General features: G+C 46.3%; 4 protein-coding genes and 1 pseudogene across 15 annotated transcripts; 3 read left to right on the top strand and 2 right to left on the bottom strand.

Moving 5' to 3' along the window:
* Nucleotides 1-5,740: 5,740 nt before the first annotated feature.
* On the bottom strand, nt 5,741-13,481 carry Pnck (pregnancy up-regulated nonubiquitous CaM kinase). Of its 10 annotated transcripts, none has more exons than XM_075958913.1 (12): nt 13,413-13,481; nt 8,888-8,957; nt 8,414-8,545; nt 8,001-8,075; nt 7,761-7,899; nt 7,476-7,599; nt 7,208-7,283; nt 7,001-7,113; nt 6,839-6,917; nt 6,682-6,769; nt 6,411-6,555; nt 5,741-6,135 (listed from the first exon to the last, which is right to left on the bottom strand). In XM_075958913.1, exons 1-11 carry the CDS (start codon nt 13,423-13,425, stop codon nt 6,418-6,420), a joined length of 1,047 nt encoding a protein of 348 aa, XP_075815028.1. In that variant the 5' UTR covers nt 13,426-13,481; the 3' UTR covers nt 5,741-6,135; nt 6,411-6,417. The 10 variants fall into 10 exon arrangements, with proteins under 10 accessions (XP_075815028.1, XP_075815018.1, XP_075815023.1 ...); XM_075958903.1 differs by lacking the exon at nt 13,413-13,481 and adding an exon at nt 9,815-9,929; XM_075958908.1 differs by lacking the exon at nt 13,413-13,481 and adding an exon at nt 9,710-9,779.
* On the top strand, nt 11,890-12,644 carry LOC142841546 (mediator of RNA polymerase II transcription subunit 28 pseudogene; annotated as a pseudogene).
* Nucleotides 13,482-26,252: 12,771 nt separating the features above from the next.
* On the top strand, nt 26,253-34,810 carry Slc6a8 (solute carrier family 6 member 8). Its single transcript, XM_075958914.1, has 13 exons — nt 26,253-26,739; nt 28,275-28,406; nt 29,091-29,340; nt 29,726-29,858; nt 30,907-31,041; nt 31,134-31,237; nt 31,332-31,456; nt 31,980-32,092; nt 32,211-32,348; nt 32,429-32,531; nt 32,629-32,729; nt 32,803-32,973; nt 33,276-34,810. The coding sequence occupies exons 1-13, from the start codon at nt 26,478-26,480 to the stop codon at nt 33,414-33,416; spliced, it is 1,908 nt and encodes a 635-aa protein (XP_075815029.1). The 5' UTR covers nt 26,253-26,477; the 3' UTR covers nt 33,417-34,810.
* A 3,898-nt stretch (nt 34,811-38,708) lies between these two features.
* Nucleotides 38,709-78,980, bottom strand: Bcap31 (B cell receptor associated protein 31). Of its 2 annotated transcripts, none has more exons than XM_075958559.1 (9): nt 78,848-78,980; nt 78,028-78,080; nt 77,160-77,295; nt 74,678-74,778; nt 62,746-62,893; nt 42,446-42,581; nt 41,527-41,647; nt 40,675-40,775; nt 38,709-39,128 (listed from the first exon to the last, which is right to left on the bottom strand). In XM_075958559.1, exons 3-9 carry the CDS (start codon nt 77,249-77,251, stop codon nt 39,090-39,092), a joined length of 738 nt encoding a protein of 245 aa, XP_075814674.1. In that variant the 5' UTR covers nt 77,252-77,295; nt 78,028-78,080; nt 78,848-78,980; the 3' UTR covers nt 38,709-39,089. The 2 variants fall into 2 exon arrangements, with proteins under 2 accessions (XP_075814674.1, XP_075814673.1); XM_075958558.1 differs by lacking the exon at nt 78,848-78,980 and adding an exon at nt 78,510-78,528.
* Nucleotides 78,981-79,004: 24 nt separating this feature from the next.
* On the top strand, nt 79,005-107,301 carry Abcd1 (ATP binding cassette subfamily D member 1). Of its 2 annotated transcripts, none has more exons than XM_075958556.1 (10): nt 79,005-80,629; nt 84,364-84,544; nt 98,786-98,928; nt 99,011-99,179; nt 100,448-100,542; nt 103,279-103,424; nt 103,769-103,914; nt 105,556-105,640; nt 105,856-105,981; nt 106,069-107,301. In XM_075958556.1, exons 1-10 carry the CDS (start codon nt 79,730-79,732, stop codon nt 106,286-106,288), a joined length of 2,211 nt encoding a protein of 736 aa, XP_075814671.1. In that variant the 5' UTR covers nt 79,005-79,729; the 3' UTR covers nt 106,289-107,301. The 2 variants fall into 2 exon arrangements, with proteins under 2 accessions (XP_075814671.1, XP_075814672.1); XM_075958557.1 differs by having other exon boundaries at nt 79,295-80,032.
* Nucleotides 107,302-123,870: the final 16,569 nt, after the last annotated feature.

Raw genomic sequence — 123,870 nt, forward strand, 5'->3', positions numbered from 1 at the left:
TTGAAACTACATCTTGGAAAGAAACTTGTCAGTTAGGAAGTTCTAAAAGGAGGATCTTCTTTAAGACTTAGGAAGTAAACAACTCAGGAGTCTCAAGAAGTCCCTGAAACTGGCTAGATTTACAAGACCCCTCCATTTCCGAGGTTACATACGCAGTAAGAGGACTGATGAGAAAAAATTCTCTCAACAGTTGAGCAGCCTAAAACTGTGCAGAGTCCTTACTTTCATCAGTTGTCACCCATGTGAAATTTCTAAGGCTCTGAGAGCTCAAAAATTTACACGATTCTTTCCCCAAGGTTGAGAAAGCAGTAAACAACTGTAGGCTGAGCTGCCAGCAAATTGTTCAGGAAGCTCCAGGGATGCAGCTTTCATGAGTCATCATGCACGCTGGGATGTGCTTTGCAGAGATACAGCTGGCTTTGAGTCACCCGTGCTCCTGTAAGTAACCCTTCACCTGTGCTCCTGTCAGTAGCGCCGGTAAACTCGGAGGCTCATTGAGCCACAGTTGGGTGGAATCATTTTTTTGGTCTGTCATCAGTGCCTCATTTGAGGTGAACACACATTTGTTCATATCTCCCCAGGAAAAGTCACAAAACATACACCACAAGCACAGGAAACCAAAGAAAACCGTTGAAGTTTATCACAAGTTTAAAACATCTGTGAAAAAACAAGGAACAAGACAGCACACAGAGTGGGAGAAAAGACAACTTGTATATCTGATAATGAGCTACTAATAGAAAATAAAAAGAACGCATTAACAAAAAGACAAATGACTCAAAAAATGAACAATTAGAAAATCAGAAATCTAAGGCTAGGTAGGAGTAGCTTCATAACAAGCCCTGGCCAGTTTGTCCAACATAAGACCCTGTCTCAAACACACACACACACACACACACAATGTGAAAAGATGTATAACATCATTGATCAGCAGAGAAATGCAAATCAAAGGTATGAAATACCCTTAAGTGACTCTGAAAGAAAATCACAGGCAATAGCAAATGTGAGCAATAAGGTGGAAAGTGGGAGCGCTTATGTATGTAAAGTTGTATGTCTGCTTTGGAAAACAGCCTGCTGTTTCCTACAAACATGTAATTTCCATATGTCTCAGCATTTCCTTTTCTAAGTCTATGTTCAAGACAGTTGAACCAGTCGGGCAGTGGTGGCACACGCCTTTAATCCCAGCACTCGGGAGGCAGAGGCAAGCGGATCTCTGTGAGTTCGAGACCAGCCTGGTCTACAAGAGCTAGTTCCAGAACAGGAACCAAAAGCTACAGAAAAACCCTGTCTCAAAAAAAAAAAAAGACAGTTGAACCAGTTAGAGTAGTGCATGCCTATAATCCCAGTTCTGGGGAGGCTGAGGCACCAGGTAGTGAGTTCCAGGCCAGCCCGGAGACCTTATCACAAAAAAACATGGATAATGGAAAATATGTTTACCGAAAATCTTCCACACAAATGTTCATAGCAGCATCATTCACAATATGTAAAATGAAAAAACAACCTAAACATCTAGACTCTGTTTAGCCATTAATAATAATGAAGTCTCATACACACGACAATAAAACATTATGCAAGAGGCTACGCAGCCAGCCATTGAAGCCCATAGATGGCATGACTATGCTTATTTGAAATTCTGGAGTAAAGCAAATTCACAAAAGCAGGAAGTAATTTAGTGGTGGGCAGGGGCTAGTGAGGACTGCTAATGGATACAGGGTTTTCTTTTGCAGTGATGAAAATGTTCTGAAGTTACACAGTGGTGATGGTTGTGAAACTCACTGAACTGTACAGGATACTGGGACTGAGAATGAAATTGCTATGTAGTCCAGAAAAACTTTGAACTCCTGACCTTCTGCCTCCACCTACTGAGAGCTAGGATACAGATGTATGCCACCATGCCCTTACACTTTAAAATGGTAAAGTTTGTGCTGTGTGAATTTTATCCTTATATATGTTGTGTACTATATACATGCCTGGTGCCCTTGGAGGTCAGAAGAGGGTGTTGGAGTTACTGATGGTTGTGAATAAGCTGTGGGTGCTGGGAATTGAGTCTGTGTCTTCTGCAAGGGCAGCAAGTTCTCTGAACTGCTAAGCAATCTCTCCAGGCCAGTGAAAAAAATTTTAACCTTGGGAGGAAAAGGATTTTTTAAAACTAGTAAGAAAATAATAACAAAAAATAGTAGTTGCCATATTAATGTTGACAAAGAGGATTTTAAGGCGATCTTAGCACTACATTTTTAATAAAGTATTGGACCAACCTGAAATGTGGAACTGAAAAGTACATAAAGCAGCAAACCAAAGAACTACAAAGATATTCTGGAGAGATGGTTAAGTGGTTAAGAGCACTGGCTGCTCTTCCAGAGGACCCAGGTTCGATTCTTATAGTGACTAACAATTGCCTATAACTCTAGCAATGAGAATCTGGCTAAAAGCACTTAGCCTTTGCTTAAAGGATCATTCAAGGTATCTTACCCCTGGGGACAGCGAAGGAGGAGACCTGAGGATGCGGTTTTAATTTTGATCAAAATGACCAGATAGAGTTGAAAATATTGAAAACTATGGCTCTGCTTGTGAAAGCCCCAGCCATGAAAGTCTGACATCCTGAGTCTGATGGCCAGAACACATAAAGTGCTCACCTAGTGTTAAGGATGTAGACCCGAGGCCTGGCTAAAGCTAGGCTTGGGTAAAGAATGTGGGTGCAACATGTCCTTTGGACATACGCCTGACAGGAAGGAACTTGTGGCTATGTTGCTAACTCAGTCACTGTCTGTCCAAGGGACCTTCATCCCTAGTTCTTTCCTGGGTTCTTGGCCACACCCTTGGCTTATCCATGGCCCACTCCTGCCCTTCCCGACAGCCTACCTTCACTGAGTCCAACTTCAGCTAAAGGTTCTTTGTGTCACGTGCCTGTTCTTCTATGAACCCAGAGTGCCTATCCCCAAGTTACTATGTCTACTCTAGAGGGATCTTTGTAGGGCCCAAATCTTATCCCCCACCCCTACCACCATGGGAAGATTTCCTGGTTTCTGTTTAACAGGACATTAAAGGGAGTAATAGAGAATGCTAACAATTACACAAAATCCTTTAAAGACAAGACTGAAATCTAACCTGGTATTCTCTCTCTTTGAAGACACTGATAGGGGGCTGGAGAGACTCTCCCTTTCTTCAGTTACCCAATCCTTATGGCCCAAGCAAGCCCCTCCTTCACATGAAAGCAGGCAAGATAATTCACGGTGAAAGAACAGTTTTCAGATTCTCCCTCTGCCACAGGCTGTGTATCCTTGGCTCAGTTAGTTAGCATCTCTATGTCTCAGTTTCCACACATTAATGGTGAGGGTGATGACCACCTCATTCACAGGTGAGCTTTATGTAACTTTACATTAAGCTTTTCCAAAGCCTGGTATAAGGTAAGTGCCCAATAAAGAGTCATTGTCAGCTTCCTTTTTAATACAAGAGAGAAGCCTTCCATAAATATTAGCTATAAAGCTAGATACATATTTGCTACAAGAATGATAAAGAGTAAGTTGCTCTTTCTCTACTTTTGGAACTTGAACTTACCATATCCAAAAGTGATCTTATTACCCACCAAGCATTCCCAGTTGAATCTTTCTCCAGATCTGTTGCCAGGGCCACCCACTCAACTCCTAAAGCATTCCTATCTTAGGCTGAGGTTGAGTTTCAGTTTGTAGAGTGCTGCCTAGCATGTGCTAAACCCTGGGCTGGCTCTCCAGCAGCACATCACACACCTGCAATTCCAACACTCAGCAAGTGGAAGCCTGAAGTACATCTATGGCCACATAGCAAGTTTGAGACCAGCTGGGTCTACTACATGAGACTGAGTCTCAAAATAACAACAAAATGCGCTCCTATCTGTTACCCACATAGCCCTACAAGTTCAGCTTTTTGAAACCTCTGGTTCCAAGATAGAGTATGAGTCCTGTTTGGTTATGATCTGGTGAGGCAATGTTCTCTTGTGACACCCACAAAAGGTACCCCCTGAATTTCGGTCTGTCCCTGAAAAACTGGGTCCCACTCCTGATTCACAGCACCTGACTTTCAGAGGCATCTCAAGCCCAACTCTCACCCCAAACTGAACAAGAATGCTGCTTGTGGAGAATACATCAGGAACACCATTGACCACAGGCTGTCTCCTTCCAGGTTTTGGTGTGGCTCCTTCCTCCGTTGACCAGTCTCAGTGCCTGAGCCTGCCACGACGGACGGACGTCTTAGAGCCCCTACTTTCCAGTAAAGGGCAGAGAAGACAGGGAGTCCCTCTGCCAGGTGACCCAAAGCTCTGCTCTCACAAACTGCCTTCCTCCAAGGGGAAGATCTGAGAATGAAAAACATGCTGCCTCTGTATGAGCCAGGGGTACCCTGGTATTCCACTCCAATATGATCAGGATGGACCTCTCGCCCCAGATCAGGTTTATCTAGGGCAGGATTTAGGAGGCTGGTGGCCAATGAATGGATTTGCCTCACTGCCCCGGTACTAAAGGAATAATCTAAACATGTGTCTGTAGCATCCCCTGCTGGTGGTGACAACATATTGCACCCTATGCAAGGCCATTGCGTCAAGGGGGCAGATGTGACCTAGCCCTATTCCTAGACAGGAAGAGCACCCACTGATGCTCTGATGCTCATGCTCAGGGCTCCCAGAGTAGCTAGGAGAATACTTTTCCTGTAAAACTCGTTATGGTCATCCTCATCAAAACACCCCCTTTGCCCACCAAGATCCTCCCCTTGCAGTGGAAAGGTCCAATCAATACTTCATCAACAAAATAAGAATGGGTGGGTATCGTGAGTGACTGAGGGGAAAGGTGAGAAGCAGGGCAGTTTAACCAAAAGACAATGAGGTTCCAGGACAGGTCATTGGAGGTGAGTGGACCAAGCTGCTGAGACCCATTTATGGTACTGGATACTCCAGTGACCCCATGGGGTGAAACAGCAGGACACTGGGCAAGCATGTCCAGGATATCTGGTCCAAAGCCTGAAGCACAAAATACCTGGGGTGACCATGAAGCTGCTCACTTGCTTCCAGACCTCCTGGCTCCAATCCCAAAACCCAGGCCAGCACTGTATTAGACCTCAGTATTTCCCTTTGGATTCCAAAATTTGACAAAACTTCTCATACACACATCCCAGTCAGGCTCTGTCATCCAGCTCACATACTGGGAGTTGGAGCAGAGAAAGAAAGAGGAAGCAGAGCCTCCTCCAAACTCTGACTGGCTGAGGCCTTCTCCTGACTGTCCCAACAAGGCAGACTTCGGGAGCCCTGACTCTGGTGGTTAAGTGGGGCTGGAGCCACTAGAACCAGAGGACAGCCCACAGCTCGTCACCAGAAGCAGCCATAGAGGAAAGTACCCCAAACTCCCGTCACCTTCGCCACCGGCTCAAGCCCTTTCCAGCCCTGGGAAGGATCTGGAGCCGAAGCCTCTGCTGGTGAATTATGCCTCCTGCCATCGCCCCCTGCTGGCAGCCCAGTAGACCTTGCCGGCATCCATTTTCTATCAAACTCGGGCCAACAGGCAGTCAGGCAGCCTCTTACTGGCAGCACGCTGGGGGACAGAATCAGGAAGTCCTTGAACAATCCAGGGTGCCTGTGCCTCAGTCCCAGCAAGAAGAGGTTCAGGATGCAAAGCACAACACCCAGTGCAGATCCACTGGCAGTGAACTTGCTTCCCTCATGTCCTTCCATGAGGTGACCCGCAGCCCCATACTCATCCCAGACTCAGTCAGCACCAAGGCATTGCTCTGTTTGTCTTTATTGGTTGGGAGGAGAGGGAACTGAACAGCTACAACACAAGCAGGGCCACCCACAGTCAGCAAAGCACAGAACAGCCATGCGATGCATGTGTGCGTGCAAGGTGCAGGAAGGACAGCCCCAAAATTCACTTGCAAACACCTCCTCGGTGTCCAAAAAGTGTGACAGCAACATGGGGAAGAGAGCCTCCACCATAGGTAAGGGTAGGGACTGGGGGACACACTGGGGAAGCCCCCTAGCCCAGTGCCATGCAGCACACCCACAGTCTCAAACTTTCCAGCAGAGGCCAGCTCGGGAGACAAGGGGCAGGGAAGGAGACCAAAAGGGCCGGAGGAAAGAAAAGCTGGGAGTCAGTCCACTTGGTCTTCTTTGGCATCCACCTTGGGTAGAGGGAAGAAAAAGGAAGCACAGGAAAACAGATTCAAAAGGCGCCAGCCTTCCTGCATCCTTCCTAGCATCTTACTCAAGCCTTGGCTTTCCTGAGACTCCAGAAGTCATGCCTCTATCCCTAGCATAAGGTGTCTGCTATAACCCTCTGCCCAGCTTCTCCTTCTATGACACTCTCTGACCTTGACCCTGCAGATCCCACCTAGTTCACTGCCATCCTCTAAGCTCCCTAAGAAGTCGGTTCTCAGAGAGCACTGGGCATACACACCTGGTTGTCACCACTTGGGGGACTGGCTAGTCCCAAGGCCTGGGTGGCTGTGACAGATCCTACCCTGCCGGGAGACCTCCTCACCCTCTGGGCTCTGCCCCAGCTTACGGATGTGATGTAGGAACGATGTGGCATTGAATGCTCGCTGTGGGAAGAGAGTGGGGTCAGGCCAAACTGGGCCCAGCAGCAAGATCAGTTCCAAGGCCAGCATCAAGACATCAGTGGCCACACCCTGAAACAGGAGCATGATAATCTCTCTCTCCTTGCTCACCTTCCAGTGGGTCCGGGCAAAATTCTTCTGGATCTGTTCACTGACAGAACCCAGGATGTCTTTGTCCAAGGCTGCATCCCCAGAGATCCTAGAGAAAGGTTGAGTTAGCAAAAGTGTCGTTCCTGTCCCTGTACCACCTGCCAGGCATCCCACTCACCAAAGATGCTGTAAGGCCTGTTGGCAGGTGAACCTCTTCTGGGGATCACGCTCCAGCAGGTGCCTGATGAAGTCTTTGGCTGGAGCAGGGGGGCAAAATCAGTCTGCCGTGTCCCTGGTGCCCTTTGTCAACTCCCCAGCACAAAGCCAGCCTTACACTCACCTGATTCTGAGATGTCATCCCAAAAGGGAGAATCAAACTCGTAGCTGGCCCTCAGAATCTGGTTGAAGAGTTCAGGATCGCTCTCGTCGTAGAAGGGGGGGTACCCACACAGCCTGGCACCCACAGATGAATCACCCAGATGTCCACCCCTCCCCAACCCAGCAGGGGCAGGCATGTAGGAGTCGAGCCGTCCCAGCGGTCACTCACAGGATGTAGGAGATGACACCCAGGGCCCACACATCTACGGCCTTCCCGTAGGGTTTCTGCTCCAGGAGCTCTGGGGCTGGCGGCCAGAGGCAGACAGACAGACAGACACGTCTGCACAGGCACGTACACATGTCATGCCCTCGAGGGCCACACCTGGTGTACTTATTCAGCCCCAGGCAGCAGGTGTCCTAGGTCCTGGAGCTTTGGCATCCCCAGGGTCACCAGCTCCCTCCCCACAACAGTAAACCTTAGAGCACTTCCCTCTTACCCACATATCCTGGGGTCCCACAGGCTGTGCCTAGCATGTTGCCAGCTTGTATTTTGGACAGGCCAAAGTCAGAGACCATGATCTTGGAGTCCTCAAAGGGTGTGGCATAGAGGAGGTTTTCAGGCTGTTGACACAGGGAGCCAAGGAAAGGACCTGAGTCCCAGAATGGTTTAGGCATTGGAATAGGGTGGGCCTCAGCACCCTTAATTTCCCCGGACCCAGACTGAAGTGTATTTTGGAAAAAAGACACTCAGGGCCAGAAGTGGGTGGGGCCCAGCCAGGCACCTTGAGGTCCCGGTGCACAATGCCCAGGCTATGAAGGTAGGAGACAGCCCCGAGGACCTGCCCTACAAGGTGGCTGGCATCCTTCTCTGTGTAGGAGCCCCGCTCCATGATGCGGTCAAACAGTTCACCACCAGTCACCCTGGGGACAGGAGGAATGAGGCAAGAGGTCAGCTGACCCAGGCATGGATCCTGGCATTGCACCCCTTCTGCCCAGCACCCCCCCAAAACAGCCTTCCTCACAGCTCCATGGCCAAGTAGAGGTGAGAAGGGCTCTCATGAACGTCTTCCAGAGCGACAATGTTGGGGTGGCTGATCCTGAAACAGAAAGAAAAAGGCTCCTTGTGGAGCACTGCATCCCCTTCATCAGGAAGAGCTCTGCCCTGAGCCCTCCCCTCTTCTCTTCCTTCATCTGGGCTCCCATTCCCTACCAATCCCTGCCCCCACTAGCCAAGGTCTTCCTAGAACACACACTTCTGTAGGCCATTTATAAAGCACAGATGAATAGGGTGCCTCTAATGTCGCCATGGAGACGTGCTGACTCAAAGGGGAAGAGACAGGTACGGCCCCCCTGCAGACTCAACCAGGCCTGGTGAATCCAGAGGACTCAGCCTGTGGTCACAGATCTCCCCAGCCCAAGGGTCAGGCAAGCGCACCTGCGGAGTACCGCAATCTCATTCTCCACCAGGGCCTCCTTGCCCCGAAGGGCTTTCTTGGGGATACACTTGAGGGCCACAAGATGAGCAGAGCCCCTTTCCTGGGCCAGCATCACCTCGGAGAAGGCACCCCTGCCGTAGAGCCAGATGGTGGGAGGCAAAAAGGGAGGGGAAAGGTACCAGTGAGGAGGAAGAGCAGAAATGGAGGATTCAGGTCATACCACCCACCCTAACACACACCCACAAGTGTGCACACACACATCCCCACACCACCTCCCACACATTCACACACACTGACACATTCACCAGCATTCACATACCACTGCCCACACAGACGACATGCCTCCCAGTTCACCCCCATGTTCACACTCATACCACACTCACCACTCATAAGCTCCCTCACACATTCGCTCACATGTGCACAGGCCTCACATTCGGAAGCGGTCACTCCCACAGCCCGGCATGTACACTCACGAGCCCAGCTTCTCCCGGATCTCATAGACACTGCTGATGTCCTCCGTCTGTTTCTTGAGCAGCAGCATGTCTGGAGGGGGTGGGGGGAGAGAGATGGAGCAAGGCCCTTGGCAATGCGCAGCTCCCTTGCCCACCAAGCCAGACGTCTCCCAACTCAGGATGGAGTCACCCCACTCCCCAGTCCAAGTATACCTTTCCCCTCCCCCACAGTCAAAATCACACTCCCACTGAGGCAGGCCACTGCATGTAGGCCTCCCACCCAGGTATGCTGCTGTCAGCCTGTGCTCCCCGACTCCAACATCCAGAGCACACGTAGTGTTAGCCACCAACACTACGACACCCCTTTCTGCCTCCACTCATGGAGCCAGCACTGCCGGCTATTTTCCAGAAGGCTTCAAACACTCCCATCCTGGCTCATCCAGGCCCACCTCCACCCCTAAGGCCCGTGCCCCTCCCCCACCAGACCTGCCACCGTGGCACAGTTCAAGCATACACCACCTAGGCCACCAACCCTCTCGAATGCACCTGCGACCCTGCTCGCAGCCACCTGTCACAACCGCAGCTACCCAACCTCTGACTGGCCCCTTGGCGCCTCGAAGTCGGGGGTGAGCGTGAGGGACTCCGCAACCTCGGCCGCCTGCGTCCAGAGCTGCGTGGACCGCGCGCGTGCGGGCAGGGGGCGCGCTGGGCGTGACAGGTGTAGCGGGGTAGAGGAAGCTGCAGAGCTAAGGCGGCCGTTGGCCTGGACCCTGTATGCCCTGGCCCGCCCGTCCCGCTAGCCCGCTTGCCCCCAGCCCAGAGCTGCTGGCAGGTGCTGCAGACCTGCAGGTGACGCCACCGCAATGTCGCCTAGCGCAGTAGCTGCGGCGCCGAGCCCCCCGCCCGCGTCCCGCCGGCCCCGCCCCCTTCGCGCGCGCCCCCGCGAACCCTGGGCAGTCGAGCACGCGGTGGCCATGGCCACAGCACTGCAGAGCTCCTTGTAAGGCAATTCCTGGGCTCTGGCCACCAGTATCTGGCTCCTTAGTTATGCTTGTTGACTACTGAATGCTCCAGTGCCCCGTAGCCCCCGCTAGGTGGCCCCAGGACCTTTGCACCACCGGTGACTTCATCCCGAAGTGTTGCATACATGAACCTGGCTGTCTGCCTTCCCTGAACTGTTTTAATGTGCTGTTCACAAAGAGGTTGTCTAGGCCATTTGCTATACAGCAGCCTCTTTTCCTAGTGCCTGATGGCCCTTGTAACCTTGATGTCAACACAGTGGTGACCTGGCCTAAGTCTTCACCAGCTGGGCTTTCTCTGCTCCCACCCTTACCTCCTGCTCCTCCTCTTTTGCACCACAGCATTCCCTTTGCTAAGGTCATGTCGCTCCAGGAGGCACATATGCCACTCCCTGGCAGATTAGGAGTCTCTGCAGGGTCTGATGACTCTCTGCAGCGTCTGATTTCCCCTCTTCAGCCTCCTCTGAACCTGCCCCTGGCCTTTGCATGCACTACCCCTCTTTGCCCTGATATCTGCTCAGTTCAACCCTCCCTCCAATAATTAGTTTGGTGTGCTGCCTCCTCAGACAGGCCTCCCTTGCCTGCGCTTGCCAGTTCTCTAATTCATGGTCTGTCCCCTCTTCAAAACATCTGCTCCTGCAAATCACTTTGTCTTCTGCCCCAAAGCGAGTGACCTGGCCCAGGGGAGGCACTCGGGAAACAGCACTTCCTGCTGATGGGGAGCTGATAATCTTTTGGGGACCCAAAGAAAATTTGGGATTATGGTCAAGTTCTGACTGGAGTATTCTGTGAGGCTGGATCATCTCAGGCAGCAGTCTTGAAGCTGTTCTGGATGTAGAAAACTGCAACAGAGGAGTTCCCAAACATTGGGTCACCTGAGCCATCCATTGCCATTGGAGATTTTTCAGGGAGTCTTCCCACGCACCATGTAACTGGCCAAGAAGCAAGGTGTAAGGTAACAAACCACGAGCCTCATGGTAAAATATAAAATAATAGAAATGGATTAATTTAAGTTGTAAGAGCTAGCCGGGTGGTGGTGGCACATGCCTTTAATCCCAGCACTCAGGAGACAGAGGCAGATGGATCTCTGTGAGTTCGAGGCCAGCCTGGTCTACAAGAGCTAGTTCCAGGACAGGCTCCTAAGCTACAGAGAAGCCCTGTCTTGAAAAACCAAAACACAACAAAACCAAAAGAAAAAAGTAAGAGCTAGCTAGAAATATGCCTGAGCCGTTGGCCAAAGAGTGTTGTAATTAATATAGTTTTTGTAATTATTCAGGTCTGGGTGGCCAAAAAACAAAAACGCAGTCTCCATTTACACAAACACGGAGACTTGATTCTTACTTATAAAAGCCTAGCCTTAGCTTGGCTTATTTCTAGCTAGCTTTCCTTACCTTAATTTATCCTACCTTTTGCCTCTGGACTTTTTCCTTTTCTTGCTTCTGTATATCTTACTTTCACTTTTTTTTATTTTTTTATTTTTTTGGTTTTTCAAGACAAGGTTTCTGTGTAGCTTAGGAGCCTGTCCTGGAACTAGCTCTTGTAGACCAGGCTGGTCTCGAACTCAGAGAGATCCACCTGCCTCTGCCTCCCGAGTGCTGGGATTAAAGGCATGTGCCACCACCATCACCCGCCGTAGTTCTCTAACTTCCACATACACTCTGTGGCTGGCTGTGTGGCTGGCCCCTTGGGTCCACCTCTCCTTGTTCTTGCTCTTCTTTTGTCCTCCAGATTTCTCCTCTCATTTATTCTCTCTACCTGTCAACCCTGCCTATCCTTCCCTGACAAGCTATTGGCTGTTCAGCTTTATTAAATCAATCAGTTGTTTTAGACGGGCAAAGAATCACAGCTTCACAGAGTTAAACAAAGGCAGCATAAAAGAATGTAACACATTTTTGCATCATTAAAGCAAATGTTCCACCGCATAAACAAATATAACACATCTTAAAATAATAACTTCCACAACAGATGATCAAGGCAGAGAATCATGAAAATCAAAAAAAGTACATGGTGGGGTCTCTTAGCAGGATGTTCAGGCAGCCCTCTGGTCCCCCACCGCCCCTGCCTGGGCTCCCAAGCCAGGCCTCACTTCTGCTAGCCATGCCTGGGACTCCAAGACCATATAACAGCACTTTGGTGGATGAGTTGGAGTCGTCATTCAAGGCTTGCTTCACTTCCCTTGTGAGTCAGGATTATGTCAATGGAACTGATCAGGAAGACATTCGAAATGGTGTTGATCAGTGTATCCAGAAGTTTTTGGACATTGCAAGACAGACAGAATGTTTTTTCTTACCAAAAAAAAAAGGTTGCGGGTTGGAGAGGTGGCTCAGAGGTTAAGAGCACTGACTGCTCTTCCAGAGGTCCTGAGTTCAATTCCCAGCAACTACATGGTGGCTCATACCCATCTGTAATGAGATCTGGTGCCCTCTTCTGGCCTGCAGGGATACATGCAGGCAGAACATTATATTCGTAATAAATAAATCTTAAAAAAAAAAAAAAGGGTTGCAGTTGTCTGTCCAGAAACCAGATCAAGTTATCAAAGAGAATGTCTCAGAACTAAGGAGTGAACTGCAGTGAAAAGACGCGCTGGTCCAGAAGCACTTGACAAAGCTAAGGCATTGGCAGCAGGTGCTGGGGACATCAATGTGCAGCACAAGAAGCCAGCTGAGATCCCCCAGGGCTCCTCAGCCTACCTGGAGCAGGCATCTGCCAATATTCCTGAGAGCACTCTGCCTGGGATACAGCCGTGTAGTCTTGCCTGATGTCTTTCTTTGTAGACATGGTCTATTGGAAGAACTCCATTGATAATGCATGGGTGGTAGTTTATGTTCCTGCCCATTTTTATGATTTCTTTTTTTATTGTTATTATTTTTTATTTTTTTAAAATTTTTTATTGAGAAAAAGAAAAAAAAGCTTCCGCCTCCTTCCAGCCTCTCATTTCCCTCCCCTTCCTCCCACCCTTCTCCCATCCATAGCCCAGGCTGACCTTGAACCAGGAGTCCCTTTCCTCAGCTTTGCTAGTTCTCTAAATTCCTGGAATTCTTTATAAAATGCCTGAAGCTTTGATAAACCAAGTAAAGTTGTTGTCTTTTCAAATTCTTTTTGTTAATATTTATTTATTTATTATGTATACAATATTCTGTCTCTGTGTATGCCTGCAGGCCAGAAGAGGGCACCAGACCTCATTACAGATGATTGTGAGCTACCATGTCGTTGCTGGGAATTGAACTCAGGACATTTGGAAGAGCACGCAGTGCTCTTAACCTCTGAGCCATCTCTCCAGCCCAAGGCAAAGATTTTTAATAGTTTGAGAAGCCAGGGAATAGAGAGTTTGGTGTCAGCCTTAAGAACCATCCATGGTAATAGAGGCAGATCTACAAATCTGCTGTTTCAAAACTTTGAACCACCTCACAAGGAATCTGACTCAACAATGCCATTCTTCCAGAACAGCACAAGCTGAGCACACTTTGCAAGTGGCTCGGAAAAGGCTAAAATATGCTGCTGGTGTAGTATTAGAAGAGGATGCTTACCTTCATGTTCCATTGTTTTCTGGGGTAAGCTGCGTTTTCTGGGTCCTTTTCCACTGTCTTGAAGGCACGCACAGCAAGAGCATGTGCTGAGTGCTCTCTGGCTGTGAGTGATGGTCACTGGAAGAAATGGGGGTGCAGGAAAAAGGCACAGGTGAGGTCTGAGGACCAAAGCCTGGCTTGGATCGTCTCTAAGTTTTATGTGCTTGTTATTCATTTTTTTCAAAGCAGAGTACTCTATTTACCCAAAACAAATATTCCCTACCTCTTGAACAGTCAGTGCATCTCCAGCTTGGTTTGGTCTTACCCATTTTGGTTTCTGGAGCCTTGAGTACCGAGTCACAAGTTTGATGTCCACTCCTTGCCTAGTCTGGGTACAGCCATCTAGTCTGTGAAGTTTCTGAATCCCTTTCGCTGCATTCCAAGGCACAGCTTTTCTTTTTAAATTCTATCAACTTTCTTAACTTCTCCATATGCATGATGAATTGTGGCTGTCTCTGTGTTACTTGCCCTGTAGTATGCCTGTGAAAATTAGGCGTTTCCTTGCTAACACAAGATCTTCCTATCTCCATGTGTGTGCTTGGTGGTATGTTTTAATCTAGCATTTGGGGGACAGAGGGAAGAAGGGTCAGTGTTTAATGCCACCTTCAGGTACACAGCAAGTTTGAGACTGTTGTAGGCTCCATGAGATACTGTCTCACAAACCCCCGATGAAAACAAAAACAGAAAAACCACCCACTTTATGAAGCACTGACTGGCAGCTTTACATTTTGTGGATTTCTTAGCTAAAACCGAAATAAACTGATTACATTTTGATTGGTTTTTCAATAATAAAGGTGGTGGTGAAAGTAAAAAATAAAATAAAATTATTGCTATTTTGCAAATATTATAATTCATAATGTATCACACACACTTGTTTCTCAGCAACTGGAGATTGTTCACATTGAGCAAGATAAGAAGGCCCAGAGTCTTCTGGAGAACAGCAGTTGCCAACTGGAGGAAGCCTATTTCCTGCTCTGGGGATGGGCTCAGTATCTGCACATGATGTGATTTTGTTTCTTTGAGGATTGGATTTTTCTTTTTGTTGTTGTTATGAGGTATGCTGGCTAGTTTTACATCATCTTAACAAAAGCCAGAGTCGTCTGAAAGGTGGGAACCTTCTTTGAGAAAATAACTTTATAAGATCCTGCTATAAGGCATTTTCTTAACTAGTGATGGATGGTGGAGGACCCAGCCTGGTGGGTACTGCTATCCAGCCTGGTGGTCCTGGGTTCTATAAGAAAGCAGGCTGAGCAAGCCACAGGGAAGCAAGCCAGTAAGCAGCACCCCTCCATGCCACTGCATCAGCTCCTGCCTTCCTTCAATGAAAATATAAGCTGAGATAAACTCTTTTCTCCCCAGGTTGCTTTGGTCATGGTCTTTTATCACAGCAATAGTAACCCTAATTAGGACTTGGTACCAGGATACTGGGTGTTGCTGTGACAGAGATGGCCATGTTGTTTTGGGGAGGATTCTGGAAGGAATTTAGAACTTTGGGCTCGAAAAGGCATTATAGTCGTGTATCCCCGGCACTTATGCAGTGCTGGGGCTAGAACCCAGGGCGTTGTTTATGTTAGGTTCCATTCTCCCTCCTCATGAAGGAGTCTGGATGTGTCCAACTTCATGTGAAAAATCACACGCAGGTACAAGAGGCCTGTAGTCCTGACTACCTGTGAGACTAAAGAGAATCAGAATTTCAAGGGCAGCCTGAGCAACATTCTGAGACCTCCATCTACAAAAATGATGTCACAAGCTGGGTTTGATGATGCATTTCTGAAATCCTAACACTTGGGAAGTGGAGGCTAGAGTTCCAGGTCAACCTCAGTTAAACGACACCTATAAAAAAATGACATCTGGGGGCTGGAGAGGTGGCTCAGTGGGATAAGAGGACTGGCAGTTCTTCCAGAGGACCTGTGTTCAATTCCCAGCACCCACATGGCAGCTCACAACTGTCTGTAGCTCTAATTCCGGGGAATCTGATACCTTCATACCAATGCATATAAATAAATGCACATAAAATAAAGTTAAATAAATTATTAAAAATGACATCCTAGCTTTTAGTTTGATACCAGTTGTCTTAGTTACTTTTCTATTGCTGTGCTAAGACACCATGACCAAGGTTTAATTTAGTTCATGATCATCATGTCGAGAATCATAACAGCACATGGGCAGGGATGGAACTGGATCAGTAGCTCGGAGCTCACATCTTGATCCACAAGTAGGAGGCAGAGAGAGGAAGAGACACTGGGAATGGTGTGAGTCTTTTTTTTTTTTTTTTGGTTTTTCGAGACAGGGTTTCTCTGTGGTTTTGGAGCCTGTCCTGGAACTAGCTCTGTAGACCAGGCTGGTCTCGAACTCACAGAGATCTGCCTGCCTCTGCCTCCCGAGTGCTGGGATTAAAGGCGTGCGCCACCACCGCCCGGCTGGTGTGAGTCTTTTAAAACCTCAAAGTTAACACACCTCCTTTAGCAAAGTCACACCCTATAATCCTCCTCAAATAGTTTCATCACCTGTGACCCAAGTATTCAAATATTTGAACATATGGGGGTCATTATCATTCAAAACACCATGCCAGCCATTCAGTAATTATAACATTTGCAACTATTTAGACATCCAATGAAATACTGTGCATGTCAACTTCAAGCTCCAGTGTGTGTGCGGTGGGAATTGGTGGCAGTGAATAAGGAACTTTTCAAAATCAGCTTGAAGAGGCTGGAGCGTCCTGCTTCTCCCAGAGGACCTGAGCTCCAGTCCTAGTATGTGCATCAGGTGGCTCACAACTGCTTATGTATTCCAGTTCTACAATGCTCTCTTCTGGCCTCCATAGGCTCTTGCACACATGAGCACAAATCAACACCCCTCCAGATACATAATTTAAAATAAAAGAAATACTTTAAATTACATTTTTATGAATTCTTTGAAAATGTAATACATTCTGAATATATTCACTCGGCCCAGCTCTTCCCAGACCCACCCAATATTATCCAAAGTACACAGAGAACTCAAGTAGAAAAGTGAACAATCCAGTTTTTAAAAACAGGCCAAAGCTCTAAAGAGACACCTCAACAAAGAAATGCAACAGACAGATATGCATGTAAAAAGGTGTTTACCACCATGACTCATTAGGGAATTTCAGGACACTCTTAGATACCTCCTAAAATAGCCAAAACCCAGAATAAATGATACCAGCTAATGTTGGCAGGGACAGTGGGACAGTCATCTAGTACTGCCTATGGGAATGACAACTGGAACACCCACTTTAGGAGACAGTTTTGTAGTTTCTTTTTCTTTCCTTTTTTTTTTGTATCTGGTTTTGCCTTGTTTGGTGGTGGTGGTGATGGTGGGGTGGTTTTGTTTTTGAGACAGGATGTTTGTAGCTTAGTCCGACCTCCACCTCACAGAGATCCTCTTGCCTCCGCCTCCCAGGTGCCATTACACCGGATAAGACAATTTCTCTATTTGGGGGGCAGGGGATTCAGACAGGGTTTCTCTGTGTAGCCCTGGCTGTCCTGGAACTCACTCTGTAGCCCAGGCTAGATTCAAACTCACAGAGATCCACCTGCCTCTGCCTCCCAGAGTTCTGGGATTAAAGGCATGAGCCACTACTACCCAACTGAGGGTTGGCAATTTCTAATGAAGCTAAACTTACTTTTATCATAAAGTCCAGTGATAATAGTCCTTGGTTGTTTTTGCACATCAGCTTTCTTCATAATTAGTGAAGACTAAAAGCAAGCAGGACACCCTCAGTAGCTCAGTGGAAGACTAGTCAGTGAGGAAGAGAAAAGAACTATGCACCACACAGAGAAACTAAGAATTCTTCAGAAGATTTGCCTGAGCCAGGCATGGTGGCAAACACACTAAGGAAATAGATGCAGCAAGATCAGGAGTTCAAGGTAATCCAGAGGTACACAGCAAGTTTAAGGCCAGCCTAGGATACATGAGACCTTGCCCCCACCCACAAAACAAACAACATATTGTTAAGTGAAATAAGCCATGGGGGAGTGAACCACCTACGATAGACTCCATTTCTAGAACATGCCAGAGAGGCAAAAGCATGGATACAAGAAACAACTCAGCAGTGGTCAGGGGAGCAAGAGGGGACAATGTTTTACTAGGGGAACATAGGGGATTTTGAGAGCAGTAAAGCCATTCTGCATGGGGATGTCATGTGGAAGAATGACATTCAGCAGAAGTGTCTTGACAGTGGAAGAGGGAACTGAAGTTTATACAAGTCCTGGTGATCTTCTAGGAAGTAAGATAGTCACAATACAGAGTACAGACTGACAAAAAGACCTTAACAGTATCACACACATATATATCGCTGAAGCAAGGGAAAGGACTGATTTGAGTCCCTCTAGGCAAGAGTCTATCAGACTTAAGTGGAGGCTGCAAAAGAAGCATAGGGCCCTGGATTCCATATCCAACAATGCAAATTATAGAAGAGGTTGGAGGAAAGAAAGGGAAGGGGTGTGATATAATCATATTTTAATTAAAATTTAATCTAAAACATTAAAATAAATACATGTGATTAAGAATAGAGCCGGGGTCAGGCAGTGCTGGCGCACGCCTTTAATCCCAGCACTCAGAAGGCAAAGGCAGGTGGATCTCTGTGAGTTTGAGGCCAGCCTGGTCTACAGAGCGAGTTCCAGGACAGGCAGAGCTACACAGAGAAACCCTGTCTTGGAAAAAAAAGATTAAAGCTGGGGCCAGGTGGTGTAGTGTATGCCTTTAATCCCAGCAGGAGGCAGAGGCAGGTGGATCTCTGTGAGTTCAAAGCCAGCCTGATGAACAGAACTAGTTCCAGGACAGCTAGAGCTGTTACACAGAGAACTCCTATCTCGAAAAATAAAACAAAACAAAATGAAAAGCTAGTTGGGGTCTCCAGAACTCATAAAAAGGCAGTGCATATCTGTAATCCCAGTCCTGGGCAGGTAAAGACAGGAAGATCTGTGGGACTTGACCATCAACTGGCCTATCTGAATCAGCGAGTACAGGTTCCAAACCAAGTGGAGGGCCAGCAAGATGGTTTGGCAGGTGCCGGATGCCAGATCCAATTACCTGACTTTCATCCCCACATGGTAGAGAGAGAACTAATTCTGGAAATTTTTCTCTGACCTCCACATGTGTGACATGGCACACACACACACACACACACACACCTAAATAAACAAGTTTTTTAAAGATGGACATGGAACTCAGGAAACAGAGGCAGGCTAATCTTTATGAGTTCAAGGCTAGCCTGGTGTACATAATGAGTTCCAGGCCAGTCAGAACTACATAGTCTTAAAAAATAAAATATTAAAGGCAGATGGGGTGTGGTGGGAGGGTATGAGTTAACAATCCTAAGACCACTAGATCTTTATAGTGTAGTTAAACCTATCTGGTGGCCAAAGGTGGAAGCCAGGTTGTTTGCACAGGGAAGAGGCTAGAATGATCCATATGGTGAAGGGTTAGAGTCAGAGACATCAATTTGAATTCCTACGTAGCTTAATGCAGACACCAATGCATGTCTATTTATAGATAGTACACAGGGTAATGCTTTTTGTAAGATTCTTTGCTCTGTCTGCTGACAGGGCCCAGAAACACTAGTGCACGGCAGTGATCATTTCCAATGAATGACTCCTTGGAGAAATGGCTCATTCGAGATCCACAGCAGGAAATGCATAAACTGGACATGCAGTCAGAAAGCAAGAAAGTGTTCAAATAGGCACGTACACTCATACAAGTGATGAAGGAGGGGTCAAGGGGATACAGAAGTGAGCTGGAAGCAAAGGTCAGTGGTAGAGCACATGCCTAGCATGTCTGAAGCCAGGGGTTCCCCATATAGTACCAAAACAGTTTTTTTAAAGGGCCCATGTTGGGTCACAACTGTCTGTAACTCCAGTCCCAGAGGATTGGACCTCCTCTTCTGGCCTCAGGTATGCAAGTGGTACACAGGCATACATGCAGGCAAAACCCCCATATACACGAAAATATTAACATTTAAAAGGGCTCATGATAATTAATATTGTCAACTGGGCATGCTTGTGAGGGACTATCTAGATTAGGTTAACTGAAGTTGGAAGACCCACCTTAATTGTAAGCATCAACATTCCATGGGTTCGGATCCCAGACTAAAAAGAGAAAGAAAAGCAGAGGAAGCAAGCTACACACAAGCCTTCATCCCTCTCTGAATGCTGACTGTGAATGAAATGTGACCAGCTGCCTTATGCTTCTGCCACCATGATTCCTTCACCATGATGGACTGTACCCCTTACACTATAAGCCAAAATAAATCTCTCCTTCCTTAAGTTGTTTTTGGCAGGTGTTTTGTCACAGTGCCCAGAAAAGTCACTTAGACAGGGGTCCAAGGGAGTCAACTGAAAGAGCCTCCAAGAATCACAGATGTAAAATGTAAGCAACACATTAGAGAACTATTGAGCCATTAACAAAGATATAAACTACATCTAGTGTGGTAACACACAACCTGCCGTCCCACCACTTGGGAAGCAGAAGCAGTAGAATCAATGCAAATTTGAGACCAGCCTGGTCTACATGGCAAGTTCCAGTCCAGCTGGGGCTATATATTAAGACCCTGTTTCAAAATATCAAATGAGACAAATGAGAAGTGAGAGCCAGGTGTGGTGGTGCACACCTTTAATCCCAGTGCAGGGAGACAAGCAGATCTCTGTGAGTTAGAGGCTGGCCTGGTTTATATAGTCTCAAAACAGCAATAAAAACAAAGTAACAAGAGAACAAAAAAGTACAAAGTAAATATTCCTAAGTCCAAAGTATAATAAATCACTTATTAGCAAATAAATATGAGAGAATAAATAAAACTCCTGTGAGGACTACTACATAATCATCTTGCCTACTCTTGTGTGCTACGATTTATAATATGGATTAAAGGCTTGCTCACCAGTGGGTAGTGCTATGGAGAGGGTTGGAACCCTTAAAAGACAGGGCTTAGTGAGAGCAAGTTAGGTCACTGGGGTGTGTCTTTGAAGAAGATATTGGGGACCTCTTCTTGTAGCTTTCTGGTCAAAATGGGGTGAGCAGTTTTACTCTGTCATGGGCCCTTGCCATGGTGCTCTGCCTCACTATACGACAAAGATCCAAGTGACTTTGGTCTGAAACTCTAAAACTTGTGAACTAAAACTAATCCCACCTCTGTAAGCTGCTGTACCAAGATGTTTGTTACAGGAATGGAAAGTGACTGCCATAGCCCCAGGGAGGTGGGAATGTCTTCCTTGTAAAGAGAGTACAGTACAGAAAGAGAAGAAGGGATCACTTTGATAAGTGGGAATCTGACACACCTCCACCAGACAGCCATTGTGAACACTGGCCAATGGTGCTATAAGCACTGATTTACCAAAGAATGGATGAGTATGGCCTTACAAACACCTAAAGTCCAGCTAGCTATAAGAGAAATGGCGGAAGATCCAACAAGGGACATTCAACCTCCATCAGCTCTCCTTGGATCTACCAGAGTCATCGAAACAAAGCACTCCTCACAGTCACAGTGACCATGATAGCCCAAATGATAGCCCAAATCAGTGGTGGATTCTGGAGATGGGATCTTGGAACAAGAGTACTTGCTGCAGAAAGCTGAATAAACTGGCCTATACTTGATAGAGGAACTCTGTTGACTCGTTAAATGGGATAAATGTAATAATCTAGGATAGAGGCTGGGCAGTGGTGGCGCACGCCTTTAATCCCAGCACTTGGGAGGTAGAGGCAGGCGGATCTCTGTGAGTTCAAGACCAGCCTGGTCTACAGAGCTAGTTCCAGGACAGGCTCCAAAGCCACAGAGAAACCCTGTCTCGAAAAACCAAAAATAATAATAATAATCTAGGATAGATGCAACAATCTAGCACAAGATTTTTGTGGCAGAGGGGTGTGGGAGCACTCACTACTATCACACCAATTTTTCTGTAAACCTAAAAGGAGTATAAGCGGCATATAGTATCCCACATCTGGAATCCCAGCAGTCTGGTGGTGTGGGATTCCCCTCTGTGTGCTGTGATTACCATTAATGAATAAAGAAACTGCTTTGGACCTATGGCAGGGCAGAACTTAGCTAGGTAGGGAAAACTGAACTGAATGCTGGGAGAAAGAAGGGTGGAGTCAAAAAGATGACATGGAGCCGCTGTAACTTTGCTGGTAGGCCACGACCTTGTGGTAATACACAGATTAATAGAAATGGGTTAAATTAATATATGGGTTATCCAGTAAGAAGCTAGAGCTAATGGGCCAAGCAGTGATTTAATTAATACAGTTTCTGTGTGATTATTTCGGGTCTAAGCTAGCCGGGTGGCCCGGAACCAACAAGCAGCCTCCCTCCAACACTCTGGAGATGAAGACAGGAGGATCAGATGAACAAAGTCACCCTGAGCTACACAGTGGGTTCAAGGTACCTGAACTAAATCTTGTCTCAAAACATTGGAAAAATATTTCTGTAAACCTGAATGTAGTAAGTCACACCTGTAATCTCAGCACTCGGGAGGCTCAGACAAGAGGATCTACTCAAGTTCAAGGTCAGTCATTGTCCCACCATGCCCCCACAGAAAGGGAAAAAGAAGTTTATGGCAAAATGTAAAACACCAATGCTTTCAGATTGTCTGTGTGAGTGAGCACAGCTGGTAGACAAGGCAGACTGTGCTGGGGTGGAGGCTTCTGCAGCTGCACCTCGAGCTCCGGGAACCTTGACTCTGGTCCATTTATTCCCCTTGCCTGTTGGCACAAGAGTTGGAAGTACAAAGCCTTGCCAAGTGGACCCCAGTTTTCCCTTTGTTCCCAGCTCATTCTAATTCCAAAGTTCATTGTGCTTGGCCTCTAGAGGAGGTGGCCCAACCCTACCTTCGGCTGCCTCGCTCCTTACAGAATCACTATAGGGGTGACAATCTCCATCTAGTCTTCTCTCAGTCCATGGCCACCTCAGGCCTGGGAAGGCACTAGATTCAACTTGCCAGCCTTACTTGCCAGCCTCTACCACAAGGGCCCTGTGACAGCCCTCTCCCAGCTTGTTCCTTCTGCTCTCAGCTTCTACCCCAGCTCCTAGGGGCTCCCAGCACAGTTCAACGTCATTATGACTGGAACACCAGGGCCCCAAAGTGCTAGTTAGGACGATCTTGTGTTTATCAGCTCAGATCCTGGGGAGTCTACCATGCTCCTCCCTAGCAACTGCACCTTCCCCCAGTAGGAGTATGCTCCGGAGAGTGCCTGCCCAGGATTGGAAAGGCATTTGTTCCCCCTAGTGCTCTGCACCTCCTAGGAACTCTCACTAGACACATGAACTGACCCCATCAGGGCACAGGCTTCTGAAGCACAAATTCTAATCATTCTTAATAATAAAAACCCAGAGTCAGCTATCAGGAGTGAAAGTTGAAGGATCAGAGAAGCAGAGTGGCCAGACACTAGAGAGTTCTTCCCTCTACCAATGCTCAGACGGCAGGGGTGATCCTGTCTCTATGAATCCTCAGACTGCATGCTCAGACTGGCTGCTCCTCTGACTACTTGTCCAGACTACTTCAGACTGTACTGCTTCCTGTCTCCTCCTGCCTGCTATTCCTCTCTCTGCCCAGTCATATCACTTTCTGACTCCATCTCCATGGTGCTGGCATTAAAGCTGTGAGCCACCACCACCTGGTGCTATTTCTCTTTGAGGGTGGCCTTAAACTCATAGAGATCTGCCAGCCTCTGCCTCCTGAGTGCTGGGATTAGAGATGCTGGCCACCACTGCCTGGCTCTGTTTCTCTTTGAGACTAGATCAATCTAGCGTAGCCCAAGGTGGCTTTAAACTGACAGAGATTTGTCTGCCTCCTCTGTCCTGGAATTAAAGGTGTGCGCCACCACCACCTGGCCTCTAGTGGCTTATTTGTTAAAACACAAACAAAAGCTGGGTGGTGGTGGTGCATGCCTTTAATCTCAACACTCAGGAGGCATAGGCTGGTGGATCTCTGTGAGTCTGAGGTCAGCCTGGTCTACAGAGCAGGCTCCAAAGCTACAGAGAAACCCTGTCTCGAAAAACACACAGACAAAATATGCCTACACACTTCCACAGTTTGGAGCAAACACCACAGGCACTCCACCTGGTTGGCTCTGCTTTTTAGCTTCTTGGGAATGGTTTACAGGTGGCTGACAGGGCAGTTGTCACCAGTGTCTCCTTCTTTAGAAAGTGAATAAAGAAATAGAACCAATACCACTGCAGGATGCCAGCGGGCCAGTGTAGCCCTAGCCCAGAGCTAGCCACTGGGGTATGGAGATGATCAGGCCCCAAGAAGATTAGGTGGGCAAGAAAACCGCTGCAGGATAAAGGCTGGCTGCAGGGAATTGCAAAAGACTAGAGGGGAGCTCAAAGGTGGTGTCATTACCAGGCAAGGGACAAGTGGGACCCCATGGAATCAGGTTTTGAGGTCTACCAAACTTATTCTCCTGAGATGTAGAGGCCCAGGAAACCTCAAGGTCACACCAGCTATTCTCAATGTCATTTCATTTGTTTCCCGGATCTCTACATCCTGGCCACCTTCTGAGGCCACAAAGCAGTGCCTGCCCCAGTGCCTAAGCATGGGTGACTGGTACCTTAAAGTGCCTTTTGTGCCGAGGTGAAGACGATACTCCGTACATTCCTGTACCTGGGCTTGGCACATGGCCTTACCCAGCTGCTCAGCACAGGCCCAGGATGGAGGGAGGCCTTCACCCTTGCACCCAGCCTTGACTTTTTCACCTTTGGACCTCCGCACACACTGCTGTGACCATCTCCTCAAAGTGTCATCGGCTCACCCCCATGTTTCTCAGGCCACTATATTCTTTCCCTCCCACCCCGACTCTGGACAAGAAGGGTCTTAAATCCCCAAGAGTAGCCAGCATCCAATCCCGTCTGCTCTCACTTCCACAGGTTGACTTTCCTATGGTTGACTGGTCTCCGCCCACACCTCATCCAGGTCACTGCTGCCGCAGTTCCTTTCCCTTTGCAGGTCTCACATCTGCACACGCTAATCCTTCTACTACAATAGAGTCCTCTGTATCCATTCCTTGGCATCCGCTTCTTTCCTCTCTTAAATGCCCCTTGTTCCTTGGGTGGCTCCAGCACTTCCAGGATGTGTGCTATGGAGTAACTCCTCTATGGCCTTTGTTTCTACAGGAGGACTTTGGTCCCAGGCTGGGCCAGAGAAGACCCAAGTTTGAGTTCTCTGATGAGCAAAGAGACTCTGCAAAGAAACAGGCACGTGACACACACACCCCTCCTCCTCCTGCTAGCTTGAGTGAAAATGCTGCCTCTCCCTCCTTCCTCACCTATCAGGCTCAATCTGGCTCAGACTGAAACTGCTTTTCTTTCTAAAGCCGCCTGATGGCTGCAGGCTTAGCCCGACGGGATGGGGGGGGGGGGGGATGAGCCACCTGGGAACTTTGGTATCTGATCAGGTCAGGGAGTTGGGGATTGAAACGGGCACGCCGCACCTTTCTAGTCCACCCCAGGCTAGTCTTGACCCTGGAAAATTCCCAAGAATCTGCTCAGTTGCCTGGAGGTCCCTATGGAGCAGAGCAGGCAGGTGTTGAGCTTAGGGAGAGGGTCTGTACAGCAACCAGGCACCAGGGGGCAGCCTTACCCTATTCTTACCCCCGTACCCATAGGTTACACGCCCTACCCACCCCCACACCAGGCAAAGGGTGGACTGACTGGAGTATCATGGACTCCCCTCCTCTACCTTGGTGACAAATTGGAACGCTGATCCTCAACCAGGCAAGCTATCCTTTGCTCACTCTGGAGACACACAGAAATTGGTCACACCCAGAGCTGACACCTGGACCCTTAGCCTATCTTTGGGGAGGCCTAAATGTCTTGAGGAGACAGCTCAGTGCTTCTGGCAAAGTTCCACAGAACCCCTGGAGGCAGATCTCCCTCTCCAAGCCAACGCAGAGATAGTACTTCAGGAGACAACCGACAAGGGCACCTACTTTGGTGCAGGTACCAAGAAACTTTGCACCTGGATACCCAACTCTCCCTAGGTCCTAATTGGGAGACATGAGGCAGGTTAGATGAACCTTGGTGAAGGACGGTCCACCAGGAAGGGAGATTCCAGGCTAGAAACAGTAGAGGAAAGAAGAAGGACTTAGGATGTCTGGAAGTCAGCCAAGGACTCCGTTTTCCTGATAGTTCATTAAAACCTGAGGGGACTTTGGCCCCACCCGGGCCAGGTGATCCTGGAACGACTGGCGGCTCGGCCCACTGAGGAGGAGGTGCTGGCCCAGCGCCCCAGGTAGCAGCCACCCTGCTCCGAACTAAAGCTGCCTCTCCCGAGGAGGAGGAGGTAGGCGGAGTGACGGGGAGGGCGGGATGGAGTGGGGGGAGGGGAACAGCCGGATCGTGGGGGTGGGGCGACAGTGACATCACCGGGAGTTGGTTCTTAAGCAGCAGCCGGTAGCGCCGGGAAAGAGACGGACAGTTGGAGTGCCTTGGCGAATCTGAGTCCGCCGCAGCCGGAGAGCGGCTGTAGCAGCCGCCACCGGGAAGGAGGGGGCGAGGCGAGCCCGGGGCCACCAGAGCCGCTAGCTCCAACTGAGCCGCGGGCGAGGACAGCCGCGCGGAGCTGGGCCGGGGCCGGGGGGCGCGGGCCGCAGGCCCCTTGCTCCGGCCGCCGCTTGCAGACAGTGGGCTTTCGATGCTACCCGCGGCGCGCTAGGGTGAGCCTCCGGCCAGGCGAGCAGTCGCCGCCGCAGCCGCCGCCACCGGAGCGGCGGGCAGGAGTCTCGGGAGCCGCCGCCGCCCGGTCAGGCTCCACCGCCGCCCGCGCGCTCCCGGGCCCCCGACACACATGAGATTCTTCAGGCTCACTTTCAAGTGTTTCGTGGACTGCTTCTGACTGCGCCGCCCCCGCCGTCCCGCACCCCTCCCGCCCGCCGCCCCGTCCCCCGGCCCGGCCGCCCCCGAGGCCCCCGGGCGGGCCCGTGCTTTCGGGGCCCTCTCTCCAGGTGCCGCCGAAGCCCCTTGCCCGCCCGCCACCCTCAAGGCGCCGCGACCCCCGGCCCGGCCTCGCGGCCCCAGGGACCATGGCGAAGAAGAGCGCCGAGAACGGTATCTATAGTGTGTCTGGTGACGAAAAGAAGGGTCCTCTCATCGTGCCCGGGCCCGACGGTGCCCCAGCCAAGGGCGATGGCCCCACGGGCCTTGGGCCGCCCGGCGCCCGCCTTGCCGTGCCACCACGAGAGACCTGGACACGCCAGATGGACTTCATCATGTCGTGCGTGGGCTTCGCCGTGGGCCTGGGGAACGTGTGGCGCTTTCCCTACCTGTGCTACAAGAACGGTGGAGGTGAGTGCCCCCGCCCCTGAGCATCCCGGCTTCTCATCAGGGGTCAGTTCCCACCCACAGCCTGCCACAGGCCCACCAGAGCAGTGGGGTGAAGTCCAGAGGGTGGGGAGGCCCGCCCAGAGCGCGTGGGGGCCATAGTGCCCCCTCACCGGCCAAGCACTCAGTGACCCAGCGCACCAGCCTCCACCCCCCTCACCGGTCATGTGCCTGGCAGCGGAGGGGGAAGCTATCAAGGAGAGCTTCCTGATGAACTGAGGGGGGTTCTTCCCAGACTTCCAGCCCAGACTGGGAGTGATTGGCCACTGAGGTGGGAAGGGAAGGCCTGCCCCCAGTGGAGGGGACTCCGGGAGGTGAGGAGCCCTGCCTGCCCCCGTGGGTCAGGCACACAAGTGACACATTGTGTGCCCCCCCCCATGTGTGCACACAAGAACACACACAAACACAATGGGCCACTCTGTCCCCCCTCCCCCACGCTCTCCCCTCCTCTCCCTTTTCCCTTCTCTTCCCTCCCCTCTGACCCAGGCTTGGAACACTTGGTGCTTGAGCCAGGCTTGGGAAGTCTGCGGCCTGGCCCGACTGGCGCCGCCACTAGACAAGCTACATGCACATCCCATGCCCAGTTGCTGAAGCTCAGCTTAGCAACAGTAGTGGGCACTTGCCTGTCCTGGAACTGCAAAGCAGAACTGGATTCCTTGGGAGCTAAAGCAGCTAGGTGATGGGTGGGAAACTGAGTCCATGAGGGAAGGCCTCTAGCCCAAGGTCACACAAGGAAAGGATGCTGGGAGCAGGAGCCCGCCCGGCAAACTGCAGTTTAACTCCATTACTGAGTAGCTGAAAGAGCTGAGCCTGAGCAGAGTAGGGGTCCTAGAGAGCAGTAGGGGGAAATAGGTCAGAGCTGCAGCTGCTCTGTTCTCCCCTCCTTGCTACTAGCCCATCTAATTACTGAAATCTTGCCTTGGTCCCTTTCCTTGTCTACCTTTGTCCTACACCAATACCCCCATTAGCAGAGGCTTGCCACCCACCCATCTTTCTCCTGTGACCCTCATGAGTGCAAAGTACAGGGTAGTTGGGCACACTGCCTTTGAACAAGCCCCCAAGACTGAACACCCAGCCTGGAAAACACACGTGCGCACACGCACACTCCCTAGCCATTCCATCCTGTTCTGCTGCCTGCCAAAAAAGATGGTCTGCATGCATAAGCCTGTGTGGTTTTGATGCCTGTGAAGTCACCCTAGGTGGTGTCCACAGGCCAAGGACCCCATGGTACAGAGAATACTGTGCCTCCTCTCACCAAACCTAGAGCAGATCTCCTGGGACTGTTCACCTTGAGCCTCTGAGTCAGTGACCACTCTTGCACTGATTCACCCAGTGGGAAGTCATGGGACTGGGGCTCTGCCTGGGCCTTCTAGGACTTTGGAGGCCGGGCTAGTCTGTGAGGCCTGGACAGCTTGGCTGAAGGGTTTGGGTTAAGTCCTTGCCTACTGTGGAGGCTCATTGGGACACATCACGAGTCCACTCTATGCTTCCTCCACTAGGTGTGTTCCTTATTCCCTACGTCCTGATTGCCCTGGTTGGAGGAATCCCCATTTTCTTCCTGGAAATCTCACTGGGCCAGTTCATGAAGGCCGGCAGCATCAATGTCTGGAACATCTGCCCTCTATTCAAAGGTGAGCCACCCTGAGCCAATTCTCAGTACTCCTTTTTTCAACTACTGGGACTAGGGCAGGGGAACAGAGTATAGCTATGATCCACATGAAGAAATCTTGCCTAGGTAATATCCTCCCAGGCTCAGGAGAGAATCTGCAGTTAACTTGAAGAGTCAGGAACCAGGGTGGAGTGGCAAGCTTGCTTTTTTAAGAAAAGGATGAAGCAGAAACAGTTAAGCTTAGGGACAGGACCTGTTGGACACACTTGACTCACTGCAGAGGTCCTTGTCCTTGCCTTCTGTAGCTGCAGGGTGGCAGTGGGACCTGGGAAAGGGACAGCATTTGAAGCTGGACTAGCAGCAGAATATAGTAGCCACACAAGGTAGGAGAGGGGGGCTGTCTAGCACTGGGCTAGATAAAGGAGCTGAAGCACAGATATTAGTAGAGGAACATGGCAAATGTTAGCGGGAGACAGACAGGAAAGGTAGCCCACTGTTGGAACACACAGTCGTGTTCCAAGTTTGGAGAAGCCTCTGGCAGGATAAAGGGAAGTAGAATACAGGGAAGGAAGGAGACATGCAAGAAGCAAGCTGTCAGGAACTCAGCAAGAATCAGTGCCAGCTCTGGAAAGGGAGATAATGGGGGTGGTAGAAACATGGCCATAAAGAAGCCCAGAATAAAAGGAAGCTTCTCACTCATCCTTAGGCCTGGGCTATGCCTCCATGGTGATTGTCTTCTACTGCAACACCTACTACATCATGGTGCTGGCCTGGGGCTTCTATTACCTGGTCAAGTCATTCACTACCACTTTGCCCTGGGCCACATGTGGCCACACCTGGAACACTCCTGACTGTGTGGAGATCTTTCGCCATGAAGACTGTGCCAATGCCAGCCTAGCCAACCTCACATGTGACCAGCTTGCTGACCGTCGATCGCCTGTCATCGAGTTCTGGGAGTGAGTCGGGTGCCAAGCCCATCCTATCTCATCCCTTGGGCTCTCTATATGTGGCCAAGCCCTGGGGCACATGGCCAGGGATGCAAAACAACCCACTCCTGGGTTTTGTCTGTCCCTATCCTCCTGGAGTGCCTAGGTCAGTCCTGGAGCTTATAGACATTGCTCCTACAGCAACATGTCATTTGCCATTGCCCTATCATGTTTACCTGGCTAAGGAGCTGAGACTGCATATTTGCAGAAGGTTGGGGTGAGGATGATCTGGGGTAGTCAGTCCTACAGATCAGGGCTGTGGTGAGGGAGGACCCATCAACTCCAAAGCAAATCCCAGTCACTGTGCCCTCTGCTGACATGACCCTCAGGTGCCCTGTTTTCTTTTCTACCCTAGGAACAAAGTCTTGAGGCTCTCTTCGGGGCTGGAGGTGCCAGGGGCCCTCAACTGGGAGGTGACCCTATGCCTGCTGGCCTGCTGGGTGCTGGTCTACTTCTGTGTGTGGAAAGGGGTCAAGTCAACAGGAAAGGTATAGCTGGAAGCAGGTGGGGGGGGCAGCATTGCCTGGGAGGGACACAAACACAACAGGAGGTGACTATACTGAGGCTCAAGCCTATAGAGTAGACAGGTCTTTATTGTCACCCTGTTGATGGGCATTATTTCTCGTAGCCTTCAGACCTGAGGGTGAAAGGTCAGGCCATACCTACCCTTCCCCATGTCCACCACTCCATCTCAACCCTTTCTCTTTCCTTCCACCTCTCTGTTTCTCCCTACTTATCTCTAGATGCCTAATCTTTGGGGCTCTCCTCACCTCTATGATCCTCAGGCCCCCCAGGAAGACTTCATATAGCCCTCCTTCAGAGGTTCCCTCTCAGGTTACAGATACAGATGAACCAACATATTAAAACTGCTAAGCCATGGAACATGGTCAGGTGCCTAGAGGGCCAGATTGCAAACATTCATTCCCAACAGGGTCCTCAACGGCTGTCTTCCTCCCTCCCTCTCCCTCCTTCCTTCTCTCTCTCATCACCAATAACACTAGGCTATAAAACCAACCCTGTCCTCTTGCCCACCTAGAATCCCTAGCTGCCATGGACCCCACTGCCCTATCAAGGATGCCCTGGAGTTTGGGACCACAGGGCTCTGAGGAATATGTACTTATTACAATCCCATGTAACATTGCCACAGATTCTCCTTGCCCATACTCTGCAAACCTTCCTGTCCTCATAGGCTTGTCCCCACATGGACATACTGAGAAGTTGCCCGTCAGGAGAGTTCACATTTTCTCACTCCCCCATGGACTGATTTTCCTCTTTATACATTAGATGTGCCTAGGGACCCTCACCTTGGAATGCCATGATCCTGTCTCTCCCCTCCTACAGCTGACTAGTGCCTGCTGTGAGGCTGCCTGGGCTCCAGGCTGGCCCCTAGCTTCCCTGGGGATGGTTGGTCATTTAGGAATAGAATGAGTGCTACTGGCTTTCCTCACCTAAATTCTGAGCATGACTGCAGTTTGGGGAGACTGTGGCCACTTAAGGGGAGCAGGGGTTCGGAACCTGAGCACCCTGGCCCCCTAGATCGTGTACTTCACTGCTACATTCCCCTACGTGGTCCTTGTCGTGCTGCTCGTGCGAGGGGTGCTGTTGCCTGGAGCCCTGGATGGCATCGTCTACTATCTCAAACCTGACTGGTCGAAGCTGGGGTCCCCTCAGGTGAGGAAAGGTGCTTTATGACAGCAAGACTGGGTGGCACAGCCTGTTGAGTAGGGTCCTTTATGACTCTGATCTTTGCCCATCCCTTCCAGGTATGGATAGATGCCGGGACCCAGATTTTCTTCTCTTATGCCATCGGCCTGGGGGCCCTCACAGCCCTAGGCAGCTACAATCGCTTCAACAACAACTGCTACAAGTAGGCACCCGCCTCTGCCCTGCCTGCCCTGCCTTGCCCTGCCCTGGAGCAGTGGGGCTGCCTAAACCAGAACATTCTACCCCTCCACCCCCAGGGACGCCATCATCCTGGCACTCATCAACAGTGGGACCAGCTTCTTTGCTGGGTTTGTGGTCTTCTCCATCCTGGGCTTTATGGCCACAGAGCAGGGTGTGCACATCTCCAAGGTGGCAGAATCAGGTGAGCTGCCAGACCTCAGCCCACCTCCAGACCTGCAGAACTACCCTGATGTAGGGCATGCACAAAAGCATTCTGAAACGTGACAGACGAGTTCAGCTAGCTGTTGAGATGGCTCTAAGCAGCTGAAACAAGGCTGTTCTCTGGAGCCAGGAGGGCCTCCTGCCACCTACCTCTAAGGCTGCAGGGTGTGTCTTCATAGTGGTTGAGTACTGGAGATAGAAAAGGAGCTGCTCCTTCAGCCCCTGCTGTGTCACCCCAGGGCAACCAGAAACTGCCAAGGCTGTTTGAGCCCAGGGAAAGTAGTGTGAGTCAGGAGGTCCTGCTAATATGGGGTGAGGCTACCAAGGACCACAGCCTTCCAGACTATTGGTGTGAGGTACCTGTAGGACCTCAATGGGTCTAGCCATGCTGAGGCACAAATAGCCCCCAAGTTTTTATTATCTGGGGGATGGGCATGACCTTGAGCGTCAGGGTACTCAGGATGGTGCTGAGGGCCAGTCTCACCCTGCATCTTTGCACTCAGGGCCTGGTCTAGCCTTCATTGCCTACCCACGGGCTGTCACACTGATGCCTGTGGCCCCACTCTGGGCTGCCTTGTTCTTCTTCATGCTGCTGCTGCTCGGTCTGGACAGCCAGGTTTGCAGGAGCTCTAGGGCAAGAATGGGGTAGGGGCTGGTGGTCAGGGGGCTTGGCACATTGGGCAAGAGATGCACGGGGACATGGGAGACCTGGGCCTGAGCTGCCCTGGACACAGTTTGTAGGTGTGGAGGGCTTCATCACCGGGCTACTGGATCTCCTCCCGGCCTCCTACTACTTCCGTTTCCAAAGGGAGATCTCCGTGGCTCTCTGCTGTGTCCTCTGTTTTGTCATCGATCTCTCCATGGTGACTGATGTGAGTAGGGTAAGGTGGGCTACTACTGTCAGTCTCCAGCCATGGGCCATCATCTTTCCTGACCTGGCTCTGTTCTCCAGGGCGGCATGTACGTCTTCCAGCTCTTTGACTACTACTCAGCTAGTGGCACTACCCTGCTGTGGCAAGCCTTTTGGGAGTGTGTGGTGGTAGCTTGGGTTTACGGTAGGTCAGGGTGAAGGGCTGGGCTAGAAATTGTAGGGTGGAATGGAAGGGGGTAGTCTCCAACTCTATCCTTCCCATCCACCTCACCCTATTCCAGGAGCTGACCGCTTCATGGATGACATTGCCTGTATGATTGGGTACCGACCTTGCCCCTGGATGAAATGGTGCTGGTCCTTTTTCACCCCATTGGTCTGCATGGTAAGACTGGGGAAGCTAGGCAAGTGGGGTGGTGTAATGGGGCCCCAATGACTGAAGACACGTGTCCACACAGGGCATCTTCATCTTCAATATTGTATACTACGAACCGCTGGTCTACAACAATACTTACGTGTACCCATGGTGGGGCGAAGCCATTGGCTGGGCCTTTGCACTCTCTTCCATGCTGTGTGTGCCCCTCCACCTCCTGGGCTGTCTCCTCAGGGCAAAAGGAACCATGGCAGAGGTAAGGTCCCTATCCCACCCTTTCCTGGGAAGGGCAAACCGTCATCCAGAAGCACAGCCAGCTCAGACTACAGAAGAAAAGCTAACCTATCATGGCTTCATGTGGAACCAAGGAAGCAAGGCCCACCTCTCACTTTCCACACAAGGGCCACTTAACCCTGCTTCCCATTGTAGGGAGCATGACCTGGAAGGGTGCCCTAAGAGAAACGGACCTGCCTTGGTGGCAGGTAACAGAAGCTATTGCCATGGGGTAGAGCAAGTGACTCATGGGAGGCTGGCTCAACGTGCTCTCCTCTCCCACAGCGCTGGCAGCACTTGACCCAGCCTATCTGGGGCCTCCACCACTTGGAATACAGAGCTCAGGATGCAGATGTCAGGGGCCTGACCACCCTGACTCCAGTGTCTGAAAGCAGCAAGGTTGTCGTGGTGGAGAGTGTCATGTAATAGGCATCCCAGCTCACATCACCAGCTCATCCTTTGGTAGCCATAGCAGCCCCTGCTTTAGCCTCTACCCATCCCACCAGGGGGCTTGCCTTTCCTTGACAGTTCGGGGGTCTGCCTGGGGGGGAAGGGGAGGAAGCACCATGAGTGCTAACAAAAATAACTTTTTCCATTTTTAATAATAAAACGCCAAATATATCACAACCCACCAAAAATAGATGCCTCTCCTCCCCAGCCCCCAGCCACGCTGGTACTTGGCGTTGCTTCCAGGTCCCACCTCCTGTCCTTCCTCTCAGTTCCCAGGACCCACCTCCTAGCCCTGCCAGCCCCACCTGCCTGCCTCCTAAGCTCTGCTCTGTACCACACCTTCACCCTGCAAACTACAGTGGCAGCTTGGGGAACAGGAGAGGAGGGAAAGAATAAGGTGGGACAGGAGGGTAGGCAAGAGAGGGACAGTGGAAACAAGGCAAATGTTTCAGCTGGATTAGACCCCTCTTCCCACCCCTAGTCTAGAAGCTAGAGAGCCAGTCAGCAATGGAACCTTGTGTTCTTGCGCCAATTGCCACCAATATTAATTAACTGTATGAGCTTGGGTCTGAATGTGTGTGTGTGTGTATCTGTGCACGCATGTGCGTGTATAGAAGATGTATAGGTCTCTTATCTTTTAGTGAAGGTGAATACCAGAAGTTAAACAGAGCCTCTGGGCAAAGGAGGCTTGTATTTTGCACATTTTATAAGAAAAAAAAAAACTGAGAGTGAGACTTCTGCTTGTATATTTCTAAAAAGCCCCAACCATCCCCACCTTACCACTCCTCTCCTTCACATCCCCACCTTTCTTCTCTGACCCTAGCCAAGGAGTGTGAATTTATACTTAACTTTCATAGGCAAAACAAAAGCTTCAGGCTGTTGACTATGTGAGTCTGTTGTATGGATGTTTTGTATGGTCTCCAGCTGAGACTGGAGTGGGTAAGTGGGAGCCTCAAGGGCATCCCCACACAATCCTTTGCCCCTAAGCCTATGGGGTAAAAGGCTACAGCATTGTCCCAGGGATCTGGGTCTGCTCACCTGGCATGCTCAGGCTTGCCCACACCCTGTTCCTGGGCTGGGTATGATTGCAGGGATCGCCCAAGGAAGGGATCCTGGGCACAGCTCCCACCTCTGAGCTAAAGGCTGATGTACTTTTGACATCTCAAGTCTTCCGTAGCAGCTTTTAAACTCACATCTATGTCCTGTCAAGCCTGAAATAGCCGAGTAGCCCCTAGAAAGGCTTCCTTCACACAGGGCTAGACTAAGCCAGGGAGATGGGGCTGGGTAAGAGTACAGGCCTTTGGGGACATTCTTACTGTGCTAAAAAAGCCACTGCAAACATAGCAATAAAAACACTTCATTTTCCAAAACTGGCTCCTGCTTCTGCTTCTCTGGAAGATGGATAAGGTGGGGAGATAGTTGTGGGGACCTTCCTCCAGCTCCAACTCGGCATTAGGTAAGGCCCAGTGTGAGGAGCTCTACACCTAGCACCATGCCAGAAACTGGAAAAAGAGTGGGGAAGAAATGCAGGAATAAAGCCTCAGTCCCCCAGAGTGAAGAGCATGGGGTGACATAAGTTCAATAGGAACAAATACAGCAGAGAAGGGAGGCTGCATCCAGGAGTTGCTTGCTCTAAGAATCTTACCGAACCAGGCATGATAGCTTGTGGCTGTAAGCCCTGCACTTTAAAGATCAACAGAAGTGTGCTCCTGAGCAAGTAGCTTTCCAAGATCGAAAAGTAAAGGGTACACTGGGAGCACAGACAGTAAGATGTAACTTTGATCCATGGACTAGGGACCGGCATCTGGACCTGGTTTGTGGCACCAGTTAGTGGGATAGAGGGGGTTCTTTGGATTGGGATCTACTTTGCTGGCAGGGCCAGAAGGGACTGTAGATGACTACAGGATGCAGGACTGAAGAGTCAAAACAAACACCAGAGATTTGGCTTGAGACACAGGATGAATGGTGCTGCCAGGTCCTGTGATGACAACTGGGAGTTGGCTTTGGGCATGTCTTGCTGTCCAAAGGAAGATCTCTGGTTGGCAAATGGACCCAGGAGTTTGCAGTTCTAGAAAATCTGGCCTGGAGCTAAAACTTCTAAAGTTCTCAGCTGGGAGTAGAGCATAAGTGAGTACAAAGGGAGACTCAGCCTGGCTAGCCAACAAGGATTAAGATGGTGCTATAGTTCACTGTGTAGTAAAGAGATTGTGGAGACTTGGACAAGAGTGGTCTTGGGCCACATGCAAAAATCTCACTAAAAATTGCAATAAAAGAAGTCAACTGGGCCAAGTAACAAACCTGTCAAATCAAGCTACTCAGGAGGCTAAAGCAGGAAGACCAAAAGTTTAAGCTTGTGCTGCAGAGTGAGTTCAAGGACAGTCTAGTAGCTAAGGATATGATCAATGACAGAGAACCTAACATATACCAGGCCCTGGTTGTCAAAGGTGTGGAGCATGGTAGGGTGGTGAAGTTAGCTTAGCCTAGCAATCCCAGCTATTTGGGGAGCTAAGGCGGGGGAATCATAAATTCAAAGTCATCCTGGGCAACATACGGATTGTTTCAAAACATATAAAGGAGATAGAGGTCAGAAGTAGAACACTTGCCTAGCATGTGTAAGACCCTAGGTCTCACAATGAATAGAACAAGGGAGGAACCCAAATATACATGAATGAATTAAAGTATGGCTTATTCATAAAATATAGTATTACTTAGCCTGAAATAGGAATTTGAGATATATGCTACATGGGTGACCCTGAAGGACATGATTGGTGAAATGAGCCACTTACAAAAGAACATTGTATGATTGTACTCACAAGAAATTCCTCTAACAGTCAAATCCATCTCTATGGATGATGAGTACCAGGGGTTGGGGTTAAGGGAACATAGTTTAATGGAGACAGCTGCAATATGGGGAGATGAGCACTTAATTGTGATGTCCAAATGCTTAATACCATCAAAATATGCACTTGAAAATGGTGAAGATGTGTAATGTGAATTCTAATTGGTCTTAATAATAAAAACATGGAGCCAGATACCAGGGTAAATGCTGAAAATCAGAGAAGCAAAGGAGCAAGACATTAGAGAGAGAGACTTCTTACCTCTACCGATCCTCAGACAGAAAGGATGAGCTCCTGTCTCCTCCTGCCTTATATCCCTCTTTCCACCCAGCCATAATCCTGTCTCAAACCCTGAGTGGCAGGATTAAAGGCATGTGCCTCCCAATTACTGGGATCAAAGGCATGAGATCCAAAGTGCTGCAATCAAAGGTGTGTGCCACCATGCCTGGCCTCTATGGTTAACCAGTGGCTAGCTCCACCTTCTGATCTTCAGGCAAGCTTTATTTGTTAGAGCAAACAAAATATCACCACAAAGAAGTTTTATGTGTTACAAGTATATGAATTTATGTTTTACCATAATATAAAAAGGTGATACATGACAGGTCTTGGAAGGGAGGGACGTAGTGCACAGAGGTCAGCCTCTGATGAGTATGTTGTGCCACAGGAGAAACCAGACAGCCCTAGTTCTGTTATGTGCAAAGTGGTTGTGTTCTATGCAGAGCAGGAAGCAGGCATCACCTGGTGCAGGCTATAGCCTCCCTGTCCCCTTCTTAGCACTCTTATTCAGTTTCTTTATTCCTTCACAGACCCTGTGCTCTCGTCCAGAGTGCTACTCCCAATCTCCCTCTTGCTCTCATCCCTAAGTCTCAGCCTGTTATCTTCAGCTGCAGAAGATCTTTGCAAAGTCCAATAGACTTTTCCCCAGGCCCTCATACCAGTGTCTCTCTCTCTCTCTCTCTCAACTAACTCCACCCATGAGGAGCTTAGAGTCTCAGGCTTTCTCCACCAAGTATCTATTCTGGATAAGAACCCTAGTGGGGGTCACATTAAAGGCCTTCCCAGCAAACTGTCACAACACCAAATACAAAAAAGTTCACTGTGTGCTTCACTGGATGCTACAATAGATGGGGCCAATTTACTCAGGAAATCGACTTTTATACAAGGGTTTAGGAAACTGAGACCAAAAAGTTCAAGCAGAGTGAGAAAATAGAGTGGAGAACCATCAGACAGGCTGTCCCAGGAGCTGGGCCAGAGAGGAGAGTGGTCAGGGTTGGAGTAGAAAAGCAGGAGAGGTGATCTGGACTTTAGCCTTCCAAAGCACAGACAAGCAAGCTTAGGGAAGCCCAAAGTAGTCCGGAACACTTCCTGGAAAAGCAGACTAGTCCTATGCCTTGGCACAGCAACCAGAGGGTGTTACCTCTACCCTCGTGGGCACTGCCTCTAGACTGCTGGGAAAGGGGCAGCCTCCTTACAGGGCAGCCATGCTTTGAGGATGGGTAAGAGTGACAGGATGCTTGGGAAGGCAGCTGCTTGGCCTAATCCCAGACAGAAGTAGGAACACAGTTATTTGTCAACCTCTAGCCACTATCAACATCTTCAGGAGTCACTCCAATCCCAAAAGGCACTAACCAGCTCCCACAATCCCTCTTTAGTCTTCACAGACAGTAGGCATAGCACACACCCTGAGCAGGAAGGCTAACAGGGAGGAGGGGGTGACAAGCATCTGATCAGGAACAGGTCCTTTCTTGTGCCTTGTCGGAGGGAAGCTTAGCTGCAGGCTGATCTTGCTCTAAGGAAGTAAGCAATGAGGGCATGGACCTGTCAGAAAAACAAGTCAGTGCAGAGGCAGGACCCCATCCCATCCTGTAAATCTTCATAGCCAGTGGGCAGTAGAGAGACACAAGCACTCTGCAGTCCCTTCTTGATTGCCTTGCAGCCCCTCTCTATAGCCTTGTTCTGCCCTAGCTAGTTCTAGGTCACTGCCAAGGACAGTCTCCTCTCCCAGTCAGCATTAGTCAGAGGTCACGCTGTAAACCTTCAGGAGGGGGTTGGGCAGCGAATGACTGGTGGCACTCTGCCACATTCTATCTGTCCCAAATGTGATGAATAGGAACCCAGAGAAAGTACCAGGAAGTCCTGCTGGTTTACCTGGCTTTCCAGACAGTTACCAGCTCCCAGGGAGGCTGACAAGACAGACACTCCCTAAGAGCCATAAAGTGGAGTTGTCCTGGTTGAAGCGGAACAAGAGGGGGAAGAACAGGGGCAAAGAAAACAGGAGTTTTGAGGGCAAGTGTGAGCCTGCTCTTCAAGGACTAAGAACAAGTCCAAGGAAAGGAAGAATGTCACACTGAACCTGTGCAACCTTCTGGACACTCTTCAGTTTTGAGAGAGCAGAAGCAGAACCATCCCCAAAACCTCAGACACAAACAGCTTGTAACCTAACAACATTTATTGTCCTCAGGATAAAACAGTTTACCTGCCTCACAACCACCTTAAGGACATACAGCAAAATAAATGGGGCTCAACTGCAGGCCAGGTCACAAGTGCTCTTCTACACTTCTAGGACTGGAAAGTGCCCTGGCCAGGCAGGACCATGGCAAATTACTCCAAATGAGCAACAATCAGGTCCCTTTTGGTTTGATGGCAGGTATGTGTAAAGGAGTCAAAATAATGATCTGTAAGCTGTGGAAAAAAACTGGGGAAGTAGAAGGGGATAAACCCAAGTACCAGAGGGAGAGGGTAAGCTCTCAGTAGTAAACAGTGAGCACGGATCAGGAGGAAGCCAGTTGCAGGGAGGGGGAGAAACAAGCCTTTACTCCTCCTTCTTGTCCGAGGGACCACGTACTAAGGCCTAGAAAAGGAAAGAAACCCCAAAGAAGTAAGTTAGCAGAGCCTATCCCCAAGCCCTTGGGCCTTTAGTATTATGCCCCCAAACACTTGGTTCTTCTCTCCTGTTAACAGCAAGTACCCAGGCAAACAAGGTACCCTACCCTCAACAGTACCCAAAAGCTTGCCAGGGTGAGTGTATCAGCCCATCCATCCACTAGGGAAGACCCTGTACCTACTGCCAGGAGAGGATTGGCAGGACCTCAGGGAACTGAGCCCCATCAGGTGCAGTGGCAGCTGGAGGTGATAACTGCAGCTCTCTTTTACTACAATGAGAGCAGAACCAAGACCTCCTCTAGAGCACACAGCAGACCACCAACCATAAGTTCCAATTTGGGGCCTTTCCACCATTGTGTGCTACGCACTGGTGTTCTTAAAACCCATATCCTTAGGGGTCAGGAGATAGTATCTGTCATAAAAGCGTGAGGACCTAGGTTCAATCCCCAGAACACATAAAAAGACAGGTAAAGTAGAGCATACTTGTTATTCCAGAGTTGGGAGACATATGAGGCAGATCTCTATAGCTAGTCAGCTTAGTTTACTTCAAAAATTCTAGACCAATAAGAGATCTTGTCTCATAAAAATAAGTTGGATAGCTCTTGAAGAGTGATCCCAAGGTTTTCCTCTGGTGTCCATAGTCATGTGTGGACATGTGCATGGACACATAGACCCCAACCTCCAAGTCCTTTCCAAATGCCTGGTATATTCTGAGGGCACAGGGACTCCCTGTGGGGCTGGGCTCTCCCTCTAACTCACTACCTAATGCAAACCAAACAAATCTAGGAATATCTATTTGTCTCCTTCCACTCATCTTCCTGACCACCTAAGCTTCCAGCTATACCTGGAGTTGTGAGGCTAGCCTAAAAACTCAGATCAAACAACCAGAGCCTACCAGGTGAGGCACCCTTTGAAGCTTTCTCCTCACTTGCCAAACACTACTCCCCCTGCATCCCACAGGAGAGGTAGCTAGAACAAGATCCCTACTTATTGAAGGGTTTTGTTTTTTGAGATAGGGTCACAGTATCTAGTCTAGGATGACCTAGAATTTTCTCAATTCTCCAGCCTCAGCTTCCTAAAGTACTGGCATTTCAGGTGTGGCCACCACACCCAGCTTTCCCAAGTGTGTTCCTGATAAAACCCCTACCACAGCTGGTAATAGCCTAGAATGATAAGTACCCCCCCCCCTTTAAGGGCTTGTCACTGGATTTAAGGTAGTAAGGGCTCAAAGCAGAGAGAGCCAACCTACTGATATGAGCAGCCCTTAGTAGGTTCCAGCCCAGCATCTAGTACCATGCCATACCTCCTGCATGAAGGATTGTAGCAGCTGAGTCTGCCCACACTTAGCAACAAAAGAGGCAGCAAGGGAGGGCAGGAGAGCAACACCAGTAAGACATCTATACCTACTGCAAGGCCTATAGAAGAAGCAGCAGGCTCCCCAGCTCCGCTAGGAACTGTGCTGCAGGACCCTGGCCCAAACTCTAACCCACACCTACAGGTAGGGAGACACTGACCTGCAGCTTGGCGTGCTCTTCCAGCAGACGGTCGTACTCCTTGGTAAGACCCTCAGACTGCTTCTGCATGGCCAGAGCCTCGTTTTCAGCTTTCTCTAGCTCTGGCAATGATACAAATAAATACAGGAAGAAATTAAAAGACTGGGATTATGTAAGAAAAAACACCTACCTACGAATAACATGGAAAATTGTTCTGAGTCTGTCTCAAAAGAGGTTGTACAGCTTCCAGTGTTTGTTAATGTCTCTGCCTTCTATGTCTTCCACTAGAGAGGTGAAAGGAAGGGAAGACCCAACAGGTACACAGAACAAAAAGTCAGAGCACCGCCCCTACGAGTCCCTTCAATGGAGGGATGTTAATGGTTCTCAGGAGGGGTGACCTTTTGAATGGCCAGGAGTGAGAGGCCATGAGCAAAATCCCAGCATTAAGTGACAGTGATACCTTACAGAGTATCAGTGGCCAATGTCTACAGTGTTGAATGTGTCTGGACTTAATGCAGGAGAAGGAAAAGAGAAGGGAGAAAGGGAGCATAGACCACACAAATTCTTCCTGACACTCCTTTTGTTCTCAGCTCCCAAGCATCCTGGGGTTCCCCCCCCCCCCGCCTGCCTGTCTTGACAAGAAACCCCTAGTAGGCACTACTAAAGCATGCACAGCAGCTGCTAGGGCTTCTTCAAAGCCCTAAACCACTAAAATGTTCTAGCCATGAGCTTGCTTAGTCACATTTGGGTGTAAAGGTGCAGAATGCTATGTTTGTTTCTGCCCAACTCTAAAGTTTGCACATGAAGTATACTATTAATACTTGATACAAGGGGGCAGCAGTATGCAGGAGTGTAACAAGAGGGCAATCTCACTTTTCTTGCTGTTGGCCAGCTCATCTTTTAGCTTCTTCAAGTCATTCTTCAGGCTCTTGTTCTCCTCTAACTTCACCTCAGCACTCTCAACATCCAACTTGCCTCCGTCTTCGGCAGCTCCCTAGGGAGAGTGAAGGTGAAGCATCTCCAGACCACTCCTTTGAACTGTACTTCCTCAAGCTACCTCCAGCAATTACTTGCACTTTTGGAAATGTCAAGATAGAACTGACCTCTATAAGCTCCTAGGCATGGACCAGGCTATGGCTAGCTGCTGAGGAACGGAGAACAGCCAGTAGGGGCACCTGCTGCAAGCTCATAGGCCACACACTCTGCCTACCCTGGCCCCTAGACCTACCTTCCCACCAGTAGAGCTCAACTTGCTGTCACCTGGAACTCTCTGCCCAGATAACCTAACTACTCTTATTCCTTCTCTTCCTGTAGCAAATGCCCCCCAAAATTTGTTCCTATCCACCCCACCCATCTCCAAACCATCACTCTCCTTCCTAGCTTAACACTTCACCTCCTCTTACAGACTAACAAACTGGTCTCTGCTTCTTCCCTAGTACCAAGGGGTCCATTAGCCCCATGTTGCTGGAAGTGTTGCACTGACAGCTAACTTCTGAAGAATAAGAGGCTGAGAGTCCCAACAGAAGTCCCTGCTTCCAGAAGATCTATTCTCATCAGAGAAAACTGCAACTGGCACCAGCATATGGATACAATAGTAGTATACCCTCTTCCTCTACTGTGCCTCTACCAGCTAACAGAAGGCACCAGACTCACCCCAGATTCTTTCAACAGGCACACCCTCCCCACTAAAAACTTCCTTTATCAGGCAACAGCACTCTCACATGGGTCCCAGCCTAATAGTGACCCCTGTGGACCCTTAGAAATGTGGGTCTAGAAGGCAGACTTAACTCACCTTCTTTAGCTGGTCATTCTCCTCCATGTATTTCTTGGCCGCCTCACTGGCACTTTCTGCTTGCTTTTTAAAGGCTTCATTGGAGGCCAGCAGTGTGGCCTGCTGGGAGATGAGAGTTACCAGGCGTCTAAGTAAGCTGCAATTGTTTACAAAAAGAGGGAGAAGTAAGAAGCACGAGAGCAAACGGCCTGGCAGGAACGCTTCTTGGCAGCTACCTGTTCAGACTGCCTCCAGCCTGGACCTGGCAACACAAAGTGGGGCCCAGGAATTGTCCTCTGCCACCTCCCCCTGTTGTAATAGGAGCGGTGGGGCTGCGTCCCCCAGCACCCCGGCCGCCTGGCTAGCTTATGCCCCGAAATAACAACACACAAATTGTATTCATTTAAACACTGCTTGGCCCATTAACTCTAGCCCTTACAGGCTAATCCTCATATTCCAATCAACTCATCTCTAATAATCTGTGTAGCATCAGTCTTACCGGGAAAGATTCTAGCCTACGTCCATCCTGGGTCTGAGCTTCATGCGTGTGCCTCAGAGAGCAGAGCTATCGCGTCTGCCCGGGAGAGGGGAGCATGGCGTCTCTGAGCTCACTTCCTCTTCCTCCCGGCATTCTGTTCTGTTTACTCCTCCTACCTATGTTTTAACCTATGGGGCCAAGCAGTTTCTTTATTACTTAACCAATGACCTTCCTCCATCATTTCCCCTTTTTCTGTTTAAACAAAAAGGAAGGCTTTAACTTTAACATAGCAAAATTACATATAACAAAACAGTTATCAAGTAAAATTACAATATTTACATCTATTTTATCTTTATCATAACAAAGGAAAACAACTTAACTATCTATTTTTCAACAGCATCAAAGACTCCAGAAGGATATAATATTACCTAAGTAAAAAAGAAGTCCAAAACTCTAGAAATGACAGAGACATCTCGCTGCCTGGACAGTCACCCAAAGTTTCTCTGTACCGTTGGGGCATCCATCAGGCCCATAGTTTCCAGCAGACATTTCCATGAAGCAGGAAATTTTAAAGGCAGTCACTATCTGCTTGTCCTGAAGAATGTCTTGTAGACTCTTTCATGAATCAGGAACCCTGAAAGATCATCTCACTGGGCTCTGGGAAGTATCTCAGGGAGGAGTTGGAAACAGAAGCACACCCAGGCATGGCCTAGCTATATAGAAAAAGATCTTAAACCACCAGCACTTTCCAGGTAAGGGCCTAGATGTGCTAGACAAGCCTCAGCACTGTTTACCTCACTGCGAGGTCAGGCTTGCCTCCCTAAGAGAACAATGTCAGAAAAACAAATTTGGGCACTTCCAACATGCCAAGTGAATTCCTCATAGCTACTTTATGAGGTAGTTACTTTTGCTACCCTCATTTGACAGAAAACTGTGGTTCATCAGGATGAAGCAATATATCTAAGATAAAGAGCCAGAAATTCATATAACTATAATTCCAATTCCCATTTACCTGCATTGAAAAACATTCTCTCTCAGCTTCCAAGTCCCAACATGAGTAGAAAAAACTCTTCTCCAAACCCCCTTCCCAAACACATCTTACAACCAGCTGCCATAATGTAGCTAGTATATAATAGCATTCAAACTGAGGTTGTCTTTCACTACTTGGAACAGAGAAAGACCAACCAGGACACAGGTGTCTGTTGCCTGTCTCAAGCATCTGGAAAGGTAAACAGATAGCAAGTGGGGATAAGCACTGGTCCCTGAACAGTAAGACTAGATAGAGGACAAAAGGACTTGCTACAGTCTTGAGAAAGACACTGCTCAGGCAGCCAAGAAAGGAGAGTACTTTCCCACATGTCTCGGAAAGTCTAGCCACAGCACTTGGAGTCAGGCAAAGTGCATGCAGAGGCCTGGGGAAAAAGGAAAAAAACATGCCTGATGCCTGTTCCAGGGCACTTCAACAAAAGTGCTTGCTCAGAGGAGCAGCAGCAGCAGCCTTGGTAGCCTATTCCAGGGCTGGCCTCTCTGGTCCATGATGCATTGGCGCTCCGTCATTCCACCTACAGCCTGGGCAGGCAAGGGAACCAGAAGCACAGAGCTCTATTCTCACCCTCAGCCCAGGCTCTGCAGGGCTCTAGAAGAACCCTTTTTGGGAATGCACATGTGGAATAGAGAGGGGTCTTGTAGGTCTTGCTTTGGGGAGACACTCCCAGGGTCTCCGGTGGCACAGTGAGAACCAGGCTGTTGATTCCTGGCAGGAGAGGAGAGTTTCCAGTGACATGTGCTCTCTAAAATTAGCGGCCCAGACCTCGTGGCCTAGAGCTCAGGTTTCCCTGCCTCAGCCTCGAGCTGCCCACCAGCCTGCCCCCCACTGGGCTGAAGCCCTGAAAGCAGAAGTTACCAAGCACACCAACAGCCAGCAAGAAGTCATGGGCCTGACATACAGTGATCAGAAGTAACAGAGAAGCCAGAAAGAAAAGCAACTCTCAACACAGAAGCTTCCTGGTTCCCGAACAGATCTCTAAAAGTTTAAGAAAGCCCACTCCATATCTAGAAATGGCTGGGGTGGGGGGGGACACCAATGCATGCCACCTAATGGTAAAGATGGGGTCCATGGACACTTTTGGGTCCTAGCAAAGATGAGTGAGTAAAACCAAGGGTTCCCACTCCTACCTGGACAGGCAGATAGCTGCTAGGGAGTGTCCACAGCTGTCACCCCAGTGGTAGATGACACAACCAGAAAGGCAGTACTGTCAGGAATGACAACCACAATGCAACAGCTATCTTCTGTGCTATCCAAGGCTTTCCTCAGATATGGCAAACTAGGGTTTCCTAGATAGTTCAGGATACCCACAGAAGATATACCAGATATACCAGGATACCCAAGCATAAGATCTTGGACAATGTCTGCTCACAATTCTGGCCTTTGGTTTCCAGCCATTAAGAAGACAACAACAATAACAATGAGGTCCGGATTTTCCTTCCTCTGGCTAACTGTCATGGACACTTCCCACTTCCCTTCCAGAACACCCTCGTTGGCACCAACATACACAGTGCAGTTCTTTCGTACCACCTGTGTTGGAGCTATGCCTCTAATCCATTCAAGGCTGATTGGGGGTCATTTTCCCTTGTATGTTGCATCTCATGCCCTTGCCTACAATTTCTCCTCATCAACTTTCTTGCCATTTCCAGTTATATCCATCTTCTCTCCTTCCCACTTATTCCCTGCCCTTGCATCCTCCAACCACTCTTGAATTTTCAGAGGATATGTACTCTGTAACATACGCTGCTACTAACAGGTCACTTTTAAGATGTCTGCCATGTTCCTCAAGTGTCTACTCTGTACTCTAGATTTTCCTCCAGCTAACTTTATCTCCTAAAGTGTTTATCTGCTACCAGACTCACAATTAAACTACCTACTAAACATCAGCTTCTGATTTTATCACAAACACTCCAAACACAGCCTGCCAAGATGGGTCTTCCCTTACTCCATCAGAGGGCACTGCCAAGTGTGTTCCTGCTGTACTTCCAAGCATGTAAGCTGTCTCGGACTCTGTCCTCCTTGTTCCTGACCCCAAGTCACTATTCAGCGCTTTCCATAGCAACTCTAGAGAGGATACCCTCTAGTCATCCCACTGCCAGTGCCTCTTGCCTACTGGCATCTGTACAGAATTCACATCCACCACAGAGCTGACAAATTTGACTGGTTTCTCCTCTGCTTGACCCACTGTATGGAAGTAATGCCAAGCCATCACCATCCTTTAAACATGTCTCGTTCTATACATCAACCACCATATCCTTTCTTAGCCAGTTCAACTACCACCTCCCTTAGGAAACTCTTGTTGCAGAGGTACCCTCTGATGCTTCCACAGCAGCCCCCAGTACACTCCAGGCTCTTGTATCCACTTTCTCAGGATATTCAGTTATTGGATTGCCCTATCACGCTTACAAATACCTTAGGCTGGCCCTATAGCAGCCATCTCTGCTCTCCCAGACCAGGTACAATAAAAAGAAACTTTCCAGGTGACCTAATTTCACTCCTGGGACAGGGGAAGGGCCGTGTTTGAGGCTGCTTGTCAGGTCCAAACCTGCCCATTTTTTTCTTGCAAAACCCATGTCTATCTGGCAGCCTGGCACTGGGGGAGGGGAGGAGGACAAGCTGATATAGCATTTACCACACTATCTAACAAAAGAGAAGATAGAACAAGCAGCAGGGGTGCTGGCTCACACTCTTTTAGCGAGCAAGCTGGGCTATGGCTGAAGTGGAAGCTGAGAAGCTACATGTAAAACTCAATTCACTACCTTAAGCTCTCTGCCCTCCTCCCCAAACCTTAGGGCCCCAGCAAGACAGATTAGGCCCTTTCCAGCATTTGCCAGCCTCGGAGTGAGCTTTCTGGACTATTTTACTGCTCTTTCTCACACTGAGCTAGCTACGCATCCAGATCCCACTTGCTAGTCACCTCTCGGGCACTGTCTTAAGGCCCCCAGAACTGAGTGTGGTATATGGTGAACAAGGACAAGCTCGAGAATTGCCGTACTCTGATCCTAAAACACATCAGCCTACAGAAATCAGAAATGATTATTTCATGGCCTCTACTCCTGCCGTGTTATCGATCATGCATTGCTTTGTTTTATCTTCTGAACACTGTTACATTAACTGTTCATACCTACTCACTTTTTTAAAAAAACACAGGTAAGGTGGGGGCGCACGCCTTTAATCCCAGCACTTGGGAGGCAGAGACAGGCAGATCTCTGTGAGTTTGAGGACAGCCTGGTCTACAGAGCTAGTTCCAGACAGCCAGGACTGTTTCACAGAGAAACCCTGTCTCAAAAAAACAAACAAAAATAAAAAGCATAAGTAACAACCAAAGAGTCAAAGAGAATTTCTAAAGGTCTAGGGTACTCATTGACAACAGCTCAGGGTTCAGATTAACTAAATCCTAAATCCAAGCATAGACATGAAGCCCAGAGAACAACACTTAACGGAATACAGATGTGTCCTTGGCACCCAAATACCTGAACTCAACTTGGTGTTCTTGGTAAAATATTCTTGGATGCTCAGCGGGGCTACAATGCTTTCATAAAAGGCCGAGTAAACAAGAGAAGGCAAGAGAAGCTGAATCTCTCTCTGGCCTCTAGAGAAACAGGCCAAATAAATACATCAAGTAAAGAAACATGGCTCACAGGGACTTTTCACCTATCTACCTCAGTGAGCAAACAGGAGAAAAACATGAACAGGAAATGGGAAAAGGACCAAGTCCAATTGAAAAGTCCCATGATGTGGCTCAGAAGAGCCTCAGCTGAGAAGCCATCCCTTCAGACATAAGTTGTATATCCAAGTTCTTCTACGCTTCAGCCCCATGCCAAGTAGAGCCCTGGTGTCACAGTGCCACCTGCTGATTTTATGCTGTTACAGTTTAGCCTACAGTCTACAATGTGGCATGGCCCGGGGATACTCTGAATATGTCTCAATTATTGAAGAAAAGGTGAGATGGCTACCCTGACAAGGAACCACAACCAGGAGATGCCAAGGCAAGACCAGGTGAAGCAAGTAGTATCAGAGCTTCCATTGCCCAAGGTCTCTCAAGCTCAAGTACCAGCAGCCATGAAAATAAGGAAGATATAGGGCATCAAACTAGCCATGCTCCAAAAGAAAAAAAGGCATAACACTCAAGGCTCTCCAAGGTGACATGTCAGAAAGATCAGGGCACAACAGAACAGGAAAACTAGATAGAGCAATAGAACACTTAGGAGAGGCTCCTGCCAGTGGACACAAAGGATAATGGTGACTCTGTTGTGGTTCTAACTTTGGCCTAACAGAAACCATGTCCGTCCTTTACAGCTCCCAAACCTCTTCCTCTTTCTGGAATACACTCAGTCCTGACTGTCTGTGCCCAGTAGCTTGCCTGCCTTGTCCTTCCAGTGTGCTCTGCTGTCCCTATCCATGCGCTGTTCGCTCAGAAGATCCCTTATTAAGCAGTCCACAGAGTTCCCTTTCTTTTTTTGGGGGGGGGGGGGTTGTTGCTTTTGAGACAGGTTTCTCGGTGTTCTGAACTCGCTCTGTAGACAGGCTGGTCTGGAACTCACAGACATCTGCCTGCCTCTGCCTCCTGAGTGCTGGGATTAAAGTAACATGGTGGTATGCTAACTCATCCAGCCAAGCTCCCTTTCTAGCCAGTGACCAGGTCCTCTCATTCAATATGCTCAAGAGCAGAACATCCCAGCTGCCAGAGCCTCTCACACCACCTCCTGGTGTGGGACAATGCTCTGTATTCTGTCAATTATATTTTAAATAAACACTGATTGGTCAGTAGTCAGGCAGGAAGTATAGGCAGGACAACCAGCCAGGAAGTAGAGATGGGTCAATGAGAACAGGAGAATTCTGGGAAGAAGAAAGTCCTAGTCTACAGTCGTGACCCAGCTACAGAAGAAGCAAGATGTGACTGCCTCATCAAATAAGGTACCAAGCCACGTGGCTAACACAGACAAGAATAATGGGCTAATATATGTTATAAGAGTTAATAGGAAGTCTGAGCTATGAGGCCAATCAGTTTATAACTAATGTAGACCTCTTTGGGACTTAACAATTGCAGGAATCGGCAGGACAGAAACCCCGACAACAACATCCTTCCTGACTCCTATTACTGCCTTAGTTCAGTCACCTGCATTTCTCGTGATGATTTTTCACTCCTAGATTCTCCTGCTTTCCTCCAACCCATATACTCTTACAAAAAAATCTTTAAATTCATGAAGCTGACCAGACATAGCACTACTTAAATAACTGTCCACCACTGAGAGATCTTGCCCTTTGTCTCTCCTGACCCATCTACCCCACTCTATCAACCAGGGACTGTCCAGCTCCTCCCGGTGAAGTAAGAACACAGAAGGCAGGTAGGCTGCCCCAATATCCCCCATCTACCGGATCCTGCAAGTTACAAGCCCCACCCTGCCCCCAAACACGCCTATCCTCCTACAACCCTGGTGGAAGGCTGAAACAAAGCTTGCTATAATATAGAAAGGACCAAGAGGTGAGTGACCAGTCACCTGGTGGGACACCCCACTCTCTAGGTCCTCCATTCAGGGCAAAACCCTGAGACCCTCCCCCACCTGCCTCAGCTTCTCTAGCCAGCCAGTAAGAGAGTTTCCTGTAGGTAGGCTGCCCCAATACCTGCCCCCATCCACCCGACCCCACAAGCTACTAGCCTCATCCCACCCCCAAACTCGCCTATCTTCCTGCAACTTCAGTGGAAGTCTAAAACACAGCCTGGTACTACACAGAGAGGACCAAGAAGTGAGTGACCAGCCACCCAGCGAAACACCCCTCTCTCTAGGCCCTCCATAATGAAGCAAAACTCGGGCCCCTCCTCCACCTATCTCAACTTCTATAGCCAGACGGCAGGTGAGTTTCCTGCAGGTAGACCGCTCCAACACCCCATCCCATACATCAGACCCTGAAAGCTACAAGTCCCACTCCGCCCCCAAACCCTCCAACCCCCACCCCCGCAACCTCAGAGGAATGCTGAAACACAAACTGCAACTACACAGAGAGGACCACGAGAGAGGACCACGAGAGAGGACCAAGAGAGGACTCTAAAGCACAAGCTGTGAGTACACAGAGTAGACCAAGAAGAGAGCGAACCAGAAGAGAAGAGCAAGAAAGCAGGCTAAGAGAGACCTCAGTGGCTCCCTGAGACACAGACAGTGACAGTATAGAGCAAACCAAGAACAGTTTCCAAAGACAAAGACAGCTACTGCAAGGATTGAATGAACCAAGATGCAAAGACACTGCTGGCACCAACTGAAGGAAGAGATAGGTAGGCGCCAATGCAAGAATTCCTCCAACAACCTAAAAAGTAACGTGGTAACACCAGAACCTAGTGGTCACACAACAGGAAGACTTGATCATCCTAACCAGAAGAAGCAGAAGAAAATGATTTTAAACTTAACTTTATGAAGATGGAGACCTTTAAAGAGGAAATGAAAAACTCCCTTAAAGAAATGAAGGAAAAGACAAACAAAAAATGGAAGAAATTAATAAATAAAGACCTCAATATAAATCCGACTACATTGGACCTGATAGAAGAGAAAGTGGAAAGTAGCCTTCAATGCATGGGCACAGGAGACCACTTCCTAAATCTAACACCAGTAGCACAGACACTGAGAGCAACAATAAATGGGACCTCCTGAAACTGAGAAGCTTTTGTAAAGCAAAGGATACACTCAATAAGACAAAAAGGCAGCCTATTGAATGGGAAAAGATCCTCACCAACCCCACATCAGACAAAGGTCTAATCTTCAAAATTCCAAATAACCCAATAAAAATTGGGATACAAAGGCCGGGCGGTGGTGGCGCACGCCTTTAATCCCAGCACTCAGGAGGCAGAGGCAGGCGGATCTCTGTGAGTTCGAGGCCAGCCTGGTCTACAAGAGCTAGTTCCAGGACAGGAACCAAAAGCTACGGAGAAACCCTGTCTTGAAAAAAAAAATCAAAAAAAAAATTGGGATACAGAACTAAATAAAGAATTCTCAACAGAAGAATCTCAAATGACCAAAAGACACCTAAGGAAATGTTCAACATCCTTAGCCATCAGGGAAATGTAATTCAAAGCAACTCTGAGATACCATTTTATACCAGTCAGAATGGCTAAGATCAAAAACACCAATGACAGCTTATGCTGGAGAGGGTGTGGAGTAAGGGGAACACTCATCCATTGCTGGTGGGAATGCAAAGTTGTACAAACACTTTAAAAACCAGTATCATGGTTTCTCAGAAAATTTGGAATCAACTTACCTCAGGATCCAGCAATACCACTCTTGGGCATATACCCAAAAGCTGCTCAATTATACTACAAAGACATTTGTTCAACTATGTTCATAGCAGCATTATTTGTAATAGCCAGAACCTGGAAACAACCTAGATGCCCTTCAACTGAAAAATGGATAAGAAAATGTGGTACATTTACACGTTAGAGTACTACTCAGTTGTAAAAAAAAAATAACATCTTGAATTTTGCATGCAAATGGATAGAAATAGAAAACACTATCTTGAGTGAGGTAACCCAGACCCAAAAAGATGAATATGGTATGTACTCACTCATAAGTGGATACTAACTATAAACAAAGGATACTGAGCCTATAGCTCATGATTTTAGAGAAGCTAAGTAACAAGATGAACCCTAAGAAAAAACATATATAGATCCACCTGGAAAGTTGAAATAGACAAGATCACCTGACAAAACTGGGAGCATGGGGGGTGGGGGAAGAAGGGAGGGTGAGAGGGGAAGAGGGGAAAATGGAAGAGGGGGAAACTTGAGGGAATGGGATAGTCGAGGTGGAAGAAGAACAGAGATGAGAGCAAGGAAAGAGATATCTTGACTGAGGGAGCCATTATGGGGCTAGCAAGAAACCTGACTCTAGAGAAATTCCCAGGAATCCACAAGGATATCCCCAGCTAAGACCCTAAGCAATGGAGGAGAAGGTGCTCAAACTGGCCTTGTCCTGTAGTCAGACTGATGATTATCTTAAATGTCACTATATCAAGAAAATGTCCTGAAGGGGGAAAAAGTCACTATAAAAGCTTCATCCAGCAACTGATGGAAGCAGAGACAGAGACCCACATCAGAGTACTGGGTTGAACTACCAAAGTCCAGTTGAAGAGTGGGAGGAATGAGAATATGAGTAAGGAAGTCAAGACCATGATGGGCATACCACTGAAACAGTCTACCAGCTGGATTGGGAAGGAATAAGCATAGGACCAACTAGACCCTCTGAATGTGGTTGACAGTTGCATGGCTGGGGCAGACTGAGGGCCCACTGGAATTGGCACCAGAATTTTTTTTTTTTTGGTTTTTTGAGACAGGGTTTCTCTGTGGTTTTGGAGCCTGTCCTGGAACTAGCTCTATAGACCAGGCTGGTCTCGAACTCACAGAGATCCACCTGCCTCTGCCTCCCAAGTGCTGGGATTAAAGGCGTGCGCCACCACCGCCCGGCTTGGCACCAGAATTTATCCCTACTGCTTGTACTGGCTTTTTGAGACCCCATTCTCTTTGGATGGATACCTTGCTCAGCCTATAGTCTTCGACCTTCCCCAAAGCAATGTGCCTTACTCTCTCTGTGGAGTAAATGGGGGGTGGAATGCGGGACGGGGGTAAGTGGAGGGAATGGGAGGAGTGGAGAAAGTGGGAACTTGGACTGGTATGTATAACAAAAAAGTTTTTTAAAAAAAATTAAAATTAAATAAAAGAACACAGAAGGCAAAGAGAGAACAGGGGCAACACAGACATCCCAAAAAGGACCAGGAAACTCAAACAAGGTCAGATTAGCTAAGGCATAGAAAAATGACAATTGAGAAACATTTTCCACTGATTAATATTATATATCTATCTATCTCCATCCAAAAGCTTTGTATCCACCAGTTGGAAATTGGTAGATAGGCAATGCTGGAGACAGATGAGCTGTCCTGGGAAAGCACTCACAATAAACTAGCTTAAAAATTCAAGTTAGCAGCCGACCGGTGGTGGTACACGCCGCCTTTAGTCCCAGTACTTGGAAAACAGAGGCAGGTGGATATCTGTGATTATGCGGCCAGCTTGGTCTACAGAGTGATTTCCAGGACAGCTAGAGCTACACACAGAAACCCTGTCTTGAAAATCCTGGGGGAAAAAAAGGTTTAAGAACATTTTTTTGTGGTTTTGCTCATGAAACTGAAACCCGAAATCTCGTGCCGAACAGGCAATCCCTCTACCACTAGCCATGCCCTCTGCCCCTGAGAAATAGCTATTAATATGAAGGGAAAATGTTGTAAAAGTATACAGTTCTTGAAATGTAAAGGTAGGAATGTGTACTGCATTGGAGGGGGTAACTTCTAATCCTATAGAGCCCTGGCTGACATTGAACATCTTCCCGCCTTTGCCACCCCTGTGCTGGGATTATAGGAATGAGCAGGTAAAGCTTGATCTGTTTTTCAAAATGAGGTAGATTTCTCAGGAGAAAAAAATTCCATGTTCATGGTCAAAGCATTCAAAACTTCAAACCTCAACACAGCCAGTGACAAGATCCGGGAGTCAGAGAGGCTTCTGAACTACTCTGAATGTTAACTTCTTCCTTGCAGAAATGTAAAACTTTATTATGTGCCTTGTCTTAAAATGCTTAATGATTAATAAGATTGATATTATGTATAGAAGGATCTGGAAAGGTATATGCAAGACTGGCTTTTGCTGACATGGTGGTGCATGTTTTTAAGCTCAGCACTTGAGAGGCAGAAGCAAGTGAATCTTTGAGTCTGAAGCCAGCCTGGGCTTCATAGTGAGACTATCTCAAAGGAAAAAAGAAGTGCAGCTATAAACAGGGATAGAGTAGTGGCTCAGTGGATAAGAATGCTTGCTGTATAAACATGAGAATTTAAATTCGGACACTAGACCCCAAATCAAAAAGCAGGCAATGGCTACACGTACCTATAATCCTAGTACTGTGAGGAAACAAAGAAGGGGGGGTTGGGGGGACTTGTCCGCCACTAACACTAAATGCCAGCCTTGTTTCAGGCTCAGTGAGACCTATCTCAAGGGAAAGTGACCGAGTCAGACACTTGATGTCCTCCTCTGGCCTCCATATCCCCACACATATATGCACATACACCAAGTGGTCATAGATGGGCTGGAGAGATGGCTCAGTGGTTAAGAGCACTGACTGCTCTTCCAGAGGTCATGAGTTCAATTCCTGGCAACCACATCTGTAATGAGATCTGGCGCCCTCTTCTGGCATGCGGGCATACATGGAGGCAGAATGTTGTATACATAATAAATAAATAAATAAATCTTTTTTAAAAAAAGCAAAAAAAAAAAAAGAACCAAGTGGTCAGAGAACATTTTAGAGAGCATTTTCCTATTTTTGCTCATTTAAAGTCTCATTTGGGTGAGATGAAGGTCAAAATCAGTTAAGAAGAGTTTATTTAATATGCAAAAGACCCTGGGTTCAATTTCTAGCACTACAAAAAGCCTTCTGTTCCTTTAATAAACATGTGCTACCATTTTGTTTTGATCTGCAGATATATGAAAGTCAATAAGATATTACAGTTACTAACCTCTTACAATACTAATGCAAACAAGATAGTGGAGTTTACCTCCCAGACCAGGCCAACACCTGCCTACCAAAAGCCAGGAAAAAGTATTTTACTGTGTGATCTGAAGCTGGACATGAGCTTAACTCACTCATCCAATCCTAAAAAGTTTCATCATTGCAAGGAATCTGTTATCTGGACCATATCTAGCATCAGGCATGAACTCTGGGTATGGCAGTCTCTCATGAATGTCCTCTATATACAAAGGCCCACCTAATATTTTGTTAATGAACTAGCAAATGAAATTTGCCTGAAGATCAGAGTGCGGAGTGAGCCACCAGTCAGTCATATAGGCCAAGCAGTAGTGGCACATACTTTTAATCCCAGCACTAGGGAGGTAAGACAGGAATAAAGATGGTTGGGCAGAGAGAGGAATATAAGGCGGGAGGAGACAGTATTCAGGATTCAGTCTGAGGACTTGTAGAGACAGGATACCACATTCGGTCTGAGGATTTTATAGAGGTGAGAACTAGCGGCTGGCTGCTCAGCTTCTCTGATCTTTCAGCTTTCACCCCCTAATATCTGACTCTGAGTGAGTTTTTATTATTAAAACCAACTAGAATTCACGATACATAAAAGGATTGTTACAGTTCCTCTTGGTTTCAGCTAGAACCTGAATAAAACACACTAGGCTCAGACACATACTCCACCCCCCGACACACACGGACATCTTGCAGCTGACCAATGTCCTAGATAAGCCCTTGTTGAAGACTGGGTGTGAGAGAGGAAGACTGCTTATTTAAAGCCAAAATGCTGCTGGAAGAAAAGCATGGGCATGGGAACACAAGCCCTCTGACCTCTAATACCCGTTCTACTGCCCATACAAGCAGATAACCCAACAATGTGAAGGTGTCTGATGTCCAGCTATGTTCCCACAGAACATGAGCATCTCTCTGCCCTGACTCAAACATGCTACACTAAGGGCAACTCAGTGTGTTATCTCCCACTCTGCTACTTTATTTGCCTTTTTGTGGAACAATCCAACAATTTCCTAAACAAGGTAATGCTCCATGGTTTGCTAAAAATTCCAAAAATGATTCTCATAACACGATTAAATTTGATACAGTAAAGAGACATTACTCTTGATAGTCCACACAGGAATACACATACATACCAATCATCCACTAAAAATATTTAGAGGAGTTTGGGAGATGGTTCAATGTTCAAAGTACTTGCAAACATGAGAACATAAGTTCAGATCCCCAACACCAATGTAAAAATCAGGCATGGTGGAACATGCCTATAACCCCAGTGCAGGGCAAAGGGAAGAGGGGTAAATGCAAATCTACCTAGAGCTCTCTGGCCAGCCAGACTAGTTGAAAAAGTGAGTTTCAGATTCATTAAATGTAGCACGAATCTAATTGGTCTTAATAATAAAAAACCAGAGTCAGATATTGGGGTAAATGCTGGAAGATCAGAGAAGGAGCAAGCCACCTCAATGAAATCCTCAAACTAAAAATCAAAGAGTGAACTCCTGTCTCCTCCTACCTTATTTCCTCTCTCCGCCCAGTCATATCCCTTCCTGTCTCCACCTCCCTAGTGCTAAGATTAAAGGTGCGTGATCCCAAGTCCTGGAATTAAAGGTGTGTGCCACCACCACCTGGATTTAGAGGCTTAGCTCTGCACTCTGATCTTCAGGCAAGCTTTACCTGTTAGAGCACAAAATACCATAAATAAAGAGACATCTCAAATTAAAAAAATGGAAAGCAACAGAGGAAGATATTGACCCTGGCCTCAATATTCACAAATACACACACAAACACAAACAAATCATATTTAAAAATGTGCATAAGAGCCAGGCAATAAGGCAGTGGTAGTGCATAGCTTTAATCCCAGTACTTGGGAGGAAGAGGCAGGATCTCTCTGAGTTCGAGGACAGTCTGGTCTACAGAGCTAGTGCCAGGACAGGCTCCAAAACTACTCAGAGAACAAAAAAAGCCAGGCGTGATGGTTTACACCTATAATCCCAGTACCTGGGAAACTGAGGAAGGATGGTGAAAGAAAAGCCCTGTCTGAAAAACAACAAAAAAGGCAAAGTGATGGTATTTGATTTTAGGTGCAGCACTCAGGAGGCAGAAGCAGGTAAATTTCTATGAGTTTACAGACAGCCTGGCCTCCCAGGGCTACATAGATCTTTTTGTTTGTTTTGTTTTTCCAGGCAGGGTTTCTCTGTGTAGCCTTGGCTGTCCAGGAACTCTAAGATCAGGATGGCCTTCAACTCAGAGAGATCCACCAGCCTCTGGGCTGGAACTAAAGGTGTGTGCCACCACCCAAAAGATCTCATTTTTTAAAGTTTGGAGGGGCTTATGTACAAGAGGATATGTAGAACAAAAACAAAGGTATAAAAGGTATTATTAATTTCCTATTAGGGCCAATCAACAGTGTTTGTTGACAGATTCAAAAACATACTTCTTGCTGGGTAGTGGCACACGCCTTTAATCCCAGCACTTGGGAGGCACAGGTTGGCAAATCTCTGTGAGTTTGAGGCCAGGCTGGTCTACAGAGCAAGTTCCAGGACAGTTAGGGCTGTTACACAGAGAAACTCTGTCTCAAAAAAATAAATAAATAGAAGAACATACTTCTTTTTGTTTTTTTTTGGGGGGGGGAGTTTGAGACAGGGTTTCTCTGTGTAGCCCTGGCTGTTCTGAAACTCGCTCTATAGAACAGGCAACAGACTGGCCTCGAACTCCAAGCTCTGTCTGCCTCTGCTTGTTACTAGATGGAGCCACAGGAGGGTGCTATAGGCACAGCTAGATAGCTAGCATGTAGTTCATGGAGCACACACATGTGGCTGCTTGAGCAATCTCAACAAGAAGTTAAATCAAGCCATTTGTCTTGCCATATATGCTTGTCAAAGGCTAAACAACAGTTGTCAACATAACAGATACAGGATTAGGACTACGTGAGCAGGCTCAGTGGTGCATGCAAACTGAAGTTTTCCATCCTAAGTACCAATCACTCTAAGAGAACTGTATACAAGATCTACTTTTTATCTGAAGCTACCCAACTGCAAAACATTTTGCACACTGATTATGGTGATTGCCTGATAGGCTTCATTTCCCAGTGTTAAATCACTTATATGGAAAGGATACATCCTTGTGTTTCATTCTCAGCACAAAAAAAACACAGAACTATGTGTCTCAAAGTGAGAATTTTACCATACATTCATGCACAGTTTCCTCAACAATGCACCACACATGACAGGGCTCTAATTAGATTAATGTCATTTTTGTCTATAGGAAGTACACAGCTGAAATGGAAAAGGAAACCGAACATTAAAACTGCAAAATTCACCAGGCAGTGGTGGTGCATGCCTTTAATCCCAGCTCTCGGGAGGCGTAGGCAGGTGGATCTCGTTAAGTTCGAAGTCAGCCTGGTCTACAGAGTGAGTTCCAGGACAGCCAGAGATACACAGACACACCCTGTCTTGAAAACAAAACAAAACAAAACAAAAGCAAATAAAAGTTAACTGGGAGGTGGTGGTGTATTCCTTTAATCCCAGCACTCAGGAGGCAGAGGCAGGAGGATCTCTGTGAATTTGAGGTCAGCCTGGTCAACATAAAAAGTTCCAGGACAGACAGGGTTATTACAAAGAGAAACCCTGTCTCAAAAAACAAACAAACAAACAAACAAACAATCAAAAGTCAAAATAAAAGCAGCCTACATATGCAGTATTTATAAAGTTTATAGTATGGTAGTCCTTCACATTCACTTCTCAGCCACTCACAATACCTCACCCAGAGCAATGGCCTGCCTGTACTGCAAGCTATATTCATGCCCTGTTGTAGGAGATTGCTTGTTTGTTCCCGGCTGCCAAGAACCAAATAATCAATCACACAGAAACTATATTACATTATTTGGACAATGGCTTAGGCTTCTTACTAACTAACTCTTATATCTTAAATTAACCCATTTCTTTTCATCTGTGTATCACACAAGGCTGTGGCCTACCACCAGAAAGGTTCCGGGGAATCTGTCTCCTTCAACAGCTACAAGGCGTCTCTTTGACTCTGCCTACTTTATATATCTCTGTTCAGATTTCCCACCTGGCTACATAGTGAGACCCTGTCTTGGTGGCTGGGGATGGGGTGGGATGTCAGATTCCCTGGAATTGGTTATGGATGGATGTGAAGTCGCCATGTGGGTGTTGGGAACCAAACCTCCTGGGTCCTCTGCAAAAACACGTGCTCTTAACTGCTGAACACTTTTTGTTTTGTTGTATTTTTGAGACAGGGTTTCTCTGTAGCCATGGCTGTCCTGGAACTTGCTCTGTAAATCAGGCCATTCTAGAATCCAGCCTCCTAAGTGCTGGGATTAAAGGCATGTATCACCACCACCTGGCCCCCAGATGTTTTTTTGTTTTGTTTTGCTTTGTTTTTAATGCTGAGCACCGAACTAAACTACAGGCTCTTTCCCTGCCTATGAGTTTTTGCCACTAATTCAACTAAGCTGTAACAAGCCCCCCAAGTCTTTGTGTTCCTGTTTATTTCAGTCTCCTTGCCCTTGATGAACCTTATATGCCCATTTATAAATCTCTTCCCATTAAAACTTCAAGTCTCACATTCTATCCTGCTCAATTATTGAGGCGATCTAGAAAGCTAGGATTCTGAAAGGTCATTCACCTACTTGCTACTTTTGTTAGTGTCTACTTGTCCTATCTACTCACCACACCCTCATCTGCACGGCATAGGCCAAGAGTAGACAGAAAGCCTCATGCAGCCTCTATCTGAATGGCACTGATCTGCATAGTAGCAACTCATGTGAATTAGAACTACACCTAAGTACACTAGGTAGGCCAGTGCCTTGCCCACACTTTAGCATTGGGTCCCTGCGATGTTTCAGTATTGGGATACTTTATCATTTATTGAAAAATAATACTCAGGGATAAATATTAAGGAATGAAACTGAGAAATCCACAGAGTGAACATGAAGACATGATTCTCCCTGTCTACTTCCTTGATCTAAGCCAGTGCAACCCCTTGTCCCTACCTCTTCCTTTTCTGTGTGCTGCTTTCTCCTCTTAGTCCAGAGAACTCAATGACCCATTCCAGTCAGCTGAATGTGGACTTTACAAATGGAGGTCAGCTCCATTGGTGGTGGTCTTGGAGCAATCGGAGAAATCATTATGAGCAAATCTCCCCCAACATTTCAACCTGGCAAACACTACTGATAATATTATGTTTGATCTATAGAAGGGAGGGATAAGACTTACAGAACTCTCCAGTAATTTAGATCCCCTTTCTCAAAAGCACACCAACCTCTCTAGAATATGACTTCAGGTCTAATGCAAATCTTCCCAATCGAGTCATTTCCCCATCTACTCTCTCTACTTGGTAATTGGAAAGCAAGCATGTCCATTGTCTTCCCACATTTATCCCACTCTGCAGTTCCTTAAGAATCAGTAGCAATTCCATTTCTAGCTGGTCTTACAGTTTCTGAATAAAATATCATGTCTAAATAAATTGTTTGGAGAAGCTTGGTATTCTGGTAGAGCCTTATATGCTTTGAGTTTTGATCTGTCCATCTCCTTACTTAACAAAACCATGTAAAGCCTGCTTTCCACACAGTTCTTCTCATTTCCCCAAGCAAAACAGCAGTTTTTCACTGTCCTTACTCTGTGCATGTGTGTGCATATGTGATTAGAGGTGTCACCTACAGCCTTGCACACACTAGGGACTCTTGCCACTAAGTTACACCCCTAGACCCATCCCCGCTGTACTTTTTAAAACTCTGTATATCTAAAGTATTTGTCGAGTTCTCTCAGCATTCTCACTTCCTGAGTTTCCTAAATTTGAAGATGCTAAGCTTGAAGATGATCAAACATACTACTTTAAGCCAAGCAGGTTGACATATATTTAATAATCCCAGCTACTTTAGGAGGCTGAAGCAGAGGAACAATAATCTGAAAAACAGCCCAGGCAACTTGATGTTACCCCATTTCTTTTTCTTTCCTTATTTTTTTTTTTTTTTTTTGGTTTTTTGAGACAGGGTTTCTCCGTAACTTTGGAGCCTGTCCTGGAACTAGCTCTTGTAGACCAGACTGGCCTCGAACTCACAGAGATCTGCCTGCTTCTGCCTCCCAAGAGCTGGGAGATGATACCCCATTTCAAATCTTAAAGCAAAAGGGGTCTAGAGAGATGGCTCAGTGGTTAGGAGTACTTTTTACTCTTGCAGACAACAGATACAATTCCAAGCACCTATACAGTATCTCACAATCATCCATAACACCAATATCAGAGGATCTAACAAGCACACAAGTGATACACATATATGTATGCAGGCAAAAGATTTATACACATAAACTAAAAATAAATCTAAACAAAATTTTTCAGTAAAACAAATAATATAGTTCAGTAGTAGAATATGTGCCTGGTATGCAAGAGGCCATGGCTTCAAGCCCAGCAGGTACCACAAAAATATTTAACGCTCACATGTATATAAACATAGTCTTAAAAATGTCTTAGAGGGCCGGGCGATGGTGGCACACGCCTTTAATCCCAGCACTCGGGAGGCAGAGGCAGGCGGATCTCTGTGAGTTCGAGACCAGCCTGGTCTACAGAGCTAGTTCCAGGACAGGCTCCAAAGCCACAGAGAAACCCTGTCTCGAAAAACAAAAAAAAAAAAAACAAAAAAAAATGTCTTAGAGGGCTGGAGAGATGGCTCAGAGGTTAAGAGCATTGCCTGCTCTTCCAAAGGTCCTGAGTTCAATTCCCAGCAACCACATGGTGGCTCACAACCATCTGTAATGGGGTCTGGTGCCCTCTTCTGGCCTGCAGGCATACACACAGACAGAATATTATATACATAATAAATAAATATTTTTTTAAAAAAATGTCTTAGAGCTGAAAGTGAAGGCAGTAGCAGAGCATAATGTGCTTTGCATTTGTAAAGGCCTAGGTTGTACAAACATAGTAATGACTCAGCACACTAAAACACTAAAGAGATATAAAGATAAGTAGACACAGACACTCACACACAGAGACAGACAGACACACACACACATCCTTACTTGCCTCCATATTTTACCCTCAACCTGGATCCAGAAAATCCAAGATCATTGGACTGATTGTTTTCTGGAAAGTTAAAATCTGGACAGGTAGTCATACTAATGCCTACTGAAGCACAACATGCCAAGTGATTAAGATGATAAAAATCCCTTAAACACTAAATCTTGAGTCTTTGGGCCTAAATCCAGGTGAGAATGACTATCTTTGAACCTAGCATAAGAATCCACTCACTCACAAGGTAGCACTGTCTGAATGGTCCCCCAAATTCATCTGTTTAGCTTAATCTCCATTGTGATGATACAAAGAGGTAGAGTAGGGCCTATTGGGAAATCATTAAGCAAATCCTTTACTACTGAGCTATATTCCAGCCTAGTATTGATATCCTTTTAATACCTTGTTCACATGCCTTAGCCTGAACATGTCTATTTCTCGGCTAGGCCATTAGATTAAAGCCCAAGGGTAAAACCAGAAGCAGAAAACAGGGCTCCAGATGCTAATAGGCATTTTCTACTCATCTAATCTTACCCAATTAGCCACCCTTGCAACTTTGGTCAAGCACTTCAGTCTCATAAGATATGACCAGAAAGACACTACAGATCACAACATGATCTGAATATAAATTTACACTAGGGAAGGCCCGGAGGACAGGGTGAGTCACAGCCCATTCATGTTACTTCTGCCTACCCTACCCAACTCAGTACCCCGTATACCCCAAACCAGTTAGGCCCTTATTAGATGGGCTTCAAAGATCCTTTCGTAGAGAAAAGGCTTTGCAGCTTACTTCAGTCTACAAGCAAACAGAGCACAAGATATAACACATCTGACTTACCACAAAATGTGGTTAAGACAGGGTCTTCTCCCAGGTATGGTAGCACACAACTTTAATCCCATCACTTGGGAGGCAGAGGCGGGTGGATCTTAATAAATTCAAGGCCAGCCTTGTTTACATAGTGAGTTCCAGGATGGCCAGTGCTGTGTAGTAATATTGTCTCAAAAAAAAAAAAAGATAAGGTCTTTTAGAATTTGTTGCACCCTACTCCTAATCTCCATGCTGCCTCCGAAGGTCAGAAAGCAATTATGTGGTTTATCAAACACAAACAAGGTCTTTGGGTCCAGGATATACAATGAGGAGTTAAAGTCACAGGAAAAGCCAAACTACACAGCTCTATATTCTTGGTTAGCCCACAGCTTCCTCCACAAGCCCCTGGCCCCTACTCACAAGGACAGCAGCAAGGAAAAGCCAGCAATATAGAGATTCCTCTGAGCACGGAAAAGCTTCATGTGGAAGTGCTCCATGGCACCTGGATTGTTCTGGAGGTTCACCTTTTCTGTCACATCATCATATTTCCGGATCTCACGTAAAGCATCTATGATAGAGCAGAGATGGCCATTTAAAAAGAAAAACAGGTAGCAAGACTCCTTTCCTTCATATCCAAGTACTAATTCTACGCACACCTTTTGTGGGAGGTTTTATCAAAAGTTCCCAACCTTAGACCTTCCTCTCTTAACTTTCTATAAACTAAGCCTGTAAACTAGATAGATCATAAACTTGTACTATACTCCAAGATGCTATTCAAGATTGAGGCTTTGTTGGCAATGGAAACAGATTCCCTTTCCCATGATACTCCCAACCTCAGTTTGTCATTTTTCTCTCAAGTTGAACTGTCAATCACTTAACTTATAAATCAGGGGTCCTGTTGGTAGAAAGCTCACAAGACCTATTCGGGAAGCATGGGCCACAGTAAGCATTATTATTCTTTACTTAATTAAAAAACTTCATGGGCTGAGATGACTCTGTGGGTAAAGGTACTTGCCATCAAGCCTGACCACTTGAGTTCAATCCCTAGAACCCATATGGCAAAAGGACAGAACCAACTCCTGCTAGTTGTCCTGACCTACACATAGACACTGTGACATGCATGTGTCACCAACCACCAATAAACTGTAATTAAAGGGTTTTTTAAAGAAGAATTCATGCCCATCAAAAATTCAAACAGCAAAATTGTAAAAAGAAGTTTCTTAATACAATCACTTTAGTAAGGTAAATAACACAGCTATCATATTTAAAGTCAATTGGTCATAAAATCCTATAATGTCGGGGGCTGGAGAGATGGCTCAGTGGTTAAGAGCATTGCCTGCTCTTCCAAAGGTCCTGAGTTCAATTCCCAGCAACCACATGGTGGCTCATAACCATCTGTAGTAAGATCTGGTACCCTCTTCTGGCCTTCAGGCATAAACAGAACATTGTATACATAATAAATAAATAAATATATTTTTTTAAATCCTATAATGTCTTTATAACATACTTTCGTCACTGAAATTATCTTCAGTCTGTTTCCTGTCCATCTTCCTCACAATAGATAAACTACAAACAGAAAGAAAAAGCCTCCTCCTCTATATCCCCTACAGTTTAGCACAGGGCACACAGCAAAAACTCTAACTGTTGAATGAGTGAACAGCCTCTGCTCCCACAAGTGCCACTGACTGATGTACAATACTCTGGTTTAATAATATAAGTCCTCAGAATCTTTTGTCTGTAATGCAGAAATGGAACCTTAGTGTATCTACTAATCTCCTCCACCACTTAACTCAAAAAAGAATTTTAACTGGGGGGTGGTGGTGCATGCCTTTAATCCCAGCACTTGGGAGGTAGAGGCAGGCGGATGTCTGTGAGTTCGAGGACAGCCTGGTCTACAAGAGCTAGTTCCAGGACAGGCTCCAAAGCTACAGAGAAACCCTGTCTCGAAAAAAACAAAACAAAACGAAAAAAATAGCAGGGTTTGGTGGCATACATCTTTAATCCCAGCACTTGGGAGGTAGAGACAGGAAGCCAGTTTGAAGTTTGAAGCCAGCCTGGTCTATATAGGGACTTCCAGGACAACCAACGCTACACAAGGAAACACTGTCTCCCACTACCACCACCACCAAAAAAGAGGTCAATTCCTCCAACAAAGTGGGGACATTTTTTAAGTCGACACATAAAAATCTACCTGAAGAGCTGAGTATGGTGGTATGTACCCATAAACCCAGCATTAGAAAGACTGAGGCCTGAAGGTCACAGGATGACCTGTAGCCCTGAGGCCAGGGCTACAGGATGAGACCCTATATCAAACAAATGCCTAAAAACAAAAAAAAAAAAACCAACTATATGAAGGCACCTCTTAACACGCCTCCATGTGAGACTGGCAAGATATCATTGTTTGGGTACTGTTCACTTTGTAGTTTCTAGTTTGAGATTACTTGGTTTTCAAGCTCATCTTGCATTACAACAATGTGCCTGTCCTCATAGTATTTTTTGCATTAAATCTGTGCCATGAAGCACTCTAAAATGCTGCCAGTAGGAACATAAACTGCCATAACACACCTGGTAGAAAATAAAATACATTCATACCCTCAGGTTCACTGATGTGGGATTCCCCTCTTTATGCTGTGAATACCATTGGTTAATAAAGAAACTGGCTTGGGCCTGTGCAGAGCAGATGAGAGGTAGGCAGCGAAAATTAAACTGGATGCTGAGAGAAAGGAGGAGTCAGAGAGAAGTCATGTAGCCCTGCCAGAGACAGACACAAGAACTTTACCCAGTAAGTCACAGCCACATAGCGATACACAGATTACTAGAAATGGGTTAAATTCAGTACTGAAAACAGCCTGGTATTGGCATAAGAACAGAAGAAAACTAATGGAACCGAATAGAAGACCTGGATATCAATCCACACATCTTCGAACACCTGATCTTTGATAAAGAAGCAAAAAATATCAAATGGAAAAAAGAAAGCATATTTAACAAGTGGTGCTGGCATAACTGGATATCAACATGTAGAAGAATGAAAATAGACCCATATCTATCACCATGCACAAAACTCAAGTCCAAATGGATCAAAGACCTCAACATAAAGCTAGACACACTGAACCTTACAGAAGAGAAACTGGGAAGTACACTTGAATACATTGGCACAGAGAACCACTTCCTAAATAGAACCCCAGCAGTACAGACACTGAGAGAAACAATTAATAAATGGGACCTCCTGAAACTGAAAAGCTTCTGTAAAGCAAAGGACACGGTCAACAAGACAAAACAACAGCCTACAGAATGGGAAAAGATCTTCACTAACCCCACATCAGACAGAGATCTGATCTCCAAAATATACAAAAAACTCAAGAAAGTGGACACCAAAAGATCACATAATCCAATAAAAAAAAATGGAGTACAGACCTAAACAGAGAACTCTCAACAGAGGAATCTAAAATGGCTGAAAGACACTTAAGGAAATGTTCAACATCCTTAGTCATCAGAGAAATACAAATCAAAAAAACTTTGAGATTCCATCTTACACCTGTAAAAATGGCCAAGACCAAAAACACTGATGACAACTTATGCTGGAGAGGTTGTGGGGTAAAGGGAACACTTCTGCATTGCTGGTGGGAATGCAAGCTGGTACAACCCCTTTGTATGTCAGTGTGGCGATTTCTCAGAAAATTAGGAAACAACCTTCCTCAAGACCCAGTAATACCACTTTTGGTTATATATCCAAAGGATGTTCAATCGTGCCACAAGGACATGTGTTCAATTATGTTCATAGCAGCTTTGTTTATCATAGCTAGAACCTAATGGAAACAACCTAAATGCCCCTCGACCGAAGAATGGATAAGGAAAATGTGGTACATTTACACAATGGAGTACTATATAGCAGAAAAAAATAACAGCATCTTGAATTTTGTGGGAAAATGGATGGAGCTAGAAAACATTATTTTGAGTGAGGTAACCTAGACCCAGAAAGACAATTGTCACATGTACTCACTCATAGGTGGTTTTTAAACACAAAGCAAAGAAAACCACAATCCCAGAGAACTTAGACAACAATGAGGACACTAAGAGAGACTTACATAGATCTAATCTACATGGGAAGTAGAAAAAAACAAGATCTCCTGAGTAAACTGGAAGTATGGGGACCTTGGGAGAGGATTGAAGGGGGAGGGGAGAGGCAGGGAAGGGAGCAGAGAAAAATGTAGAGCTCAATAAAAATCAATAAAAAAGGAAAAAAAAGATTTATATATGTATATGGTGTTTTGTATGCACATACACGTGCACACCAACAGAGGGGGGGAAGATGTCTAAAGTACAGCACGTAAATGGAAAAAAGTACAAAGAAAAGTGTACAAGTCCGGGTTGTAAATATTTCAACACATAAAAAAGTATTCATGATAGTTATCTATGCAATGTGTTACAAGGGATTAAGTGTTTACCTTTTGCATTTAAAAAATATGCATTATTTTTATAATTAGGAAAAAACTAAAAAAAAAGACAAAAACTAAAACCATTTTTATTTGTTACTTGTAGGTAGGAATCCCATCATTCCAAAGACTACCTTGGCAAACAATCAAGAGGAACCTGGGAATAGGAGACACTGTATGCTATCAACAAGGACAGCAGCAGGACTTCCTCTCAGGTCTCAATCCATAAAAGTAATCTCTTTATTTCCAACTATCTCAGAAAGATCTAATCTAGGTCCCTCAACATCAGGAAGGGCTCTAGCTGGTTATGCTCACTATTGCCATATATTGTTATCAAAAAGCACGTCTATCTGTAGAAGGTATGTAGACTTTTCTAAGCTTTGCTTTTTAAATTTTTAAATCATCTTTGTGTATACAGTGTGCACATGTTTATTTGTGTATGAATAGAAATACAAGATCTCTCAGAATACCTACAGAAGAGGATAACCTCAGGCGTCAATCCTTGTCTTCCACCTTGTTTGAGATAGGATCTGCAAACTACCAGGGATTTTTCTACTCTACCTCCCAACTCCCTATAAGAGCTATGGGACTGTAGACACTTACATTCAGCGTCTGACTTTTATGTGGGTTCTGGGAATTTGAAATCAAGTCCTTACATCTGCACAGCAAGTGCCTTTATCCAATGAGCCATCCCCACACCCCCTAGATTATGCTTCATAGCATTAAAGTAAGAAGTCACCAGTCATTAGAGCCATATTTCCCTAGAATTCCCAAGCAGACAGTTGCAGATTCCTGATCTACAAAAACAACGGTTTGTGTCAACTAGTAGATCTACATAGTTCTCTCTGGCCCCCTGAGTTGTACTAGGAAATCAACAACTTTTGTGATGGCGCACGCCTTTAATCCCAGCACAGGCAGAGACAGGTGGATCTCTGTGAGTTCAAGGCCAGCCTGGTCCACAGAGTTAGTTTCAGGACAGGCTCCAAAGCTACAGAGAAACCCTGTCTCGAAAAACACAAATAAACAAACAAAAATGCCAGGTGGTGGTGTATGCCATTAATGCCACCATTCAGGAGGCACAGGAAGACAAACTCTGTAAATTCAAGGCTGGGGAAGAGAGGATGGGGACCCCATGACAACAACAAGATGGTGTGTTGCTGTGATTGGTGTAATAAAAAGCTGAACATCCAATAGCTATAGAAGGGGCTTCCAGGAAGAGAGAGAACTCTGGGAAGAAGAAAGGCAGAGTCACTAGCTAGACATGGAGGAAGCAGGATAAAGATGTACAGAGATGAGGTAATGAGCCACATAAAAGAACATAAATAAAACAATATGGATTAATTTAAGTTATAAGACCTACTTAGGAACAAGCCTAAGTTAAAGCCAAGCTTTTATAATTGATAATAAGTAAGTCTCCATGTCATTATTTGCAGGCTGATGGTTCTAATGAAAGTCCTTACTAAACATGGCATCCAACATGGAGGCAAAAATATTCAAACATAAGGACTGAGAATGGAAAAGTTTTACACAAGGAGCCAGACGTGGCTTCCTAGTCCTGCAGTTTCTCAGATGGGCCCCTGGTCAATATACAGAGGCTCAGCATACAGAGGTATGACGATTGGCTGCCTGTAGACTTCAGCCAGCTGCCAGCAAAGAACCATGCAGTAGATTGACTGACCCTTGGCTCCCGAGGTCAGAGAATACTGCAGGTACAGACAAGATCCAGACAAGGAAAATCTCTTAACAGATACAGTATGCTTAGAAATATGCTTAGATGCTGAAGAAAAAATGGGTATAAACAATCATAGAAAAATAATAGTTTAAAAATAATTTTTTTTTTTTGGTTTTTCAAGACATGATTTCTCAGTAGCTATGGAGCCTGTCCTGGAACTCACTCTATAGACCAGGCTGGCCTTGAACTCACAAGGATCCACCTCTCTCTGCTGGGATTAAAGGCGTGCACCAAAAAATAATAAACTAAAGTAATATAAAAATAAGTCACATATCCCAGCACTCGGGAGGCAGAGGCAGGCGGATCTCTGTGAGTTCAAGACCAGCCTGGTCTACAAGAGCTAGTTCCAGGACAGGCTCCAAAGCCACAGAGAAACCCTGTCTCGAAAAACCAAAAAAAAAAAAAATAAGTCACATAAGGATGGGAAATACATAGGACAGGCTCCAAAACCACAGACAAACCCTGTCTCGAAAAACCAAAATATAAATAAATAAAAATTTTAAAAAAAAGGATGGGAAATACACAGGGTGACTAGATCCTGTATGGTGCTTTGTTGACTCTGAATTGTTTTAAATGCTAATGAATAAAAAGTGACAGCTATTGTTGAATTGTGGGAAAAATTTGTTGTATAATACCAGCATATACATTTTATTTTATTTATTTATTTTTTTTGTTTTTCGAGACAGGGTTTCTCTGTGGCTTTGGAGCCTGTCCTGGAACTAGCTCTGTAGACCAGGCTGGTCTCGAACTCACAGAGATCCACCTGCCTCTGCCTCCTGAGTGCTGGGATTAAAGGCGTGTGCCACCATCACCCGGCTCAGCATATACATTTTAAAGATGTCTTTAAACTTCAGAATGGAAGTCAAGTGATGTGGGATTCCCCTCTGTATGCTGTGAATATGTTTTATTACCATTGGTTAATAAGAAGCTACTTTGGCTTATGGCAGGACAGAATAGAGCTAGGTGGGAAAACTAAACTGAATGATGGGAGAAAGAAGGCGGAGTCATCAGAGAGCTGTAAGCTAGCCTCTGAGAAAACAAGACATGTATGTAGTAAATGAGGTAACACTACCGCCACGTGGCAATACATAGACTAATAGAAATGTGTTAATTTAAGATGTAAGAGTTAGTTAATAAAAATCCTGAACTAATAGACCAAACAGTGCTGTAATTAATATAGTTCTGTGTGATTATTTGGGTCTAGTTAGCTGGGAACAAAAGAACAGTCTCCACTTACAGTTAGGAAATGTGTTGAGGGGGAGGTTATGCCTTTATTTCCACAGGAAACAAAAAGAAAATGGCAACCCTGACTCCCGGAATCTCAGAATGAGACTGTGTCTATGAGCTGTCTCCTCCCATCATACATTCCTCTCTAGAGAAGAGCCAGTGGCTGTTTTGCTTTTCTGACCTTCAGGTTGAACCCTAATTTCCGTATCTGGGTTTTTATTAATTGTGCTACAAAAAGACATGTTACTTTGGAAAGAGGTTCTGCTTTAATTTCCATAGAAAATAAAAGATTTGTTCAAAGTTAAAGATGATAAAGTTTGATCAAGGAAGACTCCCTAAAAATTCTGGCTACAAAGAAATAAACCTAGAAGAACTACAAGACAAGTGACGTTTATTTTACCTGTTCAAACATAAAACAAAAAAAATCATCTTTGGCTGACTTGTGTACTTATATTTATGCAAAAATGTACTTGTATTTATGCGAAAATGTAAGTTACCTTTAAAAGTTTATGTATTTTCAGAATGAGGGGACCAGAAACCAATGAAAACAAATGGCCCAGGCGATCCAGCATCTCAAAATGACTCTGTTGCAGTTTCCTTGGAGCTCTTCATCCAGCTTCAAGGCTGCTGGCTGAGATGATCCAGCCTCACAGAATACTCCAGTCAGGACTTGTCTGTAATCCTAAACTTTCTCAGGGTCCCCCAAAGATTATCAGCACCCCTAATCAACAGAAGCAGTCTAAAGAGCTATGACCACATTTCCAAAAAATGGATTATGGATACTTATTATCATTTAAGAAGGATTGGTTACAAGTTGTTATTGGTAATGGTCATTAAAAAAGCTGAACAAATGAGATTAGATTCAGGGATCTCGTTCTAAAAAGAAAAGGGAGAGATATAAAAATGATAGGATAAAAGGTAGATTATTGAATCTGCTTTAATCCAAAAAACAACTATTAATCTCAAAATATTTTACCTTGGTATGGAGTTTGGTTCACTGATACAAATTTAATTTTGCTATACTCTATGCATATTTCTACTCTAGTTAAGGTATTTTGCTTATGCAGCTCATTTAAAACTGCACTGTATAATTAAGAAATACAGATTAGTAGTCATCTGCAATAGTCAAACTTATAGTCATGTTAGGTATGTTTTCCAAGGTCATACACAGATATAGATAGATAGTCTCAAATACTTCAAAGGCCTACATAATATGGAATTTAATATGTCTAATAACCGAAAAATTTTCATAACAGTGAGACACATATGCTTCTGGCAAGCACCAATTTACGTCAGAGAAGATGATGGGCATCAAAGAAACTGTATGCAGCTTGTTTTCTTTATGGCAAAAGCTAGCCATGTGGGTAAGGAAACTGCCCTTGCCTCAGTTGCTGACAGTTACTGTCCAAACTGGACCAGCAGGATAGAAGAAAGGCGACTGGTGAACTTTGCCAAGACAAGGTAGGGCAGTCCTTCAGAATTCCCTGCTTCACAAAAAATCTGTCAGCTATGCTAGGTCTGTAGGTCAGAAGTGGATGCCCCAACATTACAGAGGACCTTTGGGTGACTCTCCAGACAGCCTGATGTCTGACATTAGGTAGCATTTTCATTCTTGTGGGTCTTTGATGGAGCTGAAGACTATATAGCTAAACTTATAGTTTTCCTTAGTTATGATAGAAAGCAAATTAGGCATAAAACTTCAGACATACCAAGATAAGATAGATAATAGAGTTCTCTAATTTTGCCAAATACAAATAGATGGGATATTATAACTATAATCTTACTTGATAACTGTTTCTATTGTATATAATTTTACCATGTTAAAGTTAAAATCTTTCTTTTTGGTTGAGTGGTGGTGGCACATGCCTTTAATCTCAGCACGTGAGAGATGGATCTCACTGAATTCGAGGCCAGCCTAGTCTACAAAGTGAGTTCCAGGACAGTCAGGGCTGTTACACAGAAACCATGTCTCGAAAACAAAAAAAAACGTTCCTGTTTAATTAGGCAAAAGGGGGAAATGATGTGGAATCCTTTTGTGCACTGTGTATATATCTGTAAATGAAGTGGAGCTTTTCTATTGCGACTGCCCAGTATCCCACAGCATATATATCACTATGACTGGATTAGTAAACAAGCTGACTGATCAATAGACAAAGAGGATAAAGTTAGGTGGGGAAAGCCAAACTGAGATTGATGGGAGGAGGAAGGGTAGAGTCAGAAGAGCCGCCAGACAAAGAATGAGTCAGACGTACAAAACAGGATAGAGGAGAAACGATGAGCCTCAGGACAGCACATAGATTCTGAGTTAAAGGCGAACCTGTAGCTCCTTATCTACTGGGAAGCCCTGTTTAGAAAAAACAAAACAAAACAAAAAAGATGTCAAGTTTATAAGGTTGGGAGACATAAAAGCTTAAGTTGTTTATCAAGAAAATGTTTTAAGGTCTACAAAGATATTTTTAGGATGGTAATAAGTTATGAAAGAAAGTGGTTTAGGTAAAAAAACTTTGGACTCACTAAGATCGAATAGATATTTTCTCCGTATATGCCAAATACAAATGGACTGCACACTGTGAATCTAATTCTTACATAACAATTGTTCTTATAATTTTACTATGTTAGAGTTAAAATCCTTCCTTTTTATTTAGACAAAAAGAGGGAAATATTGTGGGATATTTGTATACTGTGTGAAGATGTATTGCAGTGAATGGTGTAATAAAAAGCTGAACGACCAAGAGCTAGAAGAAGATTATAGAAGGGACTTCCAGGCAGAGAGAGAACTCTGGGAAGAAAAGAGGAGCCAGCCAGATGCAAAGGAAGCAGGGTGGGCAGTATGGAGATGAGCTAAAGAATCACATAAAAAAACAGAGATTTAAAAATAGGGTTAATTTACACTGTAAGAACTAGTTAGAGACAAGCCTAAGATAAAATTAATAATAAATAAGTCTCATTATTTGTGGGCTGGCAGTCATGATGAAAAAGTACTACTATACTATTACTGCTTGGCATTTCATGAAGTTCAACTCTAAGCAAGACCTGCATACTCCCTATTGGCTCCTATCCCAGAAACTGCTCAGACCCTAAGTGGAAAAAGCCACCTCTTAGAGTCTTGCTAAAAGCATTTCAATAGCTGTGCCTGGGAATCTATAGACATATTTGGCCTGTTCACAGGAAGTCCCGCCTGAACAAATCCCATCAAACCCTAAACATTAAGGGAAAATGCCCAATACTGCAGCTAGTGGATGGAGTTGTGCATAACACTAACTCAAACTCTACCCTGCAGCATTTTTGCTGGAACTTGAGGAAAATATTCCATGCCTATGTGGGCATCAGATCTCTGAAACAGGACTTGATGTTTCACAGCAGAGTAAAGAGACTAGCGTTCAAGCAAGGGAACATACTGATAGCTCACTATAGCAAATCAACAATCATTCAACAGTCAGACAACAGCTTAATTGGCTCCCTGTCTCCAAATGGGCTCACTACCACCTCACTGTAAAATGTTCCTCTTCCATCTTTTTGGTTTTTTGAAATAAGGGTCTTTCTATGTAGCCCTGGCAATCCTAGAAGTTTCTATGTAAGACTAGACTGGCCTCAAACAGAAATTCACTTATACCTACCTCTTGAGTGCTAGGATTAAAGGCAAGCACCACCTTGCTTGTCTCCACTTCCATCTTGATAACACCTATCATGGCCACAGACCTAAGCCTGCCCTCTGATACCATTTATCTTTTAAAGTCTTGTGGATAATGCATGCTAATACTATACAACTGTATTACCTGGAAAGACTTTATACCTATGCATATACAGAGAGGTCTCAGCTCTGTCTCTAAGACATGCTGTCACTTAGTTTTCTACCTCACACTATAGGAGAAAACAGAACCCCATTTCCAGCTAGGCTGTTTAATTGCTCTGGTCTTGTACTTGGAAGCCCTGCTTCACCAGCACTTGAGAGACTAAGCCAGATGTTTAATGCCAGCCTAGATTACAGGATAAGGCCCTATCTCAAATAAAAGAAACAAAAACCAACTCATATCTTTTTTTTCTTTTTTTCAGAGATTTGCTTTTTTATTTGTATTGGTCTTTTGCTTCCATGTATGTCTGTGTGAGGGTGTCAGATCCTCTGAAACTAGAGTTACAGACAGTTGTGAGCTGCCATGTGGTTTTTGGGAACTGAGCCCAGGTCCTCTGGAAGAGCAGCCATTGCTTTTAACTGCTGAGCCATCTATCCAACCCCGTCACATCTCTTTTTAAGATGAGAAAACAACAAACAAACAGCAGCCAGGCACACATCTCTTTAATCTCAGCACTCAGAGGGCATAGACAGGCAGATCTCTGATTTTGAGGGCAACCTGGTCTACAGAGCCAAGACAGTCCAGGCCACATAGAGAAACTGTCTTGGGAGGGGATGGTGTTTGAGGCAAGGTTTCTCTGTGTATCTCTGGCTGTCCTGGAACTCACTCTGTAGACCAGGCTAGCCTTGAACTCATTGAGATTCACCTGCCTCTGCCTGGGTGGAGAGACTCTATCTTAAACAACAAAAAATAGTAACAGTGATAAATAAACAAATAAAAACTAAAAGACAAAGTAATTTTTAAAAGATGATGTCAGGCTTCAATGGAGAAGACCACACTGCTGTCTCCATGACTGAAAAGCAGCACTATCTGGACCAATGTCACAGGCCAGTTAGTTCTCTCTGCATCAGTTCTAAAATAACTAGGGTACCCTGGAAATACAGGTGGTCATAAGAGTATATAAAAGCCACTAAATGTAAGTCCACACGGACTGCTATGGGAACCTCTTAAAATGAAGGCCCTGCTAATAGCACCTCCTTTGCAGATAAATGATTAGTTTGTCTCTGAGAAGGTAAAACTTGTTTTCTATCCATCCAAGATGACATGGGGCTTTAGAAGCTATGACACAGGACCTGGTCATGGAGCAACCCCTGTTGCAGCTCACTCACCAATGACCAACAGCACAAGGATGACGATGAGAACCACAAAGAAGGTGTTGCCATAGGTCACTACCAGCTCGACCAGCCGGGATTTGAAAATCTTCTGCCATCTGTGAAGGAGATGAAGACAGACACTAAAGAAGATGCACCTTCACAATACAAACCCTGAGTAAAATGTAAAGACAGCTTGGTGCTCTTCTCCAATGGCCAAGGGACCTGTACAAAAATCAGCCTCAGCTGCTTATATGTTTCCCCTATTTATTAAGTTCAAGAGTACTTAATAAAAAGATGTTTGTCAGGGATGGAGAGATGGTTCAGAGTAAAGAGCACTGGCTGCTCTTCAGAGAACCCAAGTTTAATGCCAAGCACCCACGTGGCAGCTCTCCAACTGTCTATAACTCCAATTATAGGGGGTCCAACATGTTCACACATACATACATGCAGGCAAAACACCAATGCACATGAAAGAGAGAGAGGAATGAATAAAAAAATAAATGTTTGTCCACCTGCAAAAAAACCTCTTTTTTTTGTTTTTAGTTTTTTGAGACTGGGTTTCTCTGTGTAACAGCTTTAGCTGTCCTGAAACTAGCTCTGTATGCCAGGCTGGCATCGAACTCACAGAGATCTGTCTGCCTTTGCCTCCCGAATGCTGGGATTAAAGGCATGCACCACCACTGCCTGGCTGGAAATCAGTCTTAAAATACTGGCAGTCGCTAGTAAGGGAAACTTAGTTTTCATTGTACTTTCCCTTGTAGTAGTTGAATGTTTGCCACAAACATAGTTATTCCTTTTGTCTTTCTTTCATCTTTTTTTTTCCTGTGGCAGGGTCTTACTAAATAGGTCCCTGGCTGTCCGAGAACTTACTAGGTAGACCAGACTGTCCTTGAACTCAGAGATCCACCTGCCTCTGACTTCCTGTGCTGGAATTAAAGAAGTGTGCCACTATGCCTGGTTCCTTCTGTCTTTCTAATATGTGACAATCTTTTTATGTGTAGACACCTAACACTCTAGGTTATAAAAAGGAACACAAACACTCCATCATTTCCATGAACAAACATTCAAGACATGGCTCTAAAAAGCCTTCAGAAGGAGTTCCATAGTACTAAAAAAATTAGCAAGTCAGGCTGATCATGGTGGCACACACCTTTAATCCCAGCACTTGGGAGGCAGAGGCAGGTAGATCTCTGTGAGTTTGGGGCCAGCCTGATCTACACTGCAAGTCCCAAGCCTACATACTGAGACCCTGTCAGCAAACCAACCTTGTCATGAAATGCAGATTTAAAAATGAACAGTTAGTTTGCTAGAAACATGACATGGCATGGTTCTGAATTTGCATTAAGTTGGTCTTAATCAGTTCCTCCTTCCTTCTCCTTTTTTCACTTTTTTCTATGTGTTTGTATCTATATGTGGATACACGTGTGTTTTGGTGCTGTGCATGAGTGGGGGGCCTTAGGTGTGTATCTTCTCTAATCATTCTCTACTTTATTTTCTTTTTTGCAAATGTCTCACTGAACCCAGAGCTTACTGATTCTGCTAGACTGATTAGGATCCTCCTGGTTTTTGCCTCTAAAGAACTATATTACAGGAGTGCGTCACCTGGTCCAGCTTTTACATGGGTGATGGGGATCAAGCTCAGATCCTTATATTTGTGCAGTAAGTACTTTATTGACAAGCTATCTCCCCAGTCCTTATCATTTTCAGATAGGAGGGTCTCATGGCTAGCCTCAAATTTGGTAAGTAGCCAAAATAGGCCTTGAACTTCTGATCTTGCTTTCACCTCCTGAGTGGTGGAACCAAATTAGTTGTCCTAGAAAACATCCAAGACTACAGTCCTGCCAGTGTTTTGGTCTCTATATTTCCTGTAAGGTGGCTGCCAATATGAGTTTTGGCAAGAATATTCCTTAGGTATTATTAACTGTGGTGATTTTATAACATATTAATTTAAATAAGGATATGTGTTGATGTATTAAGTGTAATTTAAAAATTAGTAACTAATTCACTTTTAGCAAATCTTGTTTGTTAAAAGAGAATAGGGCTTCATCCTTCATAGGCTGAGTAATGCGCATGAGCCTAAGTATTGCCAGTAAGAGCTAGTTAGGAGGACAAAAGTCACCAAATCAACAATGAAAGCCTGTGGTGCAAGTATTCTGATTTCCACACAGCCATTCTCACAGCCCTGAGGCCTAAGGGTAGGCAAGAGATTATCAGCCACAAAACTGAAGATAGATCTTCCTTTACAAAGACCAGAAGGCAGGGTGCACAGAAAAGGAACTGAAGAAGTAACAAGGCAAAACAGTGTGCACGATTGGTGATTTAAAAACAAACAAACCAACCAACAAACCTCCTGTCACCCTTATCTAAGACAGATTTTACTTGTTTCCATTTAGCCCCAATTTCAGGGTCCACCAACTCTACACACAGAAACTCTAAGGTTCAGGGTTAGACAGGCACCTTCCCCATAATGCTTGTCTTGTTGCTCTACTAGCCATACCTTTTGGGGGAAATGAAGGGAATACAGAGAAGCAACACAGCAAAGACCTCTGCGTAGAGGAAGGTGGCAACTGCAGTCCACTGTAGACTCATCCTGTGACTTACAGGTTTCCAACAGAGAGATGGGCGTTTGTCTCCTGGTAGGGCAGAGGGAACAGGAGAAACCACTTGAGCTGGGCAGTCACTGACATCTAGTTCAAGGACCTTGGAGAGGCTGGGGCTGCTACTCTTCACAACAGACTCTGGCACTCTGCTTCAGAGCTTGTGCAGCCCTGGCTGAAACTCAATAGGAATACTTGGCCAATGATGCTTCAATGGGACTGCAAAGTTAGCCCAAGATACCCCAAGACCATGTTCTCAGCACATAGATTTATTTGGCCCCAGGGGGACAAAGGACAGGAGTTGGAGATCTAGGGAGAAGGGGAAGAGGTATTTGTCTCTCTGGGACAAAAGACTGCCTCTGTATAGAGAGACAGACATGGCCCATAGTTAAATGGCAGTAAAAGGGAAAAGGAAACCCCGTGTTAGGATGAGTTAATTCTGAATGGCCATGATAATTATGGCACTTCAAAAGGGGGCTTTTGATTGTTGAACTTCAATACTTTGATAGCTGGATCTTGGTATCAGCCTCAGGAAGAGGTAATAGCCAAATAAGGGAACAGACCTTGGTGGCTAACTTTAGGAATGTAATCTAACAGTTTTTAAGCAAGGAAGAGGGAATGGGAGAGAAGGGCAAAGCCTGCCAGAGCCATGTTTGCCATGCTTGGGCCTGCGAGAGCCCCTCCAATGCTAGCCAGGCAACGAACTTCCCTTGACTGGAATAGTTACTTATGGCCCTCCAGCATGTGTGTGTTACCAAGACAATGTACCTTTGTTGATGATTCCTTTCGGGGGAGGGGAGAGTCCAACGGACTCCTTAGACCTGTTTAACAAAAAAAAAAAAAAGAAAAAGTTTCTCATAAGAATAGTACATGAACAAGGGCACCCATCAGGCTCCCTTCCCAGACCAGAAGCCTTTGCTAGAGGAGCTACAAGTCTTTCAGTCGCTCCTTCAGTGGGCATGGGACTGCAATGTTCATATGTGCAAACACCACTGCCTCGGCCCCAGCGCAAACAAGGAGGCCCATTCCAACCTCCCACGGCAACACCCGGGAGGGTCAGATAACCCAGGAGCCTCCCTCTGAGGCTGCTTTTCGGAAACTAAACAGGCCTTCCGTCTGCTCCTGCGGATGCATGAAATGTGAAGCATTAATGTGCCCTCAAAATGCCCACACACAAGAGCGACTCCTAGAGGACAGAAATCCAGGCCAAAAACAAATACAGGTCTCTACAGAACACCTCAAAGCCTTACCCAGAGAAAGTTCCAGAACCAGAAAGTCTCGCCCGAAGCCAAAGGGAACCAACAGCCTTAGTACGCCACAATGCCACCCAAGTCCATCGCGCCAGGTGGCCTACCTGGGCAGCTCTCTCGGATTGGGTTTTATCACTGACCCCCGCCCTCGAGCTCCGCTCCACCTGCCACCCCAACATCCCTCTACTGGACCCTGCCCTAGACTCCTACGTCAGCCCGGATCCAGAGATTTTACAGAATCCCCAGTCTTTCTGAGACACATAGTTCCTGCCCTCATGAAGGGACTGGGGGTAACCTCGGCGATCCGAGAGGCAGCCACACCCGCGGACTCAGCTTACCGAGTTTCAGACAAGGCGTACACCCTACCGCCACTACCAAACTCTTACCACCGCTCCGGCCCGCCCCTTAGCCCGCAACCGGAAACCGGAAACGCGCATCGGGCCCCGCCTACAAGCTCTTGTGAGGCCCCAAAGGCTCCGCCCGCTGCCGTTTCCCGCCCCGCCCCCAGACCGCGGGCTGTTGTCTAGGTTTTCGGAGGAAGTGTCGGCTGGCTGCCGCTCGCGTCTCTGACTCTTTGACTCTTTGGACACGCAAGGGTGGTGCTCGGAGGAGCCTTGGCGGGAAGGCTAGGGCCGCTTCTCTAGCCTACGCGGTCATCCCTTGTCTCAGTGGTCAGAGAGGGGGTGGGGCCCAGCCGTTGGGCGAGTACCGGGTGGGGTGCCCCTTGCCCCAACTCCGCCTCCTGCCCCAACTCCGCCCCATTCCCCCTGGGGGAAGGTGGGTGGGAATTCTGGGCCTTGGCAAAGTCACTGTAGCTTCAGCCCGGCTGCCCAGAGGACGAACCCGCCTGTTGCCCCAGGGAGGGGTGTCACAAGGCGGTGGGAGGAGAAGCAGTTAGAGGAGGTTGAGGGGAAGAGACAGCCTCTTTGCTTAAGATCTCTCGAAGCTGACCTCAGGGGCTAAGGAATTATCTAGAGAGGGAAGCCTGTTTCCTCCACCTGGGCTGCCTGAAGAGGCCACTACCCTGGAGGATCCTAAGCCAACGTCCAGGGGCCCCAGCACCACCCCAGGGGCCTAAAGTCTCAGGGACCACTTCAGGGTATCCAGTTGCCTAGACGACGAGCCCTGGATCAGAGCAACAGCCCTTCAGCATCTGCCCGAACTGCAGCCTTGGGCAGTAAGTGGTACCAGCCCTCAGCCTGCCCACCAGTCCAGGTGACATGCCGGTGCTTTCCACTCCACGGTCCTCGAGGGTGACCACGCTGAAGCGCACAGCTGTGGTTCTGGCACTCACAGCCTATGGAGTCCACAAAATCTACCCTCTAGTACGGCAGTGTCTGACTCCTGCCAGGGGCCCTCAGGTGCCAGCTGGAGAGCCCACGCAAGAGGCCTCTGGGGCCACAGCAGCCAAGGCTGGCATGAACCGGGTATTTCTGCAGCGGCTCCTGGTGCTCCTGAGGCTGCTGTTCCCCCGAGTCTTATGCCGGGAAACAGGGTTGCTGGCCCTGCATTCTACTGCCCTGGTAAGCCGAACTTTCCTGTCTGTGTATGTGGCCCGCCTGGACGGCAGACTGGCCCGCTGCATTGTTCGTAAGGACCCACAGGCCTTTAGCTGGCAGCTGCTGCAGTGGCTCCTCATCGCCCTTCCTGCCACTTTCATCAACAGTGCCATCCGCTACCTAGAGGGCCAGCTGGCTCTGTCTTTCCGAAGCCGACTAGTTGCTCATGCCTATAGACTCTACTTCTCCCAGCAGACTTACTACCGAGTAAGCAACATGGATGGACGGCTTCGGAACCCTGACCAGTCTCTGACAGAGGATGTGGTAGCCTTTGCTGCCTCTATAGCCCACCTCTATTCCAACTTGACCAAGCCACTACTGGACGTGGCCGTGACCTCCTACACTCTACTTCGAGCTGCCCGCTCCAGAGGAGCTGGCACAGCCTGGCCCTCAGCCATCGCTGGCCTGGTGGTGTTCTTAACAGCCAACGTGCTTCGAGCCTTTTCTCCCAAGTTTGGAGAGCTGGTGGCAGAGGAAGCAAGGCGGAAGGGTGAACTGCGCTACATGCACTCTCGAGTGGTGGCCAACTCAGAGGAAATTGCCTTCTATGGGGGCCATGAGGTGGGGCAGATTGAAATGCTGCTTATATAGGAGAGGAGGTGGCTGGGAGACCCTTGGCAGCCAGCTATAAGCCATAGGGAAAGCCTAAGGCTCAGCCTCAGGCTGATGTTAAAGCTGTAAATAAGCACTGGGACAAATTTGGGGTAGACCTTGGATGGCTGTAGTCTTAAGGTGCAGAAATGGAGAAATGGCACCACTGGGTGGGAACTTCCCCGTGCTGGCTGCCTGAAACCTCTAGGCTACTTCTGCTTCCTTGGTGAAATTGTCTTGGACTTGAAGCTTTGTATTCTAGTGGTTTGAGATGCTACTGGTTCAGCTCACTCCAATATTGCAGTCAACCATTCCTGTAACCCACTGGGAGAAATTAGACTCCTACCATCCGGGAGCAGGAATGGTCGGACACAGCCTACTACCTAAAGTCTCTTACATCTGTAAGCCCTTTGAAGGCCAGCGTCCAATGGAGCTAGCTGGCTGGGCTGGCTGGTATTATGGGCATGACTCAGCCCAAGCAGAGGTTAACAATCAGAGCTCAGCACAGCAGCTGCAGTGGTGTTGGTGCTCAGGGTCAAGGCTGTCAGAGCCCCAGGCGTGCCTGGCTAGTGACCGACAGGCTTGGCAAGCAACCTGCCCTCCTCCCTCCCTCCCCTTCTCCCTCCCAGGGATAGGGATGCCTGGCCTAGCTTCAGCCACTGCATGCTAGGCCTGACAAGCTCCCCCACCACTACTGCCATTGTAGCCGCCCTTCCGCACAGATTCCAGCCACTCTGTGAGCTGGGCTGTGGCCAGGAGAGCCCTCAGACACCGGGAAAGGCAACTTGAGGCCAGTGCAAGCTTCATTCTGTGGCAGCCCCTCCCCTTCCTTATGCCTGTGGTTGCAGCTGCCTCGGGCCTTATTCTGGCAACTAGTTTCGGTTCTCTAGTGCTGGGGGCGGGGGAGGGACACAAGCACCTATTTCATGAAGGTCTCTGTGTTTCCTGGGTCAGGTAGCCACTTGCCCCAGGACCTTGTCAGGTTGGCTGCACAACTTGTAGAGAATCAGGCTTGTCCTTGACTTTTGGAAAGGATCTGTCTCTACGGTCTGCAAAAAGAGGCATCTCTGGTCCAGGTCAAGTTTCAGATTAGAAGAAAAAGTGTCTCACCCTCACTATAACCCCTCTCTCATTCTCTTCTCCAGAATACTGGGCTGCAGGGGTCTTGGCAAGCAGCCAGGCCTTGGGTGAGGCACTTGGCACAAGACCCATAGCTACACCATCAGTCTTAGCTGACAGTGCTCCCAGTTTAAGGCACAAACCTAGATTACCAGGGTGCTTCAAGGTGGTTTACTCACTTCAGGAATGAGAGGCTGGGTTTGAGGAAAACTGGGCTATAAGAGCAGGCCTAGGCAGAACGTGCAAGTGCAAAAGAAAGAGCATGGTATTTAGAAAGACTTCCTCTGTGCTTGCTTCAGAAAATAGCACATTCAACAATAGAGTTCACTTGCTGGGACACCCTTAATCTGTTTGTTTAAACTATATGAAATGATGGTAGATTGAGTGCCTTGGTACAGGCACATGTCCCACTCTAGTAGTCCCACTGACTAATGTACTGTAGATAGGGGCCTAGATTGAAGTCATCAATTTATTACAGAAGGGAATTAACTGGCTGGCTGGCTGGCAGGCAAACAACAAGGTATTATATTCTTGCTAGAATTTCAGATAGTGCATATGCATGTTACATACACATGTATACAACCTCCTGTTTGAAAAAACAAAGTAAATCTTAAATCAGCTTCTAAATTTATAAGAATCTGGTTATCAGGCTGAGGCAGGAGGATGACTCTGACTGAGTTCATGGACTACATAGTGAGTTTCTGGGCACATAGTGAGGCTGTCTCAAAAATAACAAAAAAGCCAGGCATGGTGGTACATACCTGTAATCCCAGCACTTGGAAAGCAGAGACAGGAAAATTGCCACAAATTTGAAGTTGGCTCTGGTCTACATAAAGAATTCCAGACCAACCAGAGCTATATAATGAAACCCAGCTGGGCGGTGGTGGCGCACACCTTTAATCCCAGCACTCGGGAGGCAGAGGCAGGCGGATCTCTGGGAGTTCGAGACCAGCCTGGTCTACAAGAGCTAGTTCCAGGACAGGCACCAAAGCTACAGAGAAACCCTGTCTCGAAAAACCAAAATAATTATAATAATAATGAAACCCAGTCACAAAAGAAAAAAACCAGAAGTCTGGTTCTCTAGGCCTGGGAATATAGCTCAGTGGTAGAGGTTCACCTAGCTAGCATGCCCAAAGCTAGAATGGCCAAGGTCCTAAATTCCATCTACCATACCTCAAAACAAAATGAAAATCTGGTTCTCGGCTGGGCGGTGGTGGCGCACGCCTTTAATCCCAGCACTCGGGAGACAGAGACAGGCGGATCTCTGTGAGTTCGAGACCAGCCTGGTCTACAGAGCTAGTTCCAGGACAGGCTCCAAAGCCACAGAGAAACCCTGTCTCGAAAAACTAAAAAGAAAAAGAAAAAATCTGGTTCTCTTAACAGCCCAACCCATTCAGCCCACATTCCTACACTGCTTGCCACCTCCAGGCAATATGAGTTTAGGCAGGGCACATGGTTTCTTTGTTTCTGTGTACAACAATAGACGTGAGAATATACACTATGAAGTGTGTGTCAGTAAAATAGAGAAAGAAGTGAAAACATTTGACAACCAGTGCCCTGCTGGGTGTGCAGTGGGAGGCAGAGAATTTTTTTTTCTTTTTTTCGAGACAGGGTTTCTCTGTGGTTTTGGAGCCTGTCCTGGCACTAGCTCTTGTAGATCAGGCTGGTCTCGAACTCTCAGAGATCCGCCTGCCTCTGCCTCCCAAGTGCTGGGATTAAAGGCGTGCGCCACCACCGCCCGGCTGAGGCAGAGAAATTTAAAACACCACAGTCACCTTGCCATGAATACTTCCCAATACTTCTAGACTTCTCTGAGGTCTGTCTGACTTCAACTGCCACCAGATTTGAGCATGTATTCACCTTGTTTTAGTGGGAAAATTCAGTGTAATTTTCTCACAGCAGAGAGTCCTAGGAAAGTAGCAGGAGCTGGGCGGTGATGGTCCATGCCTTTAATCCCAGCACTCGGGAGGCAGAGGCAGGCGGATCTCTGTGAGTTTGAGGTCAGCCTGATCTACAAGAGCTAGTTCCAAGATAGTTAGAACTGTTTCACAGAGAAACCCTGTCTCAAACAATGAAAGAAAGGAAGGAAGGAAGGAAGGAAGGAAGGAAGGAAGGAAGGAAGGAAGGAAGGAAAGGGAGCCTGAGTAGACTAAGACCATTGACTGAATTTTATAAAATTAATAACTTTATCATTTGCTTTCCCATGCTGGCCTTTGCTTAGTTCAAGGTAGAAAAACTTGCTCATGATTTCTGGAGTAGGGAGGCATTAGGAGGGAGCCCCAAGAAATGGGGTCAGCAGATGAAAGGAAGCTGCCCTCAGGGGCCTGGATCTGCCCAGGCAGGGTACAGAGAGGGAGTGGTGAAAGATCCAACCACAGCAGTAATTGAAAGAGGACAGGAGCTGCCCCATAACATCAGGCAGTCCCTTACCATCACCCCTATTTGAGACTTGGCCCTACTACAAGTATAGTCCCCAATCCCTCGGCGTTGTGGCCATCAAACAGCATATGTGGGCTGTACTTGAGGACTCACTATCACCCCCAAGGAGTTGTTCCATGACTTTTGGATATCTATTGTCCTTGCAGGTGGAGCTGGCACTACTGCAGCACTCCTATCAAGACCTGGCTTCACAGATCAACCTCATCCTGCTGGAACGCCTATGGTATGTCATGCTGGAACAGTTCCTCATGAAATATGTATGGAGTGCATCCGGCCTGCTAATGGTAGCTGTCCCCATCATTACAGCAACTGGCTATGCAGAGTCAGGTAAGAGCCAAGGATTCAGGGACTAGGGCCCAGAGCTCAGCCAGCCCACTTTCCCCTTCTATGTGGGTGCACTGAGCCTACTGGCTTTGAGATGATCAGAAGTCAGGCATTCCTCTGAGCTCTTAGCTGCCAAATATACATCTCATGGTCCTTGGTGCCCAGAAGCCTAGCACAGGACCACAACTTAGGAACTCCACTTTTCCACCTGTGCATACCCTTTACCCACCTGTCCTCAGTTTTAATTGGAGATAAGTATAGGGTGGCTTGGGTAAGTCCTTTCATGACCCAGCCTTTGTTATTTCCAACAAATGGTTCTCACAAATGCCAAGGGTAGACAGATGCCTTTGTACAGAGTAGGAAGCCTGCCCTGCCTGTCATTTTGGTGGTGGTCAGGTTGTCTTTATTTCTGTTTGTTCCTTTACTGGTTTGCAGTTCATTCACCTTTCAGAGATTGCCCTTGAAAAGGTGAACATACATTCTTGAAAACCTCCTTAGATTAATTAATAGCTCTCTTCCTCCTAAGCCTTAGACTAGTTTACCTGGAAAAGCAACCCCCATGACACCTGTTAGTACAACCCAGCCTTAATTTTAGTTTTGTGGGTTATTTTTCTTTTTGTTTTGTTTATGTGTTTTGATTTTTGAGAGGTCTCTTATAGCTCAGCATAACCTTGAACTCGGTATGTAACTGAGTATGACTGTGAATTGTTGATCCTCCTACCCATTTCCTGAGTTCTGGGGATTACTAGTGAGTACCAGAACACCTGACTATCATGTGCTTTCATTCTCTGTTATGGCTTTGTGTGATGTATGTAAACTCACACACATGGATACTGATTTCTCTGCTCAGTATTCCCTTCCTTCAGTCATCCCTCCCGATAGACATTTTCAGAAGTTCACTCTTTCTTTTTGTGGTTTGTTTTGATTTGAAATGAGTCTCTCTTTATAGCCCAGATGACCCTTGAACTTGGCCATCCTCCTGTCTCAGCCTCCCCTGTGCTGGGATTACACTTAGCCTGGCTATACTAAAATATTCTTTCAGTAAGGGGATCTGATGTCCTCTTCTGGCTTCTCCAGGCACCAGGCATGCACTCGGTACACAAACATACATGGAGGCAAAACACACATATACATAAAATTAAAAAAATACTTAAAAAAGAAAACCATACATATTTGAAGAAAATACAAGTTTGATACAGGAAAAGCAGAATTCCATACCTAAACATAGTTCACTAAAGCTGAGGAATACAAAAGAGAAAGAAATGGGTATCATCTTTACTTTTGTTTTTGTTTTTTATTTTTCGAGCCCTGGCTGTCCTGGAACTAGCTCTGTAGACCAAGCTGGCCTCAAACTCAGAGATCTGCCTACCTCTGCCTCCTGAATGCTGGGATTAAGGGTGTGTGCCACCACCGCCCAGCTTCATGGGGTCTTTTTCACTTAGCTTCTCTGAAAATACCTTTCACTCTTTTTATCTTTTACTCTCTTATTCCTGAACTAGTTAGGTTAAGCATAAAAATTTAGTGGAAAGTTAATTTATTCCAGTCATTTGACAAATTTCATTGTCTTCTCCCTTCTTGCATAGCTATTAAATTTTCTTTGTGAGTTTAATTATAAATACCATGCATTTTCTCTATAGATACCTTTATCATTTCCTTTCTCTTTTGTATTCCTCAGCTTTAGTGAACTATGTTTAGGTAGGGAATTCTGCTTTTCCTGTATCAAACTTGTATTTTCTTCAAATATGTATGGTTTTCTTTTTTAAATATTTTTTTAATTTTATGTATATGTGTGTTTTGCCTCCATGTATGTTTGTGTACCGAGTGCATGCCTGGTGCTAGACGAGGGCATCAGATCCCCCTAGAACTGGAGTTACAGACAGTTATAAGCTCCAAACATAGGTCTTCTGTAAGAGCAATGTCTTAGTCACTGTTGTATTGCTATGAAGAAACACCTTGATCAAGGCAACTTATAAAAGAAAGCATTTAATTGGGGGCTCGCTTATAGTTTCAGAAGATGAGTCCATGACCATCATGATGGAGAACATGGAATCAGACAAGCAGGCATGGCACTAACCAGTAGCTGAGAACTTACACCTTACCCACAAATTGGAGGCAGATAGCCAGAGAAATTGAACCTGTCACAGTGGGCTTTTGAAACTCAAAGCCCACCCTCACCTGTTATGCCCAAGTTTCTGATCCCCAAATGAATTTACAGAGCTGGATTTCTGACGCAAATTACATGAGGGTTTTTTAATAATATTCCAGCTCGAGTTTGGACTGTATCTCCACCACACCCACTTCCCTCACCCGCGGTGGGTGAGCAAAGTACAGCTCTGAACTTGGGGAAGGGGAAAAGGGGCAAACTTTTAAAGGGGATAGTCAGGGGAGTTCCGAGTCCTGTCATTTTAGGATTGGGTGAGGAGTACATAAGGTAGTTTCTGAACCCATTGGTCAGTTTTGGGGCACAAAAACCTAACAAAGCACTCGGGAGGCAGAGGCAGGCGGATCTCTGTGAGTTCGAGACCAGCCTGGTCTACAAGAGCTAGTTCCAGGACAGGCTCCGAAGCCACAGAGAAACCCTGTCTCGAAAAACCAAAAAAAAAAAAACCCTAACAAAGAGCCATTAATAACTGACAAGGTATCTTCAAAGACAGGATGCCTCCCAAGAACATCTGGACCTCATTAAATTTTATGGCCCTCCTCTCTATCATTTTAATTGGCCATTTTTAGGGTATCTATTCAAATTTCTGCTATGGCAGCACATTTCTGGAGCCAGGGTCAAGGCTCAGTTATTTACCAGGTAGCCTGTAGGGAAAATGGAATCCCTGTAAAATTAAGGCTTAATTAAATCTTTGGTCTTGCACACCCTCCTTAACATATCTCCTCCAAAAGACCATACTTCCTAATTCTTTCCAAAACAGTTTCAACTGAGGAGCAAGCATTCAGACATATGAGCCTATTGAGCCCATGCTTATTCAAACCACCAAAAGCAGCAACTGTTCTTAACCACTGAGCCATATTTAGGCTTTTCAGCTTCTCAGTCTTCCTTTTTGCTCAGTAATTCTCCAGATCACCTGTTGTTTTTCTTTATCATGTCCAACTTGATTTTTTTAAAATAATTTAACTATTTCTGGCTACCTTTATGTGCTACGCCTTATTGCTCTCCCAAGTACTGCCTCTCTGTATAGGTCACTTGTTTGTGGGATTTCTCTCCCTCACCTTTTATATTGAGCTGGATGAGGGTGGAGATGTGGCTAGTGCTGTTCCTGGTACTTCAAAGAAAGCCTTGAAGGAAGACACTTTACCACTGGGGATGATTTTAGATAAGCTTTGTTTTGCTGTCCTGTATTAATGGTAGCCCCAGGACTGGAAAAGGGGTGTGGCTGCAGTATCTTGTTTACTCCTCCTGCCAAGCCTAAACTCCAAAGGTCCTAGGACAGTCGGCTTCTAGAAAGTGCTAGCAGCTCTCCTAATGTCCTGGCCACAAAGAACTGTAGACCCTGTTCTTGCATAGCTATTAAATTTGTCTCACTGACAAAGAAAAAGGAAGGCTGCCTACTGTAGTTATGCCTTTGAAGACAGTAGAAAGGGCAATATTTACACTTAGCTCACCACGCACAATAATTTACCCTTCCCCATTTCCTGGGCCAAACCCCAAAAACATCCATCCTGTTCCCTTTCAGGCTTTTCAGAGCTGACTCTTTGTACCTTTTCTTCCTCCCTGACCAGCCCCAACCATTAATCCACTTGAGGGTCATATATGTCCTGGTTACCTCTTCCCACAGCGTTAGCCCCAGAGTCCTGATCCTTTCCAGGGCTTTATTATTTATCCACTTATCCAGCCCTTCATTATTTATCCATCTGCACCCAAGGGCCCATGGAGTAAGGCTTCCTCCATGTTCCCCACCATCATTTGCAGGTTTCATGTGTAAAAACCTTGTTCTGAGGCTGGCAAGATAGCTAGCAGGTAAAGATGCTTGCCCTGAAAACCTGGTGATTTGATTGGTTTCTGGCGCCCACACAAAAGTGGAAAGAGAGAAAAAAAAAACAAAAAAAAAAAGAAAAGAAAAAAAAGTGGAAAGAGGAAGCCGGGTGGTGGTGGCGCACGCCTTTAATCCCAGCACTCGGGAGGCAGAGGCAGGCGGATCTCTGTGAGTTCGAGACCAGCTAGTCTACAAGAGTTAGTTCCAGGACAGGCTCCAAAACCACAGAGAAACCCTGTCTCGAGAAACCAAAAAAAAAAAAAGTGGAAAGAGGAGAGATGGCTTAGTAGTTAAGAGCACTAGCTGCTCTTCCAGAGGACCTGGGTTCAATTCCCAGCACCCACATGGCAACTCACAACTGTCGGTAACTCCTGTTCCTTCCAGGGGCTCCAACACCCTCACACAGACATAGATGCAGACAAAACATCAATGCACATGAAATAATAAGAGAGAAATTGTTTTTCAAAAAGCAGAAAGAGAAGCCAGGTGGTAGTGGTGCACACCTTTAATCCCAGGACTCAGGAGGCAGAGGCACCCAGATCTCTGTTACACAGAGAAACCCTGTCTTGAAAAACCAAAAAAAAAAAAGGTGGAATCTGGGTGGTAGTGGCACATGCCTTTAATCAAAGCACTGGGGGAGCAGAAACAGGTGAATCTCTGTGAGTTCATGGCCAGCTTTGTCGACAGAGCAATTTCCAGGACAGGTTCCAAAGCTACAGAGAAACTCTATCTCAAAAAAAAAAGTGAAAAGAGAGAACCCATTCTACAAAGTTGTACTCCCATCCACACATGTATGCTGTTATACATGTGTGCCCACATATTACATATATATACACATACTAATATTAATAATAATTTCTTAAAGCCTTACTCTTATGTGGGCCGCAAGATCATGAAAGTTGAAACTGTCAACTAAGGAGACTTTAAGGGCGTGACTATGGGATGTAAACTGACCAAAAATGCAGCTTTAGACAGGAGTGATTCTTTTTTTTTCCATTTTTTAAATTTTTTTTATTAAAAATTTCCACCTCCTCCCCGCCTCCTTTTTCCCTCCCCCTCCTCCACTCTCCATGCCCCACTCCCCTCCCCCTCCCTCTCCAGTCCAAAGAGCAGTCAGGGTTCCCTGCCCTGTGGGAAGTCTAAGGTCTTCCCCACTCCGTCCATGTCTAGGAAGGTGAGCATCCAAACAGGCTAGGCTCCCACAAAGCCAGTACATGCAGTAGGATCAAAACCCAGTGCCATTGTCCTTGGCTTCTCAGTCAGCCCTCATTGTCTGCCATGTTCAGAGAATCTTGTTTTATCCCATGCTTTTTCAGTCCCAGTCCAGCTGGCCTTGGTGAGCTCCCAATAGATCAGCCCCACCGTCTCAGTGGGTGGGTATACCCCTCGCGGTCCTGACTTCCTTGCTCATGTTCTCCCTCCTTCTGCTCCTCATTGGGACCTTGGGAGTTCAGACCAGTGCTCCATTGTGGGTCTCTGTCTCTATCTCCATCCATCGCCAGATGAAGGTTCTATGGTGATATGCAAAATATTCATTAGTATGGCTATAGGATCGAGCCATTTCAGGCTCTCCTCAGCTGCCCAAGGACATAGCTGGGGACATCTCTCTGGACCCCTGGGGACCCCTCTAAAGTCAAGACTTGCCACCCCTAAAATGGCTCCCTTAGTTAAGATATATACTTCCCTGCTCTCATATCTGCCCTTCCATTATCCCAGTCATCCCATTCCCCAAGCTCTCCCCATCCTCCCATTCTCACTTTTCTCTCCCCATCTCCCCTTTCCCCTATCCCACCCCAACCCCCAGTTCCCATTTTTTTGCCCAGCAATCTTGTCTACTTCCAATATCCAGGAGGATAACTATATGTTTTTCTTTGGGTTCACCTTCTTATTTAGCTTCTCTGGGATCGCGAATTATAGGCTCAATGTCCTTTATTTATGGCTAAAAACCAATTATGAATGAGTACATCCCATGTTCATCTTTTTGGGTCTGGGTTACCTCACTCAAGACAGTGTTTTCTTTTTTCTTTTTTTTTTTTTGGTTTTTCGAGACAGGGTTTCTCTGTGGTTTTGGAGCCTGTCCTGGAACTAGCTCTTGTACACCAGGCTGGTCTCGAACTCACAAAGATCCGCCTGCCTCTGCCTCCCGAGTGCTGGGATTAAAGGCGTGCGCCACCACCGCCCGGCTAGGACAGTGTTTTCTATTTCCATCCATTTGCATGCAAAATTCAAGAAGCCCTTGTTTTTTACTGCTGAGTAGTACTCTAATATGTATATATTCCATACTTTCTTCATCCATTCTTCCATTGAAGGGCATCTAGGTTGTCTCCAGGTTCTGGCTATTACAAATAATGCTGCTATGAACATAGTTGAACAAATATTTTTGTAGTATGATAGGGCATCTCTTGGGTATATTCCCAAAAGTGGTATTGCTGGGTCCTGGGGTAGATTGATCCCAAATTTCCTGAGAAACCGCCACACTGCTTTTCAAAGTGGTTGCACAAGTTTGCATTCCCACCAGCAATGGATGAGTGTACCCCTTACTCCACATCCTCTCCAGCAAAGGCTATCATTGGTGTTTTTGATTCTAGCCATTCTGACAGGGGTAAGATGGTATCTCAAAGTTGTTTTGATTTGCATTTCCCTGATTGCTAAGGAGGTTGAGCATGACTTTAAGTGTCTTTTGGCCATTTGAACTTCTTCTTTTTTTTTTTTTTTGGATTTTTTCGAGACAGGGTTTCTCTGTAGTTGTTGGTGCCTGTCCTGGAACTAGATCTTGTAGACCAGGCTGGCCTCGAACTCACAGAGATCCGCCTGCTTCTGCCTCCCGAGTGCTGGGATTAAAGGCGTGCACCACCACCGCCTGGCTTTGAACTTCTGTTGAGAATTCTCTGTCCAGTTCAGTGCCCTGATGGAGGAAGGTCATTGGTTAAATTAAAAGAAACTGCTTGGCTCTCATTGGTTAGGAGATAGGTGGGAGGAGTAAACAGAACAAAACGCTGGGAGGAAGAGGAAGTGAGGTCAGACTCCACAGCTCTCCTCTCGGAAGCAGACGCCTTCAGCAGAGACGCCATGCTACCTGTTCCAGGAAAGACGCACGCTATGAAGCTCCGACCCAGGATGGACTTAGGCTAGAATCTTCCCGGTAAGACCGGTGCTACACAGATGATAAGAAATGGGCTAGTCCAGGTGGGAGAGTTAGCCTAGAAGATGCTAGGTAGAAATGAGCCAAGCAGTGTTTAAAAGAATACAGTGTCCGTGTAATTATTGCGGGGCAAAAGCTAGCCGGGCAGGCGGCTGGGGTGTTGGGGACGCAGCCCCGCCGCTCATATTACTACAGTGCCCCATTATTTAATTGGGTTAATTAGCATTTTAAAGTCTAGTTTCTTGAATTCTTTATATATTTTGGAGATCAGACCTTTGTCTGTTGCGTGGTTGGTGAAGATCTTCTCCCAGTCAGTGGGTTGCCTTTTTGTCTTAGTGACAGTGTCCTTTGCTTTACAGAAGCTTCTCAGTTTCAGGAAGTCCCATTTATTCAATGTTGCCCTTAATGTCTGTGCTGCTGGGGTTATATGTAGGAAGTGGTCTCCTGTGCCCATATGTTGTAGAGTACTTCCCACTTTCTCTTCTATCAGGTTCAGTGTGTTCAGACTGATATTGAGGTCTTTAATCCATTTGGACTTGAGTTTTGTGCATGGTGATAGATATGGATCTATTTTCATTCTTCTACAGGTTGATAACCAGTTCTGCGAGCACCATTTGTTGAAGATGCTCTCTTTTTTCCATTGTATACTTTTAGCTCCTTTATCAAAAATCAGGTGTTCATAGGTTTGTGGGTTAAAGTCAGGGTCTTCTATTCGATTCCATTGGTTGACTTCTCTGTTTTTATGCCAATACCAAGCTGTTTTCAATACTGTAGCTCTGTAATAGAGTTTGAGGTCAGGGATGGTAATGCCTCCAGACGTTCTTTTATTGTATAAGATTGTTTTGGCTAGGGGCTGGAGAGATGGCTCAGAGGTTAAGAGCACTGATTGTTCTTCCAGAGGTCCTGAGTTCAATTCTCAGCAACCACATGGTAGCTCACAACCATCTGTAATGAGATCTAGTGCCCTCTTCTGGCCTGCAGGCAGACATGCAGATAGAACACTGTAAGCAAAATAAATAAATAAATCTTAAAAAAAAAAAGGATTGTTTTGGCTATCCTGAGTTTTTTGTTTTTCCATATAAAGTTGATTATTGTCCTCTCAAGGTCTGTGAAGAATTTTGATGGGATTTTGATGGGGATTGCATTGAATCTATAGATTGCTTTTGGGAGAATTGCCATTTTTACTATGTTGATCCTCCCAATCCAATAGCAAGGGAGATCCTTCCATTTTCTGGTATCCTCTTCAATTTATTTCTTCAAAGACTTAAAGTTCTTGTCAAATAGATCTTTCACTTCCTTGGTCAGAGTTACCCCAAGATATTTTATGCTATTTGTGGCTATCGTGAAAGGTGATGCTTCTCTGATTTCCCTCTCTGCATCCTTATCCTTAGTGTATAGGAGGGCAACTGGTTTTTTGGAATTGATCTTGTATCCTGTCACATTACTAAAGGTGTTTATCAGCTGTAGGAGTTCTTTGGTAGAGTTTTTGGGCTCGCTTATGTATACTATCATATCATCTGCAAATAACGAAAGTTTAACTTCTTCCTTTCCAATTTGAATCCCCTTGATCCCCTTATGTTGTCTTATTGCTATTGCACTATATTGAAGAGGTATGGAGAGAGTGGGCAGCCTTGTCGTGTTCCTGATTTTAGTGGGATGGCTTTGAGTTTCTCTCCATTTAATTTGATGATAGCTGTTGGCTTGCTGTAAATAGCTTTTATTATATTTAGGTATGACCCTTGTATCCCTAATCTCTCCAAGACCTTTATCATAAAGGGATGTTGAATTTTGTCAAGTGCTTTTTCAGCATCTAATGAAATGATTATATGTTTTTTTTCTTTCAGTTTATTTATATGATGGATTACATTGATGGATTTGCGTATGTTGAACAAGCCCTGCATCTCTGGGGTGAAGCCTACTTGATCATAATGGATAATTTTTTTTAATGTGTTCTTGGATTTGGTTTGCCAGTATTTTATTGAGAATTTTTGCGTCGATGTTCAGGAGTGAGATTGGCCTGTAATTCTCTTTCTTGGTTGGGTCTTTGTGTGGTTTTGGTATCAGGGTAACTGTAGCTTCATAAAAGGAATTTGGCAATGACTTCTGTTTCTATATTGTGAAATACATTAAGGAGTATAGGTATTAGCTCTTCTTGGAAGTTCTGGTAGAATTCTGCATTGAAACCGTCTGGTCCTGGGCTTTTTTTTTTTTGGAAGGAAGGTTTTTTATAACAGTTTCTAATTCTTTGCGACTAACAGGTCTATTTAGATTGTTCACCTGGTCTTGGTTTAACTTTTGTATATGGTACTTATCTAAGACAGGAGTGATTCTTGTAACAAATCAGAGATGTCTGTTGACAGGAGGTTAGAGACCACAGAGTAGGATGTGAGATGGAGAATGGGGGAGACAGCAAGGTCAGGAGGAGAAAAGTCACACTTAAGAAACAAAGCTCAGAAAGAGGGATTGATATGGTACTCAACAGAAAATAGAGGCATTCTAGGTGATAGGAGGTACTTAAGCTAAGAAATGAAACTCAATGCTTGGTGGCTCATTTTTTTTTTCATTATGTGTATGTGGTGGCGAGTATGTACATGTGAGTGCAGATGCCTTTGGAGGCCAGAAGCACTGAATCCCCTGGAGCAGGAATGACAGGTAGTTGGAAGCTAGCTGACATGAGTTTTGGGATTCATACTTAGATCCTCTGCTTTTAACCACTGAGTTGTCTCTCCAGCTCCTGCTCTCTCTCTCTCTCTCTCTTTGTTTTGTTTTTTAAACATGATTTCTCTGTAGCTTTGGAGCCTGTCCTAGAACTAGCTCTTGTAGCCCAGGCTGGCCTCGAACTCACAGAGATCTGCCTGCCTCTGCCTCCCAAGTGCTGGGATTAAAGGCGTGCGCCACCACTGCCCGACTTTAGCTCCTTTTCTTAATACATGTTACTGAGATGTGATGAACAGACCATATAATTCAGCCTTTTAAAAAATATACCTCAGCTGGGCGGTGGTGGATCTCTATGAGTTCAAGGCCAGCCTGATCTAAAAGAGCTAGTTCCAGGACAGGCTCCGAAGCTACAGAGTAATCCTGTCTCAAAAAAGGAATACACACACACACACACCTCAAGTCAAGTGGTAATGTATATCAGGTTTTTTTTAACAATTGTGCAATCATCACCACTATCTAAGTCCAGAACATTTTGATTACCTCTAAAGGAAATTCCATATCCATTATCAGTCACTCCTAATCCTCAATCAATTCCTGGCACCCTCTAATCTGCCTTCTATCGCTATGAATTTGCTTATTCCAGACATTACATAAAAATGGAATCATATGATATATGACCTTTGCTGTCTGGCTTCTTTCAGTGAGCATAATTGTTTCAAGGTTCATCTATGTTGGAAGTGAACCAGGCCTTCGTTCCCTCTTATGACTGACTAATATTTCACTGTACACATATACCACAATTTCTTTTTTCTCTGTTCTTTTGAGACAGACATGTGCCATCACATCTGGCCTATTATAATTGTTTCTTAACTATATATTCATTGTGTGTAGCAAAAATTTCATAACGACATGTTTGCTTGTTTGTTTTTCTTTTTTTCTTTCTTTCTTTTTTGTTTGTTTTTCTTTTTTTCTTTCTTTCTTTTTTGTTTGTTTTTCAAGACAGGGTTTCTGTGTGTAGCTTTGGTGCCTGTCCTGAAATTCACTCTGCAACCCAGGCTGGCTTTGAACTCACAAAGATCTACCTGTTCAGCCTCCCGAGTGCTGGGATTACAGGCGTGCACCACCACCACTGCCTGGCTTTGTTTGTTTTTTTAAGACAGGGTCTGACTATGTAGCTCTGACTGTCCTAGAACTCAATATATAGACCAGGTTAGCCTCTGCCTCCCAAATGCTAGGATAAAAGGCATGCACCACTACTATGTTCAGCTTTCTTTCTTATTTTGTTTGTTTGGTTTTTGAGACAGAGTTTCTCTGGGTAGGTTTGGAGCCTGTCCTGGAATTTGCTCTGTAGACCAGGCTGGCCTCAAACTCAGAGATCCTCCTGCTTCTGCCTCCTGAATGCTGGGATTAAAGGTGTGAGCTATCACTGCGCAGCTACACTCAGCTTAGTATGATGGTCTGCAGTTCTATCCATTTTCTTTATAGCTAAATAAAACTCCATTGTGTATAATGTATCACATTTTCATTATTTATTCATCTATTGATGGACATCTAGGCTGGTTGCATTTCTTTGCTATTGTGAATAGCGCAGCAATAAACATGGATAAGCAAGTATTTCTGTGGTAGGACTAAGAGGCCTTTAGGTATTTGTCCAGGAATGGTACACATAGGTCATATGGAAGTTCTGTTTTCAGTTTTTTGAGGATCCTCCACAGTGATTGACATAGCAGCTCTACCCATTTACATTCCTGCACAAAAAAAGAAAAGAGGTTCACCTTTCCGTACATCTTCCCAGCATTTCTTTTTTTTTTTTTTCGAGACAGGGTTTCTGTGTAGCTTTGGAGCCTGTCCTGGAACTAGCTCTTGTAGACCAGGCTGGTCTCGAACTCACAGAGATCCGCCTGCCTCTGCCTCCTGAGTGCTGGGATTAAAGGCATATGCCACCACCGCCCGGCCTTCCCAGCATTTCTTATCATTCCTTTTTAAATTTATTTTTGGTTTTTGAATTTGCACTATAGATCAGGTCTATATTCCTAGGTCCTATGGTAATTCACTGTTTAGCTTTGTAAGGAACTGCCAAGTGCTTTTCCATTTTATCTCCTTCCAGACATGGGTGGGGGTCCCACTTCTCGCCTGACCAATGTCTGCTCTTACCTCCCTTTGTTCCAGCTTCCCTGATTAGGATGACATTTATTTATTTATTATGGTAGTAAGATGGGAAAGTACACATGTTACTACACACATATAGAGGTCAGAAGATAACTTTTTGTAGTTAGTTCCCATACAGATCCTGGGGATCAAACTCAGGTCATCAGGCTTGGTGGCAAGCATCTTTACTAGCTGAGCCACCTCACCAACCCACTTTATTGCTCTTTATGTAGCTTTGATTTTTTTTGAGAAAATGTTTCACACTATATAGCTCAAGTTGGCCCTGAACTTGTGGCAGTCCTCTTTCCTCAGCCTTCAGAGAACTGAGATTATAGGTGTGACTACCACACCTGGCATATATAGCTTTGTGAGCTCAAGATCCTCCTGCCTCCACAACCCAGATGCTAAGTTGCTCTGGGCTAAGAAAAGTTTTAGAGGACTACCTTTACTACCCATGTGGTTTACAAGTATTCTTTCCCAGTCTGTATGTTGCCTTTGCCCTTTGCTGATGATGTCCCACAGTATTCAAAAGTATTTATTTTGAAGTTCAGGTTGATCTGCTTTTCTTTTATTGCTTGTGTTTCTAGTCTCATAGCCAAGAAATAAAATCCAAGAGCAACCGCAACTGACAAAGGTCTGATCTCCAAAATATATAAAGAACTCAAGAAACTAGACCGTAAAAGACTAATCAACCCAATTATAAAATGGGGCACTGAGCTGAACATAGAATTCTCAACAGAAGTTCAAGTGGCCAAAAGACACTTAAGGTCATGCTCAACTTCCTTAGCGATCAGGGAAATGCAAATCAAGACAACTTTAAGATACCATCTTTTTTTTTTTAAAGTTTTTATTTATTTATTTATTTTTATTATGTATACAATATTCTGTCTGTGCATATGCCTACAGGCCAGAAGAGGGCACCAGACCCCATTACAGATGGTTGTGAGCCACCATGTGGTTGCTGGGAATTGAACTCAGGACCTTTGGAAGAGCAGGCAATGCTCTTAACCTCTGAGCCATCTCTCCAGCCCCTTAAGATACCATCTTACACCTGTCAGAATGGCTAAAATAAAAGACACCAATGATAGCCTTTGCTGGAGAGGTTGTGGAGAAAGGGGTACACTCATCCATTGCTGGTGGGAATGCAAACTTGTCCAACCACTTTGGAAATCAGTGTGGCGGTTTCTCAGGAAATTCGGGATCAACTTACCCCTGGACCCAGCAATACCACTCTTGGGAATATACCCAAGAGAGGCCTTATCATACAACAAAAGTATATGCTCTACTATGTTCATAGCAGCATTGTTTGTGATAGCCAGAACCTGGAAACAACCTAGATGCCCTTCAATGGAAGAATAGATGAAGAAAGTATGGAATATATACATATTAGAGTACTACTCAGCAGTAAAAAACAAGGACTTCTTGAATTTTGCATGCAAATGGATGGAAATAGAAAACACTATCCTGAGTGAGGTAAGCCAGACCCAAAAAGAGGAACATGGGATGTACTCACTCATATTTGGTTTCTAGCCATAAACAAAGGACATTGAGCCTATAATTAGTGATCCTAGAGAAGCTAAATAAGGAGAACCCAAAGAAAAACATATAGGCATCCTCCTGAATATTAACCTTCATCAGGCAATGAAAGGAGACAGAGACAGAGACCCACATTGGAGCACCGGACAGAAATCTCATGGTCCAAATCAGGAGCAGAAGGAGAGAGAGCACGAGCAAGGAACTCAGGATCGTGAGGGGTGCACCCACACACTGAGACAATGGGGATGTTCTATCGGGAACTCACCAAGGCCAGCTGGCCTGGGTCTGAAAAAGCCTGGGATAAAACCGGACTCGCTGAACATAGCGGACAATGAGGACTACTGAGAACTCAAGATCAATGGCAGTGGGTTTTTGATCCTACTGCACGTACTGGCTTTGTGGGAGCCTAGGCAGTTTGGATGCTCACCTTAGGAGACCTGGATGGAGGTGGGTGGTCCATGGACTTCCCACAGGGCAGGGAACCCTGATTGCTCTTTGAGCTGATGAGGGAGGGTGACTTGATTGGGGGAGGGGAAGGGAAATGGGAGGTGGTGGCGGGAAAGAGACAGAAATCTTTAATAAATAAAGAAAGAAATAAAAGAAATCCAAGAGCAAGTTTTACCCATTTTCTCCTTTGAGTCAGTTTTCATTTATGCTGTGAGAACATATGTGCTTCTATTACATCTGCCTGTCATAACATGGTATGCACAATGCTTATCTTTCCATGGTGGGCCTTGACTTTCCACTTTCTGTTCTGCTCCCAACCTTGGCTTATAGACTCAGAAGCCATGAAGAAGGCAGCCTTAGAAATGAAGGAGGAGGAGCTGGTCAGTGAGCGCACAGAAGCCTTCACCATTGCCCGAAACCTCCTCACAGCTGCTGCAGATGCCACTGAGAGGATCATGTCATCCTACAAGGAGGTAACCCCAGTGTAGCTCCCACCCTGCCCACTTGCCCATTCCCAAACTGGTTGGGGTTGAGCCCATGTCACCCTCCTTATAGGTGACAGAGCTGGCTGGCTACACAGCCAGGGTGTACGAGATGTTCCAGGTTTTTGAAGATGTCCAACACTGTCGTTTTAAGAGGACTGGGGATCTAGAGGAGGCTCAGGCTAGGCCTGGGGCCATGGTACGGTCTGGTGTCCGTGTAGAGGGGCCCTTGAAGATTCAAGGTAAGGTACCCTCTGTGTAAAGTGCTTCCTCTGCCTTCCTACCCATTGCTTTGTCTCTTCACATTACCACCCCAACATTCAAGCAGCCCTGTATACCCTGTCTCATCCACTTAGCACTCATTGCCAGAAAGGTCATTGAAGACTAAGTCACTTGGGAGGGGACTGGCCTAGCAGCCTGCCTTCTCCAACTACTGACCACCAGTTCAGCTGCGGACACACCCTCCCAAGAGTGTTGGTTTGGATTACCAGTTAAGACAGAGGGGGTTCTGGACTCTCAATGCTGGATATCACACACCCACACAAGGCAAACAGATAAATCAAGGCAGTGAGTGAGGGACAGGGGTGTAGTTCAGTGGTAGAGTACTTGCCTAACATGTATGAGACCTTGGGTTCATTTCCCAGCATTGCAATAAAAAAAAGGGCATTGCATGGCTAGGAATATAGCTCCATGTTTGCCTAGCATACACAAGGCCCTCAATTCAATCCCTACTGCCACATAAAGCACACATGATAGTGTCAAAGTCAGCATTCTGTCTAAAATTAAATAAGTGAGTAAGTAAATAAATAAAATATTTATATTCATAAGTGAGGGCTAATGCCTGTAATCCCAGTACTTGGGAGACTGAGGCAGGATTGCTGCATATTCAAGGCCAGTGAGGGCTATAGTATAAGACCCTGTTTCAAAAAGAAACAAAAGAAAAAGAAAGTCAAGGCAAAGCACAAGCACAAAAGAAAGTCCACCCAGCTGCCAGTTCACAGGAGTCAGGGCACTGCAACAGAGGAGCCCAGACATTGAAGCTCATCTTACAATATTGCCAAGAGAGGTTGTCACAGGGCAAGACTACCCACTCAAGCTGGGCAGTGGAGGCACAGGCAGGCGGATCTCTGTGAGCTCAAGGCCAGCCTGGTCTACAAGAGCTAGTTCCAGCCAGGCGGTGGTGGCGCACGCAAAAAAAGAAAGAAAGAAAGAAAGAAAGAAAGAAAGAAAGAAAGAAAGAAAGAAAGAGAAAAGAAAAAACTACCAACTCAATGCCTTGGGTTCCAGAGGACCAAAAGGAGGCAACTGAAGGCATACTACTTGACTCTGGGGTTATTAACTTGTTGGAAAACCTCTGTTTTTGCATGGGCCCTGTATCATACCATTCTATTTAAGAGCCCAGGGCCTACTATTGAGATAGATTAAGCCTGTGCCAAGGGAGAAGGGATGAGCATCAGGGCATAGGAAAGCAGAAAAATGCTGTGTTCCTGTCCTTCCATGTTCTCTACAGGCCAAGTGGTGGATGTGGAGCAGGGGATCATCTGTGAGAACATCCCTATCATCACACCCACAGGAGAGGTGGTGGTGTCCAGCCTCAACATCAGGGTAGGTCAAGTGGAGGAGCATACCCAACCTGAAGTACTAACCAGTCTAAGCCAAGTAGCTGGGGACAGGTTATCTGGCCACCTACATCTGTGAACTGTAGCCCTTGGCATCTCGCTTAGCTATCAGTGGTGGTGTTGTTCTCGGGTCTACGTGGAAGATGGGCCAAGATCAAGCTGAGAGACCAACTCGACTCTGACCTTGAGTTCTGAAGTAATAGCAGGGGGAGTACTGATAAAAGACACTAACAATTACCAGGATTGTCCAAGGGTTACCAAAGTGTTTCTGGTTTGATCATTTGCTCTTCCCACAAGGCTTCCCTGAACTATGAGCTATTAGAAACCAAAGATAAATCAGAGAGTGGGCTGCCCTCAAAAATTACCCACTGCTTGGTATGGTGGTGCACACCTTTAATCCCAGCACTCAGAAGGCAGAGGCAGGAGGATCTCTGTGAGTTTGAGGCCAGCCTGGGCTACAGAGTGAGTTCCAGGAAAGGCTCCAAAGCTACAGAGAAACCTTGTCTTGAAAAACAAAAAAATAAAAAGTAAAATAAAATAAAAATAAGAGCCACCAAAGGGTGATAATCATTTCATAAGAGGAATCCCAGTAAAGCTTTTCCTCAAAGCATAGGTAGGCACAACTGGAGTTAGGGGCTGAGAGACAAAGGGACCTGGGCCTGCCTTGTCAACAAGGGAGGAAGCTGGAAAGATGCAAGAGGAAGTGGAATATCAGCTTTTGGCCTTCACTGAGGGGTTGAGCCTGAAGAAGAGCAAGATCCTAGAAAGCCAGTTGAGGCAATGTACAGAATATGTCTCTTCTCTACACAGTATAACATAGTGGTGTGGTCCCTGATGGACCCGAGGTAGGTAGTTTCCTGGTGCCCAAAAATCCAAGATGCTGCAGCCTGGGTGAGTAGATTGCCCCTGAGTTGAGAACAAGGCTGCCAAGGAATCTGGTGGAAGAGTGGGGCAGGGGCCCTGAGGGAGCCTGAAACCCTCTTGCCACTCTTGTCCTTCAGAACCAAGTGCCTATGCTGGTGAGTATCCTGGGGCCTAAACAAGCCCCTTGGACTGAGCAGCACTATCACCAGAAATGAACTCCTTCCATATTCTGGAGGCCAGAAGTCTAGCTTCAAGGGGTAAGATGGTTCCTTCTTGCACCCCAGGCCTTGCCTGACTTCTGGTTTAGACAGTCCTTAATATTCCTGGGTTTCTGCTGTATCTCCCTACTCTCTGCCTCTATCCTCACACACATACACACCCCTCTGTGTGTGTCTATTTGAATCTTACCTTTTGTAAGGACTTCAGCCATGTTGGATCTAGCTCACTCCCCTCCAGTGTGCCTTAGTGTCCATTTAGCTAATTTCATGTGCAATGCAGTTTCCACTCTGAGACAGTAGGACATAGGACTTCAGATAAATCCAGGGTGCACAGGTCAACCTATCACATTGCTCAAGGTAAATCAAAGGCCAGAACCTGGACCGTCCTGGGAGCCCTGTGCTGTAACACCCTTATCACTTGCAGATAAGGAAATGCCCACACTGAAAGAAGGAAGGGACTGAGGATGGTAGTGCTGGGGATGGCCATGCCATGTCTGCTGTGCAGTGCTGTGTCTCCTTTGTGACCCAGTCTCTCTGCCTAGCTAGCAGTGGCACTAAATGAACTAACCCCTCCTTCCTGCCACGGCTGCTCAGCTACTCTGGGGCCTAAAGGCCAATATGGCCCCTGTGTTTGGCTTGTGTTATCCAGCGTGTTAGGGCCTTAGGGGACAGAACTAAGTCTTGTCCATTCCTCTATATGCTAGACCTGGCATTCAACTGAGGCTCTGCATACTGGACCCCATCTCTGTTGCCTTATAGTCACTTGCCAAGAAATCAAGAATGGCTGGGTGGCTAGGGTTGGTGGTTCACGCCTTTAATCCAAGCACTTGGGAGGCAGAGACAGATGGATCTCAGTGAGTTCTAGGCCAGCCTGATCTACAGAGTAAGTTGTTCCTGGACAGGCTCCAAAGCTTCAGAGACACCCTCTCTCAACAACAAAAAAAAAAAAAGAAAAAAAAAGAATGGGCTTGGTGACACACACTTAAAATCCTTGCCCTTGGGATTCTAAGGCAGGAAGACTAAGTTCCAGACCAGCCTAGGCAACAGCAAGACCCTTCCTACCTGCCAGCCTTGTATAGTAAAGGAAGCTAGCTTGCTTGCTTTTCTTCATTCCTATCTTACTTGCTTCCTTCCTTTCTTTTTTGAGACAGGATCTGGTGTAGCTCAAGTTGGCCTTGAACTTATTGTGTAGCCAAGGATTTAAGTTGAATTGAACTTGAACTTATGATCTTCCTGTTTCTATCTTTCAAGTTCTGGCATTACAAGCATACATGGTTTATATGTATATTTATTTATTTATTTTGGTTTTTCGAGACAGGGTTTCTCTGTGGCTTTGGAGCCTGTCCTGGAACTAGCTCTGTAGACCAGGCTGGCCTCGAACTCACAGAGATCCTCCTGCCTCTGCCTCCCGAGTGCTGGGATTAAAGGCATGTGCCACCATCGCCCGGCTCATACATGGTTTATATGGTACTGAAGATTGAACCCATGGTCTGTGTATGCTCAGCAAGCACCCTGCCAACTGAGCTGCATCCCCATCCCAGATGTAGAAAGTGTTATGAGACTGGGAAGGAGGCCACAGTGATTCCGGGTATGGGGAAAGAGACTGAAGCTCTGGATGCCATGCCCTGATTCTTCCACAGGTGGAAGAAGGCATGCACTTGCTCATCACAGGCCCCAATGGCTGCGGCAAGAGCTCACTGTTCCGAATCCTGGGTGGACTCTGGCCCACATACAGTGGTGTACTCTATAAGCCCCCACCCCAGCGCATGTTCTATATCCCTCAGAGGTGAGTTAACCTATTTTCTGTGTCTTCCCCCACCTTTTCCCATCTGTGCAGTGGGAGAGTACACTTCTCAGGAGAGGATGCCAAGATATTACACCAGATCCCAATAGTCATCTAGTCCTGTCCGTTTCAGATGGTGGGTCTTACACTCATGTCCACAAATAACGATGATACACATACTTGTGCCCATGCACACATGTGAATATATGGACATGTTAGCTGGGCAAGTGCCTGGGTGTGGTATGTCAGCGGTTGAAAAGCTCTGTGGCCAGGGCCACTCTGGACGCACAGAGCACTACTGGGAAACAGGGCCACCTTGCCCTAGTGGACATGCAGCTTTCCCACAGGCCATACATGTCTGTGGGCTCCCTGCGCGACCAAGTGATCTATCCCGATTCTGCGGAAGATATGCGGAGGAAGGGTTGTTCGGAGCAGCAACTGGAAGCCATCTTGGCCATCGTACATCTTCGCCACATCCTGCAACGGGAGGGAGGTAGGGGCAGGGCATGGGGTTACATACCAGTCACCCTTTGTCCTGAGACTTTAATGGGAACCTGTTGCCAACCTACCTCTGGCCTCTTCCCCTATTCCCAGGGGACAAGAGTTACCTCAGCATCCAGGAATTCAAAGTGCCTGCCAGGGAGGAAGGGTAAACAGGTTGCTTGGGTGCCAAAAAAGGAGATTTGTAGAAGAGCACTTGCCTCATTGGTTACCTAGAGACCCTCTGTCAAAGAAAAAGAACAACAACAACAACCTAGGACCTAGGATGGTTACCTTGTTGGGGAGCTAGATGGCAACAGGACAGGCTGCAATTTGGGCTTGGGATACAAAGATATTGGCTGCCTCTGTGAGGTACTGAAAGCTCTGAGGCTTTAAGAACCAACTAACAGAGACGTTTTCCATTTGAACAAGCTGACCCTTCTGTGGGTAGGGTAAGATGACCGGCCAGGTATATGCTTCCTTGCACAGAAGCTTGGGATGTGAATGGAGAGCAGAACCAATGGGTGACTCTGAGGAAAGCCCCAAGAGGGAGGGACAAATGGCAAGAGAAAGTGTTTTTGAGAAGAGAAAGCTTATTGAGGGACATCTCCTATAGTGCCCTGTGGTTGCCTTGAATGACTACTACCTGTGGCCAAGTATTGCAACATCTTAGCATTGAATTCAACTCTGAATAACAGTACCATGCTAATCCCCATAGGCTGTAGGATGGAGGAAATGGTGACGGACAAAGACAAAGGATATTTACCTTGGTAGTACATGTATGACAGTGGCTAGAACTAGCACCTTGGTTACCCTTCACAAGAGGGCAAAGCTAAAATGTTCCACATGCCCTAAGGAAACATAGGATGGATGACAGGAGAGGAGATGTCACTTCTCCCACCCAGTCCTGCCACATCACCCTCCTCACATGCTCACTCATTCCTCTATGCCAGCTTAGTGGCATCAGTCCATGAGTTGTGGCCCAACTCTTCTAGTGAGGGGCCTCTGTTCTGAGGAGAATACTCTAACATCTCTGGGGTTCTTTGCCCTCAACATCTGCTGTCTGCAGAGGTCAGTATTGGCAGGTTTTTTATTGGCAACCCATTAGGTGTCCTGGGGCTGCCATGACTAAGTGCTACAGACTCACAGGCTGCAACAGAGACCTTTGTTTTCTGGCATTCTGGAGATATATTTGGGTGTGACAAAGCCAGCTCCTTCAGAGACTATGAGGAAGGACACCTAAGGGACTCTGCTCAGCTGATAGCCAGCTAACTTCTTCTTTTGCCAGTCAACTTCTTACTGTGTGTCTTCACATCATCTTTCCTCTGTACATGTCTCTGTGTTTAGAAGTTCCATTTTCTATAAAGGCAACAGTCACACTGGGTTAGGGTCTACCCTCTTGACCTCAATCTGAGCACAATTGAAAAGACCCTCTCTCCAAATCCTGCTGGGGAGACAGTACTTGTTCCAGATAGTTCAGTTATTAGCATTATAATAATGGCAGATGAGGACGCAGAGCAGAAGTCTGCAGGTGGACAAGTTCAGCCAGGATCAAATGTGCCCTGGCTTTCCATCAGCCTCATGCAACCCTGCTCCTACCCTGACTCCCACTGGGTACGTGTGAATTGAGCTGAGCCCCTCACCTCCTGCCCAGGTTGGGAGGCTGTGTGTGACTGGAAGGATGTCCTGTCTGGAGGTGAGAAACAGAGGATCGGCATGGCCCGCATGTTCTACCACAGGTGAGCACTACAGTGCCTTTCATGGACATTCAGTGATTTGGAACCAGGAGAGGGAAAATGGGTGCTCCCAGTAGGAGGAAGATAACTGCATGGAGGAGCCTCGACCCTCCTTCCAGTACAACAGGGCCACAGTTCACAAGTGGCTGGCCACAGGCAGGAAGTTGGACACTGGTGGGTAATCCACAGCTTTCCTCTTCACCCATTCCCACCCTAAGGCCAAAGTATGCCCTCCTGGATGAGTGCACTAGTGCTGTGAGCATTGATGTGGAAGGCAAGATCTTCCAAGCAGCCAAAGATGCTGGCATCGCCCTACTGTCCATCACTCATCGGCCCTCCCTATGGTAGGTGTTCTTGGAGTTATGGGTGGGGGCTGCCTGCCGCCTGAGCTGGGAAAGCAGCTGTGACAGCCTTCCATCTCTCCTTTTCAGGAAGTACCACACACACTTGCTGCAGTTTGATGGGGAGGGAGGATGGAAGTTTGAGAAGCTGGACTCTGCAACCCGCCTAAGCCTGACTGAAGAGAAGCAGCGCCTGGAGCAGCAGCTGGCAGGCATCCCCAAGATGCAGGGGCGCCTTCAGGAGCTCCGCCAAATCCTTGGCGAGGCTGCAGCCCCAGTTCAGCCCCTGGTCCCAGGTGTCCCCACTTGATTGGGGACCTTGTCCCCAGTCCCCACCCTTCTTCAGGCTCTCGGATCATATGAAGGAAATTGCAGTTCCCACCCTCCTCTCACTGCCCTGCATGCCTTCCCTGTCCCAAGCCTCCTAACCAATTACCTGCCTTCCCTGAAGACCCCACTCTTGAGCAAGTCGATATGAATGAGGACACTCTGCTTCTTCCTGCCCCCATCTTGCCTTCATCATGAGGTCTGCTCCATGAACTGTGCCATGATAAGGCAATGTGTCCTTTACTTTTCTCTAGGAAGGGGTGGAGGGTTTGGAAGGCCCCAGTTCTGACCCTACACCAGTATGCCTGAGCCATAGGAAGTAAACAGGAGCTGTCCCCTTATTGCCAGCAGCCAGAATGTGTGGCAAGTCTGGTAGTTGTGAGCCACATCCCTCCTGAAACCCAAGTCCTCATTGTTCCTTTAATCCATCCCTTTGTTGTCATCCCCTAGGGTGGACAGCCAAAGCCCCTGTCCCACAGGACACCCCTCCCAGCCATGGAAACAGCCGAATGGGACATAGGATCAGACAGGGCCCAAAGCATGTCCTTCCCCATGGTAACCCCAGAAGGGCATAGTGTTCCTTCTGAGCCATGAGAAAAATGGAGCCCTGGCCTTCCCACTCCTCCACCTTCTACAACCTAATTTATTAAACTCCCAGTTTATAGCTGTCTGAATTGCCAACGTGAGCACCCTACCAGCACAGGAGGTGACCGGGTGGTTCCTTCAGTCTGCCCAGCCTCTGGTGCCAAACCTGACCCCTCACCAGCCTATACTGCCAGTTGCCACTGGGGGTGCCCTCTGCCAGCTAGGCAGGAGTGAGGGCACAATGTTCCCAGCTCAGTGCCAAAGATGGGTCATAGGAGGTGCTGTGTCTGTTAAGCCGGCCCTCAACAAGTGGGATACCCCCCCACACTGCCGCTGTGTGCCTTTCCTGGGCCCTCAGCCCTCTGACTGGGTGCCCCCTTGGTCCTCTCAAGTAAAAACCTCTGGAAAGTACACTCCTGCCTCCTGGACTTGGTGTCTGGTAGAAGTTCTAAGGGAGTAAGCTGGGCATGGTGGTGTATACCTTAACCCTGTACTTGGGAATTAGAGGCAGGTGGATTTCTGAGTTCAAGGCCAGCCAGGTCCACATAATGAGTTCCGGAACAGCCAGGGTTACGTAGCAAAACCCTGCCTCAAGAAACAAGCCCCAGCCCTCAGGAGACAAAGGCAGATCTCTGTAAGTTGAAGGCCAGCCTGGTCTAAGGAGGAGAGTTCCAGGACAGTCAGGGCTGTTACACAGATAAACCCCATCTCAATACCCACTCCCCCACACACAAAAAACCCCAAAAACTTCTGGGGAGAGATCAGAATGTTGGCTGGAGAAAATGGTCAGTTGCTAATCCCATGGGGCACAAAGACAAAAGCTGATTCAGTCAGTATTCTCTGCTTATACCTTCTGTGCACTAGGGAGGTAGAGCTGACAATCATTGCTCTAGAATACCACCTGACTTTGAGCCCGTGCTGGAAAACAGGGACATCTGCCTAGTCCCAGACAGAGAAGTGCAATGCTATAGAAAGTCAGTGAGCTGCCAAGGAGGGAAGCCGAGCACTGAGGAAGCCACAGGAAAGAAGTTATTCCTAGATTGTATTGCACCGAACCTTCTAGGAAGAGGGAATAGCTTGTGCAAAGACCCAGAGGTGAGTCCAGTGCAGGGGAAAGAAAAGGCCCGGATTGAGACAAAAGGCCACTGAGGGGACCCATGCAGGATGGGAATGGCCTTGGGGTCTATGTAAAGCAGCTCTACCTCACTAGGGCACAGAAGGTTATTATAAGCAGAGAATACTGACTGAATCAATGCAGCTGTGTGTGGACTCTTGCTAGGAATGGGGTGGGGATGCTGTGGGCAGCTCTAGGAAAGCTAAACCGAGTTCACGTCCGGCCCAGCATTTCCCACCCTCATGTCATAACAAAAGAGCCAAGAACAGCTGTTCAGTCAGAAGCCCATGGTGCAGATGTTTATTATGTAGATTCACAGAAGCCCGAGTGCCCACAGATGGACAAATGTGGCATATCCGTACAGTAGAATATTTTTGGTCATAAAAGGTAGTGAAGCAGTGGCACATGCTACAACATGTACAGACCCTAAGGACCTGATACTGGCAAAGAAACAAGACACAAATGTCTAAGTATTATATGATTGCATTTAAATGAAAGTATCCAGAGCAGACAAATCCATAGCAACACAAAGCAAATGTACAGCTGCCGGGAATGGGGGTGTGTGTGGAAGAATGGATATAGGAAGAGATTATTTAACTAATACAAGGTTTCTTTGGCGGAAGGTAATGAAAATGTTCTGGAACAACAAAAGTAATAGTTGTGCAATATTGAATATAGAGAAATAGGTAATGGATTAGTAGAACAATAAATTACCCAGACATGGTAGGTAGCTCAAGTCTATAATCCCAGCACTTAAGCTGTTGAAGGAGGATTGGCACAAGTTTGAGATCGCCTTTGGCTATACAGTGTACTCCAGGTAAACTAGATTCAAGAGTTAGACCCTTTCTAAAATAAGCCAAAAAGAAAAAAAAACTAGGTTCATAAATGATACACAAAAGAGGATTTATAGATAGTAGATGATGGAAGGATGATGATAAAGATGGATGGATAGATAGATGATAGATAAGTAGGTAGGTAGGTAGGTAGGTAGGTAGATGATAGAGATAGATAGGTAGAGTTCTAGTTTGCTTTTCTGCTAAACATCCTGATGCACCGCACAGTGGTGGTGCATGCTATTAAACCTAGCACTTGAGAGACATAGGCAGATGGATCTCTGAGTTTGAGCCAGCCTGGTCTACAGAGCAAGTCACTGGACAGCCAGGGTTCCACAGAGAAACCTTGTCTTGACAAACTTAAAAAAATATATTTGGACCAATACAACTTGGGAAGGAAGTATTTATTTGGCCTATACTTCCAAAAGTCAATCATTAAAGGAAGTCAGGACAGGAGATCAAACAGGAATGGGAGTAGAAACCATGGAGAAAAAAGCTGCTTACTGGCTCACTCCCTCTGGCCTATGCTCAGCCGGCTTTCTTTAGAACCCAGCCCTAGGAATGGACCATTCTTTATCAATTAATAATCAAGAAAATGCCCCATCGAGCCGGGCGGTGGTGGCGCACGCCTTTAATCCCAGCACTCGGGAGGCAGAGGCAGGCGGATCTCTGTGAGTTCGAGACCAGCCTGGTCTACAGAGCTAGTTCCAGGACAGGCTCCAAAGCCACAGAGAAACCCTGTCTCGAAAAACCAAAAAAAAAAAAAAAAAAGAAAAAGAAAATGCCCCATCGGCATGCCCACAGGCTAATCTCGCTGAGGTAATCCCCCAAAAGACTCCCTCAGGTAACTCTGGGCTGTTAAATTGACAGTTAGTAGGAGAAATAAATATGGGAAGTTAGAAAAGACAGTAGATAGCTGATAGTGTCTTAGTGCTCTTTTGCTGGGAAGAAACACCGTGACCAAGGCAACTCAACTCATAAAGCATTTAATTGGGTCTTGCTTACAGTTTCAGATGCTTAGTTCATTATCATCATGAAGGGGAGCATGATATGTAGGCAGATATAGTGCTGGAGAAGTAGCTGAGAGTTCCACATCCTGGTCCATAGGCAGGTGGTAGCTGGGTAGCTGGCAGAGAGAGAGAGAGAAAGAGAGAGAGAGAGAGAGAGAGAGAGAGAGAGGAAGGAGGGAGACGGGTGGGGGGGTTGGGCCTGGCATGAGCTTTTGAAACCTCAAAGCCCATCTCCAGTGACACACTTCCTCCAACAAGGCCACACCTAATCCTTCTCAAGTAGTACCACTTCCTGGTGACTAAGCATTCAAATATATGAGCCTATGGGGGCCATTCTCATTCAAATAAGCACAGATTATAGGCAGACAGACAGATAGATAGATGATAGATAGATGACAGATAGACAGAGATAGATAAAGGCTGAGAAAGCCAAACAAGCAGGGCCCTTGCCTCGGCAGAAGTCTGAAATCTGGAGGGGAATCTGAGAATTTGGAGAGGCAAGGTGGCCCCTGAGTTTGGGCTGTCTGGGTGTGTAGGGGTGGTAGTACCTTTCTTTCAGGGAGAGGCAGATTAGAAGGATCTGGTTTGGGGAGATAATGTAGCTTCCACAGGATGGAGAAGAAGCCATGAGTAGCGGCCAGTGCAGCTCATGGTGTTCAGCTGAGCAGGATCAGCAGAGGCAGGTGGTAGAGGAAATTGAGGAGTTGAGGTGACTTCAGAAGTTTTGAGCACCTTGAGTGACACATGAGAAATAGAACACATGATTGATTAGTCTTCGATTCTCCTCCAAATTCTGCCAAAATGACAGATAATTCAGCTATCCAAAGGAATATAGTCACCACAGAAAATAAGGGAAGGACTTAATGGACAGTGTGTAGATGCTCAGCAGTGGGAAGGAGCAATGGCCGATTTAGGAACAGGGCGAACTGAGCAAGTGATGGGAGGCACCAACAGCTATGTACCCAGCATAAAGGCCACAATCCAAGGCCTCCTGAGAAATGAACATGCCAACACCATGATCTTGGACTTCCAACCTGCAGACCTGACTACATACATGGTACTGAAACAAATAATGTTGGGGCTGGAGAGATGGCTCAGACCTTTGACTGTTGTTCAAAGGTCCTGAGTTCAATTCCCGGTACCTACATGATGGCTCACAACCATCTGTAATCTGGCGCCCTCTTCTGGCCTGCAGGCATACATGTATATATAATAAACAAAGTATTTTTTAAAAAAAGAAACAATGTTACAGACATTCTTTTTTTTTTTTTTTTGGTTTTTCGAGACAGGGTTTCTCTGTGGCTTTGGAGCCTGTCCTGGAACTATCTCTTGTAGACCAGGCTGGTCTCGAACTCACAGAGATCCGCCTGCCTCTGCCTCCCGAGTGCTGGGATTAAAGGCGTGTGCCACCACCGCCCGGCCTGTTCTCTGGTTTTCATATCACTCTCTGTGTCTCTGTCTCTCTCTCACATATGTACACATGCAAACATGATAAAATAAGAAAAATTGAAAGAGAAAACAAAAAATCCTTTAAGGGCAAGGGTATGACTGAGGTTAAGAGCACTTAATGCTTCTGCAGAGGACCCAGATTGGGTCCCAGAACCCACATAGCAGCTCACAACCATCTGTAACTCCACCTCCACAGGCTCCAGTGCTCTCTTCTGGCTTCCTTGGGCCCTGCGTGTACATGTTCTGCTTACATACATGAAGATAAACCACTCATACACATAAAATAAAAATAATCTTTAAAAATTAAAAAGTATGCTAATAAATTGGGAAACCTCACAGTAGGAACATGTCTCTGAAAAGGTAGTGCTTTTTTGTTTTGTTTGGTCTTGGTTTTGGTTTTTGAGACAGGGTTTCTCTGTAGCTTTGGAGCCTGTCCTGGAACTAGCTCTTATAGACCAGGCTGGCCTTGAACTCACAGAGATCTGCCTACCTCTGTTTTACGGGTGCTGGGATTAAAAGCCTGCGCCACCAACGCCTTTATCTGAAAAAGATAGTTTATCAAAGACTAAAACTGAAGATAAAAAAGCGTACCTTTTCTTGTGTCAAATGACAGCTACCATACTGATTCCCATTCTTTTATTGTGGAAGGATATGACTTAAATCAATAACAAAGTATTTTTTTAAAAAACCTTGCTGGGGGGGGGGGGCTGGAGAGATGGCTCAGTGGTTAAGAGCATTGCCTGCTTCCAAAGGTCCTGAGTTCAATTCCCAGCAACCACATGGTGGCTCACAACCATCTGTAAAGAGGTCTGGCGCCCTCTTCTGGCCTTCAGGCATACAGACAGAATATTGTATACATAAAAAATAAATAAATAAATATTTAAAAAAAACTTGCTGGGGCTGGGCGATGGTGGCGCAGGCCTTTAATCCCAGCACTCAGGAGGCAGAGGCAGGCGGATCTCTGTGAGTTCGAGACCAGCCTGGTCTACAAAGCTAGTTCCAGGATAGGCTCCAAAGCCACAGAGAAACCCTGTCTCGGAAAACCAAAAAAAAAAAAAAAAAAAACAACAACAACAACAAAAAAAACTTGCTGGGTGGTGGTGGCACACGCTTTTAATCCCAGCACTTGGGAGGCAGAGGCAGGTGGATCTCTGTAAGTTTGAAGTCAGCCTGGTCTACAAGAGCTAGTTCCAGGACAGGAACCAAAAGCTATGGAGAAACCCTGTCTCAAAAAAGAAAGAAAGCAAGAAAGAAAATTAAAAGAAAAATAACTAGTGTGGTGGCGCACGCCTTTAATCCCAGCACTCAGGAGGCAGAAGCAGGAGGATCTCTGTGAATTAGAGGCCAGCCTGGTCTACAGAGTGAGTTCCAGGACAGTCAGTGCTATATAGTGAGACCCTGTCTCAAATAACAATAATAATAAATAAGAAGGGGGGCTGGAGAGATGGCTCAGTGGTTGAGAGCGCTGTCTGCTCTTCCGGAGGTCCTGAGTTCAATTCCCAGCAACCACATGGTGGCTCCAAACCATCTGTAAAGACATCTGGCGCCGTCCTCTGGCATATGGGTATAAATGGAGGCAGAAAGTTGTATACATAATAAATAAATTTTTTAAAAAGAATAATAATAAATAAGAAGAAAATTAAAAATATTAACTAAATATAAAAAGACTGAAGCCAGAATCAGGTGTGTAACTGTAATCAAAGCTCCTGGGAGGTGGAAGCAAGAGCATCAGGAATTGGAGGGCAGCATGGGCCATACAGTGAGTTTGAGGCGAGTGTGAAGAACTCAGTAAGAACGTGTCACAAGTGAAAGCAATGGTGGTAGAGCACTTGCCGGCCGTAAATTTGGTGGAAAGGAAAGACAGACAAGGGAAGGAACAATTTAGCTCTAGTCCAGGCTTTGTTCAGAAAAAGACCTGAGGAAGGTAGATCCTTACTATACAATACACACAGCCTGCAGTTCTTTTCTAGGCTAGGTAAGTTGTAGGGCAGAAAAGAGGATTGAAAATTTCCCTGGCTTTGCCTCCTGGATTGCTGTTGCTAGGAATATCTGGAGAGCTAAAGTGAGTGCTGAGTTAAAGAATGTCAGGTGACTGATAAGCATCTCTCACAGCCGTTAGGGGTGGGATCAGTGGGACAAGGAGGGCAAGAATCTAGAAAAACAAGTTACTTTACTTTTGGAAAACAGATTACTTAGTTTTGGGAATTGTCACTGTTTAATAAAAAATGGAGTTTTTTAAATGATGTGGCATTGGTTAACAGCTACTATGCAAGAGGTTCAAGCTCCAGTACCATTTTAAAGAAAAGAGGTAAAAAGGTGTGCTGACATTTTATAATCAGCCTTTGTGAGGCAAAGGCAAGGAAGGTCACAGGTTGAAGGTCAGCCTGGGCAGCTACCAGGTCAATCTGAGTTTCAGAGAAAGAGACCCTGTTTCACTTCCAAATATTTGCCTCAAAGCACTAGAGTTTGTAGTACAATGTGTGTAACCCCCTAAAACACACACACAAGAACAAAACCAAGAGACACCTCCAAATAATTAAAACAACTCTGGAAAAGCAATACCGAGTGGGAAAACACTTCTTGGTTTCCAAATGCTGCTGAGTAACATCTATTACAGTGAAGTACTGGACGACAGAGAACCTGACGGAACACGATAGGAGTCCAGACATCTCCCCAGGAAGTGGTAGCATGACTTTTGACAGGGATACCAAAGCTACGAACTAGAAAAGGACAATTCTTTCCAAAAACACTTTTAGGGAGCTTAAAACAAATAGTTGCAGGGAAAGCAGATACCTACATGCAAAAGAATGAAGTTCAGGGCAGGAGAGATGGTTCATCAACGAAGAGCACATAAAGCTCTTAGGGAAGACAGCTCAGCTCACAGCTGCCGCTAACAGCAGCTTGAAAGGATCCGATGCCATCTTTAGCCACCTGCACTTCCCTCAGCATACACGTAATTAAAAAGGAAATATTTTAATTAAATTAAAATTTTCGTACTACACATAAATATTTGTTGTCATTGCTTTAATTTTATTATTTTATGTATATGGGTGTTTTGTCTGCATGTATTTCTGTATACCATGTACATACCTGGTACTCATGAAGGCCAGAAGAGGGCATTGGATGCCCAGGAACTGCACTTACAGTCATAAATTGTCCTATGTGTTTCTAGGACTCTAATCCAGGCCATCTTGAAGAGCATGTAGTGCTCTATGTTTTTTTTTTTGGAGGGGTGGGGGGTTCTCGAGACAGGGTTTCTCTGTAGGTTTGGAGCCTGTCCCAGAACTAGCTCTTGTAGACCAGGCTGGTCTTGAACTCACAGAGATCCACCTGTCTCTGCCTCCCAAGTGCTGGGATTAAAGGTGTGTGGTGCTTTTTAAGTGATGAGCCATCTCTCCTGCCGTGACAGCTTACTTTTTTTTTCATAAACTGGCCCATTAGCTCATGCTTCTTATTAACTCTTGAAACTTAAATTAACCCATTGTTCTAGTATATGTTAGCCACATGGCTCAATACCTTTTTCAGCGGGGCAGGTCACATCCTGCTCCTTCAGTGTCTGGACAGCAACAGCTTATTTTTTATGTGTACTATTGCTTCACTTTTAAATCATCTCCTTGCTACTTTGCAGCCTCTGTGTTGTGCTTTCCCATCACTTTAAGGGACAAGCCACGCCCACTCCTTTTTTTACCTCTGACCTCCGCTGCCATCTCTCTATCTCTCTCTCTTCTGTTTTCTCCTGGTGTACACATGGGGCTTTGCCTCTCTCCTCCTCCTCCTCCTCCTCCTCCTCCTCCTCCTCCTCCTCCTCCTCCTCCTCCTCCTCCTCCTCCTCCTCACCTCCTTCTCTCTCTCTCTCTCTCTCTCTCTCTCTCTCTCTCTCTCTCTCCCTCTCTCTCTCTCCCTTTTTTTCTCTCTCTCTCCCTTAATAAATACTTATGCCTATTTTTGTGTCTATGTATCTGTTACCCGCCGCCACTGCCTGTGCGGCCTGTGCCCTCCCACTGGTGGGAAACTGTAGCCACTTGTCGCATGGTGGGCTCCGCCAGTCTGGGGGGGGGATCTTACAACTGTCTCTTCAGGGCTAGTAGCTGCACCACAAACATCTTAGAAACATCTTAGGAATAAGATTGGTGCCACGTGACTTCTGAACCGGGTTCTTTTCCACTTCGCTGGCTTCCCTAATTGCTTCAATCAGTGCTTCCATCAGTGAGTGTCTCCCGTTCTGCTACGGTTGCTTTTGTTCTGCTGGGGTTGCTTTCCCTTGCCAGAACTGTGTTTGGATTGGTCCCGGGGCCGGTTCGTGTGTTAGCACCACACACTTCCAGTGCAGTGCATTTGACTGAGGACAGGGTCTTCAGCTTCTTTCCATTTCCTTTCTTTCCTTTTTCTCTTCTCTTGAGGGTTACGGTTAAGCGCTGCTCGGAGCGGTGCCCCCAGCCTTCTTAGTTTCTGGGTCGCCAGAATCCAGCTAGGCCATAGCACCCCACCCGTGGACAAAGGACGCTTTTCCACATGGTCTTGGGTGTTCGTACTGCGGGTTTTCATGATTTTGGCTCTGGATAGCAACCAGCTCCCCTGCTTTTTCAGTTCCAGTTCCAGCTTTTTTAATTCCAGCCGTGGCATGGTGCAGTTTTTTTTTCAGTTCCAGCCTTTTGCCCCTCCCCGCGGCGGCTTCTGTTATGTCATGGCAGCTCTACAACAAAACAAAAACTTTTTTCCACAACACGTGGCGATCACCATCTTGGCTGAGAGCCAGGCCACGTGACCACACTCTCCCGGTTTTACTCACAGTTTTATGGTTTTACTCCTGGTTTTACCCTGCCTCTTCACCCGGTTTTCACTGAACTCCTCATGTTAACTCTGTTAAATGTGTTTTGAGCAACGGTCAAATGCCTTTGATAGGGCCCATCAGAGGCGTCCACGTTGCCCAATTCTTGTTCACTCTTTCTATGTATAATAATTGTTTATTACATCTCATTTCAGACTACAAAACATGAGTCTCATATTTTAAACTGGTATATACCTTTAAGTTTCTTAAGCTGTTTTCTACCATTGTCAGTTCTGGCATTAACCTTCCATTGCCAGGAGTTTCTTCTTTCTGCCTTTTTACAAGTGTGGATCTTGCCTGTTAAGAGCCAGTATACTGCAGCTATATTTAATCCAGCCCTCAACTGCTCAGAGATCTGGGGAATGCGATATTTAAGTATTTAATATTTAAAAACTTTTCATAACAAAAGAGACAGGTTGGCTCCTAGCAGCACACTCTTATTTCCTCCAAAGAAGACAGAAGACAAATGGACACACAGAACAACGTCCTTCTGCAGTTCGCTTTGACTGCCTAGTGCTGACCATTGGGCAAAACTGCCTTTCATTTAAACTAAAGATCTCTAGTCGTGGACGGAATCACTGGAATCGACAGCCTAGCTGCTCAGGTCAAGGTAGGCCTGTCTTCCTACAGATTTTTTAGCCCACAGGATCTTCTGGAGCCTGGCAGGCCCTACACTAAACAGCAAAGTTCAAGTGCAACCTTCAGCGACCATGGAGGACCCAAAAAAGAGTAGCTCTGGGTGCCAACCAAGTAAGTTCTCTGTCATTTTTTAATCAGTAACTCAAGTAAAATCTTATCCTTCTCAAAGATCTCTGACAGTTTGATAGCTGAGAGGTTTTCCAAGATTACCTCACCAAACAAATTTTAAATCAAATTTCTCTCCTATACTGCTTTCCATGTGTCTAAAACTTCTGTTTTTACAAACCCAAGGAGTTCTTGTGAGTTCCAGGGAGCCGAATTAAAAAATCCATCTTAAACAGGTCAGATACCCCCTCAATTCCCTGGTCCAAAAAATTTTTTTTCCTTAATTTAACTTTGTTTTTTGTTCTGCCAGTACCTTAGGAACACCAGACAATTCCCATGCCACAGACACTGGTCAAAAACAAAGAGACCAGCTATGACAGGATGTGACCAGCACCCAGCCTTCTCTTGTGCCCCCCCCCAAGACAACGCCCACAATCAGCCGGAAGCAGTCTTGAGAGTTCGCCACCCCAGTTCCTTTGGGCTGTGGTGTCTGGTCTCCTGCTTTTTATTGTAAGGAAGACCTGGGAATGTTGTGCTTTCCAGTCGCTTTAAGGGACAAGCCACGCCCACTTCTTTTTTACCTCTGACCTCCGCCGCCATCTCTCTCCTGTTTTCTCCCAGTGTACACAAGGGGCTTTGCCTCTCTCCTCCTTCTCTCTCTCTCTCTCTCTCTCTTCTCTCTCTCTCTCTCTCTCTCTCTCTCTCTCTCTCTCTCTCTCTCTCTCTCCCTTAATAAATATTTATGGGTATCTTTTGTGTCTATGTATCTGTTAGCAGCCGCCAAGCAGCGCATGCCCTCCCGCTGGTGGGAAACTGTAGCCGCTTGTCACATGGTGGGCTCTGCCAGCCCGCCCGGGACGGACAACCATCTCTTCGGGGCTAGCAGCTGCTGCAAACATCTTAGAAACATCTTAGGAATAAGACTCTGTGTACTTATTTCAGTTCCTTGAATAAGACACCAAGAACCAGGAAGCACTCAATTCAGACAGTGAGCATTGGTGCATTGGTAACGTATTAGCCATTGTTATGGGTCCATGGGGAAGCAGAGCAACTTAGTGGCAAGATCATGTGACAGAGGAGGCTGCTCCCAGCATAGTGACCTAGAAGCAGAGAGAAATGGAGAATGGGACAGGAACAAGATACACCCTTCAAAGGCCCACCCACTGCCAGTGACCCACTTCCTCCAACTAGACTCCGCCTTCTCATCACCTTCCTGTAGAGGCATCCAGTAAATGGATCCATGGCTGGATTAATCCACTGCTGATGTCAGAGGTCTCATGATCCAATCCCCATTGTTCTGGTTTATTTTTGTCAACTTGATACAAGAGTCATCTAGGAAGAAGGAACTTCAATTAAGAACACACCTAAGACTGATGTGTGGGAGGGAGTGGTCCTGGTTTGTATAAAAAGTAAGCCATGAGGAACAATCATTTCTCCATTGTCGGGGGGCTAGTCTTGACAAAAATACCCTCTTCCAGAGTGGAGGCATGGAAAAATTTAAATATAGTAAAGAACACAAAGATGAACAGAAATAATAAATGCAGAAACATATAGATAGTATCAGGAGGGAATTCCAGTGAGTACTAGAAATTCACCCGTGCTTAATTTCCAACTGGTTAATATACCCCTGACCCCAAAAGGTAGGAGTAAAACAAAAGACTGTATTAACATACAATTGAAAGTCACGGGCTACATTAATTGCTCATGCCCTTCACTCACACCCAAGACCAAACACTCTGTAGGTAAACCACACCCTGGGTGGAATCCCAAGTCATTTTCATAAGGGGAACTGGAACTTAGTTGGATCCTTAGACTTTTTTTTTTTTTTAGGTAGGAACCAACTACTTCCCTACTTCAGGAACCTGAGGTCTGGCAACTAGCCACACCTGCTGACAAGAGCCTTGAGAGAGCAGAACTCTGATTTGCCCAGAGGTGGGACCTTTGTTTGAGTTAGGGGCGGCACAAGAACCTTGAATGAACTAAAAACAAGTCCCAAACTTTGACCTTTGGCCTCTTTGAGCCTCCACACTCTGTGATCTCTGCTTCAGTCTCTGCTTGAATTGCTGTGAAATACAATTGATGTTTTGTTAAGTATGATGCTATGATTTGAAGCTAAAATGTATTCTGAGGGCTCTTGTTAAAGGTGTGGCTGCCAGTTAATGGGTGTTCTAGTCTGCTTTTGTGCCCGTGATGAAACACCATGACCAAAGCAACTTGGGGAGGAAAGGGTTTATTTCAGCTTACACTTCCATGTTATACTTCAATGTTCACATTGTATTTCTTTTCCCCATTGAACATTGTATAAAGAAGTAAAGCAAGAAAAAGAAATCAAAGTTTAAATACCTGTAAGAGAATAGTTATTACTTGTAGCTTATATAATATATACATATATATATATATATATATATATACACACACACACACACACAGAAAACTACACAAACACACACACATATATTGTAGAATTCTAAGACAATTCTGAAGCCATTTCTGACAACTCTCAGTACTTCCCCTCCTCCCCTGGGAACCAAGGACATAACAGCTATGCGTGCACTTACTGAGATGTTGGGAACTTTTCATCTCCCTGAATAGGGGCAAGATAACCCTTAGGTGTTGACTCAGTTACTGATGTTTTGACTTAGTCCCTGGGAAGGGGCAACGTGACCCTCAGAAGTTTCCCTTTACCTCATCTGATCTGGCAACCACTCTCCAGCCAATTATTGGTAATAGCCATTTTAAATAAGCCAATGATAATAGTTAAAAAAACAACCCCCACACACCCCTTCCTTCTGTGGTTTTTCCCTTTAAAAATAGCCTGTACCAGGGCTGGAGAGATGGCTCAGCGGTTAAGAGCACTGCCTGCTCTTCCGAAGGTCCTGAGTTCAAATCCCAGCAACCACATGGTGGCTCACAACCATCTGTAATGAGGTCTAGTGCCCTCTTCTGGTCTGAAGGCATACACGTAGACAGAATATTGTATACATAATAAATAAAATGAATATTTAAAAAAATAGCCTGTACCAGACATTCAGGGTCTTCTAGCCTCCTGACTGCTGGAAGACCCTGTCATGACAGAATTAATAAAATCCTCGTGCTTTTACATCAGCTGTGATGTGAGAGATGGTCTCTTAGGGTGACTCCTCCTCCTCGGTGATTGGACACTAGGGTCCAACAATATATCTAAAAGAATCCATAAAAGTCCAGAATCTTTTAAGATTTATTTTAAAAAAATTTAATGCATGAATGTTTTGCCTGTCAGCTCCAATCCATGTTAAAAAATTACAGCTTGGGGCTGGAGAGATGGCTCAGCGGTTGAGAGCACTGGCCGCTCTTCCAGAGGTCCTGAGTTCAATTTCCATCAACTACATGGTAACTCACAACCATCTGTAATGAGACCTGGCGCCCTCTCCTGGCATGCTTGCATACATGTAGGCAGAACACAGTATACATTAAATAAATGAATAAAAGAAAAAAATTACTTTTAAACCAAGCGGTGGTGGCGCATACCTTTAATCCCAGCACTCAGAAGGCAGAGGCAGGTGGATCTCTGTGAGTTCGAGGCCAGCCTGCTCTAGAGAGCTAGTTCCAAGACAGGCACCAAAGCTACAGAGAAACCTTGTCTCAAAAAATAAAAACAAAAAGCAAAAAACAAAACAAAAAAATAATGTCTTAAGGCTAGGAAGGCAGAGCAGGCAGATCTCTGTGAGTTCAAGACCAGCCTGGTCTACAAAGCAAGTTCTAGGACAGCAAGGGCTGTTATACTGAGAAACCCTATCTTGAAAACAAAAACAAAAAATAATAGCTTGGGGATCCATCAAGGTGGCTGGCTCAGCAGGTGAACTTGCCTGGCAAACCTGATGACTTGAGTTCATTACCCGGAACCACACTGGAAACAGAGAACTCATTCCCAAACGTAGTTCTCTAACTTTTTTTTTTTTTTTTTTGTTTTTCGAGACAGGGTTTCTCTGTGGTTTTGGAGCCTGTCCTGGAACTAGGTCTTGTAGACCAGGCTGGTCTCGAACTCACAGAGATCCGCCTGCCTCTGCCTCCCGAGTGCTGGGATTAAAGGCGTGCGCCACCAACGCCCGGCCGTAGTTCTCTAACTTCCACATACACTCTGTGGTGTGTATGCTGTGGCACATGTCACCCATACACAGGACAACAACGATAACGACAATGATGATTAACTTAAAATAACATGGAAAATACATAGAAAAATTGGCCAAGTAGGCCAGGTGTGATAGTAGTCCCAGCAGTCTGGAGGCTAAAACGTTAGGATTAGTTCAAGACCAGTCTAGAGGCTATATTAGAATACAGGGTGAGACTCTGTCTCAAACAAAACAAGACAAAATGCCAAAGCATACATACAGGGGCTGGGGATATAGCTCAGCAATAGATCACTTGCCTAGCATCCATGAGGGCCTGGGATCACATACAAAAATATACATAGAAGCCAGGCAGTTGTAACACAGGTCTTTAATCCCAACACTCAGGAGGCAGAGACAGGAGGATCTCTGAGTTCGAGGTCTACAGAGTGAGTTCGAAGACAGCCAGGACTATACAGAGAAACCCTGTCTCTACTTCAAAAACCCAACACACATGCATGAGAACAATTAGGCTGACCAGACCCCTTTCCCCCATAGGGGCCTGGTGTACAAACAGCACACTCGTTTGGAGTGACCTGACCTTGGAGACAATCTTCTGAAGGCTCTTCGAGCTCTGACCTCAATGTCGCCTCCAATCTAGGCCCCAGACAGGTATTCGCTGTGCCCTAGGGAAGCCTCAGGTCACCACAGCCAGGGGTCTCACTGTCCAGGCCATCACGTCCACCTGAATCATGTCTCAGAATAAGGAACATCGGATGGAGGTCCTACGTAAAGCCAAGTTCAAGCTCTCCGTGCTGCCAGAGGCAAGTGGTGTTACTAAGCCCCTTCCTCCCACTTTCTTGCCCTGGACCTCCTCACTGAGTTCTTCTTTGTCTGTCTCTCTCAAAGAGGTGAGGCTTTACTAAACTGAATGTAGATTGATCTGAAGGACACAGTCGCTGAGAAGTGACTCGTTCCTGATGGCCGAGGGGTCAGCTGCATCACCAATCCTGGTCCCACGGGCATTGGCGGGCCCCGCACTCCTCGGGGCTTCTGCTGTGGTGCTGCCCTCTACCCTACTAAATCACCTGTCATCTCAGTCCTCAGGAGGTGGAAGAATTAAGATGAGAGGTTCAGAGTCATCCTTGGCTAGACAGTGAGTTTCAGGCCATCCTGATCTATGTAAGATTCTGTCTCAAAAAAGAAAAAGAAACTAGTAGTCTAAGAAAGGCAACAAGCCAGCTAGTGGCACACTCCTTTAATCTGAGCACTCGGAAGGCAGAGGTAGGTGGATCTCTGAGTCTGAGGCCAGCCTGGTCTACAAAATGAATTCCAGGACAGCTGGGGTTGTTGCACAGCTTGTCTCAAATCGAACAAAACGACAAAGAGAGAGAGAGAGAGAGAGAGAGAGAGAGAGAGAGAGAGAGAGAGAGAGAGAGAGAGAGAAATCCGAACTTAGTGTTTACATTCTCTGGTGTGGATCACTTTCTTCTGTGTCTTTCTTTCTCTTAACCCTAGTGCTTAAAATCCACATTAACATCTTTTCACAAACTCCATCTCTGCCAGGTAGATTAAAACATACCTTTAATCCCAGCACTCAGGGAGCAGAAGCAGGAGTATTTCTGTGGATTAGAGGCCAACGTGGTCTACAGATTGTGTCCCAGACCAACAAAGGCTATGTAGTAAGACCCTTTTACAGAAAAAGTGTTAAATGTTGGGCCTAGAGAGAAGGCTCAGCAGTTAAGAGCACTGGCTGTTCTTGCAGAGGACCCAGGTTCTCTTCCCATCATCCACATGGCAGCTCACAACTGTCTGGAACTGTACTTTCAGGGGATCTGATGCCCTCTTCTGACCTCTTTAGGCACCAGGCACAAATGTGGTGCACAGTTATACATGCAGGCAAAACACCCATATACATAAAATATCATTTTTTTTTGTTTAGAAAGATAGGGTTTCTCTGTAGCTTTGGAGTCTGCCCTGAAACTTGCTCTATAGACCAGGCTGGTCTTGAACTCACAGAGCTCCACCTGTCTCTGCCTCCTGAGTGCTGGGATTAAAGCCGTGCGCCACTGCCACCCACAAAATAAAATATTTTTTAAATGCCAAGTGCATTGGCTGTATTGAGGACACCACATCTGTGCAGTGGACGCGGGAGGGAGAGGCAGGAAGTCCATATCTCTTCTGACCAGTGAGTCCCTTGCCAGCAGCTAGAGACCCAGGCACACAGCCAGGAGATAGCACCAGACCAGTAGAGGCTGCCTCCCTATCTATAAATGAGTGGCATACAGCTGGTCTGTATATATAGAGCAGGGGGACGCATCTGCAAAGGGTACTAGTAAGAGGGACAAGCCCTATGCAGGATTGTAGCAGCATAGTTCCTTTTGGGTAAAAGTCAACATAGGTCACTTATGTTACCAGCTGCAGCTGCTCCTGCAGGCTGTTTCCATTTACAGTTACAGAGACTGAGGCTGCTTGTCCATCCTTCCTCCTCCTTTTTCTTTTCTCCCTCCACCCCCCCTCTTTTCTTTTTTCTGTTTTTTTGTTTTTGTTTTGTGTGTGTGTGTGTGTGTGTGTGTGTCTGTGTCTGTGTGTGTCTGTGTGTGTTTGAATAGGCTCTCACTGTATAGCTCTGACTGGCTAGGAACTTTCTTTTCTTATTTTTTTTTCAAGACAGAATTTCTCTGTGTATCAGCACTGACTGGGAACGTTCTATATGAACCACCATCAGCATTTGTCACCCCAAAAGCCAAACTGTCATCCCATATCCAGAAGGCCTTATTAGCCGTGTCCCCCTGTTTGTGGGTTGCTCCATCTTTCTTCGTCATCTCCATGCACTCTCTCTGTTGAGAAAGTACATCCCAGGGTAGAAGTCCTGAATTCTCCCGTCTTTGTCACCTGCACCTATTCAGTACCAGGC

This window comes from Microtus pennsylvanicus, chromosome X, assembly GCF_037038515.1.
Source record: "Microtus pennsylvanicus isolate mMicPen1 chromosome X, mMicPen1.hap1, whole genome shotgun sequence".
NCBI lineage: Eukaryota > Metazoa > Chordata > Mammalia > Rodentia > Cricetidae > Microtus > Microtus pennsylvanicus.

Excerpts from the sequence above, each read along its gene's own strand:
- Pnck (XM_075958903.1), bottom strand. The coding sequence starts at position 9,842 with ATGGCCACCGCGTGCTCGACTGCCCAGG. Across the intron at positions 8,076-8,413 it reads GAGATTGCGGTACTCCGCAG|GATCAGCCACCCCAACATTG; the intron begins GTGCGCTTGCCT and ends TTTCTGTTTCAG. Across the intron at positions 7,114-7,207 it reads GGTGTCATCTCCTACATCCT|GCTGTGTGGGTACCCCCCCT; the intron begins GTGAGTGACCGC and ends TGTGGGTGCCAG.
- Slc6a8 (XM_075958914.1), top strand. The coding sequence starts at position 26,478 with ATGGCGAAGAAGAGCGCCGAGAACGGTATCTATAGTGTGTCTGGTGAC. Across the intron at positions 31,042-31,133 it reads CGAAGCTGGGGTCCCCTCAG|GTATGGATAGATGCCGGGAC; the intron begins GTGAGGAAAGGT and ends CATCCCTTCCAG. Across the intron at positions 32,349-32,428 it reads ATCTCTCCATGGTGACTGAT|GGCGGCATGTACGTCTTCCA; the intron begins GTGAGTAGGGTA and ends TCTGTTCTCCAG.
- Bcap31 (XM_075958559.1), bottom strand. The coding sequence starts at position 77,251 with ATGAGTCTACAGTGGACTGCAGTTGCCACCTTCCTCTACGCAGAGGTC. Across the intron at positions 42,582-62,745 it reads TTTTCCTTGCTGCTGTCCTT|CTTACTTAGACGCCTGGTAA; the intron begins GTGAGTAGGGGC and ends AAACAATTGCAG. Across the intron at positions 41,648-42,445 it reads AGAATGACCAGCTAAAGAAG|GGAGCTGCCGAAGACGGAGG; the intron begins GTGAGTTAAGTC and ends CACTCTCCCTAG.
- Abcd1 (XM_075958556.1), top strand. The coding sequence starts at position 79,730 with ATGCCGGTGCTTTCCACTCCACGGTCCTCGAGGGTGACCACGCTGAAG. Across the intron at positions 99,180-100,447 it reads GGGGCCCTTGAAGATTCAAG|GCCAAGTGGTGGATGTGGAG; the intron begins GTAAGGTACCCT and ends TGTTCTCTACAG. Across the intron at positions 105,982-106,068 it reads ACTCATCGGCCCTCCCTATG|GAAGTACCACACACACTTGC; the intron begins GTAGGTGTTCTT and ends TCTCCTTTTCAG.